Source organism: Peromyscus leucopus, chromosome 8b, assembly GCF_004664715.2.
Source record: "Peromyscus leucopus breed LL Stock chromosome 8b, UCI_PerLeu_2.1, whole genome shotgun sequence".
Lineage (NCBI taxonomy): Eukaryota > Metazoa > Chordata > Mammalia > Rodentia > Cricetidae > Peromyscus > Peromyscus leucopus.
This window is the reverse complement of record NC_051086.1, coordinates 19,789,950-19,934,128: the sequence shown is the minus strand read 5'-3', so window position 1 is coordinate 19,934,128 and position 144,179 is coordinate 19,789,950. Positions and strand designations below refer to the sequence as shown.

The window sequence follows — 144,179 nt, the reverse complement described above, 5'->3', positions numbered from 1 at the left end:
AATCCCCCCTAGATTAGAATGTCAGGGGCTGGGGTATAGCTCAGCGGTAGACTGACTGGAATTTTAATTCAAATGAAAATCAATTAGTAACAGTACGATGAGCTCCAACAATCCTCCTGGGTGGTGGGCGTGTAGGAGAAAGACTGACTGAACTTTTCCTCTCTCCGCGTTTCCTCAGGGAACTGTGACAGCAGACAAGAATGAGATCCTGTTCTCTGAGTTCCACATCAACTACAATGACGAGCCACAGATGTACAGGAAAGGGACGGTGTTGGTGTGGCAAAAGGTAAGCCTACATATTCATAGAAAGATGGTGGTGAGGACGTGGGAGCCCTAGTCTCCCCCAGGTTTGGTTTTGCCCACCACCCCATGTCTGGGTACAGTGTTGGTTGCTAATGTGGCATCAATACTTTCCAATAGGAGACTCTGGGGAGGAACAGTTTGGATGCTCATTTTTTAGTCAGCCCTCTTAACGGGCAAAGTATGAGCTGGAGAGATGGCCCAGCAGTTAAGAGCATTTGTTCCTTTCTAGAGCACTTGGGCTCAGTTCCCGGCACCCATGTGGTGGCTCATCATCATTTGTAACTCTGGTCCCAGGAGACTGAGTACCTCCTTCTGACCTCAGGCACAACATGCATGTGGTACGCCTATGTACATACACAGAAGCAAAATACTCATACATATAAAGTAAAAATAAGCCAGGCGTGGTGGCACCCATCTTTAATCCCAGCACACGGGAGGCAGAGACAGACAGAACTCTGAGTTTAAGTCCAGCCCGGTCTACATAATGAGTTCTAGGCCAGCCAGGGCTACATAGTGAGACTCTGTCTTAAAAAATAAAATAAAATAAATATTTTTTAAGGAGTAGACTATAGATCAGAAGAATTTTGCTTTCATAAAACATTTAAAAAAATACTCTTTCCTGTATCATTAAGTGGTCCATCCACTCCAAGACAGCCAAAGTACTGAGTGCTAAGAGGTACTATAAAACGGGGATGGAGGTAGCAAAAGAGACTTTGGCTTTCAGCAATTTCCTGAGATTCCCCTAGAAATTCATACTTGCCTTAGTATTCTTGGATGCCTCTATACTTAATTCCACCAATATTTTCTCTGCTCTCAGCTCATAGGCATAATTATTTCTCTAAATTGATTTCTTTTCATGTTAGTTGTTTCTGAATGAGTGCTTTCAAGACTTAAAGGTACCTTGAGAGCCATCGGCCCCACTGGCAACCTCAGCTCATTTATTAGTGTTTTCTTACACGTTTGTTCTTTGGTACAGCTTTGGATGCTTATGTGGGCATCCAGATGCCTTCAGTTCCATAGTCAGTGATGACTAGGAAATGAGTCCCCTTTGTTCCTAAGTCTACTGTGTTAGTGGGTGCCTCTGGAGAAACAGAACAATAGGATGAATGTAAATATAAATACAGACTCGTGTGTGTGTGTGTGTGTGTGTGTGTGTGTGTGTGTGTGTGTGTTATTAAATCAACTTACACAGTATAGTACAACTGCTGTCTCTCACCTAAGAGGATGAGGACCCGTTAGTTTCTTGGGCTAGGTGTCTCAGCAGTTAGAGTTGTCCCTCAGGGCCTGTCTCACACTGGCAAGGGAGAGAACCCTGTAATTGCACAGTTCACTGGGCTGGGTGGCTCAGTAGTCCCACCCCAGCACTGAAGACCTGCAAGGCTCCTGGGTTGCTGGTCCCAAGTCAGTGATGGGAGCTGGGTTTGGTACCAGAAAGTGCCGCCCACACTGAGAGTCAGGTAAGACAGTCTGGAGAATTCCTCAGTGAGTCTTCCTACTCAGATGATTCTGATTGGTGGCAAGATGACATTAATGCCAGTCATCACAGTCACTTTTCACAATACAGTAAAGTGATCTTTTTACGAGATTTGTTGTTTTTGAAAATTTTGTGTTGCCAAGGATCAACCCAGGGCCTTACATATGCTAGAGAGGAACTCTACCACAAATCTCCAGCCACAGCCTTAAAAGTACTGTTTCATTCTGTCTGTTTTTGAGTCAGGGGCTCACTGTGTAGCCCTGGCTGACCTGAAACACACTGTGCAGGCTGGTCTAGACTCGAACCCATAAAAATCTGTCTGCCTCTCAAGTTCTGGGATTAAAGGTGTATGCTCCATGCCAACCTAATTTGTATTTCTACTTAGAAAGAAAGATGTCTACCCTGTTGATAAAACTCTTAACAGTCAGTGGCATATTAAGTAAAAAGGTGAATTTCTCCCATAATTCTCTTTGGGTCCCTCTCCCACTCACAACACTGTCCCTACTTTTGCCCATAGGTGGATGAAGTCAAGACACAAGAAATTAGGCTGCCAGAAGAAATGGAGGGGAAAAAGATGACCATAACCCGGACCAGAACCAGGCCACTGCCCTTGTACTGCGACCTCATTGGGGATGCTTTCTGGAAGGAACACCCAGACATTCTGGAGGAAGGGAACTGACCCTGCACCCTGCAGTTCTGCTCTGCTCACCCATGCAGGGCTCCCCGAGTCTCCTCTCCTTAGGTGGCTCGAGCATGCCTAGCCCCAAGAACACTGGAGGGAGTGACGTGGCTGGAGTTGGGTGGAGACAGAGAAAGAAGCAATGGACAGGGGCGGTGTGTCTTACTGTGCTTAAGCAGAATACCTTTTTTTTTTTTTAAAACGGTGTTAGAACATGACTTCTTTGGCTCTTTTCAAAATCATGATCCTATTTTTATAAAAGAACTATTCATGCTTTGCTGGCGGAGTCATTTTTAGCTGTGGTATAAGCCTTACAAAAACCTGTCGCCTCTTTTCACCTCTGAAAGAAGAGGAGCCCAAACTTTACCCTCACCCACCTTTCTTAACTAGAGAATGTGGTGACTGAAAAATCCCACTTCTGACAGCCAAGTACTTGCGCTCATCTTTGGCATGAAGTTAAATATGGGTTCCTGCCTGCACGATGCCTCCAGATTGAGGAATCCCAGGGAACACTTGAGGCTTTGTGCCAGTTCCTCAGGGTGGCAGCTCCAGCCGAACAAATGAGGAGTGGTTTGGGTGTCCTGCACCGTGCCAGGGTTGACTTTTCTGCAACTGTTAGCATGATCATCATCATCATCATCATCTCTGACCAGGGACATAGCTTCCAGTCACTTAACTCTTCTGAAGAACAGGTATTTTGGGGAGCTATATGTGTGTGTATGAGTGAGGATGGAGAAACAGCTACTCCATGGACACCGGAAGTACTTCAGTTGGAAAAGCTGACTTTGGGTTAGACTTCTGGGCAAGCATTTTCAAATAGCCTCAATGTAGTCAGAACCGTAACATGTGAATTCAGGAGCACCAGGAGGCCTGATACCGTGCTTTAGCCTAATCCCAGCTCTCAGGAGGTTGAGGCAGGAAGAGCAAACGTTTGAAGCCAAGCTGGACTACATGGCAAGACTAAAAATGGCTGGAGTTGGGGTTAGGGGCTCTATTGATTTCAGAGTTGTTTTTTTTCCCAAGACAGGGTTTTTCTGTGTAGCCTTGGAATTTCAGAGGTTTTAAAGTAGCCCCTCCTGCTGGGTGGTGGTGGCACACACCTTTAATCCCAGCACTCGGGAGGCAGAGGCAGGCGGATCTTTGTGAGTTCGAGGCCAGCCTGGTCTCCAAAGCGAGTTCCAGGAAAGGCACAAAGCTACACAGAGAAACCCTGTCTGGGGGCGGGGGGGGGGGTGCCCCTCCTGCTAATGGTGGGATGGAGTCAGCAAGGGGGCAGAGAGTAGTAATGGGGATCATTTGTCGCCGAGGTGTGTTGGATTCAGTAGGAAAGTCAGGTTTCCTCTTGACCTTGTTTTATATTTTAGAGGAAAAAGATTATTTGCCTCCATCAGGAATTAATTAAAAGACAGCCCATGTCCTGCTTCCTGGTCTGGATTGCAGAATTTACAGCCAAGAAGAAAATGTATTTTTGAAAGTGCAGCGTCTGGCCTCATCCCTCACTAATTGACACCCCATCTGCTGATGCCATTTTTTCCCTTCCTGTTCTCCCCACTCCCCAGGAAGAAACAAGAGAGCTCATGTTTGGTAACTGCTAAAATCTTTTTAAGGGGGAAAAAAGTATAATAAAGATTTCAACTCCTTGGCCTACTTGATTGGTTTCTACAGAGTGAGTCTAACTTGTGTGTATGTCTTTGAGAAAGTTAGGATGTATGTACCCACATGGCAGACATCCAGAGGCTTCTGGGAATATTTTAAGAGTGTTCGTTTGAATGCTTAATTTTGAAGTGCCAATGTAAGACACCCATGTGAATTTTTGGGACTCAGCAATGTGATTTTTTTTTTAAGCCCAAAGGCTTCTAATACATGGCCATCAGCATTATAGCATTTTTGGCAAGCAATTCCCTCAGCATGCTGATGAGGCAGTGAGATCGTTAGCTCTGATGAGCAAATTTAACTTAATGGTGAGTTGATAGCATTTTATATTAAAGTTGGACAAGTAGGGACTAAAAACCAAGTTTCATGACAACCCCTAGAGAAAGTTTGTGCTTTCAGATACTGGGAAGCCTATCTCTGGACTTCTCCTAAGATAGTCATTTACTGGAGGTTATGTGGCATGGAGGTTTTCACCCTCGAAAGGGATTTTAAAGCAATAAACTAGGTTTAATACCAGTGCCATCAAGAAACGATTACTGAGCTGGAGAGGTGGCTCAGCACTTAAGAGCACTGGCTCCTCTTCCAGCAACCTGGGTTCAATTCCCAGCACCCACGTGGCAGCTCATAACTGTCTGTAACTTCAGTTCCAAGGAATCAGATACCCTCACACAGACATACATGCAGGCAAAACGCCAATGCACATAACAGTAAACAAATCTTTAAAAAAAAGGAAACCATCACTGACCCAATGCTTGATTTTCATTTTGTGTGATTGCATCCCACTGAGTTTCTCACAGTTGCACGTTAATCTTCATCTTTATCTTGAAAATACTCAAGTATCCTTTTGGGTCACATTTTCAAACTTACAGAAAGTAAATGAAACCCCAAAGCAGCTAGTGTATAGACTTAAGACTGGGTGATACTTTGAGGTGGTGGCAGTGAGGAGAGTGACTTGTGTGGCTGGAGATGGCAGGAAGTAGGTCAGCTCTGCTGGGTTGAGGAGGTACTATTACAGGAGACGCACTTAAATGAGTTTGGGACTGGAGAGATGGCTCATGGGTAAGAGCACTAGCTGCTGGGTTTCAATTCCCTGGGCCCACATGGCCGCTCACAATCATCAGTAACTCCAGTTCCAGGGGATATGACACTCTGGCCTCTGCTGGCACTGATTGCACAAGGTGCAGACATGCTGCCAACATACACATGAGATATAGCTTAGCTTTGCTGAATTAGAGCTGTCAAATAGTGTCGGTTCGCTCCCAGGAGCCTTTGGAGTTTGCAGAACCCAGGAAAACAGTGACGGAGTGAATTTCCTTTTCTTTGATACTAAGGGGTCTCCAGTCTTAGCATGGAAAGGCGATGAGGATTGGAGTCACCCATCTTTTATAGTGTCTAACCAGCTCCATGCTCTCTACCTTTCCTGTCATATTTCAGATGACAGGAAAAAAACAAAGAGGGTCAATAATTTGAGCCCAGACAGGCTAACTCGGCCCATGTCAGGAGTAGTACTTAACAGAAAAGCAAAATGGGACATGCTTTGTTCTCCTGTCCTTTGTCTCCAACTCAAGGTGGACAACAGAGAATGTCCTGGGACTTTAAAATGCGGGTCTCAGGGTCCAGCCCGCAGCTTCAAACGCCCTAAAGCTGTCAGTTAAGTATCAATGAGTTTTTTTAAAATAAATGATCAATTTTTGTACTGCCCCCAGAATGTTGGCTTTGTTTTTGAATAATTTGTCCCTAATTGCGCATTTTGTTGACGTTAGATCTCAAATTCAGAAAAGATTATAACTGTCAATGGGAGGGGGGAAATGAGGACTAAGAAACAGTATCTACTTCAGTAACAAAAGACAAAGGTCAGGGGACAGCTTCAACCTATCAGCCGTCTGTGGGGGCGGAGCGAGGCCCGAGCAGGTCACGCCTCTCACCACGCCCCCACCCCGCGCCACGCCCCCTGCAGCTCTCCGGAGCTGGTCGATGCTGCCTCCTGGTGACAGCGGCTGCACAGTGCGTTCCCCCCTCACACACCCCCCAAGCCGCGGCTGCGGCTGCGCAGTGCCGCCCTCTGCCTGCCCGGCTCCTTCCTCCCTCCCATCGGCCTCGGCTTGCGGGCCTTTCAAACATGGAGGAGCGCGAGTGGGGGGCGAGGTCGGCTCGCGCCGGCAGCCCGGCCAGCCCGCCCAGCCCGCGGCTGGACGTCAGCTCCTACAGCTTCGACCCGCTGCTGGCCCTGTACTCGCCGCGCCTGCCTCCCATCCCCTACCCCAACGCGCCCTGCTTTAACAACGTGGCGGAGTACGAGAGCTTCCTGAAGGGCGGGCGCACCGGGCGCGGCCGGGCGCGGGGCACCGGGGAGCCGGCCTCGGCGGGAACCTCCACCGGAACCTCCACGGGAGCCGGGACCTCGAGCAGGGCCCGGCGCCGCGCCGCGCCCACCCCAGATCCCGAGCGCATCCAGCGTCTGCGCCGCCTCATGGTGGTCAAGGAGGACGCGGACGGCGCGGCCGGGGCTCGACGCCAGGGCCCGGGGCGCAGCAAGAAGGCGCCGCGCAATGTGCTCACGCGAATGCCCTGTGAGTGCTGCGGCGCGGCGGGAGGTCTAGGGAGGGTTGGCAGAGGTCGTCCGCGGGAGTCTCGGGGGTCGTGGGGGCGCGGGGAGGGTCGCCTGCGGGACACAGAGGCTCTGCACGAGTTGAGGACGAGGGAGAGTAACGACCCACGGGGGAAGAAGATCTGCAGGGGCCATTGATGGAGATCTGGAGGAGTGTTCCCAGGTGGAGGAGAGCAGCTGCAGAGGGGCTGCGGGAGGCATGAGGCATGCGGAGCGATTGTGGGGCTTTGCAGACAGTTTGGGGAGCATTAGAGGTCTGCAGAAGTGATGACAGGTCTTGGGGACCCACTGCAGGGAGGTGAGCAGGAGACGTATAGAAGTTGTGTTGAAGCACAGCCAGTCTTAAGGTGAATGGAATCTGAGGGTCAGTCGGGTGGGGAGTGAGGCGATAGATCTGTTCTCATAGCGCGAGAGGCATTTCATATCCCAGCATGGGAAGTGACAGCTCCGCCTGGGGTGCCTGGGGTGCCGTTTGCAAAATTGGCTGCGGGGGACTTGATCCACTTATGTTCGTATTAACTAAATCACTAGTGTTCGAATGCCGCAGACACAGGATGCCACCAAATCACAGGTGTGGTTTTACAGCCCCTGGCTGGGGCAGCATATCTGTCAGGCTCAAGTCGGCCAGTGTGCAGATTGTTTTAAATTCTGAAGGTGTAAATGGCACAAAGGCATTTCTTGCAGCTTCCTAATCGATCCTCGGGATGAAGCTGTAAACAGCAAAGGTTCTAATGTGCTAGTTAGGTCTTGTATAAATGGAATAAAAACAGCCTAGGGTTATACCAAATAGTTCTGACATGTGCCCTGTGAACACAATGACCTACTTAGCCAGTCAGAGCTTCTGTAGCCGGCTAATTAAAGCGTTACAATGTTAAAGGGACTTCTTTTGGACAAGAGGAGTGAACTCAGCAAGAGATTTTGTTTTGTCATGTTCCTAGAAATTTGTTTATTAGGAGAGAAACATCCTGAAAAGCTGTGTACGGCTGCTGGTGCCTTTGTTGGATGACAGAATGTACCAGAGCCTCCCTGCCCAGCTCCGCTTTTCCAGAGCTGACTTGTACAGCAGTAGCAGAAAGACAGAGTGTGCAGGGTTCTGGAACGAGCAGTCACAGTACCTTCTTTTGCTGTGTGTTCTGCCACTGTTAGCTTGTTGAATTGCACCCAAGTGGCAAGAGTGTAACATTTATTCCCCTCCATTCTTCTTACTGCCTTGCTACCAAGATTGTCAAGGGAAACACTGAAGAGTGTTTCTGGTTCTCCAGTGTTAGGACTGTGTGAAGACCAGCTTCATCTGGGTTCTCGTAAGTTCATTTCTGGAGTCAAGACCTTGTAGTATTAGCCCTCATCACTGGAAAAACGTGAAGCAGTTGGGCGTACCGTGAGAGATGGGTGGATACCACAAAGAATCACCTTCAGAAAGCGAGTAAATGATTAAAGTCAGAGGATTCGATTTGTTAAGGAGTTTTTCCAAGGGTCACCTTTAGGATTTGAAGTTATAGAAGGACGTGGATGAAAACACAGTTTTCAAAACTCAAGTTATTCAGTGTGCTTAACATGTAGCAGAGGCCAGCATTTTCACAGATGTATAGCGTTCCCCTTGGTTTGAAAGCTGGCTTCATCGACTAACAGTTGTATTTTAGGCAAGTTACACCCCTGGACCTGACGTTTCCAACACGGTAATGTTTCCAACAGAGGTAGTGTCGCTCTGTCACTGTAAGGGTTAAGTTTATCAACACTTTGAAAACATTTGCAACAGTGACATTCTCTAGTAGGGGAGGTTTCCACAATGTCTGCTGTCTGGGTTCCTGTAGTGGCGGTCATTATTATTTCCAGGTTGACATCATTAAAGGTCAGAATACTTGTGACTGATTATTGTATAGAGGGTTAGTTGAACAAATTACTTTCATGCTGTTGAGCCTCTTCAGCCATAAATTGGAGTGAGATAATTGTGAGCACCAGGAGGACCCAGCCTTCCGTGGGGGTACTTGGGTTAGGCAGTACTAGATAAAGCTCACCAGAAAAGCAGGTGAACCTTGTGGTAGATCTTTGCTGTGAGCATGCCTTAATATTCTGTTTACCTGTGGTGATATTTTATTTGTGCTCTAACAAATAAAACTTATCTGGGGATCAGAGGACAGAGCCAGCCACTAGATTAGACACAGAGGCCAGACAGTGGTGGCACATACCTTTAATCCTATCACTCGGGAGGCAGAGCTCCATCTGGATCTCTGAGTTCAAGGCCACACAGGGAACAGAGCCAGGCATGGTGGCACACACCTTTAATCCCAGTACTTGAGCTCTCACGTCTTTGCTTGGGAAGGACACACGCCCTTAATCCCAGGAAGTGATGGCAGGAAACAGAAAGGTATATAAGGTGTGAGGACCAGGAACTAGAGGGTTCTGAGCAGCAGTTCAACTGAGACCCTTAGGGATGAGGACTCAGAGGCTTCCAGTCTGAGGATTTGTGGAAACAGAATCAGCTGAGGAGTTGGCGAGGTGAGGTTGGCTGGCTTGTTCTGTTTCTCTGATCTTTCAGCTTTCACCCCAATGTCTGGCACCGGGTTTTTTGTTGTTCCTTTTTTTTTTTTTTTTTAATTAATAAGACCATTTAGTGATCCGTGTTACATTTACCTTTTTAAATGACTGAAGTTGTGAACGCGTGAGCATTTCAGTCTTTTAATTGGCAGCTGTCAACCTTCCCAGCATCCTTCTGTAGCCCACACTGCCTGGGCAGCCAAGCCATTGTGTCGGGCAGCGTAGTAGGTCAGATAGGAACTTCTGTTGTTATCTGTGTGGTCCCTAGTCCAGTGATGCTGTGAAGGACCTTGTTGCCACTCCTGAGGTCTACACTAGGTAAGGTGGTGACTGGACTCTTACTCCAGCACCACCTTCTCAGAAACTCTGGAGCCGCCAATCTACCCGCCACTTGCACAACTGGAGGACAGTTGTTAGGAACTATGGCTACTTTCCCCCTCTTTGAGACCATTTCTCTACATAGCTCTGGCTGTCCTGGAACTCACTCTGTAAACCAGGCTGGACTCGAACTCACGGAGATCTGCCTGTCTCGGTCTCCTAAGAGTGCTGGGATTAAAGGTGTGCACCACCGTCCAGCCGGAACTATGGCTACTTTTAATGCCTCGTGTCTGCCCAGCAACACTTTGTTTCAGCCACCTGGGACATGTCACCCCAGGTTGTGGTCAGTCTGGTCACAGGAATCTCTGGAGTTGTTAGGCCTGTTTGGAGGCCGTCACACCGACAGCTGTCACCGTGGTAGACTGGACTTCAGCCCTACAATGTCACTCTATAATGGCTCCAGGAGACACTACTTCAACCTCACAACCTCTCCAGATGACCACATCCATCCTGCAGATGTCCTCAGACAAGGGAGGATTACCTCCTCTACTCATGACAGCCATAAGTGTGCCCTGGGTGACCTGTGATGTGTTTCAATCAATTGAATTACAGAGACCTATTCCCCAAAGTGATCTAGAAGGTCACTAGTCCAATTTCCCTTTACAAATGAGGAAACTTAAACTTATAAGGAAAAGGTCACTTACCAAGGTTACCCTGAGTAAGGGTCTGAATGCTGCTTACACACCTGATTTCAGAAAGTCTGTGACACACACAGATCTATACAGGTGTGTGCATGTACACGCACACATACACACTTACCAAGGGTTCAACGCCATTGCCAAAAGACACATCAATGACCAGCAGCATTCTCTGCTTCCTTTCTGAGACCAATGTTTCTATCACTTCGCCTGCGCCTGTACTGGGTTACCTCATTTCCAATCTGTCAGTTTTCGCCTGCGACTGTACTGGGTTACCTCATTTCCAATCTGTCACATAGACTCCCACTTTCGTCTGTTGAGTCATTTCCTTCCAGGAGGATTTTCCTTCATTTGTCACAGTATTCATTTCTACACCAACTCATGAATGAGGAAATCAGTTATCTGAACTGAAGTCCAAGACTGTTCTCTCTTATACTCCTAGCAATAATGAAGTTTTTATTTTAAAATGTATTGAGGTTCTTTGGGGAAGTGTCTGTCTGTTTGAATACTAGAACCAGCAGAGCACAAAAGAGAAACTGACGTGAAGTAAGAAAAGCCTGTCACTGCCCCAAGGTCTGCAAGAGAATCTCTCACCCTGAGAACTGGATCTTTCTTGCCCGTTATTCCTCCCTTGCATGGTCACATTGCTGTGTTCACAAGGTGCTTGTTAGGACTCTGAGGAACCGGACGCTCAGCAGACATCCATTTCCTCCCAGTGTGAAGATGTACATTGAAATGCCAGTAACTTCAGGAGCTCCTACAGGCTACACATCAAAAGGCATTCCACAACAAAAACAAACAGGATGCCATGTTTGAAACCTACTATTATATATGACAAATGGAAAAAGAGAAATTTTAAATTTAAAAAATATATAATTCATCTTAAAGGCAGCCATAACAACATATTGATTAAAATAAAATAGATAAAATTATAACATCGAAACAAATTTACATTTTCTGAACAGCTAAATGTGAATTTACAGAGATCTGCCTGAATCTGCCTCCTAAGTACTGGGATTAAAAGCATGTACCACCACATCCAGTTTACAACTTTAGACTTTGATTGCACGTAATATCAAATTACTCAGATGAACAACTCTCTGCACCCGAAGAAATAACTATAATGGTCATATTTTTAAAATAGGTTTTTATTTTTATATTTATTTATTTATGGTTTTTTGAGGCAGGGTTTGTCTATGTAGCCCTTCCTGTCCTGGAACTCACTCTGTAGACCAGGCTGGCCTTGAACTCAGAGATCCCCCTGCCTCTGACTCCTGGGTGCTGGAATTAAAGGTGCGTGCCACCATGCCTGGTTTAAGATACGTTGTTTTTGTTTTAATGAATAATATTAAATTCTCCGAAAGCCATTTCCTTTGAGGGGTAGCATGGATTTAGAGGCAGCTTGAGACAGTTTATTGCTTTCAAACACTTGAATTGGCTTTTGGTTCACAAGAGGATTGAGCCAGGGTTACAGTTCACCAGAAGTATCCTGAAAAACACAGGACTCGGAAGAACCCGGCAACTAGTGCGAGCATTCCCCTTTATTTCTTTTTTTGCCTGCAGACGTTTTTTAAAAGTGATGGTACATCTTAGAATCACTGTCATCATCAAGTAGAGGAGACATTTATAGATAGTGAAAGATTTAGATTTGAGCTACGAATGTGGCTTTTCCACAGTCTGTTGGAATCTGGCCTCTCTTTGGAATGTGTTGGCGGTACTAATCCTGCCACTCACAAGGCTTCTGTTGGTGAAAGTGGGGTTGCCTTGGGTGTGCCGGGTGTGCCGGGTGTGCTGGGCTGGCCTGCCAGTGGAGGCAGGTGTTACCCTTCACTGACCAAGGGCTTCTGTTTCAGTGCATGAAGGTAGCCCTCTGGGGGAACTCCACCGCTGTATCCGAGAGGGAGTTAAGGTGAATGTCCACATCCGCACCTTCAAGGGACTTCGGGGTGTCTGCACAGGCTTCCTGGTTGCATTTGACAAGTTCTGGAATATGGTAAGTAGCCTTTCTTAAGTCTCCTATGTGTCTCAAGGGCATGCTTAACCTTGTTAATCAAAGCCCTAAGAATAACTTCTCAATTGAAATCTTATACATCTTGACAGTCACCAATGAAAACAGCTTTTCTGCTCCCTTCCCTTAGAGCAGGGGTGTTTGGCCTGGGCAGTTTGGCTCTTCTGTCCCTCCCAGGACCAGGGGACAGTGTATGGAGATTTAATTATCTTTTTGGTAGTCACATCTGTGGGAGATGCTGGACTGCTGCCAAGACAGCCTCCCTCCGCCAAACAATGAACTGTCTTATCCTGTGTGCCCTTAGTGCTAAGGTTGAGAAACCTAACCTTAAGGAACAATTATGTCATCATTTAGTAATTTTGAATAGGCTGACTACCAGCCATTCTTTTTGTTTGTTTGTTTTGTTTTGTTTTGTTTTGAAGACAGGGTTTCTCTATGTAGTCCTGGCTGCCCTGGAACTACCTCTCTAAACCAGGCTGTAAACAGAGTCTCACTATGTACTCCTGGTGGAACTCACTATACAGACTAGGCTGGCCCAGAACTCAGACTTTCTCGCCCGCCTTTGCCTTCTGAGTGCTGCCATTAAAGGTGTGCATCACCATGCCTGACGGCCATCCTTCTCTCCCTGTCTCCAAAACCAAGAGGAACAGCTTCTGAGGAATGGGACACCGGGGCTTGACTTCTGGCCTCCTTGAGCACACACACACCCTGTAGTGGAGCCTGGCCTCAAACTTGCAGCCGTTCCTCCCCTGTCTCCCTTCATATCTCTTCATGGATGAGCTGCTGGTTCTACTGTACCTTTTATAGATAAAGACTGAGTCCAGAGAAGTTGGATCTATGCCCTATCTACTGTTAAGAAAGAACCAGGTTTTAGCCTGAGTCTTTATGGCTCCTAAAACCCAAACCCTGCTCATATTATTTGTTTGTTTGTTTGTTTGTTTGAGACAGGGTCTCTTTATTATGTAGCTCTAGCTGTCCAGGAACTATCGCTGTAGACCATGCTGGCCTCAAACTCACAGAGATCCTCCTGCCTCTGCCTTCCAAGTACTAGGATTAAAAGCATGCATCATCACCATGTCTGGTTTGAAACCCTTCTTTTAATTGTTACGGAATTTGAATCCTAGAGGCTTCATCATTTGGTAATGCCTCTGAGCCTCAGATTTCTCATTTCAAAAAGTAGGCTAACATCCTGTGATGATTTTATTCTTGATAAGAGCCAAGTTTCTTTTTTTTTTTTGGTTTTTTTCGAGACAGGGTTTCTCTGCTTAGCTTTGCGCCTTTCCTGGAGCTCACTTGGTACCAGCTAGCTCGAACTCACAGAGATCCGCCTGGCTCTGCCTCCCGAGTGCTGGGATTAAAGGCGTGCGCCACCACCGCCCGGCTGAGCCAAGTTTCTTTATTTGTCTTTCCGGACAGGATCTCACTCTGTAACCTGGAATCCATCATGCTGCCTAGACTGGCCTTGAATTTACAGCAGTCATCCTGCCTCAGTCTCCTGCCTGGGATTACAGGGGTGAGCCACCATATCTGGCCCTGGGGGAAGAATTAAAGAGAATGTATTTATTGACAGTAGTGGTCATAATTACTGTTTCTTTAGCTTTGTAGGGTGAGTTTGCATTTTTCAGAGTAAATTGCATAATTTCACTGATCCTTACAGTTATCCTGTGAGGCTGATGCTGATCTTGTTGATGAAAAATGATTTTGTCATTTTTCATGTCACCCTGGTGAACCTCAGACTCACTGAAAATGAGAAGTATAAAGGAGTAGTCATGCCTCTTAGCATGTGGTTTATAGCTGTCCTGCAGCAGAACCACCTAGGGTTTCTGTTGAACAGCACACTAGATCTCTAATAATGGCCTTGGGGCTGATGAAATGACTCAGGCAGGTAAAGTGCTGGCCATCAAGCCTGAAGACAAGATTTGATCCCCAGATCCCACTGGTAGAAAGCAAGAACTGAGTCCTGATCATCATCTGACTTCTGTGCCCACCATAGCACATGTGTGTAGGGTAGAAAGCCTGCTTCCAGGGCTTGAAAACCCACGAGTTCCTGAGCTCAAAATCCCACCAATGCCTGGGTTCACCCAAGCTCAGGACTTGAAATCTCACCGATGCCCACCCTGGAAATCTCTACCTTGGAAAACTCTACCCCCAAGAAACCCTATATAAGCCTTCTTTGTAGGGTAAAAGGTCCAAGCCCACTTCTGGGTCCCAAAACCCACCATTCCCTAAGCTCAAAAACTCACCAATCCCTGAGCCCCAAAATTCCACCAGGTCCCAATCTGGAATTCTCCATCCTGGAAACCCCCCCACACACACACATCCCAAGAAACCCTATATAAAGCCTGCCTCCTGCTCAGTTCCCTGCCGCTTCTGGCCACCCCCTTGTGTCTCTCCCAATGATCTCTTATGTGAGGTTTGTTGTACATGTGACTGTGTTGTCTTCTTTGGCTTCTGCCTCCCAGGATACCTTTCCCCACAGAGCTGTAACACTTCCATCGGGAAAGTCTGCCCCTCAGAGATGTAACCCTTACATTGGTTTTGTGACTCATAAGCTCGTCTGTGCCTGAGCTCCCCCCACCCCCCCCCCCCCCGGCTGCAGCACTGGGACCCTATCCCTCATCTCCAGTCCACTGATCCCTTGACACCCCATCCACTAGTCTGAAGTTCTCCCTTAGGTCTGTGTAACGGCTTCCCTGAGTTCAAGGAAGTGAGCGTTGAGCATCTGACACTCTTCTGGAGGCAGAGGTACCCCCAGCCACACTCTTTGAGCTGGCCCTCTTCACATGATCCCCCACACACATACCTTGGAGCTGCAATCTTGCAGTTTCCTTAGGCCCAACTGTGCTGTTGCACCCCTTTCTGTTCCCTCCTTTTCCATCTCTCCCTCGAAGCTGCCTTCAGCTTCTCTCAGCCCTCATGTCTTTTTTTGACTTGGTTCTTGATGGTTCCCTGTTGATGAGACCTCGTCCCTGAGCTCAGTTTTCTCATTGCTTCTAGGCAAGCCTTCAGGCCTCCTGGAAAGCCCTGGTACTCCTCATCGGGCTGTTAGCCATGACCCCTGTTGAGTGTAGTGATAACCCATGGAATGGCTTGGTCCTCCTTCAGTCCTTCCTGAATCCTGTGGATGCCCTGGACTACAGGCTGCAGTGATGTTTTTTCCTCTCACCCTCACCCCCGTCCATGGGAACAGTGTCTTCTATACCCTCTCCCCCTCCCCCCCTCCAACCCTTGGATGCCGTTTAAAAAACCTTCAGCCTCTGGCACCTGACCTGAAGGCCTTAAACTTGTTCACCTTCACAATCAAATTTGGCCTTAACACCCCTTAGATCATCAGCCCAAATGGCCTCCTAGTGACACCCCAGATTCTAATGTATTCTGGACCTTTACAAATACTGAGAGTGATGAGGAAATGGAAAACTATTCCCCATTCCCTATATTCAAGCTTTCTCCTTTTTCGGCTCTAAGCCCTGTTTGTTTTTGTCTGGTCTCCCCCGACACGGTGTGAATGCCCTGTTTTTTAAGTTGCCATTACCGGGAGTGGATCTGTAAGTGTGGTGCAAAGTGGGAGCCAGAGCCAAGGAGGGAGAGCAAAGGAGCAGGGCAGCTGCAGCATGCACACCCATGCACACCCGGGCACACACCCTGCACACACCCTGCATCATCCTGTCTGTAGCCAGGACTCAAAACGTTCCCATCTCTAAGCCTTGTTGGTTCTCAGCCTCCAGGGTTCTGTTTTATAGGCATCCAGGTGTCTTTGGGATGGGTGGCGTTAAACCGTTGTTTTATGCCATCCCACTTCAATTAAATGCTGGCTCTGGAACTGGGGTTATGGCTCCCTCTCCTCTAGACCCAAGCATGCTTGTTTAAAGGTTTCCTCCAAAATCCCATATCAAGCCAGCCATCTGCTGCATGACAGAGAAAGGAGAACAAAACTAAATAAAGAAACAGACTATTCCCAGTGTGGACCATTGCTACTCATCTCATACCCTTTTGGTTTTGGTTTAACTCTAAAACTTTTGCTGTGGTGTAAATCTTATCTCAAGATTTGTAAGACTGTTGTGCAAACTTTTTGGAGTGTAAGGGCTGGAGATGTTGGTCAGTGGCAAAATGCTTGCCAAGCTATATGAAGGAAGCCCTGGGCTAGCTCCCCTCTTGATCCCTCTTTTCATTGTTTTTTGTTTGTTTGTTTCTCTGCGTAGCCCTGGCTGTCCTGGCATTACTTTGTATGCTAGACTGGCCTCCAGCTCAGAGATCCGCCTGCCTCTGCTTCCTGAGTTCTGGGATTAAGGGTGTGCGCCACCACACCCCAGCTGTGTAAACTTTCTGTTCCTCAAGAGTTGTAAGCGTATTGGGTATGATTAAAAATCTGTAAACTGCTGGGCGGTGGCAAAAAAATCTGTAAACTCTGCAACAAAAGGGTTAATTTAAAACTTGTAACACTGAGCTGGCCATGGTGGTGCACACCTTTAATCCCAGCACCCAGGAGGCAGAGGCAGATGGATCTCTGTGAGTTCAAGGCCAGCCTGGTCTACAAAGTGAGTTCCAAGACAGCCAGGGCTGTTACACAGAAACCCTGTCTCAAAAAACAACAACAACAAAAACAAAAACAAACAAACAAAAAACCTCGTAACCCTGGGGTTGACAATTAAAAAGTCTATACACAGGTAATCTTAAAGGAAACGTGGCTTGCCGCCGTCTTAGCCGCTGTCCCCCACTGGGATGGAGGCAGCCATGTGGCTGACAGCCATCTTGCTAGGGTTAGAAAGAATGTAATTTGCCATATGACTTCACTCCTATATTGATTAAAAGTGACCACCCCACCCCTGGCCTCTTGGGTCTCCCTTTCTCCCTCCTCAGCAATAGGCTGCCACCTAAATCAACCTTCTCAGGGTGCCCACTCTCAGCTCACTGGCAGCCCTTGGTCCTCCCACTACTCACTTCCGCTCCACCATAGGACGCCCTCTGTCTCCCCTTACCCAGCCTAAACCAGCCACAGCTCTCCCTCTGTGGGACCTTCCTTTGCATCTGTTGAAAAAATTAGACCACACTGTCCAAGGATGGGCATCTTGTCTGCATTCTGGCTGCAGCCGAGCTTCTTATATTTGAATCAAAGAAGTTACCCTTTGGGTCACTTAGTACTGTCATCTCTCCACCACCTGTCCCTGCTTCTCCAGACGTTACCTCCTTCCTGAGTTCTGTCTCTTCAGGTGGCATTGGTAAAGGATGCCATACTTACCTTTCTGCCATGCCCCCACCTCAGCCTTGCAAACTGACTCTCTTAAGGTGTGCACGAGCATTGGTTTCTGCTGGCCTCTGCCACCCACCATACTAGAGTCTGCCTCTTCAGCTGCTTCTTCCTCCACCTGCTCTCACCATCCATCTCTCCTCCCCTACTCTGTAAGTGTCCTTTCTCTGGCTCCTGGAGCCTGCTAGCTCTCCAGGGCCCCCCACCACAGGGAACAACTCTCTAGCCTGTTTCCTGGCCTCCTCCCCCAGAAGCTGCCCGCTAAGTCCTGCAGCCTCCCTCCTTCAGCCCTTCTGGGCCTCTGACCCTGTCCCTCCTGTCTCTTTGCTCCTCTGGAAGTCTCACAGCTTCTCTACGCCCTTCTGGGCTTATTCCTTGTCTCTCAGCTCTCACTTGGAGCTTGTAGAAACTCCCTCCGGTGGAATTTGTTTTGTGACCCTTTCTCTCTTTCTCCATGGTCTCAGATTTTATTAAAGTCTCACTCTGTTACTACAAACAGCTTGGCTTCAGTACAGTTCAATGGCCAAAATTGGCATGCTCAATTTTCAGTGGGAGCAACTTCTGCCACCACATAAACAGATGATCGGAAAACCTTTATTTATATATATATATATATAAACTTGCTCTCTTCTTCTCTATTTGTTCCCATCTGCATGTATCCATGGCAGCTCTTACATGTGACTATTTATCATCCGAGAGACCCCCCCCAACATACACACCTCTAGCCAATAGCCCATCTAAGAGGGTCTGGAAATTGCTCTATATCAGGCTGTCAGAAGCTAATTTAGTTCCCTACAATTCCCTTATTCATCTCTCCTTCTCCAGGACATTCCCATGCTTGTTTTCTGTATGAAATTTACTGTATGAAAATTCCTGTCCTGAAAACAAAAATCATAAAAACAGGGTTTATGAAAGATAGGGTTTAAAAAACAATGCTTGTTTAATAAGGTATACTCATATATAAGAATGTACCTCAACTGGTAGCTGGAATTTGTAATACAAGAGTCACCTGGGTGGTATTAGTTTTTAAAAATGACAGGAAGGGGTCATGGAGAGCAACTGAGACTTGTCACAGTGTGATGAGACCGAGGTTCCTAAAGAGAACCCAGGAGAGGCTATTGGTGAAAATGCAGCCCACCTGCAATGAGAATCTAAGAAAGTGAATGATGGTCTGAGGATGGGAAAGTTTCAGTAAGTTTTGAGGGTCTAAGAAAGTGTAAAAGATCTGAGGATTTGAAAACTTAGTTTTGAAGGCATAATAAAGTGCATTAAGGTAATAAAAAATATTTCGGTTATCTTTCTCTCCCTCTGCTATTGTTAAGATATCAAAGGCTCGGGAAACCTATATGCAAATGATATGCAGCCCACATACATGGTGGAGTCTGGAGACTGCTCACCAGCAGGTTGCCAGAAGGAGATACCAGTCCAATAGAGAACTGGATATTGCCTTTCTTAACTCCCTTTCACCCCCTCCTTTTAATTTTACTGATCACACCCTGCCTTGTGAACTTTTTGTTTAGATTTCTTCAACAATAGATCCAAAAGATTTCTAAACAGACTTTTAGTCAGCTGCTATTACAGGATTATTAGCCCCTGGTTACGGAACCAGAGGCCTGTGACCTCAGACTAGATCCTGATTGTGAAGGTCAGGTTCACCCCAAGAATTTCTGGTGCCCCCCAATCAACAGGAAGTAGTTTAATAATGATGTTGCCCCCTTCTTGATCCCTAATTGTTTATTAATAATACACAAAAAAGGGGGGATATGTAGGGTAAATGAGCTCAGAGTTCCAGGGCTTGAAAAACCCACCAATCTCTGGGCTCTAAATCCCACAAGTCCCTGGGCTCTAAATCCCACCAATCCCTGGGTTCAAAAACCTACCAATCACTGAACTTGAAATTCCACAGATCCCCACCCTGGAAATCTCCACCCTGGAAAACTCTGCCCCTAAGAAACCTTATATAAGCCTGCCTCCACTTGGTTCTCTGCTGCTTCTCTCCTGAGCAGAGGCAGCTACCATCTTGTGTCTTTCTTAATAAATCTCTTGTGTGAGGTTTGTTGTACAGTGTGACTCTGTGGTATTCCTTGGCTCCCAACTGCCAGACTTTCCCCTCAGAGCTGCAACATTCACAGCGTGTACCTTCTCCCCACATATAATCAAATGTAAAAAGCTTTTTAGCTGTGTGTTAGTGCACACTTTTAATCCCAGCACATCAGAGGCAGAGGCAGGTGGACCTCTGTGATTTTGAGACCAGCTCTGTTTACATAGAGAGTTCCAGGCCATCCAGGTCTATATAATGAGATTCTGTCTCAAAAAAAGGGGGGAGGGATTGGGGTAGAAGGGAAAAAAAACCAAACTAACCAAACGAAAAACCTTACTTTTTTTTTTTTTTTTAAGAGCAGCCTTGTGTTTGTATTTTCATAAGCTTCCTGCATATTTATGCGCACTGAAATTTCTGAATATCTACCATGGGGTTGTAAAGCCTTGCCATTGTCAAAGAAGCGCATCTAATATGCTGGAAGAAGCTTGGAAATCCTAGGCAGCCTCGTCAGGCCTTACCATATTGTGACCACGCTGAGTCACCTGTCTAGTTCTGCTGTAATTAGATGCTCTCCTGCCTTCTCTCAAAGCCTCTATAAATAACATCCTTTTCCCTTTCTTCCCTTTGGGCTCCTTCAGGCCCTCACTGATGTGGATGAGACTTACCGTAAACCTGTGTTAGGCAAAGCCTATGAACGGGATTCTTCGCTGACTCTCACACGGGTAGGCAGCTCCCCCTGACCTCCTGGATACCCACCCTGCCTTCTAGCTTAGACGCCATGATTACAAGCCCACTGCCAGGGAACCAGGTGTCTGTATCAGAGTCGTAGTCCCTCACTGCATGCTTCCAGCAGATCCCAAAAGCACCTGCTTCTTACCTGCATATGTGCCGTTCAGCTTTGTATCACGGAGATAAGGGTACCTCTTCTCTAGTCATAGTTGCCTGAGTCATGTCAACTCAGAAATTGGAAAGTGACCATTACCTTTAAGAAAATGTCAGTGCAAGGAGTTCACAAGATGTAGCTAAGGAATCTGACCTTGTTGTGTATGTTGACAGAGTTATAGAGTAGGCATTACCACAGCTAATAGTTGTCACTGTTTTCCTTATAGCTGTTTGATCGGCTGAAACTTCAAGATTCCTCCAAAAAGGAAGCAGATTCCAAGTCTGCAGTGGAAGACTCCACCCTGTCTAGATACTCGCAGACATCCACTTGGAAGGTGGCTTCAGTGTGGGGACGAGGAGACACTGACCGGGGTTCACACAAGCGCTCCCGCTCCGTCCCCTCCTCCCTGCAGGCTTCTGCCAGGGAGGAGTCCAGGTCTGAGCTGTCAGGGAGGACTACACGGACAGAAGGGTCCAGTGCGGGAGGTACCTTCTCCAGGGCCACCACCCTTTCACGGGGCCAGTCCCGAAAGAAAAAGAGAAAGCCCAAGGTGGATTACCAGCAGGTATTCACGCGACACATAAATCAGATTTTCATTCGAGGCGAGAATGTCCTGCTGGTTCATCTTGCACAGTGACCAGCTCAGCCCCACATGACCTTCGGGTTTTAGAAATAAAGTGCATGAACTGTTCTTATGCTATATCCTAGTATCCCAATCAAAGTGTGAGTCGCAGTGATTCCCACTGGTCCTGCCCGTCCAGAGGACAGAGCTGGCTCACCCTCTGGAAGCCGTGTTGAGGGGAGGACAGGTCAGCAATCCTAACCAGGCAATCCTAAGCCATTCACTGTACATGTGTCCAGCAGGCTGTCATTGCCTGCTCCAGAGTCTCAAGCATAAGCTGCTCCCTTTGACTTAGGGTTATAGTATGAGTGGAATCTACTCTGTGGAAACTGTGAGAAATGCCTGAGAAAGAAAGATTTCATTTTTAAAAGCTAGTGCTCTGAGCACCAGGAATTTGATCTATGAGCAACAGTGTAAATTGCCTGAGAGCCCTGCACCCATATCTTGGGACTGACCTTTGCTGTACATCATTCTCTTTTGACCAAGAAGTGAAATTTCTCATCCTTGGATAGTAATAAGGTCTAGGAAAGTTACCGGCTTGTGCAGGAGTGAAGCGCAGCTAGGTGTTGCTCTAAGCAGCCCGAGGTGACAGCTCGGTTTTGAACCCCCTCTTCTCCTGGGCAGGAATGCAGAAGCTTGTCAGTGTTCTCCTCACCAGAGGTGGCCTCTGCACATGGCATACCAGATGGGACTGTGCCGTGCTTGTGGCTTGTCGTCCCCTCTGACTCCTGTGGCATGGTGCTAGTGTGCATGTGCTCTGTGGTATCACCCCATGTGTTGTGTGTGAACTGTCCTGATGTGACCTTGGCGTCTGACTTCAGAGAGTTCTGCATGAACTCAAAATACACATATATCACATGCCTGAGAGTCCCCTTTCTAGGCGGGGCTGGCCTTGTGTAGAAAGTCTCTCAGAATGGTGTTGCTATGAAAGAGGGGTCATAGGCTTTTATTCCCTGTGTCACACCAGTGAGGCTCTTAGAGGTCAAATGGGTGTGTTCTGAGGGCACTTGACTCCCATTTAGACTTGAGTACAGGAATACCAAAGGACCCAGGGACGCTCCTACTTGAATTATATCACCATATGCTTTTCAATCACAATACAGAATGGGCTACATCTTGACACTGACTGTTAGCAATTTCAAAATTTTGTTTATACTTGCTTTATGGTAGATAACTTATGTTCAAAGTAAGAATAATAAATAGATAACTAGTCCAAATGTGTGTATGAATAGAACATTTTCCCTGCTGGATTTGTGGATCCTGTGAGTAAGCCTCCTGAGAAGCAGGGTAAATAAAGTTTGGTTAGCTGGACCACTGCCTCATCAGACAATGAAAAGTGAGCAGATGTCCCCCTTTCCCCATCAGACACCTACCTCACCAGGGCATTGTGGCAGAATTTTAGAAGGTGTTTTATAGCCTCTAAGCATATCTAAGTGCCATGAGTAATTTTTCCTTACTCTATTGTATAGCTCTGTAAAAATCCTCTTCTCCTATGAACAGGGCAGGTGCTATATAAGAAAGATATCTTCCCGCTGTCATTTGTGGTCTAGTAACCATCATCAGAAGGCTGCGAGATCTTCAGCAGCTGTGTGCCATGGTCTGTTCTTTCCTCCAGAGGGAAGCAGGTCTAAGGAACAGCTTCATTAAGGAGAGAGTGACTCTCTTTGCTGCTCCCCACATCCCGGCCCCTGCTTTTCAGGGGTGTCTGTGGTGGTACTGAAGGGAGAATGTGCAGCTAAAGACAGCGTTGTTCCCAGGGGGGGGGGCTCTGTGGGCTGCTTCCTGTCTGTTTTCTGTTTGCCTGCTCTTGTTTCTAATTCTGCTCTTGTTTCTAATTGTGTTTACGTGGGAAGGCAGGGCAGATGCTCTGAGGTCCGTGGAGGCTCTGGGTACAGACTCCGGCTCACCACTCTTGTCTTCTAGCCTAAGGTCCTGTCTGCCTCCTGTGCCCATCTCCGTTACCCAGTCATCATTGGGCTGTACGGCCTCCATCTCCACCGGTGTCCCTGTGTGCCTTCCTCGCCTGTCTGCCCTTTTGTCCCTTGGCTAGAAGCTGTAATGGATGCTCTTTTTTCCTGACTCTGTAGAAATGTGCAATCAAAAAGAATAGAAAGAATTTCTGTTCATGCTAGTGACCCTCCTGATTTATTTTATACACATGACAGTTTCATGTTGCTATATAACTCCCATATTTCTCTAAGGATTGATTTATAGTTTCCACTCAACATGACAACTCTAAGCCATGAAAATTGTGTGTGCTTTATCTTTAGCTCCTCTCCATTTATTTGTTTAATTTGGACAGTGATTCCAAATGAATACTGTCTAGGAAATGTGTAATTTTGTGGAAAGCGTGGTAATTATTTTCACATAAGTCAATTTAATAAATTATTGCCTTTTCTTTATTATTGGAAAAATTTTCAAAGATAAAGAATAGGTTCCAATAACGTATTGCTGCTCAAAAATGATATCACGTAGGTCATGACGAGTCACTGTCGTGGCTGGACTGGGCTGGTTGCTTAGTGGTCGGCCCTGTGCTTGGTGCTCATGAGACCCAGAGTTCAGTTCCCGGCGTGAATGAGTGAAGGGGTCAATCAATCAGTCAATCAATCAATGAAAGCTGCTGTGGAAACAGCTCAAGTTTTCCTTAGGAGAAAGACAGACCCTGGGGAAAGGGGCTGGTGGGTTCAGTCCTAGAAGACACTAGAAGGCCCCCTCCTTCTGGAGCCCCACAAATAGAGAATGGAGTAGAGCCTCCTCACTGGTGTTCTGTGGGGATTAGAGTTTTCTTTCAAATAAACACTTTCACTTTTGAATAAACAGCTTCGATTGTTCAAACTCATCTCTAGACACCCGAATAAGTCACAGAATATTACTGCATTCTTGTTGAGGTCTTTTCAAGAGTATGTGGCTTTATTAGGGAGTAATTTTGCCAGCAATTAGCATAGCTGGCGATTGGCTTGCTTTTTTTGTTTTTGTTTGTTTTGCTTTGCTTTTTTTTTTTTTTTTTTTTTTTTTTTTGAGACAGAGTCTCAGGCTGGTCTGAAACTCACGATGTAAACCAGGCTGGCTTCAAACTCACAGATCTGCCTGCCAAGGGCTGCAGGTAACGGGTGCCCTACCCCTGGCTCAGCTATTAGTGTTACCGGTTTAGTTTTGGTGGACTTTTGACTAGAAATTACAAGTAGGCAAACATCAGCACCTGAACAAGGTTGTTAAAGGTTCCTGCTCAAGGCTAAGGGAGGTAGCATCCAGGACAGGGGTCCTGGGCGATGTCCAAGGACTAAGGTCTACAGTTTAAATAGACAAAGGAAGCCAGGCTCCTACAGGCACAGGCAGCCATGCACAGATGCCAGAATTTCTGCCCAGGTCTCAGCGACTGGCTTCACAGAGTGGTCTGCTCACGATGGTTGGGTTTGTCTGTGCTCAGCTTGCAGAAGCTGCTGGTGGTGCTCACACCGCCTGGGAAGACCACACATTGGTCAAGTTCAGACATGTTGTGCGTGTAGGTTACAGGAAGCTGGGGAAGGAGCCAGCAGCTTCTGAACCTGGTCATGGGCAGAAATACTGTTTTGAAAGTAGCAGGCATTAAATGGGCAATGTTAATATGGAACCAGGGTGCTCTGCTGTGTCACGTGATTAAGAAATGGCCGCCAGAGCCCTGCTGCATGCCATTCTGTGCATAGAGCCATGCTTGTGCTCCACATCAGCACAGCTTTCGCCTGGGTTGTTTGTTTTAGTGTCTGGGAAGCTTGATGGTTTCTTTCTTAGGACCAGCAGGCAGCTTGTGAAGTTAGCTTCTGAGGCAGGGGATTTGGAGCAGTCTGCACCTTGCTCTTTGGCGCTTATCAAGGCAGAGAACATTCCATTGTGGGTGCCCATGAGCCCTTGGGATGAGCTGGGGTCAGATCAGGAGCAGCCCATCTGTCTTGACAGGGAAAGAATGCCCCTTCCTCAGCCTCACAGAGATCTGTGCTGACACTTCTGCCCTTTAAGAGAAAAGAAATAGACCCAGCATGATGCGAAGTGGGTATTTGTGTTTCTGTTTACACTTTCTCCATGACAGCCTCGCAGGCAAAATCATGAAATACAGTTGGCTCTATAAATTGCTTCTTTAAATGTCCTGTAGGTTTTTCCTGTAGGAAAAAATTAAAATTCAAAGACAGCTAGCTGTCATTGGTGCTCTCCCAAAGCGTTTCATTCCCTTCTGTACTTTTTATGAATGAAATGGTTGCTGTGTGTAGGTCAGGTTAATGGGAAAAAGAGAGTCTGGTGGTATACATTGAGTAGTTTGAGAGATATTTTTATTTTTCTCTTCCTGAACTACATCTGGAATGCATGCAGCCCGTTGTGAATAACTCTGTTCATCTGTCCATGTCTTTCTTGCCCAGAAGGCTTTTTTTTTCCTCAGTGGCTGAAAGCAAATCCATCTCCCCTGGCCTGTGTGGGAAGGTCAGCTGTTACTTTTTTGCAAACTGGTGGATTTAAGATAAGCCTCAGCCTCCTGTCCCAGTTATCTGAAGAAGGGTGGGCCCCCCGTCACTCCCAGTGTTTCAAGGAGTTTTCAGACGTTTGTCATTTCACTCTCCTAATAAAAGCAAAAGCCCTCTGTCAAGAATTGGCATGGGTGGTCTGAAGATGGGGGCAAGAAAACTCCGGGCACCCGGGACCCGTGGGGTCTTTAAGCTGTCAGAGTCCAGGCTCTATCCAAACACTTTCTGCAAACACAAGGTGTCCCTTAGGAAAGCTGGGAATGTGGTTCCTGGCACATCGAAATCACTTTTGAGTATGAGTCCTTGGGAGCAAATGTCTGATGTGTTTTCAGAGCCCTGAAGGAAATGTCTGGACACTCCAAGGGTCGCTACAGGTGACGACCTGGTCCTGTCGTGTGGAGCTGGGTTCCAGAGCAGCTCTTCCCCTCCTGTTCTCCCAACAGGAAGGCAGACAGTAAGCTGTATCCTAAACCACTCACACCTGTAAACCCAGCCCTTAGGAGACTGAGGCAGGAGGACCACTGTGACCCAGGCTAGTCTAAGCTACAGAGGGAAAGTGTTTCAAAAATAAACAATAAAAAAAGATAGTAACAAAAAGTGATTTGCTTATTCAGTATGGACGTGTAAAGACTGTGGCAACTGTGTCCCCTGCACCGTGACTTGGTGATGGTTTACAGACAGGACTGACACTGGATGACTGTCGTTTCCGTGCTCATACAACAACTGGTAAACCCCGAACTGACCTCCTCCTTACCTTACCCCTTGTTGTTAGGTTAACCGAGACCCTTCCTGTTGTGGGGGCCTGCTGCTAGTAACCTCCGATTGCAATGTGCTGCTTTTGGTATGTGTTGAATGGGAGTCTGGAACTGTAATAAATATGATTGTATCCATTCGCTTGCCGCTTGGTCTCTGCTAATTTGGGGAGTCCTGGAAAAATGGTGGGTCTCTTACCAAGAGAAGACACACATCTAGAAAGTTAAAGTATTTCAAGAGCGGGCTGGAGAGATGGCTTAACAGTTAAGAGCTTCACTGTCATGAGGATCAGAGTTCAGATCTCAGCACCCACGTAACAAGCCAGGCGTCCCTCATACATCTGTAACCCCAGCTCCTGGGTGGACAGACAGGAGACTTGGGCTGGCTGGCTTCTAGCCTAGCTGAGAACAGTTGAGCCCAAGTTCAGGGATGAGACCTCACATGAAAGAGGGAGGGAGGGTGGGGCTGGAGAGATGGCTCAGAGGTTAAGAGCACTGGCTGTTCTTCCAGAGGTCCTGAGTTCAATTCCCAGTAACCACATGGTGGCTCACAACCATCTGTAATGAGATCTGACGCCTTCTTCTGGCCTGCAGGTATACATGCAAACAGAGCACTATATATACAATAAATAAATAAATCTTTAAAAAAGAAAGAGGGAGGGTGAAGGAGGAGGACCACAGTGCCCTGGGCATGTCCACAAACGCATACACATGTACACACACATGCATATGCACAAATAACCAAATAAAATCTTTATAGCCAAGTGCAGTCCTGTTGCTGTGGTCTTGGGGCCTTTTAATGCCAAAGCTCACATCTGGGTCCCCATCACGGAGACAGCTTTGTTCCCCCAAGTTGGAATTCTCCCACCCCCAAGCTGTACTAATTGTCCTGTGGATTTCTTCTGCCTCGTTGTCACTGGAATTAATCCACTCTCCTTACAATCTGCTGACATCACCATTGAGTCTTACCCGCTCAGAATGTTTTACAACATTGGAGTAATAGATCTACACACACTTCCAGAAATCTGTGAATGGGGCACAGCTTCCCTCCATGCATGGAAGGAAACCGAGTGGCCTGACAGCTTGCTATATTGATGACTTACTCTGTTCTCTGTGTTTTCACAGTACCCAGTGGAACAAATAAATATCAGGTTGGCTCAAATATGGCATAATGCCTGCCATCTCGGCACTCAAGAGGTGGAGTCAGAAGAGTCAGGAGTTGGAGGCCAGCCTAGGCTACATAGCACGATCTAATCTCTAAAGCTCCAAAGACAGGGTATATAGCTCAGTGGTAGGGTGCTTGTCTAGCATGTGCAACACACACACACACACACACACACACACACACACACACACACACACACACTGATTCTTTCTCAAATTGACAATACAATGCCCTACTCTAAAAGACATGAGTTAACCTGAGCTCAACTGCATTTGTAATTTGCTAACCACCACAAAAGGAGAGAGGGAAGCAGAGCGATGGTGGTACATGTCTTGATCCCAGCACTCAGGAGGCAAAGGTAGGTGGATCTCTGAGTTTGGGGGCAACATTGTGCAACATTGTCTACAGAGTGAGTTCCAGGACAGCTAGGGCTGTTATACAGAGAAACCCTGTCTCAAAAAAAAGGAGGGGGGAAGGTCAAGACCCACAGCTCTAGGTCTGTTTTTCCCCAGTTTGTTTCATACCTCAGAGATTGGCCAGGGTGTAGAAAGCCAGTAAATCGTTCTTTACCCAGGCTTGTAAGCAAGAACTGAAAAAAAAAACTTCTCTTCTACTCTTGAATAAAACTAAATGTCTTTCTCAGTCTGCTCAACTGCCACTAGGTGGCAGTAGGTCAAAGAAAACTGCTTCACTAGGTCTCAGAAGGACCCACGTCTCCAGCTGCAAGCCATACTTAAATGTGTACAAGCTTTGACATCAAGAAAAAAAAAATTGTGATCCGCCCTGTGGCAATGTGGATTGCTGTCTTTACCTATTCTAAGGCTCAGACAGCCCAACTGCTGGCAGTCAGCGAGGGAATGAACTTAGAATGAGGAAAGAGGTTCCCCAGCATCCCGCTTCAGGGGGGCTGTCACTATTCTCAGCCCCCCCTGCTGGCAGGAGATTGGCCCCTGCACTACTGCCTTGAAGGCCTGGTTTCTCCGCGGTGCCCTATGGAAAGTTCCAGCGGTGCTGTGTGAAAGCCCAGTTGAGACAGCAGTTGCCGCTGTCTTTAGGTTTCTCTCCATCCCCAGAATGGAGTGACCACTGCAGAACTGGATGCAAACATGCTCACGAGTCAAACAAGCGTTTATAATTAACCAAGGAAAGCTGGCTTTAGGGTGGAGGCAGGGCGGGTGTGTGTGTGTGTGTGTGTGTGTGTGTGTCAATGCTTATCTCCCTCCTAACACATGCCGAGGCCTCCAGAAGACTTCCCTACCCTACCTGAAGCATGATTTACTAGCAACAAACATGGCGAAGAGAAACGTGGCACGTGAAATAATAGCTGATTTTTAAGGGAATCACTAAAAACAAGAATATGGTTATGTTTGTTTGCTTTTCATAACTACAAGGAAAAACTCGAGTTGGTCAACTTATAAAGAGGAAGGTTTTATCTGACTCCTAATTTTGGAGGTCCCTGCCCAGGATTGATCAGCCCCGTTGCTTCAGAGCTGTAGTGAAGCCGTGTGCCCACAGCAAAGTAAAGCTCTCTCTACTTCATGATGTATTCATTTCCACAATGTGGTGCTCCTGGGAGGATCTTGGACTCTCACTGATTGCTCCCAAGCCTTACCTTCCTCATCTCTAGAACAGGCACACACCATTTTCATCTTTAAAATTAGGCAGTCGGGGCTGGAGAGAGGGCTCTGTGGTTAAGGGTGCTTACTAGTCTTCCGAGGACACAACTTCAGACCCCAGAAACCATGGCCGGTGCCTCACAACCGACTGTACCTCCAGCCCCTGGGCATCTGATGGCTACTTGCGGCCTCCTTGAGCTTCTGCATGTGTGTGGCAGCCACAGACACATACACATAAGTAAAATAAATCCTCAAATGTTGGTGACATAGCCTGCTAATCTGATAGAGCACACCCTTGGTGCTATTTACACTTGAACTTGCTGTGTGATATGATGCAGTTCCTGCACTCGCCTGTGCTTGTGTCTTAAGACCAGATCCACCACACTGCTACTGTGTCCTCCTCCTTTCTCCCAGCACGCAGGCGTCTGCGAGGTTATCCCTTGGCTCCCGAAACTGTCTGTGCTCCATCAGTTAGCTCTTCCCGGGTTAAACCTTTAGCAGATCCCATCTGCTGCTGGCGGAGCTGCATGCTTCCCCAGGAAGGACATTAGACTCCGTGGGACATTCATTAGCTGGGGTTGCAAGAGGGCCATGGGCCACTGGAATGGTAATTTCCTACAAGAGGCTCCAGTGACCCAGTGCGAGCTAGCTCAGCTGGTCTGAGCATGTGGCTAATGAGGGAAGGGTCATGCTTGCACTCCTGTGTGGGCCAATTAAAGTCACGTGGAAAGTACACTCTGGAGGCAGCAGGCAGCCGCTCATACATTAGGTGCTGGTTGCCAGGATGGCTTGTCACCAGCTATCACCACGGTCAGAGACCCGACCCAATGCTTACCTCATCCTTCCCGTGACTGCATGGCCCAGTGTGCTCACCACCCAGTTAACTCCGAGCGTCTTCACAGTTTCTGTCTTGGTCATGAGCAGACCACCTGCCATATTTTTATTTAGCTACTGTTTCCCTGTACGTTGACTTACCTTTGAACTTTGACTGTAAAGGAGGCTGAGAAAGGAAAATGGAGAAATCCGAATCGGGAGTCGGCACTGACCTATGTGACTATTCAAATTAAAGTGTTCGTCTTCAGGCCACCGACAAACAGATCCTGTGACAGCCACAGCGATCTGACAACTCGTGGCAATAAACGTTGTAGCTATAGAGCCAGCACGTGCTGTGAAACACTGGGCAGTGATCAAATGCCATCTGCAAAGCTAGTGTTAGAAAACATTTGCTTCTAAAAAAAATAAAACCAATTTGCTGTAGTGGGGGAATGTAGGGCCAGTGACCTGGATGTTTCATATTCCACTTTTGATAAAACGATTATCCTTGCGGGAATCTCGACACCAAAGGCCTTTCTGGAAACCCTAAGTGAGCAGCTATTAAGCTGGAACAAACCCAGGCTTTATTTACACGCACCTTTTTCTCCAGAGTCACAGATTCTGTCCCCCTCACTCTCATGACCTTGTGTAACTTCTTATGTAGCCCACCCCACCCCCGTTCAATGCTAACGCACGGCAACCCCGGTGTTTGCTGCCTGCGTAGACCCTTTCACTCTCCCAGTCGTCAGCCAGCTTCTCCCAGTCAGCCAGCTTCAGCCCCTCCGCCCACTCATGGTCCTCCTGCCTCGGCCTCCTGAGGGCTTCAGGTATAGGCATACACCACACCTAGCCATTTGATTTTCTTCCATGATGTAAGAGTACTTGCCAGGCATGGTGGTGCACTTTAATCCTAGTCCTAGGGAGGTAGAGGCCAGAATGGTCTGCGAAGTGAGCTCCAGGCAAACCAGGGCTACACAAAGAGAGCCTGTTTAGGGTGGGGAAGGACTGAAGGGTTTTGTTTGTTTGTTTGTTTGTTTTTACCAGCTCTCATATGTGTATCTCAGATCCCCTCCAGTTTATCCCAGTGTTGTAGCTGAAGTTTTCTCTGGTCCTGCCCAGCCCCACAGACCCCGGCGCCGAAGCCACTTATAGAAATCACTCGAAGCTTATATTAATTAAGATTGCTCAGCCATTAGCTCAGGCTTATTACTGACTAGCTCTTACACTTAAATTAATCCATAATTCCTATTTATGTTTAGCCACGTGGCTTGGTACCTTTTCTCAGTTCTGCCTTCACATCTGGCTTTGTCTGTGTCTGGCTGGCAACTCCTGACTCAGCCTTCCTCTTCCCAGAATTCTCCTCTCTGCTCATCCCACCTATACTATACTTCCTGCCTGGCCACTGGGCAATCAGCATTTTATTTATCAACCAATCAGAGCAACACATTCACAGCGTACAGAGCGATATCACCCATCCCAGTGTGTACTATGTTTCCTATGTGTGCTTTGAAGCAGAACCTGGGCGCAATACTCTAACTTCTGCTCTCTCAGGCAGCCTGAGGGTTTAGGAGGAACTGGCATGCTTCCACCCACTGGGCATGGGAGACGCTGCTGGCTTTGACTTGGAAAATGAAACCAAATCCTGGTGAGGGCTGATGGTATTCACAGTATTCCGTGGCCAAAGTCATCCCACGAGATACTGAAGAAGGGTGCATATAACTATGCCCGGAGCTTAGGGGACACTCAACAAAGGGCAGTTGCTGTGCCCAGAGACGAGATAGCTGAACATTGACACGTCCTGTCGGCTGTCTGTCCATGAATCTCAGCCTTGTCTTCACCCTGTTGTCTCCTTCCATGGGGCCAGTTTAGAAGCTCATCTCTGCTCACCTGGACACTTCAGTGAGCCTTTTCATTTGTCCTCAGGCCTCCATCTTATGTTGACCATAAGCTGTTAAGATGCTCAAGCAGCAGAGCATTCAGTGAAGTTATTTCATGCGTTAAGGAGCCCAATTTCTGGCGGTGGTGTGGTACCACCTTTATCCAGGACTCGGAGGCAGAGCAGGTGATCTCTGAGTTTGAGGCAGCTTATCTACTGAGTGAGTTCCATCCAGGTCTGCTAGGGCCACAAAGAGAAACCCATCAACCCCCACCCCCACCCACCCCCCAAAAAAAAAAAGAAAGAGAAGATGCTTAATTTCCATAGCTAGTTAAAAAAACCGAGTAATAAACACCAGGGTTAATAAATACCAGGGTTTGAGTTTAGAGAGTGTATGAATGATATTTTTTATTTTCTTTGACTTCTACCTTATGGTCTCAGTACGGTTGCTCTAGCTCCAAATATCACCTCTACTTATGATATCATCCAAAGGCGCAAAAAAGAGCCTTTTTCTCCCACCAAAAAGAAAAATTTTTCTAGAAGCTTCCTAGAATTCCTCAAAGCACAACTACCTTAAACCAACCCTAGGCAGGGAATAGAAGTACAATGGCTGGCTGTCCCTAGGCCTGGATCTATGTTCTCTGAGCATTGTGTTAGCGATGTAGCCTAACACAGTCAGGATTCCTGTATGGAGGAATGCATGTTGACTGTTAGATGAACAATCTTAGCTCGTCCTTCCTACACTCTACTGGCCGAGTCAACGATATCTTGCTTGGACAAGCCTCACTCAAAGCCTCTTCAGTAAAGCCCAGGCTCTCCCTGTCATTAGGTGTTCCCTCTCTATTCTAGCAGACAGGGTCTCATTTGCCGGCACACATCTTTCCTTCATAACTCCTCGGCCCCTTTTGTAATTATCCAAAGAGAGGACAACATGGCTGATGAGGTCCAGCTACAGAATGAAGTCTCCAAGTGGAGGGATGAATCGATTTTGCTTCTCATGAAGCCCAACACTGGGCATGGAAGTTGGACACAGAAGGTTTTCATCTTTTCTTTCTTCCTTTCCTCCTTCCTTTCTTTCCTCCTTCCTCCCTCCCTCTCTCTCCTCCTCCCTCCCTCCTCTCCCCCCTCTCCCTCTCCCTCCCTCCCCTTTTTTACTTGGTGCATGGATGAATGTGTGAATGCATATACTTGCCAGAGGGAGCAAGCAGTGGTGTCAACAGCTAGACATTTAATTTGGCAAGAGCCAGTTTTCACGTGGCTCTGAAAAGAGGTTCAAAGAATTTGGTGCCTGAATATCACCAACATTTTGTTGAAGGGCTGATTGCCGAACCCCCCTGTGCACCGGGGACCATTAGTAATTCCGTTGCTATGCAAATTAAAACCCTGATGTATGATTTATAGCTTTAATAACATTCTGAAGGCTCTTAAATTTTAATCACTTGCAACATCCTTTTTAATATTCAATTACTTTATTAACTAATTAGGTCACTTGCTGAAGAGGCACATAAGGCCGGTGCTATTTTAATATCAGCTGAGCCTCACAAAATACCTTTGAAATGGTGCAAATGGTTTATTTATTTTAAACAGATCATTAAGATGCTATAATTAATAAACCAATTATGAAAAAGAGGCTCGATAGTGATAGATGCTGGTGCACAATAGCAGTGTCCGACAGATTAGTCATTTTTATATACGTACATCAAGGGGCAAAATTTAAATGAAACCCCACCATAAAAAGCGCTCTCCTAAATAATTAACTTGCTCAGTGACTGATAACCCTATCGAAGCAAGCCTAACTTGAGGCTTATTCATCACGCAAACCTGGACCGCGTGCGCTTCCATTTCATCTTAGGACAGCTCGGGTAGGGAATCCCCAGCCAGCGAAACCTGTGCTTCTTGATCACTTACAAGGACCTTCGTTTGCAGGCAGAGCTGGGCTCCTCACTACCAGTGGGCTGGGAGCGAGTCCAGCCTCCTCCCAGAGGAGAGTGGGGAAGAGCCACACTCAGGGTCAGCAGCAACCGGGCTTATTGATTTCTCGGTGCCTGCGAAGGGCTTCAAAGCAAACAAAGCGAACAAAGCAAGCAGAGGCCAATCCTGTGGGGAGTTCCAGCCTAGGGTTTTAGAAGTGGCAGGGTGGGGGTGGGGCTGCTAAAGCACACTGATGCTGGACCTCGGCTAGTCGGGAGGAGCAGCTCTCGGCCTCTAGGGAGAAGTGTTTTCTGGGGTCAGAGTGAGCCAAAAGGAAGCAAATGCTTTCACTGCGAGAGAAAACTGTCAAATCCTAGGGGCCGGGTCATCTTCCTGGCTAACAACACATGATAATAAAAAGCTAACAGCTTCATTTATTGAGTGCTTGCTGTCTACCGGACTCCGGGTCATCCCCTGAACTAGTCCTTTTGCTAGCCTCATGGATCTCAGAATATACCTGACACTTCTCCCTGGGGTTCCTTCTGGATAAACTGCAATTCAGTCAGTTCCACATGCCCCCTTTGTCTTCTGTAGTTTAGGGCGTGTGTTTTGTATCCTAAATGGGGTGATATATTAAGCACGAGGGCCAGGTCCTGGGTTGGCATCAGAGACACTGGGACACAGAGACCTTGCTTTCATATTGCTTGTATTGTCTTGGGACAGATGGACACTCTGCAAGAGAACAGAGTGTGGATAAGGATGTTAGCGAGTTGAAAGAATTAGGCAGCTAACATTTGCTGTGGAGATAGCTCTGCAGGAGGCAAAGGAAACTGTCTCCAAGCCTGAGGGCCTGGGATTGATCCCTGGGATCCACACAGGGGAAGAACAACTCCCACAAATCATTCTCTGAGGAGGCAGGAGAGGGCCAGTCGGGTAAGAAAAAGCTGGAGGAAATGGGCTGGAGTTCTGTTAAGTCATGATCATTATCAAGTCTGGGAACTTGGCTGCAATGAACTTGTGTGTGGGTGTGTGCGCGCCATAGAGCGTATCTGTGGAGGTCACAGAGGTCAGAAGATGGTTCTTGGGAGTTGGTTCTTTCCTTCCACCTTATTGAGGTGTGGTCCATCTTATTTTGGCCACTCTCCTTGAGACTAGCTCTCCTGGATGTTCCTGGCACTCTCCTGTGTGCCTCCCATCACACTGGGATTACAAATGTAAGCCACCAACCACATCTGGCTTTTTATGTGGGTTCCCAGGACCCGACTCAGCTAGCTCATCAGGTTTTCGAGGTAAGCATTTTTACCTGCTGCGGTAACTCCCCAGCCCCGGGCTGTGATTTTTAACACTTCCTGGCTGAAATAGATTCCTGATCAGTCAGTGAGACCTGTACTGTGGGTACCCATGCAACCTCAACAAGTGGATTAGGGAGGGCTCTCCTGCAGACCCCAGCCCATGTGCATTTACCTGGAGGGGTCTCTCTGTCTCCTAGAATGGGACCTGTGACTATGAACTGACGTGTACAGACTCAGTGACATAAAATTACATTTCATTTAAAGACAATTATTACATAAAACTGTATTTTGCTGTTGTTGCTTTGGGGCTTTAAATAAAAGATGTATTTTAAAAAATTTTTATATGTATATATGTAAGCCTCGGTGTATGTATGTGAACCATATTTATGCAGGAGTTTACAGAGGCCAGAAGAGAGTGCCAGATCCCTTGGAACTGGCGTTTAGGCGGTTGTGATATACCTTGTGGGTGCTGGGAACCGAAACTGGGTCTTCTCAACAGCACCAAGTGCTCTTGCACACCGAACTGTCCTCCAGCCCTTGTTTTTTGTTTTTGTTTTTTTTTAAATAGGATCTTACATAATCTAGGTTAGTCTCTAATTCACTAAGTGGCCAGCGATGCCCTTGAATTCCTGATTCTCTGGCTTCCACCTTACAAGTGCTGGGGTCACAGGTATGTGTCACTAAGCCTGCCTTTAACATTGCATATATTGATTGCTACAGAGGATTATGAACACAGAACCATGTGGCCACATGCAAGTGAAAGGATTTTCTGGGAATTCTGTGTACCATATCCTAGCTTCTGCAACCAACACCCCCGCCCCCCCCCCACACACACTCAAGTTGTTACTTAGCTGAAATGCTAGCCCGCCGGTTAGCAGGAGACTCCAGTGGAGCAGCTAACATCTGGGACGTGTTCAGCACCATGCCTGGCGTGGGGCTGCCAGGGAAGTTTTCACCGTGATTATAATAGATTTGTTACTGCTTTCCATCTAAAACGGGAACCATGCACTCTGTCTGATACCAACCCTGTGGTTATTAACGTAATTGTGCAGGGGAAGACCGCAAAAGAAGGTCTCCCTTCCCCCAGGGTTACATGGAGAAGGCCGGATCTTTCTGCCAAAAGGACCTGCCTCAGAGGAAGGATGCCTGTGTGCTCTATGCAGGACTGGCTGAGAGGAAGAGAAAGAGGTGCTGTGAGTGAGACACAGTTTCCTCTGCTTGACTCATGGGAAGGGGACTGGAGGATAAGGGTCTGGAAGGGATGGGCTGCGGTTAGATGCCACTGAGCAGCTGGATTCATGGGGCATGAGAGTCGTTAATGATTTTTGAGCTAGAAGGAGGTAAATATGATATTGAGAGTGAAAGAGAGGCTAGAAATGGGAATGTCATCCAGGAGGCCACTAAGAAACCTCTTCTGAACTCAGAGGGAACTGTGGTAGTGGGAAGGAAAGATACCAGTTGATGATTTTATATCCTATCTATATATAAATAATATATAATAACTCAACAGAGAAGATCACATCGTCTTTATTCCCACTCTCAACTGAAACCAACCAAACATCTCATCCATCTTCAAAAGTAAGTAAGAAAGAAAAGAAACAAAGAAATCAAATATAATATTATAAGAAGGCCTGGGGATGTAGCTCAGTAGAGGACTTGCCCATCATGCACAAGGCCTTGGATTCTGTCCCTGCTGCTGCTATAAACAAAGAGGAGGAAAGAGGAGAGAGGAGAGGAGGGGGTGGGAAGGAGGAGGGGTAGTGGGGGAGGTCATCTTGCAAATATAAAGGAGGGATAAACATTATTATTTTTATTACCTGAGTTTAAGCCATGCATTTTCCTAGCTCTAGAATATCCAAGTGGACATGCAAGGTGCACCACATTTTTTTTAGAATTTTTTTTCTTGAAAACCACATTTAGTTTTTGGGTTTTTTATTTGTTGTTTTTTTGTTTTGTTTGTTTGTTTTCTTTTTTAAATTTTTTTTTATTATTCATACAGCTTGCATGTATGCCTGCAGGCCAGAAGAGAGCACCAGATCTCATCATAAATGGTTGTGAGCTACTATGTGGTTGCTGGGAACTGAACTCAAGACCTCTGGAAGAGCAGCCAGTGTTCTTAACCTCTGAGCCATCTCTCCAGCTCTTGTTTTATTTTTTTGAGACAGGGTCTCTCTATGTAGTCCTGGCTGTCCTGGAACTTGCCATATAGACCAGGCTGACTTCAAACTCAGATTTATGCCTGCCTCTGCCTCCCAACTAACAGGACTAAAGGCGTGAGCCCCCACACTCAGCACACATTTAGTTCTCCATAATGCTTGTGTTGCAGATGACAGAATCTCTATTGTCTGCCTGAGCATCCCGCTGGAATTCTGTCATGTGACTGCCTCTCCACTCATAGTTAGAGAAGATCACTACATATCCAATTACAGGATTTCCAATTCTACTATTGTGCAGAATATTGTCTTATTTATTTCCATGAATGGCACAAGGAACCCTTTTCTTCAAAACTACCTTCTTCTGTAACTGAGCCGTCCGTCATTTTCTGTTTCTGAGATTTGGCCTTTCATCTAGGACACCTTAGAAGAGATGGATGGCAGGGAAATGGATCTTACATCTCCAGGAGTAGCATCCTTAAGACTGAGTGAAGACTCAAGGTGATGTTTTCTTGTATTTAGCAAGGGGGCTAGCACACACCTGGCCATTTCTATGCTTTCAAGTGGGTATTGGATGCCATTTCCCCCTAAGACAGTCATAGTGGTCAGTTTGTGAGAGAATGCCACAGCTGCTGTAGAGTGTTGTTCTTTCACGGGGTAGAGAGAGTGGATCTTAATCGCCCCCCGCCATGTGGTGCTAGGATTGTCTTAGGCCCCGTGTGTTACTAACTACACAAGAGCTCTACTGTTAAGCTCAGTCTCAGCCTCCCATTACTTTTGCTTAGTCTCTCGCGTGGATTTTCAAGCTGTGAAGTGAGTACAGTTTAGAAGAGAACAAAGTCTGTCATACTGGGCTTGGCCCTCAGAAAGGCCAGAATGCGAATGGAATAGCCAAGGGTCATGCGTCAAGGTAAGAATGACTGAAAGCGAAAACAAGACTACATGACAGTTCTTCAGCAATGACACAGACTGGCTGTTCAGAGAGAGCCTGAGGCAGCAGCTTTAGTGCTCTGAGTTCAAGACTGGTCTCCCATCTAAAACCACAATACAGAAGTTTATACGGCACAGTCATTCCACATCTGGGCATGTACTTAACCGAAAGCAGGGAGTCGAACAGACATTTTCACAGTACCTTGGACACATCCTTTTTTGCAATAGCCAGAGAGTGGAAACAACTCAAGCGCCCACACATAGATGAATGGTAAATGAAACATGGTGGATACATACAACCAAACAGTAGCCAGCCTTTAAAAAAAGGGGTGAAATTCTGAGGCATGATACGACATGAGTGGATCCGGAGGACATTATGCTAAGTGAGATGAACCAGTCACACAGGACAAATACTGTATGACCGAATTGACATGAGACACTTAGAGCACACTCAGAGAGACAGAGGGTGGGACGGTGGCCACCAGCAGCTCAGAGGAGTGAGATGGGATGGGAAGTTAGTGTTTCCCAGATACAGAGTTGGGGAAGATGAAAACCTCAGAGGATGGATGATAGTGACAGCTGGGTGGCAATGAGAGTGTTCCAATGTCACTGAACTGTCCAGTTAAAAAAAATGGTAAATGTTACAGCGTTATATACTTATACACACATATTTACCATGTTATACACTTAAGACAAAACACATTTTAGCATATGTTGAAGGGGAAGGTGTGCTGGAAAGGTAGTGCAGTTACTAGAGTGGCTGATGAGCCTGTATGAAGCCCTAGGTTTGATACCTAGTGCCTGTGAAGAGGGTGTGGCAGTGCCAACATGTAATTCCAGTCCTCATGAAGGGGAGGCAGGAGGGTCAGTTTAAGGTCATCCTCAGGTACATGGGAAGTTTGAGGTCAGCGTGGACTCTATGAGACCATATCTTTACAAAAAGATTAGTTAAGTGAAGTACAGAAGGTCCCTGAAAGAGCCTCCGAGAGTCAATGCTCTTCCTCACATCCCATCGTCTCCCCAGCCGCTGAGTACTTTGACGAGAACAGAGCCAAGGGCAGAGTCTCCCAGGCCCCATCTCTCACCTAGGAAATAATCCCGGACAAGGCTTCCAGAAAAATGTCTGTCTCACCCAGGAAATGGGAAGCCTGCCTATGAGCACACGGGTGTCACATGGAGGCGCTATTGACCCTAGGCTTCCACTTATCCATGTCCAGGTCATTGCCTACATGCGGAATGAGGGAGTCCTTCAAAAGGACCCAACGAACGACAGCCCCAAGTTTCTTGTTGTGTACATAGGTTTCACTCTAAGAATTTTCTAGCCCACAGGAAGACACACAAAACCAGTTTGGTGTCAACACACCCCTACCTTTCTCTCCTGGAGATGCCTCCTTCATTTTAGGGTCTTGGTGATGAGCATGTAACTTAGGAGAACAATTTTTTTTTTTAACACAGACATTGTAAGCTTCCTGTTCGGCGCTCAGGAAGGAACAAAATTGTACATGGAAACATGGCCAGCAGTCTGGGAAGGGTTTTAGAAGCGAGGAGATACAGAGACAGTATGGCATCATTACCCTCTCAAACTCAATTCAATGCGGCAGTGACACTTTGCAGCGCGTTGCGTCCGATCTCATTTGAAGCTGACAAAGATTGGTTCTGCTTTACATCTATTGGTTTATTAATGGTCTGCAGCCTCTGAGGCTGATGAATATTCATTAGGTAGCCAGCTGTTAGGAGGTTCCCAGATGTCGAATATAACTCTCTCTTGGAACAGTTTTTCCCCCTCCTTATCAGGAAAACAAAGTAATTGAGGCTTTATTAAAGAACTGGTTAATTACTAAAGCGGCACCTTATGGCACCCTTTTATCATTCAAATCCAAGAACTCTTGGGACAACTAAAAACTGGGTGAGGATCCAGTATTTAAGAGCCAACATTTTTATTGCATACACAGATAGGTGCTGTACACAGAGAAACACACTTACACATTAGAAGAACTAAGAAAATGTGAAAAGTTCTTTTTAAAAAAATTATTACACTTTATTTGTGTGTGGGCATCTATTTTCTGGTCCATGTGTGGAGGTCAGAGAATGACTTGCAGAAGTCAGGTTCCTCTTTCCACCATGTGGGTCACAGGGATCGAACTCAGATCCTCAGACTTGGTGGCTGGGGTCTTTCCCTACTACTGAGTGAACCTTCTCAATGGTCTCTATATGAAAAGTTTCTCTGTGTAGATTTAGCTGTCCTGGAACTAATTCTGTAGACCAGGCTGGCCTCGAACTCAGAGATCTACCTGACTCTGCCTCATGAGTGCTGGGGCTGTGCCACCACCGCTCAGTTATGAAAAGTTCTCAACTGTTTTTCTGTTACAATATCCTTTATTGGTTCATTATAGGGATTAGATCTGAAGGACAAAACTAATAAACCAAGTAAACTAAAATCAAAGTACTTCAATACTTTTTATTCAATCTTATTACTTTCCTGTAAAAAAGGACTTAAAATTTGTATGTATGTGTATGTGTGTGTAATCCATGCTCAAACTTCATTTTATATTTTCTACCCCCATCCACCAAAAATAAACTCAAGTGGTAATCAAAGTGGTGTTCTCAAATGATTGAGTGTTGTCTGAATGTTTTTCAGAGCTCTTAACGATGTCCATTCACACATGGTCTTAGGAACATCCTTACCAGCTCGGCAGTGGTGGCACACACCTTTAATCACAGCACTTGGGAGGCAGAGCCAGGGGGTCTCTGAGTTCGAGGCCAGCCTGGTCTACAGAGTGAGATCCAGGACAGCTAGGGCTACACAGAGAAACCCTGTCTCCAACAACAACAACAACACAACCAGAAAACAAAACAAAAAAAACCTTACCTGTAGAAATTCCCTATCTAGTTTGATTTGGTGACAGGGCTTCTCAATTCTGTTTCTCAGAGTTAAGAGTCACAGAAGCATACCCATGCTTTTGAAACCACTGTGTGCTTTCTGAAATGAATCCTTTCAGACAGCCACCCAATCCCACCCACCTTCCACCTGCAGCTTACTTATGACCTATCTCTTGATCATTTGAGTTAACTTACCTTTGAGTTAACTTACTCTGAATCTGTTGGGTTTTCTGCTTTCTAGATTTGGTTGATGATGATGATGATGATGATGATGATGTGTGTGTGTATGTGTGTGTGTGTAAGATATATGTCCATGTTGTTGTTTGTTTTTGCTCTTTTGGGGGGCCCATCACCCAGCTCCCAAGTAAATCACACATGGAGGCTTATTCTTAATTATAAATGCTGGGCCTTAGCTTGGCTTGTTTTTAACCAGCTTTCCTTGACTTAAATTATCCTATCTATCTTTGGCCTCAGGGCTTTTTTCTTTCTCTATTCCTGTATACCTTTCTTGGTTTCTTACCCTGTGGCCTGCTATGTAGCTGGGTGGCTGGCCCCTGGGTCTTCCTCCTTCTCTGGCTACTACTCTCTTTTCTCCCAGATTTCTCCTTCTATTTCTTCTCTCTGCTTGCCAGTACTGCCTATCCTTTCTCCTGCCTCACCGTTGGCCATTCAGCTCTTTATTAGACCATCAGGTGTTTTAGACAGGCACAGTAACACAGCTTCACAGAGTTAAACAAATACAACATAAACAAAAGTAACACATCTTGCCAGGCGGTGGTGGCGCACGCCTTTAATCCCAGCACTCGGGAGGCAGAGGCAGTGGATCTCTGTGAGTTCGACACCAGCCTGGGCTATAGAGTGAGTTCCAGGAAAGGCGCAAAGCTACACAGAGAAACCCTGTCTCGAAAAACAAAAACAAAACAAAAAAAACAAACAAAAATAAGAAGTAACACATCTTAAAATAATATTCCCCAACATGTCCATTTCTGGAAAACATACAAAAAGGTTTCCCTCTAGAAAACTGTGTAGGTTTTTAGTTGCTATAAGGCTTATCTCCTACTGCTGACCTATAGAAAATGCAAATAGAGGATATGAATATTCCATGCAGGTCTGGCGAGGTAGCTCTGTGGGTAAACGTGCTTGCTGCCAAACCTAACAATCTGAGTGTGATCCCCAGAACTCACATGGTCAAAGGAAAGAATTGACTCTCACAAGTTGACCTCTACAAGTATGCTGTGACAGCACACACACATACACACACACACACTACACAAATTAACAAATATTTACCAGTTGTGTATTGTGTGTGCAGCGTTTGGGGACCAAGTGGTCAGGGGTGCGCAAGAGAAAGTGGGCAGTCTACCTGCGGCCTGTACAATGCCTGAAATACTAATAAACAAGTAATGAAGGAAAGTGGAATGCACCGGAATGGGAATTCCAGGGACTGGAAGCCATGGCCTTTTCCCTAAAGACTGTGGCCTTCCAAGTCATGTTTTCTCACCTGTAAAGAAGAGATAATGACTGCCTTACCTTCTTAGCTTGGGGCTGTTATGCAAATCAGAGAAGAAATGACCGTGAACACACTCTTTGACCATAATAGACACATGGACATTATCATTTGAAATACTCAACTGGCTTTTATAGTGGCCCCTTACATGCAAGTAATCCATACCCTTCATGCACAATTAACTGTCAATGCATTTGTTGTTTAACAGCAAATATCAAAGTATACCATACAAATTTCCACTGGTCTTTAAAGGCCAAGTGAAGCGAGCCTTCTCTCCCTTTGTTAGACATTGTCTCATGTATTTATTCCAAGCTGGCTTTGAACTTGTATGTAGCCAAGGATGACAATGAACTCTTGTCTTCAGCCTCCTTGCCTGGTTTATGAGGACCAGGGCTTTATGCATTAGGCAAGCACTCTGCCACTGAGCTCCGTCCCCAGCCCACTGTCAGCCCTAGTGACAGAAAGGGGTTGGGGTGGGGATGCTTCCTAATACTCCAGGTTGATAGTCCTCTGTGAGGAACTCCTAAGGAGTGGAGTACTTGCTAAGCCCATCTTACCTCTCTATTCTACTCTTCCGTTGGGCTCTGTCCACATTCAAACTCTGGCTGTTGGTTCTCCCTCTGGCACCTTCTGTTTCCAGGACCAGCCTCTTGTCTCACTGAGCATAGCTGCTCCTTCTCATTCAACTCTTCCTTCTCAGAGGGTTTCACTAGTTACAAGCAGTTCTGCCTGTTACAGTTCTCTAAAGACTGCACCATGACCTCCCTTCATCCCGCTGAACCCTTGCCCGCATGTCCCCTGGTGGTCTCATGGCCATGTTTCTGTTGCAACGACACAGCACAGGACTTGAGGTAGGGCAGACACAGGCACATGGTTAAGTCTGAACCAGTACATCTAACAAAAGGTGGGTGGTTTTGTGGTTTGGAAGGACCTTACAATACTGCAGTCTTACTTTCTAGTTCAGAAGAGTTGGGCTTATTAAATTTGTGGTAACTACAAAAGGAAAAATATCATGGGAAAAATACAACTACTGCGATCTAGTCTACTATATAAATTCAGTTGTGTTTAAAAAAGAGAAAAGCGCCAGGCGGTGGTGGTGCACACCTTTAATCCCAGCACTTGGGAGGCCGAGGCAGGAGGATCTCTGTGAGTTTGAGGCCAGCCTGTGCTACAGAGTGAGTTCTAGAAAGCTACACAGAGAAACCCTGTCTCAAAAAACCGAAAAACGGGGGAAGAGAGAGAGAGAGAGAGAGAGAGAGAGAGAGAGAGAGAGAGAGAGAGAGAGGATGAGTGTGGTGGTATACACCTTTAATCCCAGCATCTGGGAGGAAGAGGCAGGGCTAGCCTGGTCTACACCTGCACCACCCCCCTCCAAAAAAGAATTAAAAAAAAAAAATAACAACAAAAAACAGGCAGCATGCACCTGTAGTCCCAGCTCTGGGGAGGTTTAAACAAAAGGATCATGCGTTTCAGGCCAGCCTGGGCAATACAGCAAGACATTCAATCTCAAAAATAAGTAAGCCAGGCCTGAATCCCTGCTCTTTCAGGTTTGAGATAGCATTGCAGATCCGAGGCCTGCCTCAGCTGCACAGTGAGTTCAGTAAGATTGGGCAACTTAAGTGAGATCTTGTCTCAAGAAAAATAATGTTTAATAAAATCTACAGGCTAAGATCTAGAACATCACATTTTTTTTTTTTTTTTTTTTTTTTTTTGGTTTTTCGAGACAGGGTTTCTCTGTGTAGCTTTGTGCCTTTTCCTGGAACTCACTTGGTAGCCCAGGCTAGCCTCGAACTCAGAACATCACATTTTTAATGTTCCAGTTACCAAAAATGAATTCTGTATCTACACTACAAATTAGTTTCCAAATGAAGCTATGAGATGAGGATTTCCAGGTGGCATTATCTTTCCTTGGCAAACCCATGGGCAATTGGGTGTATCACAACTGCCTTTGCTTGGGAGACTCACTTTTTTTCTTCTTCTGTCTTGCCTATTCTTTATGGTAAGGAGACAGTATTCTACCAGCCTCGAGAATGAAGGGACCTGAGTGGGCAGTGGCTGGGCCCAGGGCACACCTTTTAGTACTACTGGTGAGTGACTGCAGCAGCCGCAGGTGGAAAGGGTTTTGAGGTCTCCCTGTTTATGGTTTATTGTAAAGGGACCTTGGAACCACATGGCTTCATACACCACCCTATCTCATTATAAACTAAGAAGCACATGTGCCTGGAGTATTTAAAGACTATAGTTTCAAGATGTAAGCTAAAAAAAGAAAAAGAAAAAAAAGAAAAGAAAAAGTAAGGTCTCATATTGCCTGAGTTATTTCAAGAAACTAAGCCCATTTTTGCCCATCAGGACTTCAGATTGCTCCCACATTTCTGGGAAGCTAAGTGCCAGAATTGTCCGGAGGCCAACCCTCACCTATGGCCTTAAAGAAAGACAGGAATCATGGCCACAGTGAGTTAGAGGTAATAAAAACTCCTCTTTCATGGGTTTTATTTTCTCCCTTTGATTTTTATATGTAATCACTTATCTGGATATCAGAAGGGCAAATCTTGGTAAGCAAAATTCTAAGAATTCAATCAAATAACAGATCTGCGATCTCTACAGCTAATGAAAGCCAGGGCTGGTGTGGTGGAACACACCTGTGACACTAACTTGGAGGAGGTTGAGACAGGATGAGCACATGCTCAAGGCTATCCTGGGCTACATAGTGAGTTGGAGACCAGCCTGGGGTACATGCAGGTCTGCCTCAAAAGTCGGTAAACAAGCAGGAAATATTGTGCAGATCTCAGACCAAAAGCACACTGAGCAGCCCTTTCCCAGACACCTGCAGGTTCATGGGAAATACGTGCCTCAGTGACAATTCCTTTGACAGTTAAAAAATTTAAAAAATGGTGTGAAGTTCATGATGGCAGCACAATTCTCAGACAACCTAAGACAGATACTTGGGCTTTCTGAAGGACGTTGCTTTTAGGAATTTTGGAGTTTTGCTGTGTCCAGTGATATCACAGGAGGTGGTAAAGGCAGCAAAGAGCAACAGGCTAAACTAGAGTTGGTGTCTAAGTCATCTGCATAAGTAAGGCAGGAGGCAGAGGCCCGCCCGGAGCAGGCGGGTCCCCCCAGCCCCTGTGGAGTGGACTTGTTTTATATCACTAAGAACCAAGTCCAGGGACTTTGTTTTAGAAAAATGAGTCAGAGCACAGAAAAGCTAGCTTACTATTATTTGTGGCACTGGAGATTGAAACCAGAGCTTCACACCCTCCACCTGCCTTGTTAACTTTTGGAGATAGTCCAAGTTGCCAGTCTGGCTTTGAACCTGGACTCTCTTGCCTGTCTCCAGACTAGCTGGGATTACAGGCTTGCACCATCAGAGCCAGCTCCAAGCAAATGGGTCTTCCTGTATCTCCACACAGCCACCCAGGAGAGCTGAAACAAGAAGCCAGTTTATTTCTGAGAGTCAGTTTATTCCTTTGACATGTCTCCATATCCAACACAAATTTTGTCTTACTTCCTATTATCTTAGCTATAAAACTGTATCATGATGACTGATCATTGTAGACAGTAGGAAGACCAGAAAGCATGGAAAGCCGTCAAAGAAATTTACCATTTCATGAGTGTCTGACATGGAAGTAAAGCACTGACCCCTACTTTTAAATGTAAGTTAACTGCAGGGCCCAGTTCCTGTGACTACCCCCAAACTAACAGAGCACCAAGGAAATTTAGATGTTTGATTGTATTTTGGGGTATGCTCCTGCCTGTGTATGTACACATGCACGCAGGTACCCGTGGAGGCCAGAAGAGGGCGTCCAATGCCTTGGAACTGGAGTTACAGTGGCTGTGAGCTGGCCAAGTGTTGAGAAGCCAATTCAAGCCCCCTGCAGAAGCAGTTGGAGCTGCTGAGGCATCATCTCTCCAGCCCCTAATTCAGAAGTTGTAAACAAAGGGAAGCTGAATGATGTACAGCAAAGAGCACTCCATCCATTTCATGACTTTCAAAAAACTGTATTTCCCACCCATGATTATATGAGTAATGTGTGTGGGCACCCAGGCCACAGCCCAAGTGTGGAGTCAGTTCTCACTGCCTACCTTTAATGAGTTCTAGGGGTGGAACTCATCGACAGGCTAGAAGGACAAGTGCTTTACTGGCCATCTCACTGGGCTCTTACGTGTTTGTTACATACATTTATTTTGCATACATGTGAATGGATATAGGTGTGTGTGTGTGTGTCTGTGTGAAGGTCAGAGGACAACTTGTGGGACTCAGTTCTCTCCTTCCACCATGTGGGCCCTAAGGCCTGAACTCGGTCATCAGGTGTGAGAGCAAGTGCCTTTATCCACTGAGTCAACTCACGGGCTCCTCTTTTATGGTTCTTAAAGCTATGAGAGAAGGGAAAACAGATCTAGAGAAAGCTATAGAAAACTATAATGGACCCTGGAGTGTCTGTTAATCCACTGCTAGGTACCTTTCCTCATTACATAACTTATGGACTAAAGAGATCCAAATCCTTACGGTAAACAGGCCCCTAGCAGGTGTGGTGACATATACCTGTAACCCCATATTCAGGAGGCTCAGATGTTTGAGGCGGGTGGGCGGGCCGATGCAGGGAGACTATCTCAAAAGGAAAAAATGAACTGGACAGACCTTCACTGAGGGAGCACTTAGCCTTTCTCTGTGGTGGGTTTTGAAACAAAAACTACTTTGGAGATGGCAAACTAAGTGTTGAGGCCCAATGAGAAAGGGAAAAGGGCCCTTCATGTCCTCAGAGAAATAAAGAAAAGCAGGGGCTGTAAAAATGTGTTGAAGTAAATGCTATCAGAAAAACCAAAACCAAAACCCACAGCAGCAAAAACACACTCAGGTATAAAATATTTACTTCCTTTAAGAACCATATATATTTGAGAAAGTGAAGACATACTTCTCAATTAAAAATAAACTAAGATTACAGGGTTCAAGCGTAAATGAAGACAGCCTACCCCTGTCTTCAGCAGAGGTTGGCTGGATCGCTCTGAAGTAACAACATTTGAAAGCTCCCATTCTTTGAAACTAATTTAAACACACAGAATTGTTGAAAGATTAAAAACCGCAGTCAGCTAATTACCCCCTCTCTCATCTCTTATTCAGCAAATGAATCACTTTTCCTTCCCACTTAGCTGAAGTACATGGATTTCTGCCTAATTAGAAATGTTGTAGATGGGACATTAGCAAGAGTGGAGCAGGGCAGGGTGTCTCTGCTGCTTCATGTTTAATTCCTGACAGTAGAGCCTGATAGGAAAGAATAGAGAAGTCATTAAATAATTTTAAATTATTTATAAAAATTACTTTGCCCAAATTATAATTATTTTTCCCCAAATGGCCTCGCGTCTAGTGGAGAGAAGAGGCAGTTCCACGTTGATTTTAATGAATGTTTTAATGTTATATATAACAGAACATCATGAATACAATGGAAACAAAGTTGTATCAATTGAATAAAAAAATTCCAACATAAAGTGGGGAGGTAATAATTTGATACTTATAGTATTTATTTTAAAAAATATTCCCAGCTTGAGGTTGAAACATTTAATTTTGCATTCCAAACTCTAGCATCATGATTTTCATGTGAGCTTAATGCAGAATCACAGCAGGAAAACAAAAAAATTTTAATTAATTTCCTTTATTTGTCATTGAATCAATAAAATCTCTGACTGCTACAGGTCTCCTTTAATAATATATATCGAACTTCTATTGGAACCATATTGCTAACGCCATATTATAGACACTCAAAACCCAAACAAAACAAATACTGTATAAAATCTAAACGTGAACATTGCTGAGTCCTAACATTTATATTTAACTTAAGATTTTAATGCATTTTTACCTTTCAATTTTTTGAAAAGACACCAGAAAAGATAAAAATAAATATTTTTCTCTTTTGACTGTTTCTGACTTGAATGATGGCTACAAGGATACGCACGGAAGCAGCTTTGCCAAGTCAATCACTGCGCAGAGAAACCAACCATGACCCAAACAAACACCACACAAGAGGTCTTCCTTCTCCATCTTTTAAAGGGAACCACAGAGCAGGCCTGAAAAAAAAGGGTTTTCCCAGTTCTGCAGAGGGTGATTATAGAAGGAGACGTGGGTGAACTCTCCAGCTGTTACCAGCTGTGGGAAGAGGTTCAATTCCATGAAAACTCAGATGGTATGTCAGCAGTGCTGCTGGAACCTTGGCAAAAGTATATACATCAGGTTACCTTTGATTTAGCCATAATCACATATGTATGCCTTTTTTTTGGACAAAAATATATATTTTTATAAAAAACTGATCATCCAACTCTAATGATTTTGTATATGGACTCGAGAGTGGTACTAAAGGAACAGACCCAGTTATGACAAGGCGATTGAGGGACAGAAAAATCAAGTTCCTCAGGGAAAGCAGAGTATCAAGTTAGAGTGGAGCACACTGACTCAGCCCTGGGCCGGTCCTCCCGCAGACTATCCGTGACAGGGGCTCGCCTCGCCCGTCAGAGGCGCACCTTCACTGGGGAAAACGATCCTGACTGCCTCGCCTGAAGTGCTCTTGTGTTGCTTCTCCAACACCAGACACTTCACTTTCTACATCAGACTTTTTGGTTCTTTCTGTGGGCTATTTAATTAACTGATAAAAGAAAAGGGAACTGCTTAGCCTTTTCCATCCCAACATCACCTATTTGCAGCTACACATTCTTCTTCCACTTGCTGCTTTATAATCTTTTATTTGCTAAAGTTGGCAAAGTTTGCAAAGGCATCTTGCTTGGGCTGCACAGTTCCAGAAGGCATAGCCATGTTGGGCATACCCATTCCCATTGTGCCCGTCAAGCCCATCCCTGTGGCTGACATCCCCATGTTCACGTTCATGCCCACCATGCTCTGGCTCATCACTGGGGCATTTCCCAGAGGGGCCATTCCCATGGTGCCTGTCATCACACTGGGCATGTTCATCGGCATGGGTCCCCCCATCAGAGGGTTAGTTTGTGGCCGGACAGGAAGCATGTTTGATGGAGAACTGAGGTTCACAGCTCCAAAGCTTTGAGTCATCATATTCAGGGGCTGTTGCATATCTACCAGAAGAAAGGAGAAAAATAAATGACTTTAATAAGAGTGAATTCTTAAGGTTCATAGAGCAGAAAAATAAGACTGTCAATACTTCAAAACCCACTAAGCGAAGTCAATTAATTTTTCCTGGTTACATTCAACAGATATTCAGCAGATGTTGCCTTGGTCTCCTAGAGACAAAAACATGACCCCAAACATCCCCACAAAACCCACTGCCGAATCCTATCTAACAACTGTCAAAAGCCAGTATCTACCCTAAGTCTTAAAAAAGCTTATATTCATTGACTCAAACTATTATATGAAGGAGAAAGCAGATGTACAGAATGTAGACAAATTTTTCTAGGTATAGTTTTTAAAAAAGTTGAACTTAATTTAAATGAGCTGTGCACTGGTATGAGGGGAAAATCTAAAAATCATTTTTCTCTGAAAATGCTCAACATAGGAAAAACCATCATATTAATGTTGTTAAATGAAAACAGTAAGAAACAAAACAGTACAGACATCCAGGTTATCACTCAGCACACTGAGAGAAGATAACATCCATGAAGCAGGGGCCCTGAGCTGGGGAGTTCAGATGGTTTTGTTTGCAAAAACAGCTGTATGGTACTTTTGGAAAAAACAACTTTCTATTTTGGATCACTATGGAGAGTCCACTGCTGTAAGGATGCTAGCCAAGAGTTGTAACATCGAGCTGTATCTCAGTGCCGGGTTTTTAACTCAGTCTCGCCATGTAGTTCAGGCAGTCCTTGAATTCCCAAGCCTCCTAACTGCTGGGATTAATGGCATGCACTGCACTCAGAAGTATTTTTATTTTAGAGATTAGGGCCTTAGAACTCATAAATCTTATCATATAAGAAACACAATACAGAGTCAGTGTGCTGGTAGGAGGCTAAGCAGATATCTTAGGTGAATACGGTTATCTTCATATACACTCGCACCTGTCCCCAGTGGACACCATCGATTTTTATTTTAATGCAAAAGATATGAAACACAGACGGGGCATTTGAGGTAACTTACTCTGTTGTTGAATCATTGTATTAAGTGATGGCTGCTGGGGCTTGGAAGGCTGCATACCAGGTAGTAAGTTGTCTAGGCTGATGTTGACACTGGGGTCAGACCAAGTAGAGGGCAGGGTTTTGCTGGCCGACTTCTGGACCATATCTGCATTCTGATTATAGAGAGGGTTAGGCTTCTGCAGCACTGCACTAACGTTCTGCAGAGGCTGGAAAAGAAAAGTATGTTCTAGAAACCAAGCACTGGCTGCTCAGTTATCAGACAACTTCATCACATAATATCAAGTAACTGGATGCCTTATGTTAATGACTTCAATGCTCTGGGATACTTCCTAAATGGAGCCCTCTGAAGACTTGGGTATTCTCCACTAACCCAATGTCCAGTTCTCTAGAAGCCACTAACTCTGAAAAATGCCCAGGGCAATCACCAACTTCAGGTTAACATAGCTCCCGACCCCCAGGAAAACAGATTTACTGAGCACACTCCAAAGGGCAGCACCTGGGCAGGCAGCAAAGACCCACCTGCAGGCTAGCACAACTGAAGGTGGACAGGTGGAAACGTGGCCGTGCAAAAGAGAACGCAGGCCTGTCTGCTCAGGGTATAAAGCCCAAACTCTCTGCACCTCTCCTGCCTCGAGTGAGCACCACCAGAGGCTCTCGATACACACAGGGACCGACAGAAGAAATTCAGGAGAAAGAAGCAGAGGTACATGGTGGCTACTAAGGAGAATCTTAAAAGGGACAGAAACAAGGACAGGAACGGGAGAAGAAAACTAGCACGGCAAAGGGTCAGAGAGGACAACGCAGGCTGAAAGCAAGCCGCCAGCCTTCCACAGTCACCTTTCTGCTTCTTCCTTCCCCTCCTTCATCCCAATACCCCAAGGATGAGGATCTATGCATTAAAACAAGTGATTAGCATCAGAAACATAGCAGTAACTCAGTCAAAGCTGGCAAGTTCCAGGTACAACCCAGACACTTCCCCACCTCGGTCTGTTCAAATTCTACTGTTATGCAATTTGTATTTAACTCTTGAAATGTGAATTAAAAAACTCTCGCTAGTTTTCCTTTATGAAAATGAAGGTGGATAATAGGCCCAGAACAGGGGTAACATTCATCATCGAGACAACGATTTTCTACACAAGCAATGATGTACAGAGAAACTTTGTTAAAGACAGAACTGGAATTTACTATTTTCCATGGATCAAACAAAGTATCCGTTCCCCCCAAACACTTTTGTGACCCAACAGATTTTAGCATGTCTTTGTGCCAGGCACCATGCTTGTTATCTGAGGGACTGTAAGTAGGTAAGAAGGCCTTGCCCTTTAGAACACACATAAACAGGCCCAGCCCGGACCTCTGTTGTGCAGTCAGGTATCACCTGCTGGGGTTTAGGTCCATGGCGGACTATGGGAAGGAGGGTTTCTTGTTGCCTTACACTAACCCATCATCCTAGCAGACATCTTAGCAGGTGCAATAACAATTCCCAAGGGAAGCAGACCACTTACCTGCGATCTTGACATGGGCAAACCAAGCCCCACAGTGTTAGTGCTCATCAGAGAGAAATTCATACTCTGGGAAGACGTCATGGTTGCCTGGGATGAGCCCATAAGATCAAACAAGTCTGAAGAATTTGAGGCAGCAGGAGAGGGGCCTAGGGCTGGCTGTGAGCCACTGATGAGTTCCACCGCCACAGGCTGTGGGGCACTGCCGAAGAGCTCACTGCCGGAAGCAACAGGGCCTGATGGGGCTTGGTTGAAGGCACTCCAGTCACCAAAGTCTCCGTTCCCACTTGTTGCTGTTACCAAGACAGAAGGAAGGCAGGGTGAGAAGCACTCGGAAGCGCACAGAGCGAATGCAAGCTCTACGAACTGCAACTAACTGAAGTTGATAGGAGCCCGCACAGGTCAGCATCTGCGAGCCCTGTCCCATCTGGACATCATCCTTCCCATGAATATTCCAAGAGTCTTAACAAGGTGGCAGAGAAAAGAGTTAGCACTCTCAAAGTAAAACCTACCTCTTGGCAGGTCTGTTCATGATACACAAAAAGCACCATGAAATGACTCCAACCAAGTCTGCAACAGTTAAACATGGGGACTCAAAAAGGGAGGAAATTCTATGCTGGCTAGCTTCCTGCTGGGAGTGAGGGCAACTCCACAGTCAGAGAGCCACATCTTTGCTCATCGTTTAGAAGGTTCAAAGAGAAATCCAGCTGCAATTAATATCCACCTAACTGCCAAAATTCAAGTTCATGATGTAAAATGTATTAAGAACGAAACAGAAATCATGAAGGATAAAAAGCTAATAAAGCAAAGTGTGGGCATTTAGTAAATTTCTGTTAGGAGTTCTGACTCTGCTTTTGTTTCCCAGGACAACACAAGGGCTACCACCTAGACTGACCTCCAGCATGCTGACTGCTCAGTGTATGTCACTAATTAGCAAGGGGAAGTCAGGTGAGTCTGAATTTAATGCAGTCTGAAGGGGCACATATTGAAGGCTTGGTCTGCAGTTTGAGGCACTAAGAGGTGATAACTGTGCTAAGTTTATCAATGGGTCAGTCCAGTGATGAGTTCATGCAGAGTAGGCCATTCGGAGGTGGGGCCTGGCTGGAGGAAGGGTATGCCTTTGAAGGGTATATTCTGTCATGGCCCTTTCCTGGCAGTCTCTCTGCCTCCACTCTAAGGATACCAGCCTTTCTACCACAGACCCACAGCAAGAGCAGCTGACCCCGGAGTCTCTGAAGCTGTTAGGCAGATAAGCTTCTTCTAAGCAGTCTTCTCAAGTGTCCTCTCACAGAGATGGAAAGCTAACACCTCAAGCTAGCATTAGAAAGTAATCAGGAAGAGTTCACACATTCCAGAGACAAACTAGTAAAAAGCAACTTTAAACCTGAGCTAACCAGCTAGCTCCTCTAGACCTGACTTAAATCTATATTGTAAAGATGGAGTAACAGCATACGCAGCATCATCTGAGGTTGGATAGTATTCCTTTGTAATAACTTGGACAATTCAAATGAGGGCACCACACAGAAACTTTGCATCTGGCTTCTGGAAAAGCTGCAAACATAACATTAACTATCTGGAACACACTGATTATAAAAGCAAGTCATATTTAAACATTCCTTTGACTAGGCTACACATGACTCCAAGTAAACACACCTGTCCTTTAGGAAGGGACAAGTGCATGAACAGGAGTCTGGGGCAGTTGAGGAAGCGGAAAGTGAAGAAACACCATTTAGAGACCATCCTCTGAACTGTCAGAGCACAGCCCCATGGTCTCCATGGTCTCCACAGTTCGGGGCTACATGTCTAGCCTAAAAGGTAACCATTCCAGCAGCACTGTCTCACAGCTGAGTACAGGAGACCAGTCCCACGATGTCTGGAAGATTGCACTCCTCCATTACTGTATTAATATGCAGCATCCTCAGGTGAGAATCCCCAAGCTTGCTGAGAGTTTCAGGTAAGAGTGGGGCCACTATTTACTCAGGGTTTTACTATAACCTGCTGTTAATCTTTACAAGACACTGTATTAACCATTTTTCCAATTAGTTCTTGATTATTAGATGTTTTAAAACCATTTAAGTAAAGGTGCTGAATGAACATAAACTTTACCCTCATTTTCTATTTGCAGGATCCATTAAGCAGAGTATGAGTGGAAATGGGCAAAGCATGTTGCCCATCTGAAAACTCAGCACTGAGATGATTAATCATGCAAGGACAAGATTTCAAGTGGTGCAGACACTGTTCAGAAATGATTAATCACTATTGTGGCTTCAGCCCGTGCGGTGGTGATCAGACTGTATTAATCACACATATATGGATAGAGATGTATGAGAAGGCTGAACTAACATATTCAAGTTATTTGCATACTAGACAACTTCATATACATAAAAAAGTCAAAGATTACCCAGGGAGCCTGTACAACTAGGCCATGTTTACCTTGTTTCTCTTCTACTTGGATGTGCCCACAGTAAGGTACCAGCCTTGGAAAGGTGCTGCCACACTTCCAGAAGGAAGCAGTTAATTACATAACAACTCTAGTTTTGGGGGAAACACTTGGAATTTATAGAAGGAGGTTGTCAAAATAATGCAAACTACACTCAAAGTTGTGCATTTTCCTTCCTAAATACTCTATGAACTAACATAGATATTACTCAATATAAAATTTAATCCAGCTTATTATAGCAGCAATAGAGTTTATAAGAACTGAAGAGTAACACTAACTCAGTTACATATTATTTCTCCCCTGCCCCTCATGCTTTTGATTCTTAAAGCTATTTTTTAAGTGCTTGCTCACACTGTGGGCCACCTAGATTCTATGAAAAAAAAAAAAATATCACAATTCCTTCACAACCTGCAGGAAAAAGACATAAGGACCTCAGTCTACACTCTACATATCTCTACAGACATAATATCTATATAAGGAACCATGATAGGGGGTGTTTATCCTTAGCTTTTCATTCCTCGAAAAACAGGTCAGCTAAGGGAAACACTAATGACTGTATTTTTGCTCTAAGTGAGACCCCGTGTACTTACACTCATTCCTGTAAAATTAAACAAGAGTGTGTTATGAATATGGGTAGTTTTTGTTGGCTTAGCTTGAATAGTATACAACTAAGTTCACTCATCTTGCATACCTAAGACACTGACTCAATTTATCTTGTGGACAAATTGATTGGGAATTATGAATTATAAATACCACCGGGATTAAAAATGCTGACTAGTAGTTGTGTGTGTGAACTTTTCTGATAGTTTTTAACAGCTTTTGGTTGTGGACAATCAAATCATCTCATACCTTGGGAAGGGAAATTGCCTGATGCAGCAGCTGAGCCAAAGTCAGCAAATCCCCCGAATAAATCAGTTGATCCTCCTAGAAGGCAAAAATAGGAACAATGTTTTAAACTGCTTGAGCTGTGGAACAATTATAAGCAATTTCAGGAATCCTTTTCAAGCAATACACAAAAATATGCCAGGGGAGAGGCCCGTGACCATCATACAAGCTGGCCTGCTCACCTGTGGTTCTCCCAGGCATGGTTCCTGGACTCTCAGACTTTGATATTTCTCCCCCCATTTGTTAAAACTTTATTTCTCTCCCTACCCCCCACACTGAAATTAACCAGACCTAATGTTCATGTATCTCAATGAACTTTTATACAGCTAGAACAGCCATTCTGAATCTGTAGATCTTCACATGGGACTTAAAATCTTTACTATCAGATGTATTTTTATGCATTTAATCACCACCAAAAAGTGAAAATTCCATGTCAGAGTTAAAACCCGAAAAACAACTGACTGTATATCCTCTTTCACAAGTGGTACAGAGCAAACCATGCAACAAAGAACTAGACACACTCATGAGGGAAGTCTATACATTCCAAAGTTAAAATAATGTTTACTTTTATTCATGTGTATGTGTCTATGTGAGTGTCTTCCACACGTATGCAGGTGCCCAAGGGCAGATGAGGGCATCAGATCTCCTTGAGACTGAAGTTGCTGTGGGTGCTGGGAACTGAACTTGGATTCTCTGTAAGAACAGTGTATGTTCTTAGCCACTGAGTCATTTCTCCTGCCCCCATATTTCAATGTTGTTGTTAGTTTTTGTTTTTTTGTTTGTTTGTTTTTCAAGTTAGGGTTTCTCTGTGTAGCCTAGCTGTCCTGGAACTAGCTCTGTAGACCAGGTTGGCCTTGAACTCACAGAAATCCACCTGCCTCTGCCTCTTGAGTGCTGGGATTAAGGGCATGTGCCACTACTGCCTGGCTTATATTTCTATGTTTTACAACAAAATCTTGAGAAAAAACTTGAAATCAATTTAGACAGACAATGGGAGAAAACTCAGTGTGATAATGTTCGCTGGGAAGTCGTCTTTTCCCTCTTGCTCACTCCACGAAAGATTAAATTTTTTTTTAAAAATATATGGGGAAAAATGAGCTTTTTTCTACTACTTATTCATCATCATCATCATTATTATTGCATGTGTGTGTGTGTGTGTGTGTGTGTGTGTGTCTCATGTACACATGCTCTGGCACACATACAGAGGATACAGGTCAGGATGCAGGGACAAAGTCAGGTCATCATATTCGTGTAATCTGAGCCAACCGGTCAGCCCTTGTTACTACTGCTAAACTGTTTTTAAAATGGCAAAATCACAGTCACTGAGTCAATCTCCTTTGCAATTTGTACACTACAAAGGAAAGAGATTTAAGACCTAAAACTTTAAGCTGCTGGCTTTATTTTCGTCCTTAAGATTTCACCTCCTAAGAATCAGAACCTTCGAAGTCTAGAGCGGCAGCTCAATGACAGTGCTTTTAGTGTTGTGTGAACACAACACAGGTTACATCATAGCTGCGTAGCCTGCAGTGCCTAGAAGCTAGCCAGGTGGGACTGCAACATCTGGGCAGCACTCAAACACCACCAGGGACAGCTTCCAACATCTGGTGCCATTTCTGAATTGCTTTATCGCTGCAAGACATTCTAGCCCATCTGCTACACTCAGCTGGGTTAATTAAAGTGTAACCCCCACCCCTTCTAAGATGGCCAGCGCAATAAAGCGAAGAGTCAGTTTCTGATACAAGTGTGTTGCTCTTTCTTTTGAACGTACATTTACTGCAGTCAACTATCAGCAGGCATAACTAATTTCTCCTTCCTTCCCCATACTGCACCATCACACACGCTCACAGATACATCCTCACAGCAGCCAGCTAGTGCCCACCACAGGCTCTGCACTCCTACCAACACAACAGCTCACGTGACTATTTTAACATGCATCCAAAGGACAGTATCAAAGTGCCTGGGTTTTTTGTTTTTCTCTCCTTATAGGTATATGGGACAAGATAAAATGCTATGAGCATAAAGAGCAGCGAGCTAAATGTGCATGCTTACAGACAAGCACATATTAATAAAAGTTAGCAAGGAAATGAATATTGCAAAGAGTTGGTGCTTAGTATTCATGTTTGTTTTCTATGTTCCTTCATGTTAAACATTTTGATCAAAGTGTACTGCTAGCAGAATAATTTCTATTAACAGTAAGGGATTCCAAAACAGATTATTTTAATTTGCTTCATGTAAGCAGTGAATAAACACTAGTGAGTAATTTTTAAGCTAAGCAAGTAGAGACCATCACATCTGAACTAGTCTACGGTTACAAAGAAAAAATCATGCTGCAGATAAAAGCAGTGAAGAGCACAGATTTTAAGAAACTTTTCCTGAATTTGGTATTTCAGGTGAATTGGTTCTTCCTCTTCTCCCCCCTACATGAAAACTATACACATCAACTCCTACCTGCTCCATCCACTCAGGTGTGCCTTGGTTTCTACAAGACTTGAGGAAGGAGCAGTGAGAATGGGCACATAAGCTCCGGCCTGGGTCTGGCCTTTTGTGATGCACCCCAAAACCACCTTTAACTTTAAGAAGTGTTTCAGAAATTAAAAACTGGTTTCTTTAGGGGCAGGTTTCTCCTAGCAGGGAGGAGGAGCACAGTGAGGCTCTCACAGCACAAGTGCCTATGTTCTAGCACTTCCACATCACCTCTAAGGGAATACAGGGAAGATTCTCTCTAAGACTGCTACATGAGGAAGGCCTGCTGCTTCTCAAAACACCATTCCTGACGATTCCCACATGAGAGCTATCACCATAAATGAATCATATCCTTCTGCCTTCCCAGGGCAGCAAGGAGGTTATTTACAATCACCAGCTGGGAACATGAATTTTCCAGAGCAATACTGGGAACAAGAAAAACATGGTCAGGCAGTGCTTAAACTACAAATGAAAGATTAAATAAAGAGTTGAATCCAAATGCATTACAAACTGGAGAGCTTTAACACATATAAAGTAAGTAACTAATGAAAAACTTTTAAATAATCAGTAAGAATGAATATCTCCACTAGAGAGAGAGAAAAAAAAAAGCCTAGACCATCAGTAGGCAAAGTCACAAGTGGCTTATAAAACACAATGTGCTACTTAAAACGAAGATTCTGCAAGGTGTAAATGGACTTTGTTGGGAACACAGAAGGATTTAGAAAACCTCAGGCTAAGAATCTTAAAGTACAGAAAAGAGATCATCAGGTTAAATGCCTTATAGACAATGGTATCAACACAGCAAGTGCTGCTGAAAGAAAAGGTCAGAAGACAAGCTGTCCTCAACTAGAAGGCACCAAGCCTGCCACACAGTAGATGCTGACATCCATCTGACTGAATATGCACCAAGAACACCGGGGGAGGCGGCGTGCACCTATCACCCGAGCACCAGGAGGCCAGTGTAGAGGGACCAGGTGTGCAGCCACTCTGGGCTGCATGGCAAAGCCTCATCTTGAAAGCAAAGAATACTCACCAAAAATTTTAATAGCTACCTTTCTATATTTAATTGGGTGCAAATCAGTTGTTTTGCACATTTAAAAAGCGAGCATAATCATCATCATCACCATCAGTGAAAAATTCACTCAAAATAACTTTTAGTAAACTCAGCTTAAAGATAACTTCCACTCAATGAAGCTGATGTGCTGAGGCTGCCCCACAGAGCTTCCAATTCACAGAAAATGCAATTAGGTTCAAATGGTAGTAGAAAATTTGGACTTGACACATTTTGTTTGGGTTTTTACTTGAGAAAAGGAATTTAGATTATACTAAGTCCTATTAACACAGTTTTTTAGTTGTTCTGGTGACATGTTTCTCTCCACTCTCAAGAGAAATACATCTTATGGAACAATAAGTTAAGACCTAAATTCCTTAATCACAGAGATACAAAGCCTACAGGGTGGACTCATACTAAAAGAGAAATGGAATGGTTTTAGCATTCTGTTTTTCGTTGGCTTAGTTTCAAATTTTAATACCAATTTTCTAGAACAGACTTAGGAAAACGCTCCCTTAGAAATGAGCTGTTGTGTAGGAGGCACAGAAACATCACCCTAGGAGACTGTAATGGAAGATCACAACAGGACACTTAGCGAAACAATCTCAAGAACAAGATGACAGCCTAGGTTTTGCATGTGCAGTTTTAAATTTGGTCAGATAGTCTATAGTGATTTTAGCAGACACTCTTCATAAAATGTAAGATGTAAACACACAAACACACACACACACACACACACACACACACACACACACACGGAAGGAGGCAAGGGAAGGACAGAGACCATGACTGTGGCTAGTGGAGACACTCATCTGATGAGTGGTACAGATGTTTACCCGCTTACCTCACGTCTGTGGTATATCACGGGCATGGCAGTCCTATGGCAAGTACAGGACACCTGGCACATCCTTACAGACTCTCATGTGCAAGTGCTAAGACTTAAACCTCACTTCCTTCTGTGGCAGAACTTCATTTTGATCTATAGTTAAATATACTATTCAAATGGAATTATTAAAAAGTAATTCTGATGTCAAACCACGTTCAGTTGCTTTTGAGATAATATTAAGATACATTTTAAGGGCAAGAAACCTTCCAGATCTCATTTCAACCCTGCCTCAGTTTATTAACTGCTATTCGGATACAATTAGTCTACCATTTACAGCAGAGAAAAAAAAAACCACTTGAAGGTTTCTTTCTGCTCAAAGTAATCTTGGATAACAGAGGAGAACATCCCATCCACACAGCTGACTTCTTAGTTAGTTCTTCTTTGATTGTTCCCCAGATGCACAAAGGGGCCTTTCAATGTTTCATGCCAGGCAGTCCAAACTAATTGAAACTTGGTGACACTATACCTACATTAGATGGCCATATGCTAACTACCAGTTCAACCTATAGTTCAAATCTTAAATATACAGAGACAGCGTATCAGTTGTTAAACAACCAAGGCAGCAATTTCCCACTGAGAGCACTGCAGTCTCACCAAGTTAGAGTGATTTCAGGACCGTTAGAGAAGAGACTGGTAAGAAACTGAAGACTCTCAGAACTGGGTCAAAGGAGATGTCTTGCAAGCTTATTCCCAGGCCAGTAATTTTATGATAGCAGGCAGTAAAGAAGAGAAAATAACTGGTGGTTCTATATTAATCACATGTACTAATCTATCAGTGAAAAGTAATTTGTACTGTGGACTTATGCTTAAAGCAAACAAGCAAGTTTAAAAACAATTTTGCTTTTGAGAATTATTACACACAATTTAGAAAACAGCTGCACTCTGCACATTAGTCCTGATCTACATTTTAATGTAATGAACTTTAAACAGCCTTAGAAAAGGTATCTTTAAAAAGCTAATTTTAAGTTGTTTTTACTTGGAGTACAATAGTTCATTAAGACTATAATCATCAAGTGTAATTCTATGGTATCAATTTATTAGGAGTTACTCAAAATACAGCACAGGTTGGAGATCACAATGAAGACACCCTCGTCTCATCAATGAGAACTCACTGGTCTGGTGTTATGAGAACTCACTGGTCTGGTGTTCAATGTGATGTTTGTCCCTTTCTCTCTCTTCTGACAGCTCTGCGTATGCTGCCCAGGTTGTAATTATAGGCATGTGCATTCCACCCTGGACAAAACCCTCTTACAATATGCTTGATGGGGAGTTATATACATATTCATATAATGTCCCCTTTCCTCCAAAGCACCCAGCATGTTTATAACTAGGTAACTACAGTTAATTACCGCCCTTTGACTGATGATTACTTCCACCATTTGACTTTTCCAAGAGCCTAAGAATTTCATTTTAAGCACACAACCAGTGTCTGGGTCAGCAAATGCTCACTGACAGATGAACAAGAAAGTAATGAACACAGGGCACATCTGCTCTGACAACCACAATGAAGGTTTAGGAAAAGCCACGAAAATGTGCAGAGTAACACATCTTTTTATGAAAAGAAATTTTAAAATGTCAATTTTAATGTAATTTTCAGATCTGCAAATTGTTCTTAAGAGCTTAAAAATGCAAACTACAAAGCCTCCAAAATCTTTGTGGAAAATTTCCTAAGTATATTAAACTCTGAAGGAAGAAGCAGTACGGAGTGGAAGCCCTGTAAGCTAAGACGTTACGATGCTCTGAGGACATTACCATTCACTAATATTGCTGACTACCACAAACAAGGTATTTTCCCTCAAAGCACAAAGGTCAGAAAAAAGTAGAAAGCTGAGTGAGAGACTTTTCAAAGAAAGCTTTGAGAAATGTGTGTATGTATGTTAGATGAAAATAGCAATAGCAATAACCCCACAGACAGACTCACAAAGGCTGTAGTCACTGAAGACAATAGGGAGAGGCTACCAAATGAGCCTCGTCCCCCTGCCAGGCAGCTATGGAATTCCCTCCAAACAGCACTGAGTGCTCCTTAATGTCATATTGGCAAATCCTGAAGTATCTTTTGCAGGACTGGAGAGACAGTCCAGAATCACAGAAATGCTTGGCAACTGCTCTACCAATGAGCTATAGTCCCAGACCCCTTTCTAAATTTTATTTTGAGACAAAGTCTCTTTAGGTTGCCCAAGCTGGCCTTAAATTTGTAACCTTTGCTGCCATAGCCTCCTGAGTACCAGCAATTACAGGCATGCATAACCAGACTTGATTAATTGTTTAGAGACAGGATCTCTCTACATAACCCTGGCTGTCCTGGTACCCATTATGTGGATCAGGCTGGCCTTGAACTCTGAGATCCACCTGCCTCTGCCTCCTAAGTGCTGGGATTAAAGGTGTGCACTACCACACCGGCTAGAATTTTTTTTTTATTCCATCTTTCATATAACATTAAAAAGAAAATAGCAGAAACCTCACAGTTGCTGGAAAGAAGAAGCCAATGTGCAGCTTACCTGCTGATTGGCTGTTTCCATCAAACAGGTCCACGAGGTCCCCTGATGACTTACTACTCGGCACTGACGGCTGAAACAGTGGGACAGTTAGTGAGCTTACAAAGGACTCCAGCACCAATGCCCAGTTTTGACAGAAATTTTGTAATCATCTAAACAAGGCTAAACTTAAGATTTCTAAAAGAGGTAACAGGCCTTGAATCCTTATAGAGGAAGAGTAAGCATCAATCACTCTCTATATAATAAGCATTGTGAGGTCCTAACACATGTCTCTTTTCCCCTAGATAGGCTGCCCCCTCCCCCAGTCTTATACAATTTTATTAAGGAAATATGTATGTGTGTATGTCAATGGACACATGAGTGCAGGTGACACAGAGTACAGAAGGAGGATTAGATTTCCTCCTGGAGCTGGAATACTGTAAGGTGGTTATGAGCTACCTGAAGTGGGCCAGCAAAAGCAGTACCCCATCTCTCTAGCCTCCACAATACACGGTCTTGCTATGTAGTCCAGGGTGGTCTTGAACTCAATCCCACTGCCTTAGCTTCTCAAATGCTGGAATCACAGGCATGTATGACCAAACCAAGTTCTAATATCTGAATTTTAACTCTCCTTTCTTCATATTGCATTTCAATCTGGAAAACACTGCACTTCACACCAACCACATTACAGCACCAGCTGGCTCTTTTATCATTTCTCCACACTTGCAAATATACCCATGCTTTCCCTAGTGAATGTGGTTGAGACTGGTGATACTGGAGGTATGAGATGTGTGCAGATGGGCTACACTGGGATTCACAACCTCCCTCTGTGAATGAGTGTCATTTCTACCTCACAGAAAAAGTCATTCAGCACTGGAAGAGGTTTCTTACCCCAAAGAGATCTCTTGTTATTAATGACTGAATAGGGCATGCCTGATATCTATAACTGATACGACTGATGAAAAGGCCCCAGCTTACTAAGGCAGGAATTCTGAAAGCGGTTTTATTGCAAGAATAAGGCACACATGCTATGTAGACCTGTGTTGCCGCACCTTCGCTGAGGACTGAGGCGTGTGGGTTGAAGCGTTCTGATCCGGGCTGGCTTTGTCCCCTGTGTAATGTGCTGCTGCTCCGAGATCAATGGTTTTGGAAGGGTTTGCTGTGCGCTTGTGCCGGGTTGTGGTGGTCTCCGTGGCCTGTGTGATATGGATGTGCTTCGTCGTCACCGTTTCCTCTTCGTCTTTGAATTCACCTTTGGGAGATCTGCCTCTTCTTGCTTTCTTTTCTTCATCGCTGTCGCTAAAAGATATGAAAAATGAAACAACATAATAAGACTTGGGAATACTGTAAGAAGGCGTCCTTAGTGATTTGAGTGAAAGAATTTCAAATGCACTAATTCCAAAACTCCCCACTTTGACTGTTTGACAGGATCAACACAGTGTTATTTAGGCTGCTGAAAAATGATGTGTATGTATTAGGGAGGGGAAGACCATGCACAATTTCCTTGTTAAGTCTAAAACACCCCTACAAAGGGGGAGGGGGAAACTTCAAAATTGTGCCTGAGCAAAAGAATGTCTAATACCTTAGTGTTTGTTACAGATTTAAAACTTACCAGCTGCTGGACCCTAGTATCTCAGGTAATGCAACATTCACAGTCTCAAAATATACTGTGCAAATGTCTACAATTTCATTTTTTCTTTAACATTATTACCAACTTTCTTAAAAGACAGAGGGTCATGCAGTCTTAGATGGTCTCTATCTCACCATACAGCCAAAGATGACCATGAACTCCTGATCTTTCTGCTTCCACCTCCCAAGTGCTGGGTCTTAGAGGCTGTGATGCCATACCAAGCTTTTACAGCTCTATTTTAAGAGCTCAGTTTGTTAGCGATTCTCATGCACTAATTTAAGGAACATAATGAAGAGTGACTAAGGTGAGGTGTGGGGTGCACCCTGGTAACCCTAACACTTGGGAGGAAAGTCAGGAGCTTAATGTCATCCTTGGCTATACAAGGAGTTTGAAGCCAGCCTGAGCTACTAGAGACTGCCTGGGATGGAAGGAAACAATTAAACTTCAATGGTCAGCTTAAAGCAGTATGCCCTGCCAACTGTCCCCTGAAAAAGAATACAAATATGAAACAATCTTTTTTGGTAACCGTTCTTCATTTTGCTACTCTGTTGCATCACATTACCTGTCAACTGTGCTTTGTAGGAACTTAGTTATAGTTAAAATACTTCTGAAACAATTATTTTACTCATGTTAACACTGCAAGTCAACCAATCAAAACCCCCACAAAAGCAAACCCCCTAGAAAGCAGGAAACCAGGTTTTTCATCTGTTGGGAATGAAGATTCTACTCTAATATCAAGCCATTGAGTTTTTGTCTGGGTGCAAGCAGGAGAGAGGAAGAGAGCACCATGAGAACCCAAAATAAGTCCCATTACCTATATTACTTAATTGTAGAGTAGGCAGTTTAATTTGTAAATATCCTGGAGCAAAACGCTTGGATTGCTCCCTTGAACTACAACTATTACTGATGAAATGTAATTGTAATTTAAAGCAACTGCAACTTAAACACAAGTCAAGGATCAAAAAGCACATGGGCTGGCAAGAGGGCTGGGGATAAAGCTCTGAAGAAAGAGGGAAGAGAGAACCAACTCCACAAGTGGTCCTCTGACCCCTCTATGTTCCATGGCATGTGTGTACTCTCATTATACACATTCATAGTAAAAAAAATGAATGAAAAAAAGAAGCATGGCTTCCCACACAGAGCAAAAGAGTTTTAAATATATATTTTAAACAGAAGGACCTTAAGAAACATACAAGTTCTGTTAAGTACACATAAAGCAAACAACAATCAAATGACCTCAAGGTTGTATCAATAACCTTGTAAGTAAAACTGATGTTTGACATCTAATTTTATTTCAATGCAAGACAATACATTTCAAACATCCCAAAATTCCTGACTCTAATAATGAATTAAAAGACATGATTCTGGTCACACACAACTCTGTCTAAAATATACTGTTTTCTCATCAGTACTCTTAAAATGCAATGTACCTGGTATTTGGAATTCAGCCCAACCTTCAAACCCGAATCCCTGGATCAAAGGTGTAGGAACTCTTGGTCCACCCTGCCTCAGTAGGAATGTCACTAATAGCACCACCCAGGCCAGAACCCCCCAGGCAAACATGGTCCTCCCCTGAGGACGGGAGGTCAGGAGGAAGAAAGAAACAGTGTGCTATCACTAAGACCCTACCTTGCTCCCACTTCAGAAACAGCAACAAGATATACAGCTGCTATGTTTTTCAAGTCAGATAAAAAACTTTATACACAGGCCATAAAAGCCTGTGTATAAAATTAATGAGAAGATAGGAGAGTACTCAGACACTGTTTCTCAAAGTTCAGTGTTTAGAATTAAAACATGCAGGTCTTTGGGAAAAAGCAGAATGCATCTATTACTGACATAAACTCTGTTCCTTCCAAGACCATGTTCCTACAAGTCTTGAAAAGGGCATTCTAGAGATATAATGACTTTGGAAGGACACTAAAAACACATTAGAAGCTGGTATTTTAAAACCTACTTCAAAATCAGATTATGGTTTTATCTGAACTTCATTTCTATGACACACTAAACCAAACTGCTATGAATTTATGGGTAGGGGGAAAAAAGCAAACAACAAACAAAAACCTCATTTTACACAGGTCTGCACAGTCTGGACGGGCCTCTGTTTCGCTTCTACTGTCTGATCTAGGTTCAATGTAATGACCCACATCAGAAAAGAATGTCTGTAAATGCAGGCCTGTACTACAACTCTAGGTGCCAACTGCACAGGATTCTTCTGGTCATGTGGGCATGGGATGGTAATGCAATGTCTCAGGTAGTTCAATTTCAGCCCTTAACTTTCTCTAAAACTTAGTGTGCAGATGTCATTTCCCTGACACTGTTTTAGACCATGAAACTATATTGTGCCCAAATGTAAAAGGATGAATAAGAATATTATTAGGGATAAAAAAAATGTCATGGCAAGACTAAGATACCTGAGGGAAAATACAGAAACAGGAGCAGATCACTACAGAAGCAGATAGGTGTGGACAGTGTGGAAGAAGTGTTAACATCAACACCACCGTCTTGACCTAGTGTCAAGAAACACGGTTTTTATGTGGAGGTGACTAGCAACTTCATGAATGGTTCCCCATTTTTTTGCACAGAGCATTTACAGGGAGGTGACATTACTGGAGAATACAGCACATTCACCAAACTGCACATCAATACTGGTTTTCAGTTAACAAAAGTATCAAATTAACACAAATATTTTGAAACTTGGGCAAAGGAGAGGGAATATGTAGCAGCTTTCTGTACTTTATGACCAAGTTTCATGTGTCCTTAAGACTCCTCTAAGCTGGGTGGTGGAACATGCTTGTAATTCCAGCACTAGAGAGGCAGGTGATCTCTGTGAGTTCCAGGACAGCCTGGTCTACAGAGCGAGATCCAGGACAGCCAGAGGTGTTACACAGAGCAACGCTGTCTCGGGGAAAAAAAAAAAAAAAAAAAAAAAAAAAAAAAAAAAAAACCAAAAAAAGCAGCAGCTAAGCTTCACATAGCAGGAATACCTCAAACTAAGACCAAAGCAAAGCCACCAGCTGCATCAAGGCCACCCCTCCAGGGAGCCTGAGCGGACAAAGGCAGCACACCTGCAGCGCTCTGGCGAGTCCTCCCGGTCTTTCCTCCGAAACTTGCTGATGGTGTCGTCGATTGTGCTTCCGATCTTATCGCTCAGCTCACCTAACTTATCACTGAATGGAAAAGCACTCTTGTTTTTATCCCACTCTTCATCCCATTTGGACTTGGGTTCAGGATCGTATCTTTCGTCTGTGTAAATAATAAGAAACAACTAAGGATATTAAGTTTGGAAAGCTCCACAGTCCTTCTTTCTGAAGACTTTCTCATAAAACATTATTTTTAAGAGAAAACAGAAATCTCCCACAGTGCCACACAAGCATGGCATGGTGCAGCACATGCCAATCATTGTCACGACTGCAGATTCCAAAGCTTTCCTTCTTGGGGACTTCACAGCCTTCCTGGGTGCCAGCCGTCAGGAAGCCCCTGAACCTGCTGTAGAGAGGGAGTGGAAACACCAAATACACATTACACAAGCACCAGACTTCTCATTTTCAGAAGTCATTTAATGAATCATATTTCATTCTCGTCTCAATGGTACGTCATTTTTAGAAAACTATGAGCCAACAACAGTGTCTTACAAGAATAGAAAGGGAAGCTAGGTGTCATGGCACAGGCCTGTAATCCCGGCATTCAGGAGACTGGCATGGAGAGCGCGAGTTCTAGGACATCCCAGGCTACAGCACAACAGGACTTGCTTCCAACAAACCAACAACAAAGAAAGGCAAGGTGGGGGGAAGAGGGGGGGACCTGAAGGAGAGGAAGAAGGAATGTGCAAAGACACAGAGGCAAGAGGCTGTACTCTAGACTACTCCAGACTGAACTGTGTGATCACTTGAGACCAAGAGTTCAAGGCCATCAGTGAAATACAACACCTTCTCAAAAACAGATGAAAGAGGAAGGATGGACAGATGGAAGAAAGGAAATCTTAACTGATTGAGCAACCAACCAACCTACTCTAAAAACACTATTTCCCTAAAGGAACTCAAGTCTGACTTCTGTGACTCAATTAGCTAAGAGGATCCCATTCTTTGGTACCAAACTAGAAACACTGTTAACTGAATGGATTTTAAGGCCTGGGAAAGAAATCCTTAATTTCCATAAAAAGAATTTTAACTTTCCCAACTTTAGAGCACACTTTAGAGCTACAAGTGTGTCTGTCCAGCAGCTCTGAGCCGTGAGGACCCGTCAGAGTGGTTAGGGACACACCGGGGACCTCTGCATGAGTCTGGGGTGAAGAAAAGACCACAGTGACACGGACACAAACACCACGATCCGCACTGGTGATTGTCCGGAGCTCCATGGGAATTATGGACACCAACAGAAATCACCCATTTCCATCTCCAAATTTAACTTAAAAAGGGAAACTGGGATATAGAGATACCATGTGATGTTTGAAAAAACAGAGATGATATGAATGGAGGCAGGTTGCGAAGCGACAAGAAAGGGCAACGAGAAACCAAACAACTGAGGACAGCAAAAGGGAACTTCTCCTCTGACCCTGTCTCCAGGGTGTGATGGCATAGGCGCCCTTTGGGAAAGTTCTTAAACATATTCTGCTGAACTGCCTGCTAGAAGCTCAAAGTTAAATTTTATAGTAAGCGTGTAAGGATTTTAGCATGTGTCTTAGGAGCTGGGAACACAGTTCTGAGAAGGTCCAGGTCACATGAAGCCCAGGGTTCAAACCCAAATGCTGCAGAATGAAAAATGAAAGAATGTATGAAGGTCACCACCTAATGTCAGAAGTAAAAACCACACAGAACAGCTAAAGCTGTTGAGCAATTCAAAAAGAATTAATAAAAACAAAGACTGTTAATGCAAATGCAGGCTATTCACTCCACTGTAGCACAAGCTGAACCAGCCCACTGTGACTGTCTGCAAACTCACTCAACTTTGAGTTCATCCGCTGCAGTTCCATACTGCGCTGGTAACGGAATGGGATGCAAGCACAGCGAAGGAGGAAGTAAGTTACAAGTGGCAATTAAGCGATGCAGAACAAGCCAAGGAACAAAAGGACTACTTGGACAAATCCAAAGCCTTTCATGCTCTCAGAGAAGCCACTCCAAAACCCAAGTGTTTACTGAAGAGACATACATTCGATCGATTCACGGCCTGGCCTTTATGTGATGTATGAGATAAGAAAGGCTGTTTTCCTGCTGTTAGAAACAACTCTTAATACTAACTAAATGCAGTATTTTTTTCTTTGAAAGCAGGTAAGCAAAGGAACAGAAGAGTGAAGATATTTTACAGGAAATGACAAAATGATAGATTTTATTTTATTTTTTTGAGACAAGGTTCAATATATATATACATGGCTGGCTTGGAACTCCACATGTCAACCAGGCTGGCTTCGAACTCACAGAGATCTGCCTACGTCTAGTGTACACCACCATGCCTGACAATAAGAAATGTCTTTTTACCCATATTCACAACCTCAACAGAATCCAAATGTACGCAAAGTCAGACAGGTGCAGGTGCTGGAGAGCCTCACCAAGCAAATGCTAAGGCCACATGCCCACACTGGCCAGGCCCTGTCACAGCTCACAGAAGACAGGCTAGGCCCAAGAGACATGCTATCCAAAAGAACTTCTATGTACTTCAAGCACCCAATGTACTATTTTCACATTAAGAATAAGCATTAGAAACAAACATTCAAGTTGCCTTCTGGGAGGGGAGGTAGATGGACAGAGAAACTGGGTCTTGCTGTGTGGCCAGGACTAGTTTCAAACTTACTGTCCTGCCTTAGCCTCCCAAGTGCTAAGATGGCAGGTGTGTACTCCTCCACCTGGCTTCCAATTGCTCTTCACTGTGTTATGAACAACAAAGAAAAGAACAGCAGACACACAAGAAGAGCTGACAATATGGTCAGCCATATTTTCCTGCGCTATACACTGCATGATTAAGGGAAGGAAACTGAGGCTTCATGGACTTAAAGAAACATACATGTTTGCAACCACAGCTAAACTGGTTTTGAACTAGAAAGATCAACCTCATGATTAAACTGGAAACTGTTAGAGGAGCTTCCTTCTGTAAGGATGCCAATCCTAAGAGGAGGGTGTGCGCCTCTTTGTTCTCTGGTTAACTCAAAATGTTTGCACTTATTTAACTAGCCAGCATCAGCTAAACTCTATTTTTTTTTTTTTTTTTTTGGATCCACAATAAAAACAGAAGAATTCTGAAGATCCAGGCAAACAGGAGTCAAAATATTACATATATTTTAGAATTCTGTGTATTCCTGGAAAAAAAAAATAGCATCCCCCCCCCCTTTTTTTTTGGTATTTCAATGCCTCTTAAAATACACCCAAGGCTAAGTAAGCGGAGGCCCAGGGGCCATGGCTGGCCCTGATACTCACTGTATCTGAATCCGCCAACGCTGTCGGAGGAGACCCCGACATACTTGTCTTTGTTCTTCTTTGCTTTCTTTCGCTCTTCTCGAAGCCTGTCATCATCCTGCGCAAATTCAACCAGTTCCTTTACTTTCTGTCGAATGTTGATACCTTGATCCTTGCCGTGCTCATCTTGAGAACAGGAAAGGAGAAAGCAAACCGTAAGACCTCTCTTAGTGTGCACCAAACTGTTTCAGAAAAGAATAGAAATAAAAACAGCTACAAAAATAATTTCCAATTTTTAAGGAGGCAGATTCTGACATTAAATTCCAATTTGACTTGATGACCCTAGACAACAGAACAAGATCAATCCATGATCTACTGAAAGATTTACAAATGGTGACATATGGAATGCAGAGAGCTGAAAAGTGTTTTCTATTGTATTTTAACTAATAAAAAAGGAACCACTCATTTTTTAACATTCTGAAGGCCTAAAAGCACCCCAAGTATCTTGATTTTCCCAAGTTTGGGAACACTAGCTAGGACTTAGTGTGGCTAAACCCTGACATTTTATAGTCATTATAACTAAGGCAAGCTACAAAATGAAACGCTAGCCGTCCTCTGCCATGTTCACATTCAGAACACACTCTGGCCTCGCTGTCGAGGCCCAGTAAATACTATCTGGAGGGAGGGGGCCCAGCTTCAAACAGATGTGTGTGTTTTGGAGCTCTAACCTTCTCTTCCCACATGATTAAAGCTATTCCTTTATGGACACCACAGGGGACCAGTCTCCAGTGCATATTTTAATATAAACCCAACACTCGTGTTGTGTTGGTTCTGTTGTTATTAGCCAGTCCTTTCTGCAAGCTCCTGTCTTCACTAATTAATACTCTAGGGCCCCATGCCTTGGATTCTGCACTTGTCACACAAGCAGCAAGAGTCACATGCTAATTAGAGCAGAGAAGCTTCCAAGCTGGTTCAGGTGACTGACAACCCCAACTACTGTTTTAATTTGCTTATGAGGGTTTTCTATTGCTCACCTACAAAGTGGTAATTTTCCAGGGATCGCAAATCATAAATGTGCTCTCTGGCGCTTGTAACAACTCGCTCCGATCCGTTTCTTATGAGGTAAGCTAGGAGCAACAACGACTGTGGAAACATAAAGCACCAATGACTTAATGGACAAAGCTCTGGAAGAGCTTTGGTACACAGCTAAACACAAACACAAAACTCCAACCTTACCAGATGGAAAAACTTCATGGTAGTGGTGAGGAGTATCCTTCCCTTTCTGCTAGACCAAAATACACAGTCTGAACTTCAACCTGAAGTTCCTCTGATATCTAGTACAATAAATAATTCCAAACTATCGTGGCCATTTTAAATCTCTGCAGGGTGGTGAGACCAAGAGTACACACAGACCTGCATTTTACTACGAACTGAGTTTTGGGGGTTGGTTTTGAGACAGGTTTTACCGCAGCCCAGATGGCCTCTAGCTCACAGTAATGCTCCTGCCTCAGCTTCCTAAGTGCTGAGGTTATAACCCTGTGCCACCATTACTCAGATTTCCTTTTTTTTTTTTGAAAAACGAGTACAACAATATTTAAAAGTCCTCATTTTAGAAAAATTTATGCAATTTATAGAAACACCAGAGAATATTTTAGGAACCAAACATCATAAAAAAAACAGAATTTGTTGGACATAATGGCACATGTCTTTAATTCTAGTACTTGGGAGGCAGAGGCAGACAGATGTCTATGAGTTCAAGGCTAACCAGGGCTACACAGAGAGAAACCTTGTTGTTCCCTGCCCCACCCCAAAATTCATAGAATGGGGAAGGGTGGCTGAAGAGACACTTAGTGGATAAAGTACTCACTATGCAAACCCGGGAACAGAAGCTCGGATCCCCATCACCCACATAAAAAGCTGGGCAGGCCTGGCTGCCACCTGCAATCCTAGTGCTCAGGAGATGGGGGTCCCATGGCAAGCTGGCTACACTAGCTGAGTCAGAAAGCTCTGAGTTCCGTGAGCCCTGCTCAGAAGATAATGTGGAAGGCCCAAGGAAGACACAGGAGGCAAAGCTCTGGCCTCCACACACACTTAAGTGCACTCATGCACACCACTCATACACACTCAACAACAACACAGACCTCTGGCTAAAATGGGTTTTTAATCCCAAGAGTCGAAATATCTCGTTTCCAGTGTGAGTACTGCTTTGGCATGCAGCATGTTAGCATAATTCTATTTTGACACACAGTACGCTTTGGAAATAAATTTTGAGGAGCAGAAAACATGGTGAAAGAGAAAGACCATGGCCTTGTTTTAGAAATACAGAATCAAAATGAAATGAAAGGAATCTGACAACAAGTACGCTCACAGAGAAGAATGTCAGGAAGTCTACTGCTTCACAGTCCCAGCCAGTACACTTTGTTGTCCTGAATGTCATTATACTACAATTATAATTGTACACGGCAGTGACAAACCTGAGACTGGTTTACATCTCAAATGCTCATGCAGTAAACATGCAGATGACTACAGTCCATACTCAGAAGCATCCAAATAACTGAGTAGGAAAAAACTGAAGAAATAATAAAAATCTTCAATATTGAAAAGAACACAAGCACTGCGAAACCTCTGTAGGATGAGGAGCTGCGTATGACGGAACACAGTAAGCAGCCACAGCCACCTCTCTGTGTCTTGGGAAAGTCTAGGACTTAGAGGACGTGGACGGCAGCCACTTCGACGCTGTCAACACTCACTCTGTGGCTCCCACCGTACCTTATAAACTCTTCTCCAATTCTTTTTGTTGTCTTTTAGCATTCGGGACCAAAGCATGTTCATAAGTTCCGGGAACTGTTCGTACATAAAGGTAGCCCTGAAAGAAAGGCATTTATTTCCTTAAGCATTTGTAGTAGGTTAACTTTGACAGTAGATGGCAGGCTTGCTCTAGGTCCTCCAGACTGCCCAACTAGCTTAAAAAACAAGCCTAATCCAATTTTAATGACATTCCTCCTAAAATATGCCTCCTCTTACATTGTACAGCACATCTGTAAGGCCCGGAATTACTGTGCCATTCTGCCAACTGTTCATTCATGGCCTCAGTGCCCCACATTATCACCAAGAAAAACTTTTGTAACTTTTACTTCAAGTATTTTATATATATTCTTCAAAATTTGCACGAAACTATAGTGAGCCTCTAAACCTGAGTGACACATTTTTAAAAGCTAATTGTTAATGGGAATGGAATCTACCTAGAACTCTCCATACTATGATCAAAATGGATTATACAGAATGTATGGTTGTAGTTAAACAGTTTAAAACTGAAAACAAACTTCATTTTCTGTGTAAAGACACTTGGATTCTTTCTGCACTGTTGAGTACCACTTACTTGGCAATCTCTCCCATGAGCTGCCCAGAAGGTCCCCAAGGATCATCATTCGTTGCTTCTCGAACTTTAGACTCAATCTCTGAATAATTCATAACCACATTGGTGCTGTAGAGAAAAAAAAATGCATGTGTGTGCGTACACACACATACACATAGATACACAAAGATTAGCATCAAAACTGCGCAATACATGAGAACTTAATCACGATACTAGCGTTATGTCCTAAATGAGCTGCCTCTATGGGGTGGGGTGGAGGGCAGCTCTGTGCACAGGCCACCCCAAGGACACCACATTACAGGCTTACGCTATCCTAAGAAGATTTTAGCTTTCAAGAATACACAGGAGAGATTCCGTCAGCCTCGGATCAAATCTCAAAGACAACTGAACATGCTAGAGTCTATCATGGAACCTAGAGGTCAGTTATCTCCCCAGTCATGCTTTACAAGAGTTCAGTTTTGTGGTTACAGGAATTCTACTCTCTTACACTAGATTATAGGGGACTCTGATCTATGTGACATTTAAAAAAGAAATGATATGAAGATAAGATTCTACAACTGTTTAAAACTATTACCAACATTTTCTTATAAAGCCCTGTTTTTCTCTATCCAACAAACTCTAAGTTACTAGACAGGTACTGTAAAGCCCACACCTTTACTGGCTACATAATATTTTCTTGGGAAACTGTATTTAGCTTTTCCTTCAGACTTCTAGTTTGTTGACAAGAATATGGGAGTCAGAAAGACCGGACTCCAATCCCATTTTGTGCTCTTTGGTAAACTGTACATCAGGAAGAGGTTATATACCTCAAAGGACAGCACAGCAAACAGTGCCGAGCTTGGTCTGGGACATATGGGAAGTGCTCAGGAAACGCTAGGTCTAACTATGGAACAGAATAACCATCTTATAGCAATAATGCTTTCAAAGAGTAAGACACGAGGCAGCAAAATAGTCCTTCTTTTGAGAACACTGCATCATGTGTATGGGATCTGAAGGAAGAAAAGCCATAAAAATGTGACACCATGTAGTGCTCATTTGGTGTCTATAGATGAACATGGCAATTCAAATCTTCCACTCAAAATAAAAACTTAGAACTAAAGATTACAATCAGATTTGGACAGTTACTACTCATATACCCCCCTCTCTTTTGCTATGTGGCTTCCCCCCTCCCAATTTAACTTTTTTTATCGATTCTTTGTAGACTTCACATCATGCCTCTCAATCCCACTCATCTCCCTATCCCTTCCCATCCACCCTCCACTCTTACCACCTCCCCACAGGATAAAACAGAATAAAATTTGAAAGAGAGAAGAAAAAAAAAAGAAAAGAAAAATCTCATCATGAAAGCCGGTGCGTGATATAGTAAGTCACACAGTATACCCTTTGGTATATATCATTACTTGCAAGTGTTTTTTGCAATGAGTCATTGGTCTGGTTGAGGCCAGTTGCTTTTTGCTACACCATAGATACTGGGCCCTCACTGGGGCTCCTCTTGGATATCCTGTTGTTGTCCTGTGTCATGGAGATCCTGCAGCTTTGGGTCTGCAGGGCTGGCCCCTTATGTGCTCCAGCAGATCAATGATGGGGTAGATGGTGAGATGGGTCAAATCATAGCCCTGGTTCTAGGTCTGGGGAGTTGCTGGGTTGGTCAGGCCGCCAGCTCTCCCTCATTCTCAAAACCAGGGTGAACTCTCCAGCACCTCTTTGGTTAGCTCACCCTATGTAGTAAGTAGCAAGGGGCGAGGCTGGTTCTCCTGCTCACGACCTCAGGCCTGCTCACCTGTGCCTCCACCCCACTCCCATATGGTGTCCACTCTACTGCACTGCTCAGGCGAGGTGCAGGCCCAGCTCTTCCACTCTGATGACCCAAGGGCCGACTCTCACATCTGCCACAGGCAGGGAGGGGCAAAGGGCACATGTCTTTAATCCCAGCACTCAGGAGGCAAAGGCAGGCAGATCTCTGAGTTTGAGGCCAGCCTGGTCTACAGACTGAGTTCCAGGACAGCCAGGACTACATAGAGAAATCTTGTCTCAAAAAAACAAAACAAAACAAACAGTTGTTTTCTAAATAAGGAAGGATTGAAGTTGCTACTCAGACCTTTTAAACCATTCACTCCTTCAGGTACTTTAGCTTAGGTAAGACACCACTAAACAGATTCATGTCAGAACTTAGTCATACACAAGTTCAAGTCACTGAACACTGTGCTGACTTCTAGATGGACACCCAGAGCACTGCTCTACCCGGAAAAGTGAGATCCTCGGGTGTTCTCTTCCATCCTGGACACTTCTTCCGAGAGCACCAACTCCTGTGATAGTGTGACCAGAAGTTAACTAAAACACTACTCTCCTTGAGAGCCTACAACTCCTGTTGCCCTTGAAGACTATTAACGGATTTTCCTAACTCCAGTGATGATTCTGTTGATAACAATAGATTTTACAACACTTTTGTTTATCGTGGGGGCTGAAGACTGCAGGGTTGTGGGAAGTTAAAAGCATCCAAATGCAGCTGGGAAAAGGAACAATACCAATTAGGATCATAATCCACCTTGCATTTGGTTACAGAGATTTCCGCTCAACGATGAAGGAGCCCGCTGCACGCGTGCACATGAACTATTTTCAGTGTTCAGCAGTGCTGAGGTTTTCACAACACTACTTTCCTTGTTCAAGCTGTTACAAAGGCCTTGGGTCAAATGAGAGCCCTTCAAGGGCTCTTAGCTGAAGGCCTGTATGCTGGAGTGGTGTGTGTTTAGGAGAGGTAGCAAAGGGCCAGCAATTGAAGAATTTCCTCGTTTCTTTAGCTCAAAAACAATGGGAGCCATTAAAATATACTGCTGGTTATAAAAGACATCCACAGAAGGATCTTATGCCGTCACTGTGACAGTGAAAACCTAATACTTCCACAAGAACACTGTTTTAAAGCTCTTTTCCAAAAAAAAAAACCGGTGGCTGCTTTCAGAAATGAGCAAGAATGAAGCTTTTTAAAGTTTCACTAACTCAGAAACAACTGTAACTAAAACATAATAAAGAACACTGTGTAGTTCAGCCTCATTCCTAAAAAAGTAAAAATAACATGCTGACTCTTCGTTACTTGAATGGTCTCAATTACTTGGACCCATTCAGTAGCTTTTTAAAAGTAGAAACAACTCCCTTCAAAAATAAAAATTAAAAACAACTTTACTTCCAGGTAGCTTACTTCAAAACCTTCCTGGGACTGACAGAGACATAGGTCCCTGACTACTTCAGTCGCTAGAGGGGGCCCTCTAATCAGTGTTTGAACACACAAACTCTAGAGAAAGGTCTGAGTTTGGCTAAGCTCAAGAGGGGAAGAGCAGCTTCCCAGGACCTGGGCAACTGTTACTCAAGTAGTTTCTGTGCTTGTAGAAGTCTGAACCCAAACTCTGGACTTACAAAGCTCTTACTAGAGGCAAGAAGAGCGGGGCAAGTATCAGCACCATCCTTTGGAGACCACGATGCTGCAGAGGCAGTCTGCAGACAGTGGCCCCACCCACTCTTCATTCCTCACTTCCCCCTTACTTGAACACCTGATAAAGAGTAAAACACCACGTTATGTTCAGTCAGTGCCAGGTTAGAGAGGCAGAACTACCACAGGAAACACTAACACAGGGCTTCTGCTTATAGCCAATGCTGCTTCTGATCCATGTTCAGAAAAACCATCAGGGAAAAGTGAGTGGCAACAACAACAAAACCTGGCATACGCCCATGCTGATATTCCGTAAGGTATTTTCAAGAACATGCTTTACTAAAAAATACACACCAAGAAAAAGTATAGAAAGAACTCAGGACCAACTGTGAATGAATGAACAATGCGGTACCAAGTACTTTTATCACACTCTCTCTTCCCAAATGGGGTCAAATGGGTTTGTAGCTTCACAGGGCATCATCCTTTTAGTCTAAGCGTTGCTCACCCCAAGATCATGAAATACTGAGACCTCTAAATGTGTTTTGTTGTATTCAAGTGTACAAGTTTAAGACAGAAAGCTAGAAACAGACCCAATAACTTAGTTCCAAGCAAGTTTCAAATAATAGTATTCTCGTTATACTATCTCAGATTTTCCCAATTCATCCCCATGAACATTATTTCACTCTAACAAAGGGAAACTTAAAAAAAAAAAGCTACTAAAATGCACATCAAATTCTGTGTCACAGTTGGCAATATTTTAACTATTATAGCTTAGAGATATTAGGATGAGCAAGAGAGAGAATGCCTGCACTTCCAATGTTCTTTTTCCTGGGTAATAAGTGCTGCAAAGCAGCAACCGAAGTATGTCTACCGAGTGTTATACAGTGCACCACTGCACAGATCGAAATACCTATAACTGGAATAATAGTTTTAAAAGAGGAACTGAGAATTAAGGCAACATCTAAGTCACCTTTAAAACATCTATGCCAGAAGAACTTCAAAAGGACAATTTGATAAGGAAGTTTTGTGTTAACAGTTATGCTCCCTGATAAATATCAATGTTAGGCTGGGTCACACTCCTGCAACACCCACACTTTGGAGACAGCGGCAGCAGGATCACGATCAATACAGCAGCCTGGGCTGGGCTGTAAGACTGTGCCTCAGAAAATGTCCTTAAGTGTTAATTGACACAAGAAGACATCAAGTACAGGCACCGTATTGCTCAAAGAACGCAATGTTGAAATCACCTATAAAGACACCGAGTTCAGTTACCGAGTTGTTTTTTTAGCATCTATTAAATACAAAGTGTCCGGTAAAGAAGAAAAAAAATGGGAGCTAGAAAGATGGCTCAAAGGTTAATAGCACTTTCTGCTCTTGTAGAGGACCAGAGTTCAGTTCCCAGCACTCATGTTGGGCAGTCCACTCACCAAGCTCCTCTAACTCCAGCTACAAGGGCCCTGGTACTTTTTTGACTTTTTGAGGCACTAAGACACACATATATAAACAAATAATAAAATTTTCTTAAAAAAAAGAGCTAGAAGTAAATTTTCTCCTCTCTTACCCATGTACCCTGTCTGTGTCATACACAGAGGTCAGAGGACAACCTGCAGAAGCAGGCTCCTCTTTCCACCAGGATCCCTAACAATCACTGCAAGGGAGAAAAGGGTACGGCAGAACAAAGCCCTAACATACCTGACAGACGAAGACTGTGTGCCTTCAGTCTGAACGATGCAAAGGCTACAGAGATCCTGGGAGTGGGCTGGGAATACTGCTATCTTCTCAGAACAGGGTGGCCAATATTCACAGCCACCTGCATTCTTATTTGTCAAAACATGCCATTCTTGGGGCCAGAACACTTCTCTCACTGACTCCACAGAGCTGCCACCAACCTCGTGTGTCCTTCTGTCCATGGAAGCACACTCTCTGAGGCCAGCAGAGGGCACTGGATCCCGGAGTGAACTCAAGTTCCCTGCAGGAGGCACAGTGCTCTCAACAGCTGAGAACTGTTCTCAGCCCCCAGAGGACTTTGAGATGGTTTCCCCAAGGCCCCCAAGTTAGAGGTCACCCTGAGCTGTGAGGTAGAACGCAGTAAGAGGCTGGGCTAAGTGCCTTGTTCTCAACCACACACAGCAGATCTGGGTCATTTATCTAAGTATAAACTATGTTTTTGCAGTTTGTTAAAAATGAAAACTTTGAACAGAAATTCTAATAAGAAACTACTATGCTTTAGAATTCATCACAGAGGCAAATGCAGTGTCAAAGAATCATCTGTTAATTTAGCTGCTGCGGACATGAACTGATGTTACCACCTAATACTTTCTCTTCTGGTTCTAAACTGTCTTTTCTCTACAACTCCCAAGAGTAAAACATAAGCACTCCCAGCTGGGCCTGCTGACCCACCTGTCATTCCAGCACCTACAAGGGCCCCAGGTTGAGAAGGCAGCCTGGATTACGCACTATAAGATGCTGTCTTGAAGGAGGAAGGGACCAGAGGAGAAAGCATTCACAAACCTCGAATTTAAATGTGTGAGTTAAAGAAGTATTTGTTCCCTGCTTAAACCATCACATACCTCACACTCCAGGAAAATTCCCACTAGTCCATGTCAGTGTGGAGGAGGCAACGCTAACCAAAGCCATCTATACATTTCTGAGATTCATAAAAACCAGTTTATTCATTTCTCAGTCTAAAGCTGTCCTAAAATGTAACTAGAAGCCCTGTTTCCACAAGGCACCAACTTTCTGATTGCTGCTAATGGTGATTTACTCTGGCAAGTTTTCAGGAAAATCCTTGAGTAATTTATGAAACGGATGTGCAAAGAAAATGACATGAATAGGACAAGCCAAGAAAAATACCCTGATGTCAGCAACTAAACCCTGAGCTGTAGGAAGACGCCATTTCCTTTCCTTACACTCCAGGGTGAGCAGCACTAAGCAAAACAAGCTACCCAACAGCAGCCCATTCTCAGACTTCACATGGGCCTTGGCTCAGGAACTACTCCACACACAAGACCTCAGTAAAAGAAGATACCATACACGTATGTGTTTTCATCAAGCTACTTCACCATTGACAGCCATTTTGTGTAAGAGCAGAGCAATATAGACTTATTCCATCAGTGACTCAGTAAGTTACTAAGTGTGAATTTGGTGTGTACCTACTGTTAGGATCTCTAAACAAAAATCACTGGCAGGCCTAGGTTTCTTCATTTAAAAAGTCCCCATATGTCACTACTGTGGTGACCAAACAACATGTGCAGGCAGTTAGCTGAGTTCTGATATCACTTCCTGTTTTTAGGTTGAGTTTTTTAACCCTAGATATGACTTTGTATGGACTGAATATGAAACACTCTACTGGCTCACGTGTCACAAGCCTGGCTCCTGCTGGTGGCAGTATTCTAGGAGGTTCTGGAAACTACAGGTCTCTCTGGAAGAAGTCAGTCACTGGGAAAGGTCCTCTGTCTCTACTGGCTGCTATAACGTGAACCTCTGTGCTCCACCTCCTTGCCACAATGGCCTGGCACTACTGAGACCATAAGCCGAAGAGCCCTTTCCTGTCTGGGCACAAACACAGAGAAACAGATATCAAGTCCCTCATCAGGAGGGCCAGAATACATGGGAATCCTGACTGTCTCAAAGACACAAATGATTAGCAGAGAGCTGGGGCGACGGTTCTCTGGTTCTCAGAGGGCTCTCCAGCACCCTCTTCCAGCAACTTACAACTACTTGTAACTCCTGCTACTCACATCCTCTTTCGGACTTGGTGGGCAACTGCACTCACACCCACAGCATATACAGACGTGTATCCACATAACCCAAAGTAAAACTCAATTAAAAAATAATAATAATTAGCAGAAGCTGGGAGTGTGATTTGGTGGTACAACACAAAATCCTGGGTTCAATCCCTACCACCAAAACTAACCAACATCCTAAGTATTAGGATTCTGGGCTCTTAAAAACATCCAAACCAATGTCCATGTAAGTAATTATGCCACGTGGTGTGTGGCTGAAAAAGGGGTTTCAGAAGTGCCAGAAAACCCCGTTTCCTTTCCAAAGACATAAATTATACTAGGAAATATCTGGATAGTCACTGGGTCTTACTGGTTTGGGAGGAACTCTGCCCACTTCCTAGGAGGGGTACTGCTTTTATGACTTAGGCAAACGTACAGAATAGCCATCACCACAGAGCTGTCTCATGATATGGCACAGTTACTTTTTTCCAGAAAGACACCCTGCCAGCAAAGACCGAGAGATCAAGCTTCTCATGGCTAGCAAAACAGAATAAATTACACACAATAAGAAGTAGAGTACAAAGTGACTCCCACGTGGGCAAAATTCCAACCCTAAGAAATCCCTTCCCCAGAAAAAGTACTCACAAAACAAAATTATCCGAATGTGTTTAACAACTGTATAAAAACATATGTACATGGAGAAAAAGACTCAAAAGAACCAAAAACCAAATCAAAGTTCCAAACAAAACAAGACGCCAGTGAGCACAGTGGGGTGACAGATGGCTGCTTTAAAATGTCCAGTATTTTCTAGACAATGAAAAAGCAGAGGAGAAGACGGTACCCAGACCTGCCCATCTTCGAGGCAGGTGCTGGCTGGCTGGACAGACGTAAGCATGCTGGAGTCTCCCCAGCTCCCTGGTTCAGCAGTGCCTGCAGTGTCTGCAGATGGACGGCTGCGCTCACTGCTCCAATCCTTAGCCAGAACTGGCTCTCACCAGGACACTAGTCTCTCCGGATGACAGCCACAACCATTTCTCTGTTTTCTGCTTTTAAAAAACTTTTATGTTTCTTAGTGACTTTAAAGGTTTTAAATCATTTTATTTTCTTCAAAGCATAATCTAAACAATTCTGTGAAAACTCACCGGGGACTGACGACAGGTGCTCCCCGAGAAGAGGGTTCTCTGGGGAGCTGGGCAGCGTTGGCTGCAGAGGAACTTCCCAACTGTATTGCTTCTCAGACTTGCCCAGCCTAATGGCTCATCCCAGGGTCCCAGAGCAGACAGTACTGTACATTCCTCAAACTTCCCAGACATCTTTTCTTTCCTTCACATCTTGTCTGAGTGTCCCCAAACCCCCTTTAATATGACTTTTGTAAATACAAGTGCCTAAATCAAACCGTCAAATACACGTTCACCTCACTGTTCTTATTAGCTAATTTCTTATTTTCTTCTGAGGGATGACTTTTCCTTTAGTCCTAATTTTTTTATTTTTACACCTCTTTGAGAGTACATGATGGCTTAAAGGCAAGGGGCCTTGCTGCCAAACCTGACAACCAGAGTTCAATCCTGGAACCCACATGATGGAAGACGAACCAAGTTCTGCACATTGTTCCCTGGTATCCAAGTGTGTGCCATGGTGTGCTTGTGTGCATACATACACCTATGCACATACATAATAAAAGTTAAAAAAAAAAAAACTATCTCTAACTCTCAGCTCAGATTTCAGCCTTTTAACTTGTCTCAAGTCTCACTTATTTTTGGTGGAGTTTAAAAACCTCAATTGCTCCTGAGTATCATTTTCCGTTCCCCACTCGCTAGTTTTATGTTCTTACCTTACTTGTTATTGACACAAAACTACACACATGCAGACAGCCTCATGTTTTGATGCATTTATATACCAGGTAAGACTCAGCACACCCATCATTGTGGTGAGGCACTCGGAAGGTCTGTTCTGGCCACTTCACAGCACTGGGCACACATTACCCAGTGACACTGATATGCAAGTGTTCGGCAGAACTTCTTTATCTGTCTTTCTTTCCTGTTCCTGTATTGCTTACTATGCTGGGGATCAACCTAGGACCTTCCACTTGCTGGGAAGTGCTTTTTTTTTTTGTTTTGTTTTTCGAGACAGGGTTTCTCTGTGTAGCTTTGCGCCTTTTCCTGGAACTCACTTGGTAGCCCAGGCTGGCCTCGAACTCACAGAGATCCGCCTGGCTCTGCCTCCCGAGTGCTGGGATTAAAGGCGTGCGCCACCACCGCCCGGCCGGGAAGTGCTCTTATCCACACCACCAACACCTCTTTTTCTGAGACACTGTCGCACTGTGTAGCTCAGGTTTATCTGGAACTTGCTACATAGCCCAGGCTGGCCCATCACCTGAGGCTAGGATTACTGGAGTGTGTCACTCTGCACAGAGCCCTGAGTACCTTTGTAACAACAAACTCATCTCCTCTTCTTCATTCTCCCTGGTTCCCCAGCCTCTGGTTAACACTATTCCCTCTAGTTTCGCCCTCTGTGGTCAGCTTCTCACTACTGACAGCTGGGGGATCTTCGGATCCAGCTGATTTCCCTCACCAGTCCTCCAGTTTCATCTAGGCTACTGCATACGACAGGAATTCCTCTTCTTATGGCTGGAGAGTATCCCATGGTGGAGATGTGCCTTGTCTTCATGGAGTCACTGAAGGACACAGTTGATTGCATGTTTTGGCTGCTGTGAACGCCTCAATAAACACAAGAGTGCTGTTTATCTCCTCAACAGACTATTTCCTTTGGACATAGACCTGTAAGCCGGGCTACTGAGGTATATGGCTGTTTTGTTTTGTTTTTTTAAATAAGATATCTTAAAAAAACAAAAAACAACAAAAAAAACTTATGTGTATGGGTGTTTTGCCTGTATGTATATTTGGGCATCATGTGCATGCCTGGTGCCCAAGAAGGCCTAAAGAGGGTGTGAGAACCCCTGAATCTCTACTGTTACAGACAGTAGGTGCTAGGAATTGAACCCTGGTCCTCTGGGAAGAGCAGCTGTGCTCTAACCACTGTGGCATCTCTCCAGCCCGTTTATGCCTAACTTTCTCTTTGGGTCTCCATACTCTTCTCTGTATTGGCTGTGCTAGCTTACTTTAACTCTCTTGCTAATGTCTGTGTAAACAGGCCCCTCTTCTTTTTTAACACTGCTGTAAAAAAGGCATTTAACCTTTACTTCAGTCCCTTCAAAACTCTTGTATTTTAGCTTTACATTTTAATTTCTAATCTCCACCGTATCATTTTATGCCAAACACCTTCCCCTTCACTTTGTGCTAATTTTATATGGCACAGTTGAACAGGTAGACAAGTAAGTGCACAAAGGGATGATGGGTGGATGGCCCCACCACATGGCCTTACTCTGGACCAGCAGTGCTTCTCTGGGTGCTGCCCCTTCATAAAGAGGTGTAATGCTGTTCACAAATGCCAATTAAAGATGCATGTGATGTTTACAAAAGAATTAAATTCCTCAAACCCCAAGAGTGAAAATGATTATTCTTGTAACCAGAGCCGCTTTTAGGCAAAAGAATGGTATTTTTCTTTGTATTATTTGACAAGGAAGAATATGAGTTCAGGGCTCATCAGAAGTCTGGGCAGGCTGCATGCAATAGGTGGAATGCTTACAGCCTGCCTGTTCACTCCATATTAAGAATACAGGCTCTTCTCTTGGACCCAGGAACAAGCTATTTCCAGTGTGTCCCTTCAGTCATCCTTCTACCATGCAGTGGTGGCCATGTTAACCAGCACACAACCCCTTCTCTCAAACGCCATCCTCCTCTAGCATCCATGGGCAAGTCTACCTAAGAATTGAGCTAAGAGCTTGAGCGTTGCTGCTGATCACTTCTCACACTCTCCATCCATCAGCCCTTCTTCTCATCCAGATCTTCTCAATGCCTTTTCCTACATTCTCTACAGCACACATCTCTGCTTCTTCCGCCCACACCAGCACTATCTTAGTTCAGTCACCTTTTCCCCACCTGGACTGCCGAAAGTCCTCTAACTAGTATTTCTGTCTTTATTTACAAACTCCTACCAGGCTAGAGTCAAAGGGAACTCTTGTTCACATATAAGTCCTACTTAAGTTGCAAAGTGGGGCCTCCACCCCTACCCCATTGCTTTCAATTCGAAGCCTTGACATGTCCTACTCATGTCCTTGACATGAAGTAAGGTTCTTGCTGGATAGCAATTTACCTCTCTGACTTCATCACTCGGCAACCTTTAAGTTGCTTGCTCGGGTTTTCTTGTTTTTGTTTTTAGGTCCTTTGCTCCACAGCTAACTATATCAGCACGTGGTTTAAAAATGCCACTTCCTCCAAGAAACCCTCCTGCAGTGCCCCAAACAAGTGGAGACTGTCTATATCTGCCTTCTACAAGTGAACTGAAACCAAAACAAGCACCCTGCTGCAGGCCTGCTTCTTTCCCCTGCCCTGGACTTAAGACTATGACACAGGACTGTGCTTACTTAAATCACCAAGTCCTGGAACAGGCTTGGTGACGGCAAACATCAAACCTTTACTGAACAGCCTCAAAACCACAACAACAACTAAATAAATAGGCAGCTGTGACTAAGGAGGACAGACGTACCAGGAGATGAAGCAGAGGAGCAAGGGTCAAAGGTGACTGAACTGCCTCTTGGGGACAAAGTGTGCAAGCAGAAGCAGTGAGGGTGAAGAATTCCACAGACTGACAGAAGAGCACAGGACATCTCAGTGACCCAAGGGCCTAGAAAGAAAGCTGCTTAGGCAGCTGGTTTGGAATCTTTGGTTCCAACCAAAGTTCTGTCATCTGATACCAAGTGTACATTAGCTGGAGAAGTTCAAGGAAACACAGAAAGATTTGGTTTGAATGTCTCCTCAACTAGTGAAAATGCTAAAGACAGCATAAGACACTAGAGATTGTGTCAAGTTCAGCTGCAACCAGAACTACAAAAGATACAAAGAGAAAGAGCAGAGTGCTATAGCCCAGTGGCTCTCAACCTTCCTAATGCTGCGACCCTTTAACACAGTTCGTCATGTTGTGCTGATCCCCAACTATAAATTATTTTTGTTGCTACTTCATAACTGTGATTTTGCTACTGTTATGAATCTTAATGTAAATATTTGATATGCAGGATATCTGAATTTTGACTCCTTTGAAAAGGTCATTCAACCCCAAAGGGATCGTAACCCACAGGTTGAGAACTACTGCTCTAGTCTCTAATGAAAAGTTCTTGATTAGCTCTGATGGCCAGTGCTTTCCACTTCTGATTCTTCTTGGTGAATTTTATGCTTAAGTGCAGTCACATAATCTTGGCTCAGGATGGAGAAGCAAGTCTCCCAAGTACACCAGTGAGCATCAGCAGAAATCTGATGCTTTCTGGTTGGGCTTTTAAAGTTGCTGGGTTTTTGTTTGTTTTTGTACCTTTTCTTTCTTTTTAATTCTTCTCTCATATATTACATCCCAACCAGTTTCCCCTCCCTCCCTTCTCTCCCAAGGCTGCTGTTTTTGTAGTTTGCTGTTAATTGTGGAGCAGCAGGCGAGGGTGGAGTGTGGTCCTCCTTCTTTGTGGACTCCATACTTGCAAACTGACCAAGACCTAAACTGCAACAGTCACGTACTGTCCTGATCTCTTGGGACATGTGTGTGCAAAGCAGTGTCCATCACACTGGTTCTCAGCTGAGATGGAAGATAACACTGTGCCCTCATTCACTCAGTTGTCTATTCAGTACCATGTTTCCATGATCCTGCTGTTTAAACAGCCCACAAAGGCAGTAAGTACAGTGTGCAAGTGCTGTCCAGTGTTGCTCTAAGTTCAAGAGGGCCTCCGAGAAGTATGTGAGTTACAATGCTGTGGACAGGGGTTCAATGAGATAGATACTACATATAAAATAAGTGTCGGGGCTGGAGAGATGGCTCAGTGAATAAAAGCACTGACTGCTCTTCCAGAGGATCCGGATTCAATTCCCAGAATTCATATGGCAGTTCACAATTATCTGTAACTCTAGTTTCAGGCGATCCGACACCTTCACACAGACATACATATATACAGGCAAAACACTAATGCACACGAAATAAAAGTAAATAAATTATTAAAAAAAATAAAAAAGTGTCTTATATCAGGAACACACTTTTAGAAGGTTATGGATCCAATGGAGCAAATGCTGTGGCTCAGGTTCACAAAAGCTAACTCAATCTTTTTAGCTAGGAGCAAGCGTTTGGTTCTTGCTAACTCTGTTGATAACTTTACAAAACCTAACAAGGACTGACTGCTGTTATCTTATGCACTGGTGACTTAAGGTTCAATTCCTAGCACCAGAAACAGATAAATGGACACTTAAAAACTGACTGGAGAAGTGAATACATAAATGAAATTACGTTATCTTAGACAGAGGTGGGCTGGATGGTAAAGAAGGGAGACCAAGAGGAGATTAAAACACATCCACCCAAAGCGCACAGAGGATGAATGCGTGAATGTCCTAATAAACAGCACTGCATGGGAGGGAGGCGGTTATTGATGCTGCTTTTAAAGACATCATGGAAGTGCTTCAATGCAGGGGTCATTTGGGGCTTGGATGGAATTTGCCGTCACCTGAAATTACCTCAGGGACAGGAGCTATGTGTCTCAAAGAAATAATCGAAGAACTAAATTTGAAACCTACCACTCAAAGGGATACTTGAACATTGAATTAAGCCTCCATCCTCCTCGTGCTCAATGTTACAAGAAGAGCCATGGACATCATTTAACACGTGGAGAAAAGTCTCCCATGTCTCTTTCCTTGCATGGAAGCATGCTTACTAAAACACTTCCACGCTGGAACTGTGTTCTCCACACAATCTGTTCCCACGGAAGAATTGCACAAAGCTGCCATTGCCTGTACAGTGATAACGACTCTTGGGTTCTCTCCAAAGTACAGCAAATCAACAGCAAGGCACAGCATCCCTGGCTTCACTTTTTCCCCTATAACATGGCTGTACTTGTTGCTCACTGTTTTGTTTGTTTGTTTTTAAATATATAAACTTGGTGGTGAAGAGTGCTTGCTGCTCTTCCAGAGACTAGAGTTCAGTTCCCAGCACCTACATCAGGTGACAAGGCAGCCAGGAGGTGCTGGCACCCACATGCAGGTACTGTGATGGTGTAAACAAGAATGGCCCCCATAGGCTCAGATACATGAATGCTTAGTCATGAGGGAGTGGCACTGCTTGAGAGGGATTAGGAGGTATGGCCTTGTTAGAGGAAGTGTGTCACTGGGTAAAGACTTTGAAGTTTCAAAAGCTCAAGCCAGGCTCAGTCTCTCTCCTGCTGCCTGCAGATCAGGATGTAAAACTCTCAGTTACTTCTTCAGCACCATGTCTACCTGTGTATGTCCATGCTCTCCAACATGATGATAACGGCCTAGACTTCTGAAACTGTAAACCAGCCCCAGTGACATGCTTTCTTTCATAAGAGGTGCTTTGGTCATGGTGTCTCCTCACAGCAATAGAACGGTGACTAAGATGTGGTGTGTGTGTGTGTGTGTGTGTGTGTGAGCGCGTGCGCGCGCGCCTCAGTGTGTGTATACATACACTTACATACAAATAAAAATAATATAAATCTTTAACACATAGAATTCCAACAGACTGGGTAACAATTTATTTGATCCCTGAAGGCAGGTTTTATTACTATCTCTATTTTACAGAAGGTAAACTGAGGTACAAGGAGGTAAAGTCTCTCACTCATCACACAACCATTAAACGGGACCCAAGCTCAGGCAGGCAGTGTGGTCTTAGAACCTGTGCTATTCAGTGTTGTCACCGTCACGATTTCAACAACCCTCCCCAACCAATATACAACTCAGCACCAGGAGTAAGGGACACATTTGGGGTCATTTTGCTCCTTTGCTCTTCAAAATCCCTCATGGGTGTCTTATAACGCGTAGGCAAATCCAGATTGCACACAAATAATTTACAGAGCCCCATTAGCACTTCTCTTCCCTGCTCTGCCACACGATGTCCCACTGTCTGCACAGAAGCCCTGCCCACTCCTCCCTCCTCCTTAGGTACTCACTTTTTAGTCTTACTGGAAGCACTACATTCTCAGAGGGAAAGCCCTCACCATAACCCTTTATTCAGCCTCTTCATAACTCTCCTGAATGTCTACTGTTTCTTAGAACTTACTTTTATTTATATGTATATGCATGTGCCTGCTTACCTATATATTCCACGTTTGCAGTGCCTACGGTGGCCAGAAGAAGGTGTTGGATCCCCAGAAGAGGAGTTACAGGTGTTTATGAGCCAACTGATGGGGGTGGCTGGGAACTCAGCCCAGAGGTTCTGCAAGAGCCAGTGCTCTTAACCACTGAGCCATCGCTCCAGCCCCAACTATTGTTTTCACCTGTGCCTCTACCTAAACAGGTTTACAACTCCAGTACCTACCTACAAGAGCTCCAGGTAAAAGATAATTATTCATTCAATAACCTATCCCGTGGTTTCCTGTATTCCCTGTTATAACACTCTGTTCCTCTGGATGTGGGCATTTGCCACGAGATACCTGCCTTTCATCTGATTACTCATCACAGATTACATAAGCATAGAGAAGAAAGTTAAAGGACAGGCTTAGAGGGTAGGGCACTTGCTGCTGAGCCACACAACCCGACTTTAGTCCCTGGAACCTACATGGTACAAGGAGAGGACTGAGTCCCACAAGCAAGTACACACACATACACACACAAAAAACCCAAAACAACAAATAAAAAGAAGACCTGTTTTTTTTTTTTTTTTTTTTTAAAAAAAAAGAACAAACTTAAAGGACAGGTCCCATGACAGAATTTTTGAATAGAATATGCAAAGTCCTGGGTTTGTGTACATATGTGTGCACAGAAAATATTCTTCATATTCACTCACCATATAATGATCATCTACCAAAGGAGCAACACCTGTGGCTCAAGCTCTTTCCCTTAAGACTGTTTTTGAATTGGGGTGGGGGAAGAACACAAACAGCACAGTGCTCAAGTGCAGGTCAGAGGACAACTTCCCAGAGTTAGTGCTCTCCTTCCACCGTTACACAGATTCTGGGCATTAAACCCAGAAAGCCTGCATGACAAGCAGCTTTATCCACTGGGCCATCTTCCCAGCCCAGCTTTTCTATTCTTTTTGTTTGTTTGTTTTTTGTTTGTTTGTTTTGAGACAGGGTTTCTCTGTGTAACAACCCTGGCTGTCCTGGAACTCGCTTTGTATGTAGACAGGCTGGCCTTGAACTCACATAGATCCAACTGCTCTGCCTCCCAAGTGCTGGTATTAAAGGCGTGTACCACTTTGCTAGGCAAGCTCTTCTATTCTTAATGTTAATGTTGAAACGAAGAAACTGGGGCTAGCGAGATGGCTCCACGCATAAAGTGCTTATTGTTTAGTCATGAAGACCTGAACTCGAGTCCCCAGCACCCAAGTAAAAGCTGGCATCTATGACTGTGACCGAACACTGAGGGAGTGGAGACAGGCAGATGGGCTAACTGGCCTTTCACTGAGCCCTTGTCTCAAAGGGGAAAGAAGGTATGGAATATAGGCGTGAATGAGAGACATCCCAATACGAAACTCTGGCCCCACAGGCGAAGGTACACATGCATACAACATATACACACAGAGGAAAAAAGTAAATTAAGAAACTGTATCTGTGCTGTGTACAGTGGTCCAGACCTATAATCTCAGCACTTGGGAGGCTGGGGTGGAACATTTAGTTCAAGGCCAGCCTGGGCTACAAAGTAAGAACTCATGATTCTCCAGCCTCAACCTCCTGAGTGCTGGCATACACAGTTTTAATTAGTGGGAAAATGCTACCCAACATATAACCAGTTCCTCTCCAACTTTGCTCAAAATGATTTCATATTCCAAATAAGCTGCATGTTTAGTTTGGAAGGAAAGCACAGTATATAACCTCAGACTATCTACAGATACACCTGCCAATCCTTACTTACACAAAGTTCAGGAGCAGCTACTTCACACTTGTAGTTGCTAAATGAAGTGCCAACATCTAGCATTCTAATGAGCACACTGCTGCCATGATTGAGACTCTTACTGAGTAATCAGTTAAAACTGAAGGAGGTTGCCAGTGCAACAGGAGTGCGGAGCACAGGTGTGACCGGGACAGGAAGTGCTCCTAGCAGGAATGCCTTCTCTGAGAGCCATTTATTGACATAATCAGAACAAATATGCTTTGATTGTTGTCTGTTCGTACCTAATTGACTTAAGGAAAGCAAACTGCGTTGCTGTGGGTAAAAAACCAACAGATACATAGATGTGCTTTTAACCTCCGAATCTCTGCTATGCGCTTCCACAAACCGTGCTCTCTTATTATCTGAAAACATGAAGCCGGGCTGAGGATGTTGCTTAGCTGGGAGAGTGCTTGTACACTACAGGCACTAAAAAAAGAGGGGCACGATTTAAGTAACCTCTTTTCATGCAGATCAAAATGTGTCTATAGACACATGGGGTGAGGGGGAGGAACATAGACAAGCATGTAAATGCTGGCCACTATGGACAAGGGGTTCAGGAATGCCCCATCATAATTTCTACAACTTTCATTTCAAAAAGCAAAAGTTAAAACAATCAGGGTACTGGCTGCTAGACAGTGTCTTCTAGACATGACAGGTTAGGCTGTACCCACGAGATTAACAGTGTGGTTGCTGAAACAAGACCTGCATGGTGACAACACCTGTTGACACACCAATGTGGACCAGGAAGATTTCACAAGTCCCTACCTTAGGTGAAGAAATACAGGCATTCAGTGTGCTGAGAGAGGGAGAATTAGTTTTTCCCAAGGACAAGGAGCATCCTGGTAGGTTTTCCAAACCTTAGTGGTCAACCTTAAACACATATACATATGAGCAACACTACACTAAATAGACTCGGGTTATTTTTACATATACACCTATATGTATACATTCCTACATATTAGATATGTGACTGTATGTCTAAAAATAATAATTATAGAAAAGGTCATGTATTTAGAAGGTCAAGGGAGGAGCTGGTGGGGGGGGAGGGGTGAAAATGATGTAAGTAAAATACTCATACATAAAATTCTAAAAAAAAGAAAAAAGAGGTAGGCTGGAGATTTGGCTCAGTGGTAAAGAACACATCTTGCTCTTGCAGAGGACCTGGATTCAGTTCCTAGCATTACATAGTGGCTCATAATCATCTGTAACTCTAAGCCCAATTCTAAGGACTCTGACACCTTCTACTGGACTCTGAGGGTGCAATAAACTCGTGTGTGTGTGTGTGTGTGTGTGTGTGTGTGTGTGTGTGTGTGTGTGTGTGTCACACACAATACATTTTAAAATTAAAGTTAATCAGGGGCAAGGGATATAGCTTAGTTGGTAGAGTGTTAGTCTAGCATACAGAGGCCCCAGGTTCTATCCATAGCACTACATAGAAACAGGAGTGTGAGCACACATCTGTCATTCCAGCAGTGGGGAGGCAGAGGATCAGAAGTTCAAGATCATCCTTGCTGACACATTAAATGTTAGGATAGCCTGGGCTATGTGAGAAAATGTCCTTACTGTCCATGCTGCAATGTGCTACCAAACAGTTTAAAACGATCAGTTTATCTTACATGACCTCTCTCAATAATGCTGTATGCATAGACTAGCTGCTTTTCAGTAAACTTGTGGGTTCTTTTGTTTTGTTTTGTTTGTTTGTTTTTAAAGAAAGGACAGTGTGGTGTTATTCTCACCTGAGGGTATCATATGTTAAATCGTTTTACAAACAGGTCAAATACCCAAGGTACTTTAAAAAATGAACATAGCCTAAGAATTTTATTTGCATGAGATTCTAATTCTAATTGGAATTACAGACATAATAAAGTAGTCATTAGTAAAATTGCTACATTTAAAATAGGTTAAAATGCTATAAAAATACGATACTGTACTTACTTATCCATTTATAAACAGGGTTTCACTATGTAGCTCTGGCTGGCCTAGAACCTATCAGACTGCCTCCCCAGTGCTGGCATTCAATGTCTGTGCCACCACCATGCTTGGGTAAATAAAATTTAAATTCCTATGAATTAAAACTAACCTGAAAAATACTGTCATTATGTAACTCTAAAGCCTTTGGGTCATAGCTTTGGCACAATCCTTACAAATCTGTTGGGGAGGGTTTTAAACGTGGAGGCCGAAGACAACTTACAGAAGATGCTTCACTCCTGCTACTTCACAGGTTCTGGGAACTGAACTTGGATTATCAGGCCTGGTGACAAGTGCCTCTGAGCCACCTTGATGAGCTATCTCTCAGTGAAAAAATTAAAAAAAAAAAAAACTTGAAGAATAAAAATCTGAGAGTACAATGATAAAATCTTTTCCGAATAAATCAGCTCATTTAATCCTCTAACAGAGGATCCAGAGGCAAACTATACCGATTTCACACAGAAGCAGCTGTCTCCCCTTCCAATGGCCTCAACCAGCACTCATGAAAAAATAAAACGGAAACCCAAAGGAATCTGATGAGCTCTGTTACACTCATGACTGGCTATCTTTTTAGGTGGTACCTTACCTAAAACATTTAAGGTAGTTTTATCAAATGCACTATCTTACTCTAAGGTTGAAAAAAAAAAAACCCAAAGGAAAGCCATATAACAGAATGATCAAACATCCAGCACTTAGGAGGTAGGAAATTCCCTTTGTGAACTTTGATTCTATCGCTTATAAACTGTTGTCACTATTGGCCAATGAATTTCAGATACAGCACCAAATATCCACTAAATTGGCAGTCTATGACTCTAAAACACTCCCAAGAGAAAGACAATAGGAACTATGTATTTCAAGAGGAGAATGTCCAGGACACCACCTCTGGAAACACAAGCAGGGTCTTGGTAGTTCAGACTAGCCACAAACTTGCTAGTCTGCCAAGGCTGACCCTGAACTCCTGATCTACCTCTCAAGTGCTGGGATGACAGATGTGTGTCACTGCATCCAGCCTCTTTTTTCATTTTTACCTGTGATTGAACTCATATACATTACTAAATCCTCAAGATTAGGCTTGGCTTTTTTGACATAAAGGCTAACAAGGTAAAACAACAAAATAATTATATTTCAAATTATTGACTTTGGACTATTTAGTGAGGGCGACAGAGGACTCTCTGTCTTTCCTAACAAATGCACATTGCTATCAACAGAGGCTAGGAATCACCTGGGAGCAGCTTATCACCAGTGAGGGGTGTCATCTGGCTTGTGACTTAGATGCTGATCCAAGTTTGGTAGCTCACTTGAATTTCTTTCAGCAGTCATGACTAAACAGCAGGATCTTTATCAGGCTTTGGCTCTGCCTGGTTCTTCCAAGAGTCTGGCTTTGTGTTATACTTGAAGTATCCAAACTGGAAAAGCATCCCCTATTATAGTGTTTCTTTTTCATGTGCAACTTCACAGAGTCCCAGAGTCCACTAGAACCCTAAGGTCTGGCTTCATGTTGTCCAGAACTCTGCAGAGCTCTTTAGAAACTTACACTTCTCAAAATCTGTTGAATACCAGAAAGCTCTCAACAGTGTATCCAGTTAACATTTAAATATCTGGAATGGATTAGAAAAGCACAGTATCTAGACAGGCAGATACAAATCTAAGATGCTATTTCTAAGTGGTCCATTCTGAACATAAACACTAGGAAAAAGTAGATAGTAATCCAATCAGTATGGGAATATCGAAGTAACCATAGTACAAAAACCAAAGGACTGGGAAACTGAAGAGTTCTGGAAGTTATTCACCAACGATGACTGATTCTTCATCGTGATACTTCCCACAAAAGGGACATTCTTTGAGACTGATGCCAGAGAATGCCTTTATGACAACAGCGAAGGTTTCCTCTCTCACATATGAAATAGTCTGTTTTTCCCTCCATTTTGGGTCAGGTAATGTAAAGATGGTACATGGGATGTTGCAGGAGAACAGTCTAATTCTCTTCTGTGGAAGGCTGTCAAGTTTGATTCTGAGTCTTAATTAGTAAATACGTTTTCCAGTTAAGTCTCAATCTGCAAAAGGTATACATGAGTAACTTACCTTTAGGATAATGAATGAGACAAGTTTGTCAGGTGATTCTTAGGCAAGACTAGCAAAGACTTAAGATGTATGTCCTAAAGGTAGGTGAGATTTTAGCCTAGACTACTTTCCAGGTCTGTTACCTTAGAATGCACCTAGACTTTTGTAGCCTATTTTCTTATTAGAACATTAAACTTGTGGGAGCAGGAAGTCAGGGTGGGCATGGTCGAGATACATGGTATATATGTATGAAATTGTCAAACAATAAAAGGTACTTTAAAATGATTTTATTATTTTTTTAAAGATTAAAAAATAATCTGTGTGCTGCTGGGCAGTGGTGGCACATCATTTAATCCCAGCACTGAGGAGGCAGAGACAGGATCTCTATAAGTTCAAGGCCAGCCTGGTCTACAGAGTTCCAGGACAGCCAATGCCACACAGAAAAACCCTGTCTTAAAAAACCAAACCAAACCAAACCAAACAAAAAACCCAAAAAACAAAACAAAACAAAACAAAAACCCCACAAAACTGTGTGCCTGGAATTCAGAGAGAGGCTAGAAGAGTATCCCCTAAAACTGGAATTGCAGATGGTTGAGCCACCATGTAGGTGCTGGGAATGCTGGGTGCTCAGGTCTTCTGCAGGAGCAGCAAATGTTCTCAAATACTGCCCCTCTCTCCAGCCCCAAATTTAAAAATATTTATTATTTTAAAGATTTATTTTATGTGAGTGAATGTTATGCCTGTATGTGTGTATGCCTGGTGCCCACAGAAGTTATAGGAGGGTTTTGGATCCCATGGAACTGAAGTTATGGATGATTGTGGTTCCCACCACTATGTGGGTGCTGGGAACTGAACCCAGGTCCACTATAAGAGTAGCAAGTGCTCTTAACTGCTGAGCCATCTCTCCAGGGCCCCCAAAAAGTATTTGGATGGATGGATGGATGGATGGATGGATGGATGGATGGATGGATGAATGGATAGATGGAAGGAAGGAAAGAAGGAAAGAAGGAAGGAAGGAAGGAAGGAAGGAAGGAAGGAAGGAAGGAAGGAAGGAAGGAAGGAAGGAAGACAAAAAGAAAGAAACCTGAACACTGATGGCCATTTACTTGGTACTTAACAAATGATCGGTCATTGTTGACCTTTATTACTAGAAATGTCCTGATTTAAAGAACAGTCTAACAGATATCAAGTTATCAAGTTTAACAAATTCATTCAAAACCATTTATGAAGTATCCACTGCACCTCATGATGTTTTAGCATTTAGCAATAAAGAGCAGGAACTAAAACAGACAACTACATGTAAATAGAAGGCAGGCAGACATAGGGCCAATATGTGAGTGTAGATTCTGAAATACAGGAGCCCAGGGCAGTGGTGAGACATGAGGTCAGAGTCTGCTCATGGGGCTGAGATGAGAAGCCACTGAAGGATTCTGAGCAGAACTGACTGCTTTTCTGCTATTATCAGACATGTCTTTGCTGCATAGTGCAGACAGCCTGGAACCTGCGATCCTCCAGCCTTAGGCTCCTTAGCACCAGGGTTACAGGGGTGCTGCACCATGTGCAGTCTGACTGCTCTGCTGCCCTAGGGAGTGTCTTTAAACTCTACTATAGGTGTGCAGAATGTGCGTGTCAGAGCACACATGCCATAGTACATGAGTGGAGGTCAGAGGACAACTCTCTGGAGTCAGTTCTTGCTTTCTACCATTACATGGGTTTCACAGATCAAACTCAGGGCTCCAGACTTGTACAGCAAATGCCTTTACTAACTCAATCACTAAACCATCACACCAGTCCCGTTACAAACTTTTATTTAGCTTCATGATAACTGAGCTACATGCCAAAAGCCCATTCAGTACCAAACATGAGTTAAACATGCCAAACTAAGAATATGATTTAGGTGTCTGAAATGCAAGTAAGACATGACAAACTATATGTCACCTGAAAAGAGACAAATATGAATGATAGCAGACACCATAATCCCAGTACTTGGGGCTGAGGCAGGAGATCACAACCAAGTTTGAAGCTAGCCTGGACATATAATGAGGTTAAAAAAACCAGCAAAGACAATAACGAAATCTGAGAAAAATTATAGAAAGCACCAGCAAGCCTGATGTATTATTTTTCAGATTTGCTAAAAATGCATGAAATGTCAAGAAAAATAAGATAAAATAAAACTGAACGTGGCTGGGCATGGTGACCATGCCTTTAATTCCAGCACTTGGGAAGCAGAGGCAGGCAGATCTCTGTGAGTTCCAGACAGCCAGGGCTTTGTAGAGAGACCCTGTCTCAAAAAATAAAAGAAAACAAAATTTAGAATGCATGAACTTACAATGCATGTTTCTATCATGAAAATATAAAGCTCTCTAGATGAGAGATGAATGAAATGTTACAAAAGCATGTGCACACACTGACCAATCACAGTGAGTGTGTACATATCATCAAACACTGAACTTCGGATGTAAAGTTCCTACCTCGCATGCACAGAGCCCTGGGTTCGACCCCTAGCCCTGCACTGTTCAAGTGTGATGGCATTCCTGTCATCCCAGTAGTTGGGAGGTGGAAGCAAGATGATCAGAAGTTCAAGGGAGCACATGGTCAGTGTGGGTTACATGAGACTCTGTCTAAGGAAAACTTTATAGTTGAGTGTGCTGGCTCACGCCTTTAGTCTCAGCACCTGGGAGGCAAAGGAAGCTGATCTCTGTAAGTTCATCCACAGAGAGTTCTAGGCCAGGCAGGGCCACAGAGTGAGACCTTATTTTGTTTTTATTTATTTATTTTTTTAAAGAAAAGAAAAAGTCAGAAAAATTATTTATATTCAAATTATACACAGCATTTAAATGTTCTACATTAAGAAATTAACAAAAATTGCCGGGCGGTGGTGGCGCACGCCTTTAATCCCAGCACTCGGGAGGCAGAGGCAGGCGGATCTCTGTGAGTTCGAGGCCAGCCTGGGCTACCAAGTGAGTTCCAGGAAAGGCGCAAAGCTACACAGAGAAACACTGTCTCGAAAAACCAAAAAAAAAAAAAAAAAAAGAAATTAACAAAAATTAATGTCAAAAGACATTCTAAATAATTAGCTACTAGACTTTGAAGTGAAATACAAAACCTACTGTTGTCACACACTAACAGAATCATATTAATGATTAATAAATCATTAATCTACTCAGAAGTAGCTACATTTGGGTCCAACATGAGAATATGTCCTATTCCTTTATCTGTACTCCCACAACTTTCAGAAGAGTCCCAGTGAGTTTAAAAAGACTTGACTGTGAAACTAGAAAGCCCTTTTTCTAACGAGTTTTCTTCACACATGCTACTCATTCACTGTCAAGTGATCATGTATTGGGGATGGAGAGATGGTTCAAAACTACTTATAGCTCTTGCAAAGAACCAGGGTTGGGGCCAGGTGGCGGTGGCTCACGCCTTTAATCCCAGCACTCCGGAGGCAGAGCCAGGCGGATCTCTGTGAGTTCGAGGCCAGCCTGGTCTATAGAGTGAGATCCAGGACAGGCACCAAAACTACACAGAGAGACCCTGTCTCGACAAAAAAACCAAAAAAAGAAAAGAAAACAACAACAACAACAAAAAGAACCAGGGTTGGTTCCCAGCACCACATCAGGTCACAAACACCTGTAATTTCAGTTCCAGAAACCCAATTCCCTCTGACCTCTAAGTGCACATAAATTCATGCAGGCACCACATTCAGATAAATAAAAATTAAATCTTTTAAAAGAGAGAAACTGTGTACTTGTTACCACATATTTGAGTGGTATCTTAGTGCCCAATTTAAGGATGAAATGGCAGCTCCAATTGACATTCATAAAATCTTTTTATGTTTTAGATAAAATGTTTTACATTGGCAATATTTTTAAAATCTTAGGGAAATACAAAACAAGCTGAACGGCACAGTAGAACTGGCAGGTGCGAACTGCAATATGTCTTTCCAAACACTTCCGTCTTCAATATGTCTTCTGAAAGAATACCCTGTAATATGCGTCACAATATTCAAGAAAGAGCATCCATGAGTTGGTAAAAAATAACACAATACATGCACAGCAGTGTTTAAGACAAAAGGCTGAGCACAGTGGCACACACCTATGATGCCAGCATTCAGAGCAGGGGAAGCTGAGGGCAAATGAGTGAGAGTTAGAGGCCACCCTGTATCACACAGCCAGTCCTTGTCTAGTGAGATCTTCTCAGAACAAAATAAAAGCTAAAAATAACCAAACAACAAAAGCGTGCCACTGAGGGGCTGGAGAGAAGGCTAGATGTTAAGAGCATTTGCTGCTCTTGCACAGGACCTGGGTTTGGTACCCAGCACCCATGGAGCAGGTCACAATAGTCTCTAACTCCAGTTCTAGAGAACCTGCCTCCTCCTTCTGGCCTCCACAGGAACTGCACACAAGCAGTGCACATACATATATGCAAACACTTATACACATAAGATAAAATACATCTTTTTAAGAAGCCCATTGTAAACAATGAGCTCATCATTAGGACACAGATCTTACATACTAGTAAGTAATCTATTATATCTTTATTCTCTTACTGCACTCAATTTCCTCAGTGTTAGTGATTACTATAACAAAACAGTAACAATAGATTTCCCAAGAGGTACTAGATATCAGGGTATTTTTTAAAAAAGGTTTCATGTGTAACACCCATGAACCTGTAAAACAAATAAGCATGTCTTAGTTTACAGTTGGAGAGGTACTGCTCCAACATCCACAACTACTGTTTCTCTGCAGTTGTCCCAAGATTTCAATCCATGTCTTACTTCTGATCTACCAGTGGCATCCAGATTCAGTAAGCATTACCTAGGGACAGCTGAATGTGGTGGGAAGTGTCTTTGGCTAGCAAAGATCAATGAACATTACAGAAAAACTAGGCTAACTAAAGAAATTTCATAGAAAGTGATAAGAGGATTGTACGCCTAGAAAGTTAAATAACATACAGCTGGGACTAAACTGCCTTAACTCTGTGTACAACACCAGAAATCATAAAAATGAACTTCTAAACTAGGAAGCAGTCTTGCTCCCACAGATTGGAGCTTGAACTTATCAACTGACTAGACATAATTGTCATTTTACAGGTGACACAATGGACAAGAACATTTACACACTACTATGGGATAGAATTTGCAAAATCCTGACTTCGAGAAATGCAAATAACCTAGGCTCACCTGTGGTGGTATTGTGTTCCCCAAAATATTGTGCACCCTAATAAACTTATCTGGGGTCAAAGACAGAACTGCCACTAGATACAAAGGCTAGAAAATGGTGGCACTCACACCTTTAATCCTAGCATTCCAGAGGCAGAAATCCATGTGTTCAAGGATACAGCCAAGCATGGTGACTCACGCCTTTAATCCCAGGGAGTGGTGGTAGAAAGCAGAAAGCTATATAAGGCACGAAGACCAAAAACTAGCAGCATTTGGCTGGTTAAGCTTTTAGGTTTTGAGCAGCACAGTTCAGCTGAGAGCCATTCGGATATGAGGACACAGAGGCTTCCAGCCTGAGGAAACAAGACCAGCTGAGTTGGCCAGGTGAGGTTAACTGTGGCTTGTTCTGTTTCTCTGATCTTCCAGTGTTCACTCCAATACCTGGCTCAGGTTTGATTTTATTAGTAAGAACTTTTTAAGATTCATGCTACACTCACCAATAAACAAACAAGTAGGAAGAGATTTAGAATAAAAAAAAGATGGGAGTCTGACTTACAAAATAAGAGAATCAAGGGAAGACTGGCATGTCTGGCAGTATTACTGGGGAAGCAAGAGAAACTAAGAGATACATCTACCAACCAGAACATTAGAAACAAATTACAGAGCTGGAGAGGTGGGGCTCAGTGGTTAAAAGTGCTTGCAACTCTGTAGAGGACTGGAGCTCTCACAGAGGACCAGCGTTTGGTCTCTAGCATCTGCATTGGAAGGTTCACAACTGACTGTAACTCCAGCTCCAGGAGATCCAACATCCACTTCTGATCTTCATGGGTACTACACTCAAATATGCACACCTCACACACAGTAACAAAATGGCCAGGCATGGTGGCAAATTCTATATAGTCGTCAGACTTTGTCTCATTTAAAACAAAAACAAAAACAAAAAAAAAAAAACTAAATAAAAAAGAGAATCATGAACAGCTAAGAAATATAAGACCAGACATTTGATACCAAGGAATCACCTTCAATTTATGAGGCTGACAATGGTATCATGGTCATGACTGAACTCAGTGACTCCTAGCTGATTATGGGGACTCACACCTTGATCCTAGTACCCTGGGCACTGAAGCAGAAGGCTGTTGCAAGCTAGAGGCCAGTCTGAGCTACAAAGGGAGTTCTAGGTCAGCCAGGGCTACACAGCAAGATCCTGCCACAAACAAACACACACACACCACACAAATAAGTAAGACAACTCCTCACTTTTTAGGAACTGATTCATTTACAGAATAGATAAAATGATACGATATCTGTGATTTTCTCCAAAATTCCATTTATCCTAGGTCACACAAGACTGTGTCCCACCTAGCCGCCCCTCAAAAGAAAACAGGCATGCATGAATATAGGCAGCATAAAGAACTTTTAAAATCTTCTAGAAGCTTTGTTTTACTTTTCATATCTAGATCTTTGATGCTGGCACTTATTTTTAGCTTTTATTATACCAAATTTCAAATACGGCTTCCTGAATACTAAGAACTTTACCAACTAAGCTGCATCCCCATTTTTCCTTTTCTTAAAGGAATTATTAAATATCATAAAGGAGTATGAAAAATAATACAGGAACATGTACACACACACAGCCAACTGTGAAGCCATACTGTAAAAAGCAGGAGTATGACTAGTACGCTCTGCTTAAAATAAAAAACGGCAGAGTACCTGCAGTGGACATATTAGTAAACACACAAAAGCCACCTGTAAACTAACACCAAAGGGCACACCAAGAGGTGCGGGGCAGGTAAAGGCTTTTAAGAGGCACCCTGGGAATAGTACTAAGCTCGCTCACGGAAGCTCCTGAAAACTACTGACGAAATACTGGCAGAAAGCAAACTAACTCATCTTTCTCTGGAATTAAATTCTTAATACCTACTGTGTCCTGTTACCAGAAGAAAAGGAGGATAATTAATTCATTGTCTCAGTGGCAACAATTCTCAACAACTGGTTCAGAGCAGTTGTTCTCGGAAGATCAGAGTCGACAACCACCTTCTCATCTTTGATTTCAAGTTCCAGGAACTGAATGAAGAAGACTTACTGGCCAGATGGGGATAAACAAGAGTGGGGGATGAAAGAAAGCAAACCCAAGGCTGTTCCCGTGGCAGTGGAGTGTAGCAAAAGCCTCTGCCAAGTATGGAGCGCACTGCACAGGTCCACAGCACTAATCTAAGACAACAAATGCACTATCTGTTCAAACAACTGAAGAAGAGACCCTCTCTGAAGAGCAAAGTTTCCCATGGAGGCAGTTGGACAACAGCAGTGCACACAGCTCTATCATAGCAGCTAAACATCTGGGAAATGAAAACAAGCAATGTACAGCAAGGAAAATAACTAAGGGGTAGAGGAGATCTCTAATTGAGAGAAGAATAACTTAAAATGGACTGTCTGCTGCAGATGCCTTGACCTTAACAGCCAGGCCTGTTTAAACAGCTATGCTAAGAAAGGGCTGCTGGTGGAACACACGGCTCCCTGTATGGAAAGAGAAGGGTTAGCTGGCTTCCAGAGCCAGCAGCAGCTTCCCTGTACCAGAACCATGCATGTCACTTTTGCCACATTCCCCAAATTCCCAGAGAAAAATGCTACAGAGCTACAGAACTTTCACTTCATACCTTGTGTAGGATTACGAATAATAAATGGGTTCAATTTATTACAGTTTTGAATTCAGGTCACAGATAACAACGCCTAGCTGGCTGCAGCTGGAAGTTTCTTCACTTATCCTTTCCTGCCACAGTTGGCCCTGTAAGCAACTAGACAAGACGGGGAAATGGCTGTCCTGGACTCTGGCTGGCCTATGTGGCCTCCTTTGCTTTCCTGCCGTTTTATAATGTTCTACTCTAGACCCATTTCATTCCACCAGGAGGTGCAGCCAGAGGGGCACTCGACCCTGACTTCCCAGAAGAAGGAGTCAGACTACCGAGGGCCAGCGTTTGAAACCCCTCCTTACTTTTAAGCATTGCCACCGCACAGAACCCAAGGGCTGCTCTGGGGAACAGAAACATTCGGAAAGAATACATTTCACTTTTTGAAATAAGTCACATTTGCTAGCGGGTACACGCTAAAGTCTAAGTTTTCCTGAGTCATGAGCTGTACTTATTGATTGCTTCAAACATTTAAATATAACTTTATTGGCCATATTTTTTGGTTATCCTTTGCAGTACTCAGGACTTCCACATATCAGGCAAGCACTCTACTACTGAGCTATAGTCCTCATTCTCCTCTTTTTCTTTGAGACAGGGTCTCCCTTAGTCCAGCTGGCCTCCAAGGGGCTGTGTAGCAGAGAGTGACCCTGAACTGATCTTGTTTCTCCTGTCCACGTGCTGGGATTACAGGTATGTGCTAGAGCTTTAGCCCAGAGCTTTTAAGAAAATGTGCTCGCTGTCCCTAGCACTGGGACTGAACCAAGCAGAGCTCTGCCATTGAGTTATAGCTTCAACCTTTGATTACCATTAAATAAGTAAAGAAAGATTTATTTCATTGTTAGTTCTGTGTGTGTCTGTGTGTTTGTGTCTGTCTGTCTTTCTGTCTGTGGGGGTGGGGGTTGGCACGCGATCATGAAGGCCAGAGGCTTCAGATTGATTGTGAGCTGCTTGATGTAGGTGCTGGGAATTATTCTGGTCCTCCAGAAAGGCAATACATACTCTTTTTTGTTTGTTTGTTTGTTTGTTTGTTTGTTTTGAGACAGGGTTTCTCTGTGTAGTTTTGGTGCCTGTCCTGGATCTCCTTCTGTAGACCAGGCTGGCCTCGAACTCACAGAGATCTGCCTGGTTCTGCCTCCCGAGTGCACCACTGCTGCCCGGCACAATACATACTCTTAATAGATGAGCCATCTATCTCTCCAGGCCTCTTTGATTACCATTAAAATAATAACAATAATAATAATAATAGTAATAATAATAATAATAAACATTCTTTTCAAACTAAATTGTCTCTGGAGGACGATTTTCCAAAATTTGCTTGCTAATGTGAAATGCTAGTTTTAGTTATTGTTTTCTTTGATGGAGATTTATTTCGTTAAGTACCCAATGAAGTTGAAGTTGCACCTAGACTATGACCATCATTTTACAAATAAGAAATCTGAAGTTTGGTGTCATTCTGCCTTAAATTATATACAGGGCTGGTTAGACGCAGTGCCAGAACCTGAACTCCTTATTCCTATCATAGTCTGGTAATCTAGCTACCAGAGTGGCCATATTAATCACTTGACCATTTCCTCCTCTGCCAGTAACCTCATCCCTCTAATAAACCAATCAGCCATTCTATGGATAAGTTTCATCCCCATCATAGTTTTTTGAAGTGTACAGTTCTGTACCATGGTTCTGTATGATGCTTATATTTTAACGAATTTTTCTTCCTGCCAGTTAAAAGACAAAGATCAAATGCTGAGCACTCATCAGTAAGACTGCCTCCTGTCTCCGTGTGTCAGGTCCACAAGAGAACTTTGGGAAGTTCTTAGTGGCAACATTCTTACACATCCTTGAGTAAGCTGGCTCAAGGCTGCAATCAACACTGGGCAGAAACAAGAAAGAAGACATGTTTCACTGTCCTTTCAAACTCTGCAGATTCACACATTTGGCTGGGGGTAGAGTGGCGGTGGGTGTCTTAGTTATTTTCTTCAGCTATCCTCTGACTTTGAAGCAGAGGTACAGCAGTTTTATAGACACCTCTTTCAACTTTTAAACTAAGTTGGATTCTACTTCATATATGATACCCTGAAAACACCCATGGATCTGGAAAAGAGATGATTTTTCTCTTTGGTAAACCAAAACAGAGTTTACAAATGGTGAAATGGCCCCATATAAATTTCTGAACACTTAAAGGAAACACAAACAATAAAACCACTAAAACAAGCTCTTTTCCAACTTGCAGCTTCTCGGTGAGGTTAATCTCACTTCAAAGTCGGAAATCTGTTTTCTCTCAGGAGCACACTGACATGAACATGTTTTGCTATAAAGAATCAGATGAAATGAAATCCCTTAGCTCTACATCCTCACAGCTTAACAGGGGCATCATTATCTCCATTCTGAACCAGAGAGGACGGGAGTGCTACAAGGCTAAGAGCCCGGCTCCTTCAGCTGTGAAAACAGTACTCTTGAAGCACCCGACCAACTTCTCGGGTGGTGAAGCAAATCTGCACTGTCAAGTTCTGGTTCCATCTGAGGCCTTCTCCAAGTTGCTGCGAAATATGTTGTTTTCTGGGGTCAAGAAGCGCTTCTTCACTTCCTGGTTTTAGGTTAGGAGGATGGCTCAAACTGTTTTCTTACCACACTTATTGCATAATCACAAAAACTCAAAAGGAAGAGGGCTGGTTAAATATTTAAACTTATTTCCTGGTGACCTAGAAGACCTACTGTTCTATTTGATATGCTCAACTTAAGGGTTAAGGGTTTCTCAGTATACTAAGGATACTGGAGTTATTTCTGTCTAAAAAGAGTTAAAAGCAGGTCAACAGGATATCCAAACTTGGCTTTTCTTTTTTAGGGAAATTTTTATTGAAATGATGTCTTAATGAAAACGAATGGAACAAGCGACCCACTCAAAACTAAGAGTAGTGGGAAAGTTGGAGGGAAACAATCAAGAAAAGTTGTCTGGTCATCTGCTTTCACTTAAGTGTGAAAAACCAGAAGGGCGAGTCTCCTCTTCGGCAACTCCAGCCTGCCCACAATGACCACTTGTTACACCTCCCACCCACTCCACTGTGGGTTCACTGGAAATTCAAAGGACTCTAAGGGGCACACCCGGCCAGGCCTAAGGTGTCTCTGGGTTATACCCTGAGGGGGACGGTGGACGGGGCGCACCGCGTCCCCTCGCCCCCAAGCCCGGCCTGGTGTCCAGGAGGCCAAACTCCAAGTTGGGTTCGATCAAAGAATCCGCCTGCCGGGAGAGGGGTAGGGGCGCGGTGAGGACGTCCCGGGGAGGAGGGATAGGAGTGGGAAGGGAGGGTTTGCACTACGGGAGGATCAGGAACCGAGGCCCAGGCCCGCAGCGGCCGCCGCCATCACCAGGCCGCGGGGCGGGGGGCGTGCCTCGCGCCCCCGCGCGCCGGACCACCGTGCGCAAGCTCCCCGCCCCCGCCGCGGCCCCGGCCGCAACTGCCCCCCGCTACTCACGCTTTGTCCACCAGCTCCCGCACTTTCCACATGTTCAGCATCGCGCCCCGCGCGGCCCGGCCCGCTGCCGCCCGCCGCCGCTCCCCACGGACCCCGGGACGCCTCCGCGCCGGGGCTGGTCCAGGCCCGGGTCGCCGCCGCCACCCGCCGCCGCGAACTCTCCCTCGCTGGAGCTCCTTCTCCCAGCCAGAGCCACGGCGCCTCCGGTGACACGTCGAGACGCGGCCGCACCGGCGCTGCGTGGGGCGGAAGTGGCCGGCTTTCCGCCCGCGCCGCGCGCCGCACGCCGGGAATTGTAGTCCGCGCCTAGCGCTCCAGAAGCGCGGGAGGACGAAGGTTGCCTTGGTTTGGGGACCGCTGACAGAGCCTTCAGGTGATTGTCATCACAGTGACAGTTGCAGGACTTAATCACGTTCACCTTCTTCAGATGCACAGCGCGGATGCTAAGCTTAACTGCTCAGGTGTGATCGGCGTGCGTGTTCTTCCTTTATGCACGTGTCTCTCTCTGCATTTGCTTCTAAACTTCCAGATGTCTATACATCACTGAGTCCCGGGGATTCCAGCTCTGACCAGTGAAGAATTTTATTCTAAATCCTTTCCCACACTAGTTCTATGATACAATGATTTTATATGCAGACAGTGACCTGCTACCCTTGTGTATACTTTGTTACAAGCCTCAGAAACTCAGCTCATAATCGCTGGGAAACCAGAAAGCCAGCACTAAATATACACAACATACCTATGTGTATTTTATGTGATACACCCAAGAACTTTGTAGTTTTAATTTCTAAAAGCATACATACACACTGCTCGCTGAGATCTGCTAGAGTAATTGCCATTGATCATGTTTCCACTTATTTATGTCAGTCAAAGCAGATGATGAAACTTGAAGTAATCTTAAATTTCGTTGTAGGCAGCTCCTTCAATTTTATAGGTTCTGCTCACCCTGGTGGCGTACTGCTTCAGTCCCAGCTCTTGGGAGGCAGAGGTAGAGCAATCTTGATGAGTTTGAGGACAGTCTGGTTTACATAGGAAGTTCTAGGGCAGACAGAGTTACACAATAAGACCTTGTTTTTAAAATTATAATTTAAAAATTAATTAAATATTTATTTATGAAAACGTAAAATATTAGATACAATTATAATTTTTTTTAACTTAAAAAAATCTGCCACTATTTACTGAGCATCTTCAGGATGGTACAAGTGAAGACTACAGCTGGGGCTCCAGTTCCTTGAAGCTTAAAGGTCATTGGAGGAGGAATATAACAATAAAAAACCCATTTAATTAGAGAGAATAAATGCTTGTTAAAATAAAGAACAATAGACAATGATGCCAGAGGAAAATAACACTAGGGAATATTTAGGGCTCTTTGAGGAGATTGAATGTAAGCGAAAATTGAAACAACACAAAAGAACTGGCTGTAAGAAGACCAAGAAAAGAATACTGGGGGAGGGAACACACACACACACACACAAAAACTCAGATTCGCAATGAAGGGAAAAACGGTGGCTGTAAGGAGCAATGGTTCCAGGTCCTCTAATTCCAGATCCTTCAGTCAAGACACCTGTTTTGCATTTACTCGGTCATTGGAAGTGGCTCTGAAAGCGCTCCAGTAAGATTCTGAAAAAGAGCAAACTAAACTGAGAAGCACAAAGAAGCAGAAACCAAGACAAAGCTGGCTCACATAATCCTTAAGACAGGGGCCCTGGAGATCACACTAAGTAAGTTGGAGCAATAGCTTGGGGAAGGAAGGCAAACAGGTACAGAGGCAATCGGAGAAATGGAGCTTTCAAAAGCAAAGTTTAATTTTCCTGTTGAAAGCATTGTCCAGCCCAAAGTTCAAAGGATGGAATGTGGCCAGGGCAGATAAGAGAAACTGCTTTGCATAAATAAGAGCTCAGCGAGTTAGCTTCCAAACAAGCCAGTCTGGAGGACACCTGCAGAATGGGCTTGGCACACAACAAGCAGCTTCCATGCCCTGGGCTCTTCACAGCAGTGCGTAGCCAGGCTTACCATTTACCCGCAGAACACAATGTATCTCATATTCCCAATCCAATACCGAGTTTGAATCTATCTAGAGTTAATCTGAGTTGTCACCTCTGCCATGTTTAGAGTCCACTGGGGCCAAACAGAACATAACACTAAAACTCTTTTTTCCACTTGTTACTCTAGAGAGCCCCCCAAAAGGGCTCAGAAAGAGTTTGTTTAAAAGGTGGTCTCCTGAGAATAATCATTTGCATATCAGCAGAGTGTTCCAATTTTACCTTTTAATCTTGCATGTGTGAGAGCAGTTTCCATAGTAACTTCTTTATAGCAAGTTAAATATGTCCATGGTAGAAAAATAAACGAGGAAACACCCTACCAATCCCTCCTCAGGAAAACATTTTTCCCTAAATGAGCTGACGCTTTTGAAGGAAGGCTAACCCAACATGTGCTTTGAAAGACAACATACTCAGCTCTGTTTGTTATGTGCAGTGGACAGTCGTAGACAAATGGACACTGACTGCTTAGCTGAGGTGGTTCCTTGGGAGAGCACAGTATCAGAGCCACGGGACAACACTTTACCAAAGATCACAGTTAAGGTCTAGGGGTTTCCAGGTTCTTGGCTTCTTATTCCAATAACTGAAATAAGGGCTCACACTGCTTTTCAAAGTAAGAAGGAAATTTTATTTAAAGCAAAGCATAGAAAAGATCAGAATAAAAAAATATTCAGAATCCACTGTGAGGGAGCAGCAGGCCATGTGGGTGAAGATACTCAAGGTCCCTGATTATTGTTTGGAGTTTAAAAGGAAGGATTTGGTTCCTAAAGAATGTGGTGGGAGTGGTTTTGTGCTTTGATTGATAGATTAGGTCTTAAGATTGTTTTTTAGACTGCACATGTCCCTTCCCAATTATGCATAGGCACAAGATGGTAAGTAGGGGACTATCCCTCAAAGGTCACTTGAGGACCTTGTTTCGCCTTATTGCTCATGCATCCAAACCCACTTCAGATTGGATTGACATTTCTAGTTGCTATACTGGATATGTTGGGAATATAGTTGGACAGAAATTGTCTGTGTGTGATTGTTATTAGGTAAGGAGAAACATTCCATTGTTCAGAGGGAGAAGATTGGTAACTTGATGTAGGTGGGGGCCTATGGTTTCTAGATGCATTGTTCAGAGAGAGGTTTGTGTCATAGTACCTGAGGTGAAGGAGATAAGCAGTCAAGTGCATTATTAGAAGAAGGGTATGTGCGTGACTCAAACCTAGCAGGGTCCCAGGTTACTACACTCTCTTATGCTTGCCTGCTTCAGCACCATCTAGACTTCCAAGAGGACCAGTTGGCTGGGGCATGTTGGCTCAGACCTGTAATCTTATCACCTGAGGACTCAGTCCGGAGGATTAGTGTAGTGGGTAACCATTCCTTGATCTGGAAGTTCCAATCCCCATTGAGGCTTCGGTAACTGTCATGCCTACAAGGCGGGACCAAGAGAGGACCCTGAAGACCCAAGATCCGGATGTGCCATCTCTCTTGGTTCCTGGACCCTGGACGCTGGAGGTAGACTGAGCAGAGTTCTCCAGAGAACACCGCTGGACTGCGCCTTTCCTAGACCCTGCAACCCACCTATTCCTTCATTTGTAAGTTACGCCACTAAATAAACCTCCCTTTTAACTATATGGAGTGGCCTTAATAATTTCACCAATAGTCTAGCATGAGTTCTGGGCTAGCATGCCTACATACTTTGTTCCAGGATAGCCTAAGCTACAAAATGACACACTGTTTAAATAAATAAATAAATAAATAAATAAATAAATAAATAAATAAATAAATAAGATGGCTCAGCAGCTAAGAGCATTGGCTGATCTTACAGAGGACCTGGGCTTGGTTCCAAGCACCCACACGGAGGCTTACAACCCTCTGTAACTTCAGTTCCAGGGCATCCAGTGTCAGCTTCTGGCTTCCATGAGCACTAGGCACACAGTGGAGTGCAGATATACATGCAGACAAAGCAGGAAAGGGAAAAAGTGGCTGATATGATAGTTCAAAGTGAACAGAAAGTGAACAAAGCAAGACAACAGATGAAAAAGCAGCAGAGGACCAACTGCAAGGCGTGCTGTTGACTGACATCCTCTAATGACCTGTCTCTTCTAGGACCACTTATCCCCAGGCTGGAGGTGGGCCAACCCTGGGCTGTTCCACCCAGTGCCTCCACTCCTGGGCAATCAGAGCTTTGCTGCAATGTTGACTCTTGTGCCCACTCTTTATTTTTCCCTCCTCTCCCTTTGCAGGTGGCAGAACTGCCTTGGGGCTTGGAACTCAAGCCATCTGTTCTTGCTCTTGATTCCTTTTTTCCTTCCTACCCACCCCCATAAACTCTCTACACCTCTAATTCCATCTTTGTTTCTTGTCTGTGGTACCTAGACACACCCAGGAAGTAAAACCACACATGTTGACTTTCTGTGTTTGGGTCCCGAGTCTTGATTTTGATCATACCTGAGTGTTCTTTCCTCTTTAGAAGGGAGATTACTTCATTTCTAAATGTATTATGTGGGCTGCCACAAAGGGTCAGGTGGATTATAGATTGTACAACCCCTCGGGCATCATTTATGTAGACTATCATGAATAGGCTATACAATCAAGTAGGAAGGATGTGGTTAATGTGTGTGGGATAAGAGTTGTGAACTAAATAGTCGGGTGTTGTGGTTCACACCTTTAGTCCCAGCACTTAAGAGGTAGAACTCAATGGATCTCTGTGAGTTCAAGGCCAGCCTGGGCTACAGAGTGAGTTCCAGGACAGGCTCCAAAACTACACAGAGAAACCCTATATCGAACAACCAAAAAAAAAAAAAAATTACCTCATGGGGATGGGTAGATAACTCAGCAGTTAAGAGCACCTGCTTTTTTCCAGAGGACCCCAGTTCACTTCCCAGCATCCAAAACCACCTGTAACTTCAGCTCAGAAGGTCAGCTGCTCTCTGTAGGCACCCACACACATAGCCGCACACTCACATAGATGCACATAAACATAAATTTGAAAATTAATAAAAAAAAATCCTACCACATTATTATCAAATCCCTTATATGAATCCAGCCTTTTCCTTATAAACAATGGTTTTGTCTTATAGAGCATCCCAAACCTAGCCCAGAGTCTTCTGATTTACCTCTTGAACTTCTGATTTGCTAGTGACATAATCGTCTAAAACCCCCGTAGGCAGAATAAAAGGCCTTAAAATATAGCTCAGGGGTAGAGTTTTTGCCTGATGTGCACAAGGTAAGAAAGTAACATAAACGAAGGAGTGAATGCTGGAATGACAAAACCAGGAAATGGTTAACGTTGGGAACGGAGACACTCGCCTTGGAAGCTTAGTAAGTATTGCTGGAATTCTCCCTCTGATTTTCATTTTACCTGCATGCAGAGAGGCATCTCACAGTGGAGAGGAAGAAGGCCCAGCCCCTTTAGAGGTATAGTTGCCGTTTGTTTTCAGTTAACCACCCTTGGGGGAAGAGGAGGCTAACAGTAGGACGGATGTTTCTGATCGGCCCAGTTTGGAACATGTGTCCATCAAGGCTAATCATCTCCAGGGGAAACTGATGGGTTTGGATTGGATCACATGCCTCCTTCTCACAGCTGACTTTAAGGAGTGGGCAGCCCTAGCAGAGCCACAACTACCAGGGAAGGACGTGTTCTCTGATGCAGGCGAAAGCAAACACTGAAGGTGAAGTTCGGGACTCTGAATTCTCAGACCAAACAAGGCCTAATGTAATTTTTGCCAGAGCTGGGAATGCCCTGGACGAGGTTTTACAAGTTTCATTCTTCCTAGTAATCTGAATTCCACAGACAGCCAGGGCAGGGAAGGTAGCAATGAAGAGGAGGGCAGAGGAAGAACAGGAAAGAGCCTGCGACAGAGAAGACGTGAAAGGCTTGTGGCTGCTGCTGGCTGCTGTCTAGGCAGCAGGTAAGCCGGCTCTCCAGACTATCTTCGCTCACTGTCTGTTCTGCTGATACTTGGGCCCTTCCTGGCTGAAACTCAATCCCCTCCCAGTGTGCTCAGTGGGGCTCAGAGGGGCCTCGTCGGAGAGCCTGGTGTGTGCGCTGCTGCAGGGAGAACGCAGGCCTTCCCGGAGATGGGCAGGTCTGAGTTGAGTACAGATGAGATGGTGTGCTCCCTGCCTGTGTGCCTCCTGGCTGCTGCACCTTTGCGCTTCTGAAATAGGAGAGCCTGGGTGGACAAGCTGCCACTAGTCTAGGCCTCTTGAAAAGGATGCCATCAGTGTGGCCATGGGAACTTGTTCTACACAGCTAAGTCAGATGTAGGGCTTGGAGTGGTGGTCAGAAATGATGGGCTAGCTCATTTCTTTTTTAGGTTTATTTTAACGTTTTTATGTGGATGAGTTTTTTGTCTGCGTGTATATGTGTGCACCATGTGCATGCCTGATGCCTGCAGAGGTAGAAGAGGGTGTTGAATCCCCTGGGAGTAGAGTTATAGACAGTTGTGAGCTGCCATGTGGAGGCTGGGAATTGAACCCAGGTCCTCTGACGCACTGAGCCAACTCTCTAGCCTTGGCTAATTCATTTTTAAAGAAGGGGTTTCTGAGGTCGGGCGGTTGGTGGCACACACCCTTAATCTCAGCACTCGGGAGGCAGAGGCAGGTGGATCTCTGAGTTCCAGGCCAGCCTGGTCTACAGAGGAAGTTCCAGGATGGCCAGGACTACACAGAGAAACCCTGTCTCGAACCCCTCCCCCCTAAAAAGGAAGGGATTTCTGGAAAGACCTAATATCCCGAGAAAACCCAGTGAGGCTTCACTAGCTCCTGAGCTCTTAGGTCCTCCCAAGAATTATGCTATTGGGTATGAGCTCAGTGCTGTGGAGCAGTGTCTGATGGGAAGATGACAAATTGATGGACGGCTTGTCTTTAGTAAACAATGAATGTCACCAAAGACTTGGGGTAGGGACAATTGGCCCTAGGAATGTTTTTTTTTTTTTTTTTTAATAGTCAACCTTTGTCATTTATTGGGGCATCTGTAATACATGGTGGGACTAAATAGTGGCTGTCACCCGAGTGGTGGCGGGCACCCTTACTCTGTACTCTGTTGTCTCTCTGCCCAGGGACCTGTGAATGAGACTGGGGACAGATTGGCAAGGAAGAGTTCCTATGTGTAAGGTGCACCACACGGGAGTGCTTGGCAATAAGTAACACAGTGGGGCGGTTAGAACCCTGGGCTCATAGATCTAACTCAGTGGGGGAAGAAAACAGGGAGAAAGGCACCCCAGGCAGGAGAAGTGGTTTTAGGAGAGCTATGGTAGAAAAGTTTGTAAAGATACTTTTCCATACAGTTGTGACTGGTCTCAGTGTCGTCTTTAGGGTCATAAAACTCCACCCAGAGAGGGGCTTTATGGTCAATTTATTCTTGGTCTCTGTCCTTGGGGCAGACGCCTTCTGGAAAAGGGAATTTATGGCAGTCTTTCTCAGAATTTTCTGTTTTGAGGTCAGGTAAGGGGATTTCCAGAAGGCTTCTTTCTGTACTGGTGAATCTCCAATGTCCTCAGCTGAATTTGTTAGCTGACTCTGGGGTTCTGGTGTGCCGCCACATTGTCCACTATGGAAGACAGGTGTGGAAACAAAAACTGAAGGGAGATAGACGAGTCAGGGCTGTGTGCCAAGGACAGAAGTATCAGCTGTGTTGCCTGAAAGCCTCTGTGGCACACCTGGTCTCTACTGCAGAGCTGTGTGAATTTATCTAAATGTAACCCCTCAGGTCTCGGCACCCTCACTGTACAGCTGAATCTCAGCCTCATCGGGTTGTTGGGAGAAGTGGATGGATTGGCAGACATTGAACTTCTACCATAGGGGATGAAAAGATGACCAATAGTTCAGAGGTCCCAGGTCGAGTTCCCAGCACCCAAATCAGGAAGCCCATAATCGTTTAAAGCTTCAGGTACAGAGGATTTGATGCCCTCTTTTGGCCTCCATAGTTATTTATGCTCCACACATTCACAAGAGTGTATGCACACCCACATACACATGTAAAAAGCAAACAAACAAACAAAGTCTTAAGAAAAAAAATTCTCCCATAGCACCTGGCATGGTTTAAGTTCTCATTAACTACAAGGTCTATTACTGCTAAATTGTTTATGTCCAGACATCTCAGCTGATACGGGAGAGGGTGTTGGATGAAGTTCATTAACTCTAGCAATAAATATTTATCTAGGCACTTCTCACTGAAAAAAAAAATGTACAGTGAAAACCACACCTGCTTCCTGTTCTCATGGAGCTTACAGTCTGAGGGAGGGTTCAGATGCTAAACAAATAATGCCATGACTAACTTGTCATCACAAGCTCGGGTGGATGCCGTGGAGAAAAGAACAGGCTAGTGCGAGAGAATACAGTGTGGTACTTCATCTAGACTGGGTAGGCATGAGGTCCAGGAAAGACCTTTCTGGCAGAGTGACATTTAAAGTAGGAGTGGAGAGATAATTTTAAGGTGAGAGAAGGGAAGGATTGTCCAGGTACAGAGAGCGGTCTGTGTCAAGGCCTCAGGCAGGATGGAGCTTAGTTTGTTCTGGGACCTGAGAGGAGTTCCTGTGGGGCTGGAAGGAGAGAGGAAGAAGGGCAGCGATGAGCTTGGGGACCTGCTGGTTCTCTGCTTGCTCAACTCGTCCTCTTCTCTGCTGCATGTCCGTCTGGCTTGTGTGAACTTCATGGCCCACAGTATCTTGGCTTCTGACTCCCAGATTCTACCTTCTTGGGGAGAGGGGAGCGAAAGAAAGATGGGGCCCTAGGGGAGAGGGTGGTCTGGCACCATGACTACTTTGGGGCCACTCTCCTGGAAAGTGGCACTCCTTCACGGTCCTAGCTTTCCCTGAGGTTCCTTCCCTTGAGTCTTCAGGCTCTGGATGACAACGTGCGGACTGAGGGTAACCATGCCTGCTTTTCTAAACGGTGGCTTTTCTCACCTTGCCCACCTTACTGAGAATTGCCCCCGTAGGTGTTTTAGCCATGCTTCCAAATTGTGCTGTTACCCCGTCTGACTGAAGGAATCCTAACGTGGGGTATTTCTAAACGGATTTCTTTCGTTTGTTAAATTGTGAGTATGTGTACATTAGTGCAATGCCCACAGAGGCCAAATGAGCTGGAGTTGCCGACAGTTGTAAGCTGCCTGACATTCGTGCTAGGGATTGAACTTTGGAAGAACAGTACGTGCACTTAACTGCTAATCCACATCTCCAGTCCTGGAGACTTTTTAAAAGGCATTTTAATTTATTTTTGTACGTGTGTAATGTGTATGTGTGGGTGTACTATATACCACAGTACACATGTGGAAGTCAGAGGATAACTCTGTGGAGTGGGTTCTCGCCTTCAACCTTTACATGGGTTCCAAGGGTTGAACTCAGGTTGTCAGACTTGAGTGACAAGCACATACTTTATCTACAGAGCCATCTTGTTTATATCACAACATGGAGGGGTTTGCATGTCAAAATAAGGACTTGTTATTTTTTGTAATTCTGTGATGCTGGGATTTGAACTCAGGGTTTCAGGCACAATAGGCAAATGTGCTAGCACTGAGCTATGACCCGAGCATCAATATAGGCTTTATTGAGTGTTACCTTTAGCACAAGGAGAAGGTATAATCATTTCTTATTACTTCTCTCTGGTGCCACCCACCAGCCTTTTCTCTGAGGATGCTCTTCTCCTCTTCTTCCTCCTCCTTCAAAGTAGTCCCAAATACTCCTGCTTCAGACTCTTGAGTGCTAGGGTTATGAATATGTAGCCAAAGATGACTTTGAACTTGTGATCCCCCTACCTCTCCCTCCCAAGTGCTGGGATTATAGGTTTGCATAAACCTGCCCTGTTGTGCAGTGATGGAGTTCAAACCCAGGGCTTCATGGACACTAGGCAAGCACTCTTCCACTGGGCTATATCCCAGCCTCCTCTGTTTCTTTTAACATCTCCATCATTACTTCTTGAACCACTATAGACCCTATATTCCTTTATAGAAGGCCTCAGCCCACATATTTTGGATTCCTTAGAAAACTTGTTCCTTTCTTGCTACTAGATGAGGGTAGGGAGAGGTGGTCTTGCTTTTCCTCTCTGGTCAGGTATTAACTGTAGTCACCTGTCTAGATTTCTGAGGTATTTGCAAACACCTCCTAGTGTGGGCATCTCTAACCTTTCTTGGATTGTAAATTAGAACATGTTAGTCTTAAGTTCTTAAAAAATCTCTCTTAAAAGTCTTGTTATTTTCCATGACACTTAGCCAAACTTAACCCCTTAGGTGTTCCTCCCAAGTCCCCAAATCTGGAAAGGCAGAAGCTTCTGTGGTTTTTCTCTGGGTTAGGACTCAAGGCCAGTTCCCAGGACAAGCAGATTGAGAGTGTGAGTCACCAGCTCAACAGATACCACTAAAGTCTGACATCTATATCCTTTTCCCGCATCCATTTTCTTTCACACTCACTTACATTGTATTTATCTTCAGGCAGTACTTCTTGAGTCTTCATGCTATCAGTACTTACTGAGAACATCTTCACAGTAGCAGCTGGATTTTTGTAGCACTTTAGATGGGGAAGCTGCCAAAGCTTGCTTCACACTCCGTGTACACACCCTCCTAGAGGCGAGGCTACTCCTTAATGTGTTGATTTGACTAGTCCCAAAACCTATTCCTTTGTTCTTTTTAATGCTAAGTATGTATTCAGGCGACACCCCATGATTACAGAATATAAGCATCCAGTGTATGGTCCAGCTTGCCTAGCTCTCTGTGTGGTGAAGCTGCTTTTCCAGTGTGCGGGTGGTGTTTCTAACTATTACTTGAGTCTCTCAATGAAACTTATTTTCCCTCAGGCAGTCTTACCATTAGTAATGTCTCTTTTCTATGATTCACCCCAGAGACTGTTGAGTCATGGACCTGGCCAGGAAAGTGAAGATCTTAGAGACCCAAATGGCTACTAGGAGAAAACCAAATAGAAAAAAATGTAATTTTATCATATATTACAATAATCAACATTCTTAATAGAGATTGCTTTCCTTCAAAAAAAAATTTCTTGAGACAGGGATGCATGTAGCCCATTCATGCTGGCCTGCAGCTCCCTGTGTAGTTGAGGACCTTGAATTTTTAATATTCCTGCCTCTATCACCCGAGTGCTGTGATTATAGACAGGTACAGTAACATTCAATTCTGCATTGTCAATGGAACCTAGGGCTTAATGCATGCTTGGTGAGCCCTCAACAAACTGAACTACAACTTAGCCCTCCTTCTTTTCTCTCTATAAATGAATCTGTTCATTATCTTTTTGTGTTTGTTTCGAGACAGCGTTTCTCTGTGTGGCTTTGCGCCTTTCCTGGATCTCGCTCTGTAGACCACGCTGGCCTCAAACTCACAGAGATCTGCCTGGCTCTGCCTCCTGAGTGATGGGCTGAAAGGCGTGTGCCACCACTGCCTGGCTCATTATCTTAATAATAAACACAGCATACTCACATGCCCTCTTTTAACCCAGAAATTCAACTCTTTGGTATTTAGCTAGAATGAAAAACTATATAAACGTTATTATGGAAAAATATTCCTAGCAGCTTTATTCACAATAGCAGAAACCCCAAGCCCACCCCAAACGTGCATCAGCAGGGTTTGGATGAACGGAATGGTTTGCATCATTTGAGTGAACTCTGACTCAGACAGAGAAATGAATGAATTTCTAAGATAGGCAACAACCTGGGCTAATGAGCAAAAGCAAATGGGCACAAGAAGTTATGCTTCTATTCGTTTGAATTAGTAGAACAGGAAAAGCTGAGGTGAAAAAAAAAGATAAGCACTCGGGGGCTGGAGAGATGGCTCAGAAGTTAAGAGCACCGACTGCTCTTCCAGAGGTCCTGAGTTCAATTCCCAGCACCCACATGGTGGCTCACAACCATCTGTGATGAGATCTGACACCCTCTTCTGTATACATAATAAATAAATAAATAAATAAATAAATAAATAAATAATTCTTTAAAAAAAAAAAAGATAAGCACTGTGGTTTCCTGAGGTGAGGTATAAAGAATTGTGGGAAAGGAGAATTAAAAGTGAAAGGACCAGTACAGACACTTTAAAAACGAGAATGATCCAAACCCGGAACAGTTAATGCTTTCTCCCCTCTTTGGCAATTTTGTTAAGAGCTCCCTGGGTCCACACAGACGTAAACAAACCTATCTGCACATAAGTAGGTTTTGAGATCAGGCCATGCATGATGCTTAGTTTAAAAAATAATTCAGAGCTGGCGAGATGGCTTAGCAGATAAAGGTGCTCATTGCCAAGTCCAGGTTTCATCTCTAAGACCCCATGATGCAAGGGTAGAACTGACTCTCACAAGTCTTTAGCCCAGGCTAGCTCCAATTCCCAAGGATGGCTTTGAAGGTCTCATCCTCCTGCCTCTCTCCCTTCTGAGTGTTGTGATTGCTGGGATTATAGATAGGCATATGCCGCCATGCTTCATTTATGTAGTGTAAGGAATTAAAACCAGGACCTTGTGCGTACTGGGCAAACACACTACCACCTAGGCTGTATCAAAACCCCAGTTACTTATTATGTTTTTGGTGACACGTCTAAAAACCTGTTGTCTTATCTAAGGCCGATATTTTCTTCCAAGAGTTTCATAGATTTAGTTCTTATATCCAGATGGTCCATTTCAATGACTTTTATTATTGTTATTTCTCCTCCTCCTTCTTCCTCCTCCTCCATCTTCCTCTGTCTTCTCTTTCTCCTCCTTCCTCCTTCTCCTTTCTCCTCCTCCTTGACAAGATCTTGCTATGTAGTCTAGGTTGGTCTCAAACTTGCATTCTTCCTTCCTCTGCCTCTAGAATTCTAGATTTATAAGCATGCACTATTACTTCTAGATTTCTGTAGAAGAGGAGTCCCAACTCCATTCTTTTGCTTGGAGCGATCCAGTAGTCCTGACACAATTTACTGAGTATATTTTTTCTTTCCTCTACTGAATTGTTTTGGTGCCTTGCTGAAAATGAATTGAGCATGCTCAGAAATGATTCCCAATGTCAATGATAATAGCATGATTGCTGACTAGTAGCTTATCTCAACACCCTTTGTCCTTTCCACTCTGAGGCCGTTTGTTTCCGAGATTGTTCTGGGATTTGTAATCTTGAGTAACACTGTACCAAACACATGGAAGCTTTTGAAGGGCACACTTATACAGGGGCATGTGGGTAAATAACTGCGAATTTTCCTTATCTGTCGGGTGTGGAAAATAAAAGTAGTTACACGCAGAGTGTTCATGGGGATGGAGTAGGGTTTCAAAGATGCCTTTGAATCCTACATTAGGGGGCCAATTGTAAAGTATTGCATGATATAAAGAGAACAAACTCGGTGCTTTGCAAGATTTGCACGAGGATGCCAGAAAACAAGCTTTGCTCTTTGATTAACCGGCTGAATGACCTTGCCCAGTCGCTGGACTCTCTGCAGCTCAATTTCCTGGTCTACTGAATGCAGGTAATGACGCCAGCTCTAATCACTGCTCTGAATTATTAGATTGAAACTGGGAGTGTGTGTGTGTGTGTGTGTGTGTGTGTGTGTGTGTGTGTGTGTGTGAATGTGCATCAGAAAATTCGTTATTCTGGGCACCGTGAACAATTTATGAATTACTTTCATTCAAAAAAAATACCTTTGACTTGTTTATAGTGAGTGATTTGCCCTTTTTGAAGAACAACCACAAGCAATGTTTACCCCAATAAAACATTAACATGAGGTTTCTTACCACTTATCTGGGCAAAGGCCAAGGCCTGGTATTTGGCTCAAAGAAAGTAGTTATACATTGTTTAATAACAACCAGGCCCTTAGGCAACTCTCTATAAAAACTTTTGGTGTCAGGATTAGAATGTAAGTAAGAAGTACCTCACCCACAGTGTTTTATTGATTGCTTTGACTGTGGAGGGAGTATGGAGACGTCCTGGGACTAGATATGTGGCTTAAAGAATACTTACCTGACATGCATGAAGCATGCATGATGTCCAGCACCACATAAACTTGGCATGGTAGTATATGCCTATAATCCTAGTACCTTGGAGGTGGGCACAGAAGGATCAGAAGTTCAAGGTCATTCTTGAGGAATTTGAGGTGAGCCTAAATTCACGAGACCCTATCTCAGAACAAATATCTGAATAACCTTAATTTACATGATGATGAGCTTAAGACCTAAGCCTTCATCAGCTCCATTTACCACTTCATGGAGTTAAAGGGAGAAAAATGGTGTGCCTGAGGGAACTGGATGTGTAGGAAAGAAGCAGTGAGCCAAGTAATAGCAGCAGCCCAAAGTCCTAGCTGCCTCATTGAGAAAGAGATACATTGTGCAGCTTTTGGAGGTGTTTCTCTGCATCCAAACGGTGCTGTACACTCACTGGACTCCAGCGGTGTTAATCTCTGTGAGATACAAATATAACCTAATGGTTACAGACAGACCAGGATGGGGAAAACAAAACAAAACCCAGCTCTAGCTGGGCAGTGGTGGCGGTGGCGCAGGCCTTTAATCCCAGCACTCGGGAGGCAGAGCCAGGCAGATCTCTGTGAGTTCGAGGCCAGCCGGGGCTACCAAGTGAGCTCCAGGAAAGGCGCAAAGCTACGCAGAGAAACCCTGTCTCAAAAAACCAAAATAAATAAATAAATAAATAAATAAATAAACAAAAACCCAGCTCTTTAATTGTTGCTAAGTGTCACAGAGGCACCAAGGAAGCCAGGCAGCTGGAATACTAACTTCTCTGCCAAGTCTGGGTGTTTTTATAAATTGAGCAACTTAATCTTCAAAAAATTGTTTTTCATCCACAAAGAAGACATTTTTACCTGGTACAAGAAGAGGGATGGCCATGGGCAAGAACAGTCACTGCACAGAGGACAGAACTTTCCAGAAAGTGGTACAGCGGGCAGAACTCCAGGAGAATGGGAGCAGAGTACCAAGATGAGGATCTGGAGATTTCCAAAAGGGAACTTGCCTTATGAAGGTTTTCTTCTTCAGTGCCTTCCATTTTTAACCACAGAAAGTCACACGTTATATAGAGTTTTACACAGTTTATCTCAGATTCTGAAACTGCATTTAGCTTCCCCCCTTCAGTCAAGTGTGAACCTAGCTTGATGTGGTGGCATGTGCCTATAGTCTCAGCACTAGGGAAACTGAGGCAGAGAATTCAACCACAGTTTGAGGCTATCTTGTTCTACATATTAAGAGCCAAGGCAGCCGGAGCTACATATTGAACCCTTCCTTGATTCCTGAAAACAACAAAAATGTGCACACAGCTACTTATTGGCTGGTACCTCGGGTTTCTTACCCGTGAAATGGAGATAATTCTACAACCTAGGGTCGTGATGAGGGTTAAATACATAGGCACAAGCCAAGTGTGCTGATGAATATGCATAGTGAGTGGCCACCAGATGAAAGTGCTTGTTGTATGTTAAGAATTGTAGCTTTTAGAACCACACCTCTTTCTCCTCTTGTAAGATGTCTTCTCCCAGGCCTTTCAGATACCCAGAGAACCTAGAGCTACTAGTATCTTTTGGAAGTTAATGGAATATTAGCAGCAAGATGGCAAGCAGAAGATGTTAGCTCAGTGGTGGACAGCTTGCCTAGACTGGGTGAGATTCTGGATTCCATCCCTAGTCCTGTAAAGTTTAAATAGTTCAAAATAAATAACTAAACCCCAAACCCAGTACAAAGCTCTAGAATTTTGTTCTGGTTGGGGTGGCTCACACCCGTGATCTCAGCATTGAGCAGGCTGAGGTTAGGAATGTCCTTACGAGTTCGAGGGTAGCCAAGTTACATAGTGACTTTCAGGCCGGTCAAGAATGTGGGACTGTATAGAGTTGTGATTTTGCTTCAAAGGAAAGGGGGTGGGAGTGGCATGCTTTAAACATTTATATGTAAGAGATTAATACTTGGGGACACAAAGTCAAGCAATAAAACAGTGTTATTTGCTGTACTCATCATACAAATATACAAATAGTACACTCACTATGGGCACACGATCAGAGATTGGAAACGTGAATATCTTCCAGATCTGGTATGTAGGCTTTTTTTTTTTTAATGTAACTGCCTGTGGGGAATCTCAGAGATACATTTAGTCTGAAGGAGAGATCAGACCAAAGTTCTTCATTCTACTGAATTCTTGGGCCCTTGGCAGTTTGTTCAAGAAAGGAAGGGCTCCCTCTGGCCAGACCCCTCTCTCCACCTCCTCCTTTCAGGGCATCAGAGCAATCCATTGCCAGAGAAAAATCAGCTCAAAGAATGATGTCAAGATGTTTCTAGAGCCAGGTGGTGGTGGCACACGCCTTTAATCCCAGCACTCGGGAGGCAGAGCCAGGCGAATCTCTGTGAGTTTGAGGCCAGCCTGGGCTACCAAGTGAGTTCCAGGAAAGGTGCAAAGCTACACAGAGAAACCCTGTCTCGAAAAACAAAAAACAAAAAACAAACAAAAAAACAAGAAAACAAAAAAAAAGCGTTTCTGGAAGGGACAAGTTCTTTCCCTAATGTTGATGAGGGAGATAAAAATGGAGATTGGAGATGGAGAAGTCACATTCCAGTAGCCTGGTTAATGAACACCTGGAGTGTCACAGGGAGCCAAGGGCTTCAGCCTCTCGGACTTGCATGTTCTTGGGTTTTGATGGACTCATGAAATGGAGTCCACTGCCTTCCGGTATTGGAGAGTGGTGAAAAGTAAAACGGAACTAAATCATGCTCTCCAAACAAAAAGGGTCTGTGTTATTTTGAGACACCGTGTGCATTTGAGTCCTGTCTGAGGAGTTTTCCTTTGCAGCAGAAGATAACCTGGAACCTCAGAGCAGAAGATGACAGCATGGGCTGGGGAGGTGGCCTGTCATGGTAAGCAGGAGGCCACACGTTACAGTCCCCAGGACCCTTGTAAAGCTACTGGTCACGCACGTCTGCAGTCCCACTGTTCTGTGGTGAGATGATTTGAGGGTTTGTGAGGACAAGAGATTTTTTTTTTTTTCCAAAAAGCTTGTGGACCACCTTGTGTGACATATGCAATAAGAGGCCCTGCCTTAAGTAAGGTTGAGTATGGGCACCTAAGGTTGTCTTCTGATTTCCGAATGAACATGCACACACACACACACACACACACACACAACACACACACACACAAACAATCATACACTTTTTTCTCCCATTCTGTTTAGTTTCCTGCTGACGTTCATAGCACATCACAGGGCTGAAGGGAAGATATTCACAGCTGTAAAACTGAACTTTTAGAGCCGGGAGTGGTGGCGCACGCCTTTAATCCCAGCACTCGGGAGGCAGAGCCAGGCGGATCTCTGTGAGTTCGAGGCCAGCCTGGGCTACCAAGTGAGCTCCAGGAAAGGCGCAAAGCTACACAGAGAAACCCTGTCTCGAAAAACTGAACTTTTAGAACAAATGTGACCACAGGTCCTCCCCTGGAGGAGGACCTTGTTAAGTGCCGAAGCACACTGTGGTGGCACACCCACGTAATCCCAGCACAGGTGGACACAGGATGATCAAGAATTTCAGGTCACCCTTGGCTGCATGACTTAGAGGTTAGTCTGGGCTGCATGAGCCTCCTCCTCCTTCCCTCAATTCTCCCCTCCTCCCTTTCCTTCCCCCTCCCTCCCTCCTTGTATGAGGCCAGGTTTAAGCATGTTAGGCCACCTCTCTACCAGTAAGCTGTACCCTAGCCTTTGAGGCCGTTCTCTACTGACTCAGAAGTCTGCCTTCATTTTACTTCCTGTTCCTCTCTTCCAGCAGGCAGGTTGGAGCGAGAGGAAGGACACACACGGTCCTAGGCTGGTCTGCCTCAGGTCCTTTCCCGCTTGTGCTTTCGACATCTTAAGGACTGGTTCCTCTGAGTAAATGTGACTGCCCTACTCTCCTCCCTGCTTCTGGACCATGTAAAGATGGAAGGCAGTGGGTATCTGATGACTGTTAGGTCTCAACCCAGGGACAAATGGCTCACTGAGGTGCCTATGGACATATCAAAGAGGACGCTGGCCACCAGCTTCTCCCTGTGTCCCTCAGTCCCTACCTGTTATAGGGTATGGCTGGCATACTTTGCCCCTTTCCTGAACTCTCCAGCCCAGGGGCTGGGCTGCCCTTCCCCGAGCTACTTTTCCTTGTAGAATCCAGACATTTGGATACATTTGTACTTTTTACAACCTCTGCTCCTTTTTTACCCTCTTTGCCTCTTTGTTCCCTTTCTGCCCCCCTTTACCACCTCCTTTTGCCCACCTTTGCCCCTTTTTGTCCCCCTTATCCTTTTCCCCCTTTGGCCTCTCAGTCTCCAGGCTCTCCCCCACCACCCCACATAGCCCTGCTCAGTCTGCAGGTCCGTCCACTCTGGACTCTCCCAGATGTCCCTGCCTCTGGCTATGCTCTCTCTCATATCTACAACAAATCTCCTCCACCGTACCCAGGAGCAGTCAAGTCTTCCTTTTTATTCTACTCATTTTTTCATTGAGCGATTAGACACAGTCATGGATGTGTTGCCAAGTGCCCATCCTCTACACAGGACTGCTAGAATTCTCTAACAATCTAGTTCTCATTGTGAACCTTCAGTGGGCTAGCCTTCCCCATTTGCTGCAGTTCGTTGGGATGCTTGGCTTCATCACTCACTCATCCATGTATTTATAAACTTGGGTGCTTTTGGAATTACATTCATCTTGAGAGATGCCGGGAGTGTGTGTGTTGGGGCATGCATGGAGGTTGGGGGACAACTTGTAGGAGTTCACCATGTAGGTTTCAGGAAGCAAACTAAGATTGGCAGGCTTTGCAGCAAGCAAGCACTGTTCCCCACTGAATCATCTCAATAGCTTCTTAAAAGCTCTCATTTGTGGAAAATTTCAAACGTATAATAGAATACTATAATAAATCCCAGTTTACCCATCACTCAGGATCATTAACTCATTGCTGCTCTTGTTTCAAAGATACTTCCATCTCCTTAACTAAGTCACTTTAAATAAATACTGTGTCCTATTGTGCATCTGTAATTATTTTTCCATATGGATCTCAAATGAGTGCTCTAGGAAGATACGAGAATACCATTACTATGTCTTTAAAAAATTAAGCTGGGCTGCTGGGCAGTGGTGCCGCTTGCCTTTAATCCCAGCACTTGGGAGGCAGAGACAGTTGGGTTTCTGTGAGTCCAAGGCCAGCCTGGTCTACAGAGTGAGTTCTAGGACAGGGTCCAAAGCTACAGAGAGACCCTGTCTTGAAAAAAATAAGTTGGGTTGTAATCTCCTATGGGAGGCTGAGGCAGGAGGGTCACCATTAGTTCCAGGGCAGCCTTAAAAAACACACACACACACACACACACACACCAAAAGACAACAGCAAAATGTTTTTGTGGTTGAAAGTTAAATCTCAAAAACAAATTATATTTACAACTCTCATTTTGTCTTATCCCGTCTACTCAGTTTTTCCCTTCCAATGAGGTAGCATTCTGTTTTTAAGTATTTAGTATCATATATGGGGCCATTTAACATTCATACATGCATACTATATATGTAAGTGCAAATGTGTTTGAACCAGCTGGATAAAACCACCTTTATCTGTCTTGATTCTTTCTTGATGTGTTACTGTACCTTGAGTACTATAGTGTTCTAAGGACATTTTGGAGTACACACACACACTCTTGTTTATTCAGCCAGCTCCCTACCCATGAACATTTTAATTGTTTCTATTCTTTTACTATTTAAATTTCACTGGTTTGGCATTTTGTTTGTTTTTGTCGACTTGACACAAGCTATGATCATCTAGGAATAGGGGTCCTCAATTGAGAAAATGCTTCCGTCAAATTGGCCTGTAGGCAGGTCTGTGAGGCATTTTCTTGACTGACGAATGATGTGGAAGGGCCCTGTCCACTGTGGGTGGTACTACCACTGGGCAAGTGGTCCTGAGTCATATAAGGAGTCAGGCTGAGCAAGCCAGTAAGCAGCACTTCTCCATGGACTCTGTTCAGCACCTGCTTCCAGGTTCCGGCTTGAATTTCTGGCCTGATTTCTCTAATGATGGACTGTGGTCGGGCAGACAAGGCATATAAATGCTTTCCTCCCCACATTGCTTTTGATGAGTGCTTCAGCACAGCAATAGAAAGCAAACCAAGACACCAAGCAGTGCCAATTCAGACTTGGCACAGTACATACAACCTTTCCCATTCTTGTATGTGCAGGTTTGGGGTAGATGTTTAGGGTGGGATTTGAAGGTCAAAGAAAAAAAATTGCCAATGGGAATTCTGTAAAAGGGCTGGTTCTCCTCTGTAGGAGTTTACCATTTGGCTTCTCATCATTGATGCATGCAAGAATCTATTTCTGCACAGTGTTACACAACATGCCAATCCTTTGGATGTTTTGCCAATAATTCTCATTTTCTGTTCCTCTCTTCCCTCTCTTTCTCCCTTGCTCTCCCTCTCTCTCCAATTGCATGAAGTTCAGGCTATCTTCAGGGTCACTGGGTAATGCAAGCTGGCCTTGAATTCATTATCTTCGGCCTTCTGAGCTGGGATTGCAGGTGTGTGTTGCAATACATGGTTTAAGATTGACAGACCATGTGTTTAGAAGCCATTTGCTTTTCTTTTAAAGTTGACTGTGTATATTTCTCATGTATTTTTTTCTTTACACGGTTGGTCTGTTTCTCTCTAGTTAGCCCTTTTCAAGGATGATCAGAGAGGCATCTTCCCATGCAGCTGGATCAGTGCCTTCTTGGCTCCTCCCTTCCAGTGCTTGTCAGTCACTCAGGGTCCTGGTTTGGTACCACCTCTGCCTTTGATCTTCTTTAATTAGCCCTCTACTGTTTAAATGTGCAAAGCACCATCTCTTCTACCCAGGTTTTATAGTTACTGCCAGCTGGGGAGTCAGGGTAGGGTCTGCTTACCCCATCTTTTCTGGACATGGCTCAGGGAGTTTGCACTTACTTCCTTCTCTGGTTGAAATCCTTTAAGCTGTGGTCCCAGAGCTTGAACCTGGGGCCTTCTACATAGCAGATGAATGCTCTGCTAAGGAGCTGCATCCCTCATACCCAGATGCCTTTGTCCTATCACATTAATGTTGTCTTCAGTGGCACTTGGCACTCGATGGAATCTCATTGTGTGTGTCCTTACTGGCTTCCCTCTACCCTCTTCTCTACAAAGCAACCATTTTACAAGTATTGAGAACACTGACACTCAGGAAGCATTTCCAAATGGATGTTCAGTGAGGGCCTGGACAGGCAGCAGGCAGCATTGATTAAAATGTGTATGGTGGTCTGGAGGGGCGGGAAGAGGGAAGAAAGGGGGATCTGTAGTTAGTATGTAGAATGAATAAAAGATTCCTTAATTTAAAAAAATGTGTGTGGTGGCTTGGCAGTGGTGGCACAAACCTTTACTTTAATCCCAGCATGTGGGAGGCAGAGGCAGGTGGATCTCTGTGGGTTCGAGGCCAGCCTGGTCTACAAAGTAAGTTCAGGGACAGCCAAGGCTACACAGAGAAACCTTATCTCAAAAAAAAAAAAAAAAAAAAAAAAAAAGTGTATGGTGGCTCAGGAGGTAAACTCGGCACTACCAAATCTGATGACCCCAGTTTGATTCTGTGACCCACATGGTAGAAGGGAAGAAGCAACTCCCACAAATTGTCCTCTGATCACCACTTGCAAGCCATGGCACAGGCATGCTCACATACTCACACAAAATGAATAAAAGTCTGCAACAACGAATAAAGGAACATGAACTTGCTGATGGTCTAAGGAGATCTCACTACAGATGAGGTCACGGTCATGGGGCGTGCGACAGTGCCGTCCTAGAAGACACGGAAAGCTGGATGGATGGTCTCACAGTGTAAACGTGAAAGCAAAGGCTGTGTTCTCACCCTGGCTCTGCCAGAGGTCTGCTTTGCCACTCTGGAAAAGTCACTTCATCTTTTAGGGTTTTCATCTCCTCTTCTGCGAAACACTAGACTGAGATTTGCTGCTGACTAACGCTTTCCAGTTGCGGCACTTTGGGATCCTCAAGTGTTTTGACTCAACAGTTGGCATGCCGTAAGGTTTAATTACGTGATCCAAATGATCAGCTATGCCGGCACAACCTGTCTCTCCACTGTACAAAATCTTGCGTTGGCAGGAACAGAAATGTGATAATTATGAAAGAAAAGATCTCCTCGAATTCTGACACCAAAAAGGCCTGCTAGCTTCTGGCAGTGTGCATCCATTTTAACAATTATGTTCTCTGGTTGCCTGCTTAACATTTGTTTACTCGGGATGGGAAGGCCCCATGTGCTTACCACACTTTTTTGACTTTAGAAACTGTTGCATGATACATCGTCTAGGGTGTCCCCATTGCAGGGGGAGTTTGTCTGAAAACATCTGACACCACCAACTGTCTCTTCCCTTAAAGCACTTGGCTCAGTAAGGACTCTGGGTTGATCTAGATAAGCCAAGTTACACCTCCCCTTTCCACTGTAGTAAGTGCAGACACACAATTCCTGTTACATTTGGCTTCTAGCAGATATCACAGGCCCTTTCAATGTGGCTTAAATATTTTAGTTTTCCTCAAATTCCTTGAAGATGTGTTTGGGAAACATGCAGGCCCGTTCCTGATGTGCCAAAAAGCCCCCAAACCCTGTGCCAGGGTTGTGGTGATGTGCAGGGGAATCCAACTTGGCTGTCTGTATTTCTCGTTCTATAATTGGTGTGTGAATCCTCTTCAAGTCTTTTACCACAATTCAATGAATGGCCCTTTCCAGGAATGTCAAGAGGCTCCTCCCCCATTTCCTCTAGTTTCTCTCACATTTTCAGCTGTTCATTGCGTCTTACCTTCATGTGCTCCCTTGCCCATGTGCCATGTCTTGAATCTAGAAAGACCTTCATTTGCTGTGTGCTAGAATCTAGACTGGGATGGATGAAGCTACATGCAAGGAGAGCTTTGTTTCCCTTTCGAGATATTTCAACTTCTTGTTGCTTTTTCTGTTCTTCCGTCGTCTCTGCAACTGAGTCAATCATGACTCAGTACCAGCGGTTTCCTTAATATAAAACTAATAAAATTATCTCTTGGAGAACTTTTAAATGATCTATGCAATCATCAGGTAGTGTGGGAGCTGGGCAGCAGGGTATAATTTCATTTTACCATCTTAAATTATTAAAGTGAAAAAGTTTATAGACTGCAGCTCCCGTTGGGAGGCTTACTTTTCACTCTGTGGGCTCATGGTGAAGAATGATTAGCGGCCGGGCAGGGTGCTGCCTGCCTTTAATCTCAGTTCTTGGACGGTGCAGGCCAGTGGAACAGGAATCAATGGTCAAACCTCATCATACAGAGAGTTCAGGGCCATTCTTAGCTACCTGAGACTATTTCTTTTGTGGAAAAAAAAGTGAAGATTCAAAGTAGACAATAAGCATAGCTGTTTAAATTCAGAGATGATCAGTATATTTAAAAACACAACGTATTGTCTAGTTGTACATCATAACAGAATTAAATAAGCTAAAATTTAGAATAATTCTAGTATAGCCACTAAACAACTTTTTAATTATCATATTACAATTTGTTTATAATTTACTATTATATAAAAGAATTAGGTTCTGCCAATACATGATCTAGTTTTTAAAAATTCTAAATGACGCCAGTCACAGTGGATTCAGCCTGCAATGCCATCACTCAGGAGTCTGAGGCATGAAGAGTGTCATGAATTTGAAGGTAGCCTGGCCCTCACAGTTCCAGGACAGCCTGAGCTACAGTGAAACTGTGCCTTAAAAAATTATAAATATATTTTTAAATGTTAAAAATGTAAAGCAATAGGAAAATTATTTACACAGAAATATATTTAAATATGTTTACTAATATGTTTTATATTTGTACATATATTTATATACATGGAAGTATATGTTCATGTTTACCACTTGGAAGAAAATATGAAATTACCTATAAAAATTAATAATTTTTATCTGTTAATTATGGGTGATTCATTTTTTTGAAATAGTGTCGCTATGTAGTATACTGATTAGCCTCTCAGACTATGACTGGAGTGTGTGGCTGCAGCTCCTGAGCCTATTATTTGCTGGCCATCTGACCTTTTCCAAATTGTATAATAAAACATGTGCATCATAGAATAATCAAATCAACAAAACTAACATATCAATTAGCACCAATATTTATCATTCTTTTATAATAACGTTTGAACTCCTCTTGTAACTTTTTTTTTTTGAGATGGGGTCTCTCTGTGTAGCTTTGGCTGGCCTAGAACTTGTCAATGTGGACTAGGCTGGCTTTGAACTCAGAGATCCACTTGTGTGCTGGGATTAAAGGCATGCACCATGACACCCGGCCTCTTTCAACTATTTTGAAATAGACAGTACATAATTATTGGATTGCTGTACTTTGTATAGATACATCTTTTTTTTGTAGCATAAAGGTTTAAACTAGCAAAAAGACATAATAATGTACTTTAGGTTTCTAAAATAGATTGTTCTGTTAGGTGTATTATCAGATGTAAGAGGAGAATGAAGTCTCCTAACTGTGTTGTCAAACTTTGACACACACCATAATCAGCTGGAGGGCTTACAAGACAGAATACTGGGTCCCACCCTAGACAGTCTGATTCAGCAGGTCTGGGTGGAGCTGGAGAATCTGCATCTCTCATAAGTTTGTTACTGCTGACTCAGGACTACCCCGTAACACCCACTGACCTACGACATCTAGTGCCACCATCATAGACCTAGGAAAGACTGAGGATTCATCATCCCCGGCCTTTAAAATCATACTACTAGACCTTCTTACCTCCTTCCCTTTCTTCCTCCCATAAACATGCATGGACCACCTGTCATGGGTCAGGCACTGTGTTTGGTGCTAGAGACAAAACAAAAACAAAAACAAAAAACAAGTTTCTATCTGGGAGTTTATGGACTCTTGAGTGATTTACTACATGCTGGTAGCTCAGTTCGGAAAAGAAGAGTTTGGTCACTAACTTTTTTTTGATACAAGGTCTTACTGTAGTCTGTGTTGCCATCAAACTCAGCACTCAGGAGGAGCTAGGGTGGGATTCTCAGAATGCATCATACAACACCATGCCCAACGTGTGTGTGTGTGTGTGTGTGTGTGTGTGTGTGTGTGTGTGTACTGTTTTGCCTGTGTGCATATGTGCACTCTGTGCATGCTTGGTGCCTGTCAGAAGAAGGCATCACATCCCTAGAACTGGAGTTATGGATAGTTGGGATCTGCCATGTGGGTGCTAGTAAGCAAACCCAGGTCCTCGGTTAGAGTAGCAAGTGCTCTTAACTGTTGGGCCTTCTTTCCAGTCTCAACATGAACGTATTTTAATGGTAATTACTATACATCCACTGCCCCAAGCTCTGCATGAAACAAAACAGAAGTTTATAATACTGTGTCCAGTACGTCAAGTATCACCATAAGCATTCTTTCAGTGAAGTCTCACACTAGCCAATTATCCACGAGTAACCTTATTGGCAAACAAATGAACCAAACCACAGAGTTGAGGGTTTTTCTTATCTACACAGTGGGTAAGAGAGACTTGAACTTAATTCCTTATTTCCTATCCTGTCATTGATCTAAATTTATAGAGGGGACTGGAGAGATGGCTCAGCAGTTTGAGCACAGGCTGCTCTTCCGGAGGACCTAGCTCTGATTCCCAGCTCCCACATGGCGGCTCATAATCATCTCTAACACCAGTCCTGGGGGATTTGATGCCCTCTGATGGCCTCTGTGGGCAACAAGCACATATGTAGTCCGCAGAGGTACATGCAGGCAAAACTCCACATACATTCAATAAATACAAATGAATTTATAGAGAATTAAATTTTCCCTAAGGTCCCTTTTTCTTTCAGTGACGTTGTGGTATTGGTTGAATCAAATGCTCATTTGCACCTATTATTTCAAGGATATATGTGATACTTTTAAAAAAAAGCCTTTAAACATTTTTAATTCATTATTAAATTGAGTGTGAGTGAGTGCAGGTATGTGCATGCCACAGTGTCTGTGTGGAGTTCAGAGGACAACTTTGTGGAGCTGGTTCTCTCCTCCTATCCTGGGTGCTGGGGATCAAACTCAGGTCATCAGGCATGCACAGGAAGCACCTTTATCTGCTGAGTCACCCTGCTGCCCCTCTCCATGTATAGTATAGTACTTCGAGGTAAGCATTGAAAACTCATTTACAATTAGCAGCAAGTGCAAACCTTAAAACACTTATTGTCCAATAAAAGTGATGTACTGAAGTTTATCTATTTATATAAATTGGAACATAATACAATTATACAAAACTATAAATGTCAACACACACATGCATGCGTGTACACACACACACAAATGAACGGAAAATGCAGACCTGCACTATGACAGGGACTACAGATTGCCTGGGGTCCTGGGGAACAACCCTGAGGACACAAAGCCAATCTGGGGAAAAAGGATTAGGGACTGTTTCCCAAGAGTGCTCAGGGTTCATTTGCTTTTGTGTGAGGTGAATGATTCGCATAGGTCGGAGAGCAAGTGATCCTGCTAACAGGACTCAGATATACAAGAGTAGGATGTCTCTAGGCATTTTATGTTGTCTGATTGACTCACAGTACGCTGTGTGGCTTACAGAAGAAGCCCAGAGAGGTGGGTAGACTGGACCAGGAAGGGACTGGCAGGGCACATTTGGATAGAGGTAGCGTGTGGGAGGAAGATTGAGTCACAGAAGGTCACAGCTTCAGCTTTGGAGCCACTGTATCCTTGAATTTTGCTCTTTGGCTGATTAGTCAGTGATCCTGGACAACTGCGTGTGATTTCTCTAGGTGGAGAATGTGGATGATAATGGCGACTTCAGTAGGTTGCTGTGAGACTGAAATAAAGTAATGAATGCATGCCTAGCTCTAGACACAGCGCTTATGTTGGGACTCCGGAGAGAGTACCCCAAAGTGAAGGTTTCCTAGAGTGTCTGGCCTTCTGTCCTCTGTCACCCTCTGTTACACCCAGCCCGCATAAAATTCACAAACATTTGTTGCCAAGTTACAGTTAAAATTTGACCAATCAGGGTTTAGAGATTAGTGGCTTCCTTGAATGTCCCATCATTGTCAATCAATACACAAAGCAAGCCTTTCAGTCCAACCAAGCAGATTCATTTGTTCCTTCCATTGTTGGGAACAGCCATAAGGTTTCTAGAGAACCAAGGATGTATAACAATTACTTCTATGGTTTTTGGGAGGAGGTTGATCAGCCATTGGAAAGTTCTCAGCTCCCTTAGGGCTTGCGAACCTGAACTTCATTTCACCCTTCAGGTAAAATGGAGTCTAGAGTCAGAATGGCAGTGCTCAGGCCCAGGTGCTTTGCCGGCTCCCCTCACTGCCGCCATCCTCCCCAGTGGGAAGCCGCTGACACCAGAATTCCTCTTCCCCCAGACGGTTCATAGAAATCAGAAAGTCCCTCTTCCCTCTTTCAACTACAAAACCCCAAATTACTATTCTGACCTTTGTCTAGCCTTCCTGTGTTAAGAGCTGGCCATCAAGAACTTATATATTGGGCCCGAGATGCAGCTCCATTGGCAGAGTGTTAGCCTAGTGTTAAATTTCAAACCTGGGACAAACAGCTGAGGTGCATATTTACCATATCAAAGCAGACCTGGCCACCAGGTTCTCCCAGCACCCCTCAGTCCCTACCTGTTACAGGGTATGGCTGGCATATGCACCTCAACTCTAAGCTCTCCAGCCCAGAGGCTGGGCTGCCCTTCCCCCAGAGGCTCTTCTTCCCTATCTAATCCAGATGTTTTGGTTACCTGGCTGCTGCACCTGGTTCCTCTCTCTTCCCCTCCCCCTCCCCCCACATGGCCTAGCTCAGTCTGGACACCCTCAAATGTCCATGTCTCTGCCTATGCTCTCCCTTTTATCTACAATAAACTTCCTCCTCCACCATACCTAGGGGCAGTCACGTCCTTTCCTTTCCTTTCCTTTTTTATTCTGCCCCCCCCCCCCCCATTCACCTAGCACACATAAAACCCCAGCACTGCATAACCTGGGCACATCTGTAATCTTAGCAGCTGGGGAGAAGAGGCAGAAGGATCAAGAGTTCAGGGTCATCCTTGGCTACATAGTGAGTTCAAGGCTGTGCTACAGAGACTTGTCTCAAAAACCGAAACACAACCAAAAAAGAACTTCAACCCACTTTGCATGATAATAGGTCATATGACCCACATGCCAAGGACTGCAGCAACTGAGGATTTGAGAAACACGTGAAGAGGGACAGCCTTGGCTGGGCTTTCCCTGTCTTTTCCCTTCAGATCTTCCTGTTGTCCAAATCACATTTCTAACAAGGCTGTTGTTTCATGAAACCTAAGCATAAATCTGCTGACTTCCTCTGGCCTTTGGTGTCTTTAGTCTCAGATCTCCTGTGTCATATAGAGCTGAAATCAAATACTTTCTATGACTTTCTCTTACTGTCCTGTCCTTTAACATAGCTGTGTGACCCATCATGAAGGGTGGCCCCTATACTTCCACAAAATAAACTCCCAACAAATTATAGTCTATAATTAACGCTGCTGATGGTGATTGGGGTGGGGCATCATCATCAATGACAGCCTCGTGGTGTGTGATGTTGTGTGTTTCAGAGAAAGCATGGGGTGATGATGAATCCTGGGCATTCACTGTCTGTGTGGGCTTGGACAAATTGGGCTGAGCACCTTTCCAGTTCTGTGCCTATGCAGAAAGGCTGACTAAAGTGGAGGAGGGAGAAACAGGCATGGTTCTGTATCGAGCAGCCTGTGCTTTGCTCTATGTGTTACCGTAGAATTGGGGCCAAAGACTGAATGGATAGGTTTTCCATTCTGAATCCAGGAAAGGCAAGCTGTGGATTCCTCTGATCTATAGACACACTGGTATCTGTTTTGTTAGTTGCTTTCCTTGGTGCTGCAATTAAACAGGAGACAAACACGAAGGAAGGGAGGGAGGGGAGGGTCTATTTTGGCTCAGTTTGGTGGTACCCTCTACTGTGGTGGTGGAGTTATGGGGCAGGGGTTAAGGCAACAGCTCATGTATCAGGAAGCAGAGTGGTGAATGTTGGTGCTCAACTTGCTTCATCTTTATATACAGTACACCGCCCCAACCTACGTAATGGTACGTCCTACAGTTAGGGGGAGTCTTCCCACCCAAATGTAGGAAATCCTTCCTAGGTAAGTCTAAAGGACTTGTCTCTTCGGTGATTCTAGGTCCTGTTACATTGACCATCAATAGGAATCATTACACCTGTCTTCCTTAAGATAATTGACTTCTGGGTAGAGTGCCCCAAATCTAGGCTGCTGCTTGTATAATACACTTTAAACATGCCAGGTCCTTGCCCAGAGAGTGGTTATGTTGGTGAGTGCTCCTAGGAAGAGGGAGCCAGTTCTTAAATAGCCCAGGGACCTCAGGGAAGGTAGGTTGAGGGAGACCACAGCCATCACCAACATTTGAGAGACCAGCTCTCTCATCCATTGCCTGTAATGGATGGAGTGGTGGAACACAGGACATAATGAAACCATAGTAACGGTGATAAGCTGCCTGCCAGAAGCCTCCCTTCCGTTTTCCCATGACTGCATCAGAATTCACACTCTGAGAGCAGGAGATGCCAACAGAAGGGGGGCGGGGAGACACAAGTGGCAGCTGCTGGGCCTCTCACTGACCTCAGTGTCTCAGTGTGTCAGGCTAGAAGGTGGAATTAGAAAGCTTGGGAAATTGCTTAAGCCCGGAGTACCAGGTCACAATTTCTCTTGTTAACTCAACTTCCATACAGATGTCAGATTCCAAATCACAGGCTGAAGAAATCTGCCATGGAGAACCGTCTCCATTGCAAACCCTCATAGCCTGCCTGATTCTGAGCACTGGTGACTTTCTGATACCCTGTCTTCTCTTTCAGTCCCCAAAGTCCCTTGTACATTGGCATGGAAGGGCATGCCTCAGTCTTCCTTCTCTTTCAGTCCCCAAAGTCCCTTGTACATTGGCATGGAAGGGCATGCCTCAGTCTTGAATGGCCTCCTCTCAAAGGCTGCCAGCCCTCTGTGGTTGTATTTTTTGATGATGGTCAGGATGTTTCAGCTGGCCTCCTGTCTTCAACTATTAATGGTTCCTCAGCTTTGGGCCGAGCTCCACCACGGCTGAAGTTCACCTCTGCTGCCTTCACACCCAGAGTCTTGGCAAGAAACTGTCTCTCCTACAGACCTCTCCACCACTCCCATCCACCCACACCGCACCCCGCTCTCTTCATAAAGGTCTCCATGGGTGGGGGTTGCCACCAGTACAGCCCCACTGGCATGACTGGTTTTTCCTGCTAAGGCAGCCGACTCCTTCAGGAGCGATGACCCACAGAGACCTGTGTGGTTAGCAGACAGGACTGGGGGAAAAAAAAAACCTTCAAGTTTGCCAGGCAAACAGTAAAATAGGTCTTTTCAAGTGATTCTGAGAACCTGAAAAGTGACTTTGTTGTAAAACCTGTGATTTTCCTTTCTCCTTTCGAATGAGTTGAGTTTTTGAACTATACTTAGTATTCAGAGCTCAAAGTGTTCTCTGTTCTCCCGGCTTGAGAGGGAACCCTTTCTCCCAGTTAGGGGTAGGGCTTTTTGAAGAACCCTGCTGCCGGCCTTCAGATGGCAAGCCGATTTGATGCACTGGAGCTGACCATCATCCCACCAGATTCTAAATCCATTTCTGAGGGAGGAAAAGGGAAAAACTACCCTCTTACTCTTAACACTATACAAAAGTTATTCATTAAATTCAGCCCTCTCCAGCTAGGAGCTGGTTGCTGTAGAAGTGAGGTAAGAAAGGGACGTTGGCTGTAGAACCTACCCTGTGTTACACACACACACACACACACACACACACACACACACACACACACACACACACAGTTTAACCTTCCAGCAGGCTAGCTGGGACAGATGGCTCTTGGTGTCTGGCAGGCTCTCACTAATTAACATGGCGGCTGCGCTAGGAAAACCATGTCAGAAAGTACAGGGCATAATTGCATTATCCTGGATTGCTTCCTCCCTGGTCTGTTGCTGTAAGCAATTGCTAAGATGAAGCCAGAGTCAAGAGTTGGGGAAGTAGAGTCCATCGGTGTGCATACAAAGGCTGGCCACATCAACTGAGGTTACCCTGTCAGATCTATGGCAGGAGACATTATTCAAAAGGAGAAATAAGAGCTGGCCTGTCCCTAGTTCCAAATAAATAATATATTTTTTATTTGAATGAATTTTTTTTTTTTTGAGTCAGGGTCTCATGTAGCCTAGGTTGGGCTTGAACTTGATATTGAATTGTTGACTTCCCTGCCTCCACCATCTCAAGCTCTGAGATTACAGGCATGTACTATCTCACCTGGTTTGTAGAGTATTGGAAATCCAACTCAGCACTTCACTTATGCTGGGCAACTGCCCTACCCCCCCCCAGCTCCTGTGTAGTATGTGTGTATATGTGTGTGTGTGTGTGTGTGTGTGTGTGTGTGTGTGTGTGTGTGTAGACATATATATGGATGGACGGATGGATTCAGGATTTCATTCTGTAGCCCAGCCTGACCTTGAACTTTTCTTTCTTCCTTCCCTCCCTCCCTGCCTCTCTCTTCTCTCTCTCTCTCTCTCTCTCTCTCTCTCTCTCTCTCTCTCTCTCTCTCTTTGTTTTTGTTTTCCAAGACAAGTTTTCTTGTATAACAGTCTTGCCTGTCTTGGAACTCGCTCTATAGATCAGGCTGGCCTTGAACTCACAGAGACCCGCCTGCCTCTGCCTCCTGAGTGCTGGGATTAAAGGTGTGTGTGACCTTTGCCAGCAGAGCTTGAAATTTCTGTCCTCCTGCTTCTGAGTTCTTGGTTTATAGGCATGCACCACTACACCCAGCTAAAAAGAGTAACACTGAATGACACGAAGCAGTCGGAGCCGCGCAGTGTATCATTATCGTAGAGGTGTGGATTTTCACTATATAAATAAACAGCAGAGGTTTCTGTTGGCCGGCATGACATGCAAAATGAACTAGGCAGATTTCATCGGAGTTAGAGGGCATGGTTGCCACGGTCAGACAGAGGATAGGCAGGATCTGTTTGGTATGCATGTGACTCACTGAGAAAAGCTGGAGGGAAGTACTTTCCTGGATCTACCGAGGTCCACAGACTGCTGGCTGGGAGGGTGTGCCGAAGGATGGAGAAAAACCAACTGGTTTCGTATATGAACTCCAAGTTGAAAGGCTTTCAATTCCTGGGTCAGTGGGGAAAGTGCTTGCTGGACAAGCACGAGGACCTGAGTTCCCAGAACCTATGGAAAAGCTAGACGCAGTGATACCCTCTGTAGTCTCAGTACTCCTTGGCGAAAAGGAAGATGGAGACCAGAGCATCCCCAGAAGCTCACAGGGCAGCTAGCCCTGTACATGCAGCAGCAAAACAAGAGACCATCTCAGACAAGGTAGAAGGTGAAGACTGGCATCAAATGTTGACCTCTTACCTTCATGTAGCATCTGCTGGTCCTCACTTTTACAAACACACACACATACACACACACACACACACACACACACACACACACACACACACGCACGCACGCACGCACGCACGACGCACAGAGAAAGAGATTAAAATGTGTGTGTGTGTGTGTGTGTGTGTGTCTATGTATGTGCATGCATGTGCTAGAGACATAGCTCATCAGTTAAGAGTGCTTGCAGCTCTTCCAGAGATCTCCAACTGGGTTCCCAGGTCCCCAGGACCCATGTTGAGTGGCTCACAACCATCTGTGACTCCAGCTCCAGGGGACCTGGACTGGCCTCTTCGGATACTGCCTTACTTATGGTTTCTATTGCTGTCACAAAACAGCACAACCGGCCGAGTGGTGGTGGTGCACACCTTTAATCCCAGCACGCAGGAGGCAGAGGCAGGTGGATTTCTGTGAGTTCAGAGGCCAGCCTGGGCCACAGAGTGAGTTCCAGCATAGGCGACAAAGTTACAACAAAAACCACCATGACCAAAAGCAACTTGGGGAGGAAAGGATTTACTTTAGGTTACAATGAGAGAAATTAGGGACTCAAGGCAGGGACCTGGAGTCCGGGACTGATGCAGAGGCCATGGAGGGGTGCTGCTTATTGGCTTGCTCATCACAGCTTAGTCAGCCTGCTTTTCCTTCTTTCTTTTCTATCTAGGAGCTTCTTTTTTTATAATTTATTTTTATTTTATGTTCATTTGTGTTTTGCCTGTATGTATGTATGTATGTATGTATGTGTGTGTATGTATGTATGTGTGTGGGTGTCAGAAGCCCTGGAACTGGAATTGCAGACAGATGTGAGCCACCACGTGGTGCTGGGAATTGAACCTGGGTCCTCTGGAAGAGCAACCAGTGCTCTTAACCTCTGAACCATCTCTCCATTCCTCTCAATCACTTTCTTACAGAACCCAGGACCACTAGCCTTAGGGTAGCACTACTCACAGTAAGCTGGGTCCTTCTGTATCAATAATCAATTGATAAGATGTACCACAGGCTTGCTCATGAGCCAATCTAGTGGGGGACTCTTCTCAAATGAGGTTCATCTTCCCAAATGACTCTGGTTTGTGTCCAGTTGACGTAGAACTAGCCAGCACAGGCTCCCACACACATGTAACACACACAATGAAAAGAAAGCCTAAGGGATGAAGGCTTCCAATGGCCGGTGTTGATATGCAGCTAAGTTTCTTGCTATCTGAATTAGTAATGGCTATGCTTTATTTATCTAACAATGGTTAATGATTCTCTAGAATGCACCAGGTAGACATACTAGCTGTTAGCATCGATGACTATTTCCCAATCTCTAAAAGCTTTAGTTCTCTGACAGTTGGCATGATGCACTGGACTTTGCCTTTCCAGGAGGTTTACTTCTCAGAAGGACCTTGCTGTTCTTGTTTCCTGGGGATGCCTTCAGGAATGCAGCCAAGGAAGCACCATGGTTATCGGTGTAACTATCCTGGCTGGAAGAAGGTATTCTAAAGACACACCTGTGCCCCTCTGTTTGCTTATCAGATTATTGAAACAATGGTCCCCAAGATACTGGAATTCCCCCCAGGAATCTCATGCTGGGAGAAGGGAAAGGCTGAATGAAGCTTGGTGCCAGCCAGGGAGGAACTTTGCCCCATAGGAAGGGGTTTTATAAAGTTGTGACAGCTTACTAGACCACCTTGCAGGACTTACTGGGGCCCAGACATTGATGGGCCAGTGATGGGTAGGACCAGACCTGGATCCAGAACTGCTTACTATATATCTTTTGTCTTCTATTTAAAACCAAACCTCATGTCAGTCCCTTGAAGATGGACATGGGTGGGTGGGTAGTGGAGGGGTGGCGACTGGACCTCTTTATTTGTTCTTTCTGATGTGGCCACATTGGATACATTTCCTTCTCACTGTTGATCTATCCATCCAGTTGACCTTACTAGGGATGGGTAGCTGAGCCTAGCTTTAAGAAAGCTCTGACCCTAAACTCAGTAACAGCAGAGGAGGAAGGAAAAGCAACCTCTGAACTTCCTGTGTGTAAAACAGAGGGGCAATGACATCACACTGGAATCAACCTTGCTTTCATCATCCCAGTGATGGACCCTCTCATGCTTCCTGCTCACCATAGGTGGGAGCTGCCTGGATGTCTCAAGTCTAGCCACTGTGCTTCATCTGTCCTGCTCTTATAACGGACTCATCAACTGCCAGTTAGGGCAAAGATATAGCTTTTTTAGAGTTCATATTTGATCTTGTTACTTCTCCTTTTTAACAATGTATTATTTTACAGTGTGTGTGTGTGTATTTACAGATGCCAGAGAGATGTCAGATCCCTTTGGAGTTGCAGGTGTGTGTGTGTCCGTGTGTCCGTGTGTCCGTGTCTGTCCACGGATGCCAGAGATGTCCGATCCCTTTGAGTGGAGTTACAGGTGTGTGTGAGCTGGGATCTGAACCCTGGTCCTCTGATAGAGTAGAAAGTGCTCTTAACCACAAAAGCCGTCTCTCCAGCCCCCATCCTACCATAGCATGTCTAGGCTCCTGAGCATCTGAGCATGACAAACAAAACTTCATGATTGGACTTAACTTCTCTCCATTCTTCTTCCTTGCTGCTTTTCTCCCTGAAGGCAAGAACACATGTGCCAAGAGCACGCGGAGGGAGTGAGCCAGCAAGAGAGAACAGCGGTCTCCTTGTGTGTTTGTCTGCCTTCCACAAAGATTATGTAGCCTCTCCCATTAGGGGTTGATTCTGTTTGCTGACCCTCGACTCTGGGATGGCCCTATGACTTGCTTCATTCATTAAGGATACTTGACATGGTTTTGTATCAACTCTGAGCCTAGACTTAGAGACATGGAGGGTTTCTGCTGGCTCTTGGAACCCATCACTGCTGTGTATACAGGGCCAGGCTAATCTGCCAGAGGATAGGGACTTATTTGGAAGAGAGACTGTTGATTACATCCAAGGCTGTCGTAAGCCAATCTCCAGCTGGCTAATGCACAGACACACAAGAGGAGAGAGCTATCTGTGGAATGTCTGCTGACTGTGGTGCTGTCATCTCAGCTGACCCTGGGTTCATGAGCGAAAACAATGCTGTTAAGACAGTGTACCTGGTACATGTATGTGTGTGTGTACACATTCATAGGAGTGTGCCTGTGTATGGATGTGTCTGTGTCGATTTGGGGCTGTCTTTCTCAATTGCTCTTGACCTTTTGTGCTCATTTTTGTTTTGCGTGTGTGTACACATGCTTGAGTGCATGCATGTGCATGTGGAGATTAGAAGACAGCTTTCAGGAATTGGTTCTTCTGCCGTGTATGTCCTGGGAATCAAACTCAGGCCATCAGGTTTGGCAGCAGGTTTTTTTTGCTGGCTGAGCCTCTTGCTGGCCCTTCAGCTTTTTTTTTATTTATTTATTTATTTATTTATTTATTTATTTATTTATTTATTTTATATATATATATTTTTTGAGATAGGGTCTGTCTTTAAACTCTGAGCTCACTAGCTCACTAACTCAGATATGCTAGCTGGTCAGTGAGCTCCTTGGATCCTCTGCCTCCACCACTTTACAGATCACAGATGTGGGCTGCCACACTTGGATTTTATGTGGGTGCTAGGGACCCAAACTCAGGTCCTCGCTTTGTGCAGCAAGGCCCTTTCCTCTCTCCAACTCTTGCTATTATGACTTTAAGTCAAAGATTTGATACAGTGTGCTACACAGCAACTGCTAGTTGATGCGGTTTGTTACACAGCAACTACTAGTTGATATGGTTTGCTACACAGCAACTGCTAGTTGATATAGCTACACCTTGCTGTTTTGTGTATATACGCCATCTTAATTCTCCACTTTTGTTTTAAGTAACACTGCCTGAACCTGGGTCAGTTCCTGTGCCTGAGAGGCTCCTATCTTAAGAATATTCATATTTTAAGTCTTTTCATAGATTGCTTTTCTTTCGATAGGCTTTCCCTACCCTCACATGGTGAGGTTGGCTGTCACTATTGATGAAGACTTCTTGACCTTACTTTGGTCAAATGCTTCTAAGCACTCTAGGCCTGGACCTTCAGCATATGTCCTAGTGAGACCTGTATCTCCCAGACTTAATAAGAATAGTTAGTCAGCTAAGGAGGAATTCCCAACTTGAAGATCACTCTTACCTGCTTTTAGCAAGAATGGAGTGAAATCAGCTTAACCAGAATTATTCTGAACTCTTGTAATCTTCCAGTGCCTGTACTCCCTTCTGAGTTATAAATCTCGAGTCTTCCTTATTATATTTGGAGTTGTGCCTAGTCTTTCTTGCCTATTGCAAAACCCTATACAGTAGCCTTTTCCTTATCGTCTCTGGTAAGTGCTAGAATAAATCCATTTCTTCCTTCTTCCTTTCCCTCTTTTCCCCTTTCTCCCCCCTTTTCTCTTTCCTCCCTCTCCCTTTTTTAAAATAAAAAATTAGGTTTATTTATTTTATATATATGAGCGCCCCTCCCATGTATATATGTATACTACACACATGCCTAGAGTCCACGGAGGTCAGAAGAGAGTTGACCCTGGAACTAGATCCCCTGGAACTAGAGATGGTTGTGAACCACAATGTGGATCCTTGGAACCAAACCCAGGCCCTCAGGCAAGAGTAAAAAGTGCTTTTAACTCCCAAACCATTTCTCAGCCCCTCTTTGCTCTTTCTTGGCAGGGTCTCACGTAGCCTTGGCTGGCTTCAAACTTGCCATGTAGCTGAGACAGACCTTGAACTCATGATCCTCTTGCCCCCAGCTCTCACGTGTTGGGATTCCAGGTATGAAAATGGCTTAGTTTATTTCTGTTCAACACAGCCACATTCTCCTTCTCGACCTGTCTTTACTAGACACTTGTTCCACTGAGGTGTAAGTGCTCATTCACTCAACTCACCTTATACTCTCCTGTGTGTTTGCTAAAGGCAGGCCTGCTTTTTGTCTTAAGTAACATTGTAGGAACCCAGCAGAGTATTTAGAAAGTAGTAAGAACACAATGTGCCTTTGTCAGTGGGATGGTGGACAGATGGACGGATGGACAGATGAAGTTATTCTGCTTCTCTGGGCTTCAGCTTTCCCACACATAGAATGTGTGGAATGGAAGGATTCTGGGATGTGGCTAAGTCTTGTTTTTGTATGCCGACTCTAACAGTCCCCCTGGATGTTAGCAGTTCTTTTCTGATGAAGACTCCGCCTGTTGTGATTGGAGTTAAGGGGAAGGAATGTCATGATTAATTAGCGATGTTTGCCATGGTCAGGAAATGGGAAATGACAGCCGACCTGCCAGAAACAGACCAATTCTAGGGAAAGATGATTGCTCTGCCTCCTGTGGCTATCAATCAATCTTGCTCAACCCAGTCATGTCTGCATTACACATGGTGCCAATGAAGGGCAAGACCAAATGTGGAGCTGACTAGATGCCAGTGTTAATGGTGCTTGCTGTGGTAGAGACCAGGTGCTTACTAATCCATTTTCCCTTCCCCCTGGGCATGCTCATGGAGCTGGACTGTATTTTTCCAGCCCCACACCATTGAGTTTGTGCCAGAGACCAGTTTCCACTGATGCAATGTAAGCTCAAGTGCTAGGAGGCCCTCTGCTAGGTCCACAGAGCCCTCTTTGTACCAAAAATACCTTCCTGATTTGCTATCCTCCTCCTACTTCTTTCCCTCTCCTCCCCCTCCCCTTTCCCTCTCCTTCCTCTTCCCTCTCCCTCTCTCTCCCTCTCTCTCCCC

The 144,179-nt window shown here is 44.4% G+C and overlaps 3 protein-coding genes across 6 annotated transcripts in view; 2 read left to right on the top strand and 1 right to left on the bottom strand.

Annotated features, from left to right (window-relative positions):
- Thg1l (tRNA-histidine guanylyltransferase 1 like) overlaps nucleotides 1-2,733 on the top strand; it is a 7,711-nt gene extending 4,978 nt beyond the window's left edge. For both annotated transcript variants that reach the window (XM_028864246.2, XM_028864247.2), the window contains exons 5-6: nucleotides 179-286; nucleotides 2,295-2,733. In XM_028864246.2, coding sequence (XP_028720079.1) covers nucleotides 179-286; nucleotides 2,295-2,456 — 270 coding nt within the window. In that variant the 3' untranslated portion in view covers nucleotides 2,457-2,733. The remainder of the gene's footprint in view (nucleotides 1-178; nucleotides 287-2,294) is intronic.
- A 3,453-nt stretch (nucleotides 2,734-6,186) lies between these two features.
- Nucleotides 6,187-21,910, top strand: Lsm11 (LSM11, U7 small nuclear RNA associated). Of its 2 annotated transcripts, XM_028864248.2 has the most exons (4): nucleotides 6,187-6,679; nucleotides 12,122-12,261; nucleotides 20,201-20,284; nucleotides 20,672-21,910. In XM_028864248.2, exons 1-4 carry the CDS (start codon nucleotides 6,229-6,231, stop codon nucleotides 21,080-21,082), a joined length of 1,086 nt encoding a protein of 361 aa, XP_028720081.1. In that variant the 5' UTR covers nucleotides 6,187-6,228; the 3' UTR covers nucleotides 21,083-21,910. The 2 variants fall into 2 exon arrangements, with proteins under 2 accessions (XP_028720081.1, XP_037056555.1); XM_037200660.1 differs by lacking the exon at nucleotides 20,201-20,284.
- Nucleotides 21,911-47,842: 25,932 nt separating this feature from the next.
- On the bottom strand, nucleotides 47,843-106,296 carry Clint1 (clathrin interactor 1). 2 transcript variants are annotated; one of them, XM_028864249.2, is made up of 12 exons: nucleotides 106,078-106,296; nucleotides 73,628-73,732; nucleotides 73,018-73,114; nucleotides 71,283-71,391; nucleotides 70,270-70,434; nucleotides 66,931-67,108; nucleotides 63,288-63,534; nucleotides 62,260-62,329; nucleotides 55,326-55,400; nucleotides 52,040-52,329; nucleotides 50,539-50,743; nucleotides 47,843-49,526 (listed from the first exon to the last, which is right to left on the bottom strand). In XM_028864249.2, exons 1-12 carry the CDS (start codon nucleotides 106,116-106,118, stop codon nucleotides 49,180-49,182), a joined length of 1,929 nt encoding a protein of 642 aa, XP_028720082.1. In that variant the 5' UTR covers nucleotides 106,119-106,296; the 3' UTR covers nucleotides 47,843-49,179. The 2 variants fall into 2 exon arrangements, with proteins under 2 accessions (XP_028720082.1, XP_028720083.1); XM_028864250.2 differs by having other exon boundaries at nucleotides 50,539-50,689.
- Between the last annotated feature and the right edge of the window lie 37,883 nt (nucleotides 106,297-144,179).

Coding starts and splice junctions, on each gene's coding strand:
- Lsm11 (XM_028864248.2), top strand. CDS start 6,229: ATGGAGGAGCGCGAGTGGGGGGCGAGGTCGGCTCGCGCCGGCAGCCCG. Junction 12,262..20,200: donor TTGACAAGTTCTGGAATATG/GTAAGTAGCCTT, acceptor GGGCTCCTTCAG/GCCCTCACTGATGTGGATGA. Junction 20,285..20,671: donor CTTCGCTGACTCTCACACGG/GTAGGCAGCTCC, acceptor TTTTCCTTATAG/CTGTTTGATCGGCTGAAACT.
- Clint1 (XM_028864249.2), bottom strand. CDS start 106,118: ATGCTGAACATGTGGAAAGTGCGGGAGCTGGTGGACAAAGC. Junction 71,392..73,017: donor ATTGGAGAAGAGTTTATAAG/GTACGGTGGGAG, acceptor ATGTTTCCACAG/TCGTTGTTGCTCCTAGCTTA. Junction 55,401..62,259: donor TGGAAACAGCCAATCAGCAG/GTAAGCTGCACA, acceptor TTTGCCTTCTAG/GAGGATCAACTGATTTATTC.